This window comes from Hemitrygon akajei, chromosome 1, assembly GCF_048418815.1.
Source record: "Hemitrygon akajei chromosome 1, sHemAka1.3, whole genome shotgun sequence".
Lineage (NCBI taxonomy): Eukaryota > Metazoa > Chordata > Chondrichthyes > Myliobatiformes > Dasyatidae > Hemitrygon > Hemitrygon akajei.
Window position 1 is genome coordinate 111,173,250 of NC_133124.1, and position 121,896 is coordinate 111,295,145.

Genomic DNA, 121,896 nt, shown 5'->3' on the forward strand with positions numbered 1-121,896 from the left:
ATTCCCGGGGGTACGTTCCCGCTGGAAATGAAGGAGTCCGCAATTATCCCTTCAGCCAGGTTTATCTTAAAGTGCCGGTAATGCCTTTCCGGAGAGATCAGAGCGGGCTGCCGTTTGCATATTGTGATCCAGGACTGTCGTTCAAAGGCAACTCCACAAATCTAAACTTCCCTGCCCCTCTCGGGGCTGGGCTTCTCCCGATCCGGAGTTCGCAATGGCAAGTACAGTAATTCACAGAAGGGCAGCTCCGCGGGACATACTCTCGCTACGGGCGGCGATCCAGTTTACCAGAAACCTCCGTTAACCACGCTGGTGGTTGATAAGTTGACGGAGAAGGTCCTGAGAGGCAGGATTTATGAACATTTGGAGAGGCATAATATGATTAGGAATAGTCAGCATGGCTTTGTCAAAGGCAGATCGTGCCTTACGAGCCTGATTGAATTTTTTGAGGATGTGACAAAACACATTGATGAAGGAAGAGTAGTAGATGCAGTGCATATGGATTTCAGCAAGGCATTTGACAAGGTACCCCATGCAAGGCTTATTTAGAAAGTAAGGAGGCATGGGATCCAAGGGGACATTGCTTTGTGGATCCAGAACTGGCTTGCCCATAGTAGGTAAAGAGTGGTTGTAGACAGGTCATATTCTGCATTGGAGGTCAGTCACCAGTGGTGTGTCTCAGGGATCTGTTCTGGGACACCTACTCTTCGTGATTTTTATAAATGACCTGGATGAAGAAGTGGAGGAATGGGTTAGTAAGCTTGCTGATGACACAAAGGTTGGAGGTGTTATGGATGGTGTGGAGGGCTGTCAGAGGTTACAGCGGGACATTGATAAGATGCAAAACTGGGCTGAGAATTGGCAGGTGGAGTTCAGCCCAGATAAGTGTGAGGTGATTCATTTTGGTAGGTCAAATATGATGGCAGAATATAGCATTAATGGTAAGACTCTTGGCAGTGTGGAGGATCGGAGGGATCTTGGGGTCTGAGTCCATAGGACGTTCAAAGCAGCTATGCAGGTTGACTCTGTGCTTAAGAAGGTGTATGGTTCATTGGCCTTCATCAGTCGTGGGATTGAGTTTAGGAGCCAAGAGGTAATGTTGCAGCTATATAGGACTCTGGTCAGACCCCACTTGGAGTACTGTGTTCAGTTCTGGTTGCGTCACTATAGGAAGGATGTGGAAGCTATAGAAAGGGTGCAGAGGAGATTTACAAGTATGTTGCCTTGGATTGGGGAGCATGCCTTATGAGAATAGGTTGAGTGAACTCGTCCTTTTTTCCTTGGAGCGACAGAGGATGAGAGGTGACCTGATAGAGGTGTATAAGATGATGAGAGACATTGATCATGTGGATAGTCAGAGGCTTTTTACCAGGGCTGAAATGGCTAGCACAAGAGGGCATAGTTTTAAGGTGCTTGGAAGTAGGTACAGAGGAGATATCAGGGGTAAGTTTTTTACGCAGAGAGTGGTGAGTGTGTGGAATGTGCTGCTGGCAGTGGTGGTGGAGGCGGATATGAAAGGGTCTTTTAAGAGACTCCTGGATGGGTATATGGAGCTCAAAAAAATAGAGGGCTATTGGTAACCCTAGGTAATTTCTCAGGTAGGGACATGTTTGGCACAGCTTTGTGGGCCAAAGGGCCTGTATTGTGCTGTAGGTTTTCTATGTTTCTATGAGCCCCAGTATTCATCAAATTTGGGAAGCTTATGCCCAATTGTAACTCTCCTCCCCAGTCAGATTTAATGCACAGTCCTCAAGAAAGAGGGGATGAGGAAGAAACAGTTGACCAGAAGCTGGGATAAAACTAAGTTAATGAATTTGAGGTGGGTTAGTGGAATCCCATCATGCATGTCACATTGTCAGATGGAGAAGGGCAGGAGTCTACTAGGTCTACTTGTCATTGAGCCTACTAGGGGATCAGCTGTACTGGATTGGGTGTTAATGTAATGAACCAGAGGTGATTAGGGAGCTCAAGGTAAAATAACCCTTAGGAGGCAGTAATCACAATATTTAACTTGAAATTTGATAGGGAGAAAGTAAAGTAGCAGTATTTCAGTGGAGTAAAGGAAATTACAGTGGTATGAGAAAGGAGTTGGCCAAAATAGATTACAAGGACTTACTGGCAGAGATAACAGCAGAGCAGCAATGGCGTGGATCTCTGGGGAAAATGAGGAAGGTACAGGATAGATGTATTAAAAAAAAACAAAGAAATACTCAAATGGCAAAATAATACAATTGTGGCTGACAAGGGAAGTCAAAGCTCATGTAAGAGCAACAGAAAGGGCAATCAACAAAGCAAAAATTAGTTGAAAGATAGAGGATTGAGAAGCTTTTAAAACCCTACAGAGAGCAACTGAAAGAATCATTAGGAGGGAAAAGATGAAATATGAAAGCAAGCTAGCAAATAATATCAAAGTGAATAGTAAAAGCTTTTTCAAGTATGTAAAAAAATAAGAGAGATAGGAGTTAATATAGGACCACTAGAAAATGAAACTGGAGAAATAATAACAGGGGCCAAGGAGATGACAGATGAATTAAATGGGTATTTTGCATCAGTCTTCACTGTGGAAGACACGAGCAGTGTGCCAGATGTTGCAAGTTGTGAGGGAAGAGAAGTGGGTGCAGTTACTGTTACAAGAGAGAAGGCGCTCAAAAAGCTGAAAGACCTAAGGGTACATAAGTCACCCAGACCAGATGAACTGCACCCTAGGGTTCTGAAAGAGTTAGCGGTAGAGATTGTGGAGGCATTAGAAATGATCTTTCAAAAATCATTGGACTCTGGCATGGTGTCAGAGGACTGGAAAATTGTAAATGTCGTTCCACTCTTTAAGAAAGGAGGAAGGCAGCAGAGAGGAAATTATAGACCAGTTAGTCTGACCTCAGTGGTTGGGAAGATGTTGGAGTCACTTTGTAAGGATGAGGTTGTGAAATACTTAGTGACTCAGGACAAGATAGTACAAAGTTAGCTTGGTTTCCTAAAGGGAAAATCTTGCCTGGCGATCCTGTTGGAATTCTTTAAGGATATTACGCGTAGGATAGATAAAGAGGATGCAGTGGATGTTGTATATTTGGACTTTCAGAAGACCTTTGACACATGAGGCTGCTTACCAAGTTTACAGCCCTTAGTATCACAGGAAGGTTACTAACATGGTTAGAGCATTGGCTGATTGGTAGGAGGCAATGAGTGGGAACACAAGGATCCTTTTCTGGTTGGCTGCCAGTGACTAGTAGTGTTCTGCAGGGGTTGGTGTTGGGACTGCTTTGTATACTGAATATCAATGATTTAGATGATGGAATAGATGACTTATCGCCAAGTTTGCAGATGATCAAAGATTCATGGAGGGGCAAGTAGGAAACAGGTAGGCTGCAGAAGGAGTTAGATTAGGAGAATAAGCAAGAGAGTGGCAAATGAAATACAATGTTGAAAAATGCATAGTCATATACTTTGATAGTAAAAATAAATGTGCAGACTATTTTCTAAATGGGGAGAAAATCCAAAAATCTAAGGTGCAAAGGGACTTGGGAGTCTTTGTGCTTTGACATCTCCTCTGCATCTACTTCCAAGCACCTTAAAACTCTGCCTTCTTGTGCTGGTCATTTCAGCCCTGGAAAAACGCCTCTGACTATCCACATGATCAATGCCTCTCATCATCTTGTACACCTCTATCAGGTTACCTCTGTCGCTCCAAGGAGAAAAGGTCAAGTTCACTCAACCTATTCTCATAAGGCATGCTCCCCAATCCTTGTAAATCTTCTTTGCACCCTTTCTATGGTTTCCACATCCTTCCTGTAGTGAGGTGACTAGAACTGAGCACAGCAGTCCATGTAGGGTCTGACCAGGGTCCTATACAGCTGCAACATAGCCTCTTGGCTCCTAAACTCAATCCCATGATTGATGAAGGCCAATGAGTTTTGGGCCCCTCATTTATGATGTTTTGGCATGTGTTGGCAGAGGAGGTTCACAACAATAATTCCAGGAATGAAAGGGTTATCATACATGGATAGTTTGATAGCTCTGGGTCTGTATTCACTGGAAGGATGGTGGGGAGGGGGGAAATCTCATTGAAACCTTTTGAATGTTGAAAGGCCTAGATAGAGTAGATGTGGAAAGGATGTTTCCCATAGTGGGGGAGTCTAGGACAAGAGGGACACAGCCTCAGTATAGAGGGGTGTCCATTTAAAACAGATGCAGAGAAATTTCTTTAACCAAAGGGTGGTGAATTTGTGGAATTTATTACCATATGCAGCTGTGGAGGCCAAGTCATTGAGTGTATTTAAGGCAGAGCTTGATGGGTTTTTGATTGGACATGGCATCAAAGGTTACAGGGAGAAGGGCAGGAAGAGGGGCTGAGGAGGGGAGAAAGGATCAGTCATGATTGAATGGTGGAGCAGACTCGATGGGCCAAATGGCCTTACTCTGCTCCTATGTTTTATGGTCTTAGGAGTCTGGTGCTGAGGTCAGGGTCCAGATTGTAGTGGTTTCAGGGATGATAGCGATCAGAATAGGAGCTGAGCAGGTTTTGGAATTGCTGAGCAGTGTAGCAGTTGGAAGGTGCAGGCAAGTGAGGTATCCAGTGATCAAAGGGGGGTACAGAGACAGGAATCGTGTAGGAGTTGGAGGGTGTTACAGAGATGGGTAGAAGAATAGGGATTGGTGTAAGTTACCAAGATGAGGAGGCAGGTAGAGGCTTGAAGAGTTACAGAGATAGGATTGGGAGGAGAGAAGGGATGTGGGTGAATATAGAGATAGGATGTAAGGATTTGAGGAGAGCTGCAAAACAAGATTGGGAAGAGATATTTTAAAGTTCTTATAGAAAAGACCAGAGATGGAGCAGTAATAAAGGCCTTAAATTAGGGGAAAGCCAGTGTTATTAACATAAAAGAAGAAATGACAAAGGTAAATTGGAAGCATCTATTTGTAGGTAAGTCTATGTTCAAAGCAGAAATAGCTAGCATTTGGGTAAACATGTTCCTGTAAGGGTTCCAAGTGCAGGAAACAATAGATGCTGAGGGATATCAATGTCTGGACTAAAAGGGGAAAGGAGATATGCAATGAGTATCAGGAGCTAATGACAGAGGAGGGGACAAGTGTAAAAAGGGTAGATAGGTGTTAAGCTAAATCCAAAATGCTAGCCAGGTCTCAGCTGGAGAACTGGGAGCGGTTTTGGGCTGAAGAATAATCACGTGCTGCTGGGAGATGCAAGGTCCCAGGTGACGGTAATGATCCGCAACAGGATTTAGGTTTCTAAGCAAACAGTGTTCCTATGCAGATTGAAAGGACCACAGTTTGCTTGGAAATTGAAATTCTTGGCAGATGTAACCCTCTCACTTGCACTAAAATATGTGCTGATTGTGACTGTGATCTATTTGACTGTCAGTCTGATGTAAAATTAGCCATTGAGTTATTTATATCCAGGGTATTTGAATATATCCCTTCAGCTTCAAACTGGTCACAGGGGATGCCTGTGGTCATGTGATTATTTTTAATTTATTAATTGGGGGCCTTAATTGATCTGCTAATCACTACAGTATATCATTAAGCTAATTATGGGCTGCTTTGAAAGGCATGCATTTGTAAAAGTGTTGAATTCTCTACAAGTCTGCGTGTCTAAGGGCTCGTGGCATTCATCAAGGAAATGGTTTAATTATGCGGAGTTGTAGATGTAAATGTAATGCACACAAGTGGCAAACTAACTCTAAAGAGGCTTGTTATTAAAGAATTCTTCTTTACCTGGACTGGTTCTCGGATTCAAGAATGAAAGATGCAAATGGCTCCTCATTTTACTAACAAACCAGCACTGGGTCCTCTGAGATCGGCACACTGTTTTAACGGGCTCCCCAGAGCAGCCGTTCTGTGTTCTGCAGGTAAACAACGTCAGGGAAAGGCGAGGGGCTGTGAGTGTAAATTCAGCGTGCTCATTACATGAATGACCTCATTTGCATTTCTATGGAAGCCTCTGAAGCCCCAAAGAGATTTGCAACCAATGAAGCGCCTTGAAGTGCAGCCACTGTTGTCACATTGGAAGCAACGTGCATAGCAGGATTCAACAAACATCAACACGGTAGTGGCCAGAGACATTCCAGCAGTTGGAGGCACACTGTGCACCAAGGGTGGTGCTTGTTGAGGTCAATCGTTGCCAGGATTCCTCAGAGCAGAGTTCGAAGCCCACCCATCTTCAGTTGCTTTGTCAATCTGTCACAGAAACACATCAGTACAGCTCATAATTCCTAAGCAAATGAAGCAGACCTTGCCTGTATGTAGCAAGGCTTGGACCATGTTAATGGCTGATAAATAGCAGGTAATATTTGTGTCACAAGAGTGTGGCAGTGACCACTTCCAACAAGAAACATCTACCCTTGAAATTGAATGGTGTGATGGATATTGACTCTCTGGGCCCCAAAAGGGCTCATTGATAGCCTCAGGTTTTTGGCACAGCAGCAGAAACTGCCAAGGTGTCAAGAGGCTCGTTCATTAAGGTAATTTCTTCATTGGCGCAGCAGCAGAAATTGCCCAAGGTCAAGATAATTGTTGTTCAATAAGTTAAACTTCTTAATTGTTTTCTTTTCTTGCCCTTTTGACTTCTAACCAGTATACTTTATTCACCCTCTGAACTGAATCAAGAGACGCAATGCAGTCCATGTTGGCCTAGCTAAACTATGATCTAATCGAGAAGGTACACATTGACGTAATTAAACATTCTATCCAGCATGCTAATGTAGTTGAGAAACACCAATTAACAATGATGCCAATTAATAGGAAAAAAACCGTATAAATGTTAAAAGGCTGTCAGGGTTGTTAACATTGACAGAAGGAAGATACAAAATTCATTCTTCAGCCATGGCTTCTGTAATAGCTGACTCATTCATCTGAACCCTTTGGAAATTTTTCTAGTCTATAAGAATTGTACTTGTATTTGGAAATCCTTTGCAGGTTATCCTGTAAATCTCTTAAGAATTACTCGTCAGAAATTAAAATGTGCTTCACTTAAAAATTGTTTAATCTTCTTCCTTTCCTGGATGGTGAAGGTCCTTGATGATGGATGTTGCAGTCCTTGTAGAAGGAGAATCGATGAAGGTAAGGCAGTGGATGTTGTCTCCATAGACTTTAGCATGGCATTTAACAAGATACCGCATGGGATGTTGATCAAGAAGGTTCAGTCACTCAGCATTCAAGATGAAGTAGTAAATTGGATGAGACATTGGCTTTGTGGGAGAACCCAGAGAGTGGTAGTAGATGGCTGCCTCTCTGAGACCTTTGACTAGTGGTGTGCTGTGAGGGATCAGTGCTGGGTCCTTTGTTATTTGTCATCCATATCAACAATCTGCATGATGTGGTTAACAGGATGATGCACCATCAATAACTCTCGGAAACGGGAGACGAACAATAGGCTTTTATTAGCAGCAAGAGACCACCACACAACATCCTGGAGATTGAGGGAGGAGCAGTGCCTCCAATTGCCTTTATACCGGGGTCTGTGGGAGGAGCCACAGGAGCAGTCAGCAGGGGGGTGTGTCCAGACAGGTATATGTAGTTCACCACACTGGATCAGCAATTTTGCAGGTGGCATCAAGATTGAGGGTGTAGTGGACAATGAGAAAGACTATTATGGCTTGTAGTGGGATCTAGATTAACTGGAAAAATGGCAGATGGAATTTAATGCAAACATGTGTGAGTGTGCTCCACTTTGGTAGGACCAAATAGGGCTGGTCTTACACAGTGAATGTTAGGGAACTGAGGAGTGCTTTAGAACAAAGGGATCTGGGAATACAGGTGCATAATTCAATGGAAGTGGTGTCACAGGTTGATAGGGTCATATTGGCCTTCATAAATCACAGTATTTACAAAAGATGGGATGTTATATTGAAGTTGTATAAGTCATTGGTGAGGCCTAATTTGGAGTATTGTGTGCAGTTTTGATCAGCTACTTACAAGAAAGATGTAAATAGTTTGAAAAAGTAAAGAGAAAATTTATAATGATGTTGCTGGGTCTGGAGGACCTGAGTTATAAGAAAAGATTGAATAGGTTAGGACTTTATCAGAATCAGGTTTATTATCACCAGTATGTGACATGAAATCTGTTAACTTACCAGCAGCAGTTCAATGCAGTACATAATATAGAAGAGAAAAAAATTAAAATAATAAATAAATCAATTACCGTATACATATATTGAATAGATTTTAAAAAGTGCAAAAAACAGAAATACTGTATATTTTAAAAAGTGAAGTAGTGTCCAAGGGTTCAATGTCCATTTAGCGATTCAGGGACAGCTTCTTTCCCTCTGCCATCTGATTCCTGAGTGTGTGCCTTCAGGCTTCTGTACATCCTACCTGACGGTAACAAGTAAGAAAAGGGCATGTCCTGGGTGCTGGAGGTCCTTAGTAATGGACGTTGCCTTTCTGAGACACCGCTCTCTGAAGATTTGTAGACTAGTACCTAAGATGGAGCTGACTAGATTTACAACCCTCTGCAGCTTCTTTCAGTCCTGTGCAGTAGCCCCTCCATACCAGACAGTGATGCAGCCTGTCAGAATGCTCTCCACTGTACAACTATAGATGTTTTTGAGTGTATTTGTTGACTCTTCAAACTCCTAATGAAGTATAGCCACTGTCTTGCCTTCTTTATAACTACTTCGATATGTTGGGACCAGGTTAGATCCTCAGAGATCTTGACACCCTGGAACTTGAAACTGCTCACTCTCTCCACTTCTGATCCCTCTATGAGGATTGGTATGTGTTCCTTCATCTTACCCTTCCTGAAGTCCACAATCAACTCTTTCGTCTTACTGACGTTGAGTGCCAGGTTGTTGCTGTGGCACCACTTCACTAGTTGGCATATCTCATTCTTGTATGCCTTCTCGTCACCACTGGAGATTCTACCAACAATGGTTGGTATCGTCAGCAAATTTATAGATGGTTTTTGAGCTATGCCTAGCCACACGGTCATGTGTATATAGAGAGTAGAGCAGTGGGCTAAGCACACATCCCTGAGGTGCGCCAGTGTTGATTGTCAGCGAGGAGGATATGTTATCACCAATCCGCACAGATTGTGGTCTTCCAGTTAGGAAGTTGAGAATCCAATTGCAGAGGGAGGTATAGAGGCCCAGGTTCTGCAACTTCTCGATCAGGATTGTGGGAACAATGGTATTCAATGCTGAGCTATAATCGATCATTCTGACATCCTGTCAGCATCCTGACATAGGTGTTTGTATTGTCCAGGTGGTCTAAAGCCGTGTGGAGAGCCATTGAGATTCCTTGGAATGTAGAAGATTGAGTGGAGATTTGACAGAGGTATACCAAATCATGAGGGGTATAGATAGGGTAAATGCAAGCAGGCTTTTGCAATGAGTTTAGGTGAAACTACAACTAGAGGTCATGGGTTATGGGTGAAAGGTGAAAAGTTTAAGGGGATCATGAGGGGAATTTTCTTCACTCAGCATTGTGAGAGTGTGGAATGAGCTGCCAGCAGAAGTGATGCATGCAAGCTTGATTTCAACATTTAAGAGAAGTTTGGATAGGCACGTGGATGGTAGGGGTATTGAGGGCTATGGTCTGGGTGTAACTTGAAAGGAGTAGTCAGATTAAATAGCTTAGCACGGACAAGATGGGCCAAGGGGCCTGTTTCTGTGCTGTACTGTTCTGTCTCTATGACTTTATAAGTACTGAATGGTGGGGAGGGCTTTTCCTGTGATGGATGAAAAAGCCCTCCCCACCATGAGCACCTACAACTGCAATTATGAAGAAAGGGCGGTTGTGCTTCTACTTCCTTAGAAGTTTGCAAAGTTTCGGCATGACATCCAAAACTATGACAAACTTCTATAGGTGTGTGATGGAGAGTACGGTAATTGGTTGCATCACAGTCTGGTTTGGAAACTCCAATACCTTTGAGAAAAATCTTAGAAAATGTAGTAAAAATGGCCCAGCCCATCAAGGGTAAAGCTCTCCCCACCATTGAGCACATCTACATGGAGCATTGTTGCAGGAAAGCAGCATCCATCATGGTGGGCCCTCACCACTCAGGCCATGCTCCTATCTCACTGCTGCCATCAGGAAGAAGGTACAGGAGCCTCAGTACCCAAACCACCAGTCTCTTGAACCCGATGGGATAACCTCACTCAATTTCACTTGCCCCATTACGGAACTGTTCCCACAACTAATGGACTCATTTTCAAGGGCTGTTTATCTCATGTTCTTGATAGTTATTGCTTATTTATTTATTATTATTACTTTCATTATTTCTTTTTCTCTTTTTTATTTGCACAGCTTGTTGGCTCTTGCACATTGTTGTCTGTCCTGTTGGGTGAGGTTCTATTGTGTTTCTTGAATTTACTGTGTATGCCTGCAAGAAAATGAATCTCATGGTGGCATATATGTACTTTGTTAATAAACTCAATTGGAACTTTGAACCCATGTTCTCACTATTATTTATTTCATTATTGATTTTGTTATTTTTTAAAATTTGCACAGTTTGTCTTGTTTTGCATGCTGTTTGTTAGTCTTTGTTTTGGTGCTGATTTTCAAACAATTCACTGCCAATACCAAACATCAATACTTGCTGTGATACCAAACATCATTACTAACCGTCGATACCAAGCATCAATGTGTGCCGTCGGTAGGGCCGCAGACACTCACCACCGCTACTAGGTTACCAAGACATAGGTTTCATCTGCATTTTTTTGTTGTGAAGTTGTCAGTAACTTTAAGCAGACCATCTTTATTCAGCTCAGCTCTGGAATAAATTATTTCATCAACATAGCTCTCGAGAATCAGGTTCAACAGTCTCTTGAGTTGCACGATTGTGTTTTTTGAGAGACTGTGGCAAAAACACTATGAGAATTAGCTGAGGATAAGGTTTAAAACTGAAATGAATCTGTTACCAATGGCCACAATATTTAAATTAACACTATTCCCTAATCCAGGTTTTGGTGTGAGCACTGAGCTCATGGTACACTGGACAACAGTGAACTTTATCTCCCCAGTATGCTTCATGGGCAGTTTCCAAAAACATGCCATGCACTTGAAGCACCGGGTGATGCCACCAGTATTGTCCCTGCAAAGTCTTCCAGTTGCACCATAAGATTAATGGCATTGTCAGAATCCTCTCTCAGGCCAACATCCCCAAAGATGAGGCTCTACTTACCTGTACACTGTCAGATCTAGTGGCCTTGTATTCAGCATCAGAGCCCAAAAACAGGTTCTCTATTTTGAGTTCTGTTGTGATAGTGGTGGGGGTGGGGTGGGCATGGTGGAATTTATCGAACAGGAAGAAGGAAAGATTCAAAGTTGTGCTGTATCCTACTTTGGGGGGGGGGGGGGGGCGGGAACAATATTCCTGTTGTCTTTTGGGAATCCTTGTCCCATGGTTGCTCAGACTGCAGAAGGAGCATTAAGGGAGAGATTACCTCAAGGCCATGCATCAGGACACACAGAGACCCTGTGTACATGGGAGAAGATATGTACCCACCCACAAAGTGTACACCTGTCCACTCCATTCGGCATCTTCTGCCCAACTGCATGAGTCATATTTGAACCCTCAGAAGAAAGTCATCTTTGACCCAAGGAACTGCCAAAAAGGAGAGGAGCAGGAGGGAAAGACGAGTACATTTTGGGGAAAGAGTAGGAAGTGGGATTGGGTGGGAGGTCAACCTTTGGTTATGAGTCTGTGCTTCTTTGAGACTGCATCCTCTGAGGCTGATGCCCACCCACCATGCTCATCTCTGACTGATGTCTCCAGAGGGTAGGTTGCCCCAATGGAGGCAGGCTAACACTTCACAGCCTCAGTCTCAGCATGTCCCAGAGACAAGGGTATCAGGGTATGCACTTTGAGTGTGGACACTATTGCCCTGTAGATAACATGATGAGCAATATATATATATTCATACATGCATACATACATAGATACATAAATACAAATCTGTGTGTGTGTATGTGTATATATATATAAAAAATTTGAGATGCAGTCTACATGGAGTTGGAGTTTATAGCTAAGCAGGGAGGAGTGTTGTGTATTTTTGATTAAACATTATTTGTTGTATACACAATGCATTACGGGTTATCTGTTGAAGTACATAAATGGCATACGTCATCATGCCATCATGTGATACATGCGCACCTCACTTACAGTAAAAAAAAAACAAAGTTAGGCCAGCATTCCTGGCTCTGTGTTTTGCTTCTAATTAGTTTTATGTTTTGGAGTTACATAACATAATGTAAAGTCCAGAACTTGGTCCATCCCCAGGGGTGGGCTCTGTAGTTCTCCTCTGGATGTCTCAAATGCTTCAAAGATCCCCCAAGGTTGGAGATGGACACTGCCTCCTTTATTGCACAGCTAAGCACCTTCTGGCCAAATTAACCATGCAGAGACATGCCCCACTGACTGAATCTTATGACAAGATGCAGGAACCACTGAATGTTACCAGTACCTGCTGTAGAAATAAAACACGGACAGAGCAGAAGAATGAGGATTCACTGCTCACTCACATGTCTGGAGAGAAGTAGTTGAACTGACCACCTGTCTGCCTGCGAGAAAGATTTGGAAGGAGCTGTTTGCAGCGATGTTGTTGAACTGAAATGATTAATGTTCCCAGCAAGAGGCAGTATCTACCAAGTTTTGTAAGATTTCGCTGGTAGTGTGGGAAATGCCAGCACTGAAACAGTCCTACCAGTTGTATTATCACAGTGATCCAGGGCACCCTGTTATTTTTAAAACTAGACCAAGATCATAGACCGACGCATGCTTTTCAACACTCAGTCTCTACTTTTGATTGCAGTATGTATTACTGTGAAACTGGTTAAATAATCCTGAGGGCAGGGTTGAGTGACCAGCGAGAGACAGTTAGCTCTCTCCCAGCCCAGCCTCCCTTCCCATGACTAACACTGTGTCTGTGCGTGGTGAGTGTGGGTGTGTCAATATGTGAGTTGTGTTCATGACTGTGTGAGTGTGTGTGTGTGTGTGTGAATACGTGAGTGCGTGTGTAAGAGAGAGAGGGAGGGAGAGGGAGATATGATTGTGGTGTCCAGGACTAGTGTACATAAAGCTGATGTTGACAGGGTGGAAATTTGCGAAGTGAGAATTCATAAGGCTAGTGTTTATAAGTGAATGTGCATATAGGGAGGGTGTGCCTGAGTGAGGGTGTATATTAGGAGTGCATGAATGGGAAGGGTGTGTGTAAGTGAAGGTTAGGACAGGAAAGGTGCCTATAGGGAGAGTGTGTATAGAAAGAGTGTGCATGTATGAGGGTATGTATAGGGATTGTGTATATGCATAGGGTGTATATAAGTGGAGGTATGTATAGTGAGGGTATAAGTGGAGGTATGCATAGGAAGTGTGCTTAAGGGTGGGTGAGTATGGGGGTGCATATGATTGTGTGTATCAGTTAGGGCGTGTACTTGGAGGATGTGCATAGAGAGAGTGCGTATGATGTGTACAGGGAGGGTGCTTTATACTGAGGGTTTGTATAGGGAGGGTGTATATGAGTTTGGCTGTAATTGCTGCCAAAGGTGCATCTACTAAATACTGACGTGAAGGGTGTGAATACTTATCCAATCAATTATTTTGTGTTTTAGATTTGTAATTAATTTAGATCACTGTGTAGAGATCTGTTTTCACTTTGACACGAAAGAGACTTTTTCTGTTGATCAGTGTCAAAAAAAGCCAAATTAAATCCATTGTGATTCAGTGTTGTAAAACATTAAAACATGATAACTTCCAAGGGAGGGGGGTTTGACTACTTTTTATAGATACTGTATGTTAGGAAGGGTCTCGGCCTAAAATGTCGACTGTTTTCCATAGATGCTGCCTAACCTGCTGAGTTCGTCCAATGTTTTGTGTGAGTTCCTTTAGATTTCCAACACATGCAGACTTTCTCATATTAAGAAAGGTAATTGTTCATCCAAAATTCCAATCCTTGTTAAGCCTTGGATGCCTGAAGTGAGTTTTAGTAAAGGCAATCACTGTACATCTGTGTTCACCCCTGTGCTTCGTTCAATCCCTGTTTCTCATTCTCTGACCCTCACTGGCTCTCCCAACTACTCTATATGGAATTACCAGAGCCTACCAGTAGCTGTTGGCAGAACCACCGACTCCAGTACAAGACACAGCGCACAAGCCGAAAGGAATATGCCTTATGAAGGCATAAGTAACTGTCCTACGCTGGTGTAGAGAAGACATTGAGTAGGTCTCACTGCTTCTAAATCAACTGCACAGAGGATTTACAAGGTTCAAAGTCAAAGTTGAGTTTATTGTCATATGCACAGGTGCGATGAAAACCTTACTTTTACTACCAAATTGGAGAATTATCATTGAAAAGAGACACTGCTCAGGATGGGCGTGCTTAAACTGGAACAGAGGACGTTCAAGGAAGATTTCACTGAAATCAATAAAATTTTCAGAAGCTTACAGAGAGTGAACAGAAGGGTCCATCCCCCAGCAGAGAGATGAGTAAACAGGGAATCCTCTGCTGGATTGGGGTCTAGATACTTGTTTTTATTGGGTTTTTTTCTTGTAGTGTTAGTTTTCTTTACACTATCTTTTATGTTTACAACATAGTGTATATAGAATATAGAATATTACAGCACAGAATAGGCCCTTCAGCCCACAATGTTGTGCAACCTTTTAACCTACCCTAAGATCAATCTAACCCTCCCCTCCTACATACCCTCCATTTTTCTATCATCCATGTGCCTATCTAAGAGTTCCTTAAATGTCCTTAATATATCTGTCTCTAACACCATGCTCGGGAGTACTTTCCACACTCCCACCACTCTCTTTGTAGAAAACTTTCCTCTGACATCCCACCTATACTTTCCTCCAATCACCCTAAAATTATACCCCTTTGCATTTTTTCAGCCCTGGGGAAACATCTCTGGCTATTCACGGCTCTTAGTATCTTGTCCGCCTCTGTCAGCTTTGCCCGCTTCTCATCCTCCTTTGCTATCAAGAGTGAAGCCCCAACTTATTCAACCAATCTTCTTCCTAAAGCCCAGGCAGCATCCTGGTAAATCTCCTCTGCACCCCCTCCAAAGCTTCCACATCCTTCCTATAATGAGACAATCAAAACTGAACGCAACACTCCAAGTGTGGTTTAACCAGGAGTTACAACATTTACCTTGCAGTTCTCAATCTCGATCCCCTGACTACTGAAGCTCAACACCTCATGCGTCCTCTTAACAACCCTATCAACTTGCACAGCAACTTTGAGGGATCCATGGATATGGTCCCCAAAATCCTTCTATTGCTCCACACTGCCAACAATCCTGCCATTAACCCTGTATTCTGCCTTCAAATTCAACTTTCCAAAGTGAATCATTTCACACTTCCCCGGATCGAATTCCATCTGCCATTTCTCAGCCCAATTCTGTACAATCACTTATTTCTTTGTAAACTTTTAGTACCTCGTAGTATATTTGGTTCTATGCCTCTGTGTTTACAAAGAAATAAGTGATTATACAGAGCTGTGTTGAGCTGAAGTGTGGTTCAGACAGTGGTGCTTCACAGTTTCCTTATCTAACTGATTCAGACTGGGTTACAGTACAAACTGGGAAAGTGTGGGGTCAAGTTCTTTATTTTATTTCTTTTAATTTGTCTTGATTGCTGGTACAGGCTGACCCTATCTGACCTGTACTCTAATGAACATTTAATAAAAGGGCAGTAATCATAAGATTGGTGCCTCATTCTTGACTTCTGAAGGACTTAGAACATAGAGTATATGACAGTACAGCACACTACAGGTCTTTGTCCCAAAATATTGTGCTGACCTTTTAACATACACTAATCTGACACTTCCCACCCACGTAACCCCCCCATTTTTATTTCAGCCTTGTTCCTATCTAAGAGTTTCTTAAACGTCCTTAATGTACCTGTCTTTACAAACAGCCCTGGCAGAGCTTTCCATGAACTTCACACACACTATGAAAAAAAACATGCCTCTAACATCCTTTTACTTCCCTCCTTAAAATTATGCCCTCTAGTATTGGCCATTGGCACACTCTCTAGGCCTCTCATCATCTTATACATTTATATCAAGTCACCTCTCTTTCTTGTTCACTCAAAGAGAAAAGCCTTAGCTCGCTCTGCCTTTGCTCATAATGTATGTTTTCTAATCCAGACACCATTCTGGTAAATCTCCTCTGCACCCTCCCTAAAAACTTCATATCCTTCCTATATTGATTCAATGCTCCAAGTGTGGTCTCACCAGAATTTTATAGAACTGCAAAATTACCTCAAGGCACTTGAATTCATTTCCTCAACTAATGAAGAGCAACACATCACATGCCTTCTTAATCACCCTATCAACGTTAAGGGATTTATGGACCTGAACTCCAAGATCCCTCTCTGTTTCTCCACATTGCTAAGCGTCCTGCCATTAACCTTGTAATCTGCCTTCAAATTTGACTTTCTAAAGTGTATCACTTCAGTTTTCTGGATTGATCTCCACCTGCCACTTCCAAGCCAATCTCTGAATCCTGTCAATGTCCCAACGTGACCTACAATAGTCTTCTATACTATTCCCAACACCACCAACTTTTGTGTCATCTGCAAACTTTCTAACCCACCCTTCCACTTCCTCACCTAAGTCATTTATAAAAAAAGTCTCTAAGAGCAAGGACCCCAGAACAGATCACTAGTCACAGACCTCCAGGTAGAATACACTCCATTCTTCTGAACACCCACCTCACCATCAGAGTGGTGACTTCTGGATCTTTTTGTCCAATGAATGGGTGGTGGGTGCTGGATCATTTACATGAAGTTTTGATGATTCGAGCTTGGAACACAACTTTAAGAGATGGAAGCCGCAGGAAACAGAGGCGGAGAGCCAGCAATTAGGTACCCTTGTCTCAATGTGTCTTCATCATATGACGGGACATGATGGACTGGGCGGATTCTGCAACTGTGGCACATCTCAGTGATTCTGAAGATACTTGAAAGAGATGGTTTGGTGACTTGTGATCCTATTAGTTTGGGAGATTGATGTGGAGGCAGAGGTGAGGAAGAAGAGTCCAATGAGATACTTACGATGTTAAATGGATTGATGATCCTGAGATTTCAGTCTCTGGGACTGATGTGCGAGCAATCTTCAGGAGGATGAAGCCACGAAAAGCATCCAGCCCAGACAGGGTACCTGGCCAAGTACTAACGACCTGTGCTGGTTAACTGACTGGACTGTTCACTGAGATTTTTAACCTCTCACTTCGGCGGTCTGAGATACCCACCCACTTCAAGCAGACTTCACTTATACCGGTGCCTAAGAAGAATGTGGTAACTTGCCTCGATGACTAATGTCCTGTAGCACTTACATCCACTGTGATGAAACTTTTTTAGGGGTTTAGATGAAACATATCAACTCCTACCTGAGAAGCGACTTGAATTCTCTCCAATTTGCCTACCGGAGCAATAGGTCCACAGCAGATGCCACCTCATTGGCTCTGCACTCAGCCCTGGAACATCTGGACAGCAAAGGTGCATATATCAGGATGCTCTTTATTGACTACAGCTCGGCATTCAATATCATCATCCCCTCAAAACTAGTCGGTACACTTCAAGGCCTCAACCTCAGTACCTCCATGTGCGAATGGATCCTCAATTTCTTCACTTGCCGATCCCAGTCAGTTCAGATTGGCAGCAACATCTCCTCCTCAATCTCTATCAGCGCAGGTGCACCACAAAACTGTGTGCTTAGCCCCCTGCTCTACTTGCTTTACACCTATGACTGTGTGGCTAAGCACAGCTCCAATGCCACATTCAAGTTTGCTGAAAACACAGGCTGAATCAAAGGTGATGATGAATCAGCATTTAGGAGGGAGACTGAAAATCTGGCTGAGTGGTGCCACGGCAACAACCTCTCACTCAATGTCGGCAAGACCAAGGAGCTGATCATTGACTTCAGGAGGAGGGAATCAGAGGTCGTGAAGCCAGTCCTCATTGGAGGATCAAAGGTGGAATGGGACAGCGACTTTAAATTCTCGGTGTTATCATTTCGGGGACCTGTCTTGCGACCAGCACATAAATGCAATTATGAAGAAATTACAGCAGCACCTCAACTTCCTTAGGAGTTTGCAAAGATTTGGCATGAAATCTGAAACTCTGACAAACATCTCTAGGTGTGTGGTGGAGAGTATATTGACTGGCTGCATCACTACCTGATATGGAAACATCAACACCCTTCAATGGAAAATCCTGCAAAAAGTAATGGAGATAGCCCAGTTGTTGCAGGAAAGCAGCATCCATCATCAGGGACCCCAACCACCCAGGCCATGCTCTCTTCTCACTTCTGCTATCAGGAATAAGGTACAGGAGCCCTAGGACTCACACCTCCAGGTTCAGAAACAGTTATTACCCCTCAACCATCATTCTCTTGAGCCAAAGGGGATAACTTCACTTAACTTCCCTTGCCCCATCATTAAAATGTTCCCACAACCTATGGGCTCACTTTCAAGGACTCTTCATCTCAAGTTCTATATGTCTATGTTCTATTATAATAGGGTGTTTTAATAGACTTAGATAGGTACATGGAGCTTAGAAAAATAGAGGGCTATGCAGTAGGGAAATTCTAGGCAGTTCCTAGAGTATTTACATGGTTGGCACAACATTGTGGGCCAAAGGGTCTGTAATGTGCTGTAGATTTCCATGTTTTATATTCTACGTTCACGTTCTCAATGTTTATTGCTTATTTATTTATTATTATTTCTTTCTTTTCGTATTTACAGTTTGATGTCTTTGCACACTGGTTGAACACCCAAGCTGGTAGTCTTTCATTGATACTATTATAATTACCATTCTATAATGGATTTATTAAGTATTCCGCAAGAAAATGAGTCACAAGTTTGCATATGGTGATATAGGTGTACTTCGGTAGAGAGAGAGAATTTGTTTCTATGATGTTGAACAGGACCTTAAAATCTGAGCCGGGTCACTCAGATATTGCCTCCATCCTCGTGAGGGAGAGCTGTTGGTGCGGGGACTCTAGGTTTGCCAGATCTTTTATGAATTACAGTTCTGTCCGTTCTTGGTGCAGCCTGATTTGGTGGGAGCCAGCAGGCTTGCCGGGTCGGGAGTTGGTGTCAATGAAACTGGAGGGATTGGGACTCCCATGCTCTCCCTGGCCAAGGACAGAATCTCTTGGTTGTCCTTTCAACTGAAAAGTGCAGGAAGCTCAAGAGCTCAAAGTGAAGAGAATTTTCCACTGAGCTGTCTGATCTTGGGTCACTGCTGAAAATTCAAACTGAATTCTTAACTTCACAATGTTTTAAGTACAGGGAAAAGAAGCACTCTGCACAGCTAGATCCTGGTGCTATCAAAGCACATCAGTTGTTAGCAAACTAAAATTACAATGGCAGAGTGTGATTTTTGTTATGGTAACAGGAAGCAGAGTGCAAGATTACTGTTTAGCAATGAAATGAGTGTTACCCATGTCACTTATCATTGCCTTTCCTCCATAGCTTGGTCTCTTCCTGAATGCTCCAATACTGATATGATTGATCCTAGGAATAATATCAGCATCATGAATATACCAGTGAAGGAATATCACTGATAATTTCTTCCGATATTGAAGGCACAGTGGTATAGTCTACATCTAGTATACTTGGAAATGAAGGCAAAGTAACAACAGTTTAATCTCTTCCTGATTCATCATTCACAAATTCTCTGATCAAAACATTTCCGTTCTAACCTGGAATATTGAGTTTCATAGATTTACTGATCAGGTCGCTTGATTCTTTCTGATTCCTATCGCTCCACCACTGGTTGTTGTACCTTCAGCTGCCTGGGCCCCACCTCTGGAATCTGCCCCCCCCCCACTACTTACCGAATCCCTCATTTAAAAGCCTCTAAAATACAGCTCATTTCATCCTAAAATTCAGCCCCTTAACCAAGTTCTTTGGTCAACAACTTCATGTCACCTAAGTTTGATATGTGTACTCTGAGCCATGGTATCAGTATATAAATGCAGATTGTTGTCCTTTGAGTGGGTTGGGTTGACATCTCTGCTTCTGATAACTGTGTAAAAAGACTAGGGTATCCATGTCAAGTCTCCCTTAAGTTTTAACTTGGCTCCTAGTGAATAGCAGTCAGGGGCAATTATGCTGAAGAATATTCCCAATGACTTGGCCATTCCAAGTCTCTTCAATGCCACTGTTCACTTGCGTACAGATTACTCTCCGGAATGGCAAGGAGATGAGTATTAGATAGGCAACATGGGTTTACGATCACAGTGTCGCTGATCCCTGGGGCTAGTCCACTGGATGTACTAATATGGGTCTGTAATTATTATGTGACATGGCGTGGGATTAAAAGCAACTAATGGGAAATTTTTCAATAAACATCAATTTATTGAGGGAGATTCTAATAGCACCTCAATTCAGCAGGAGTGATTGATCCCTAAGGTCACAGAATGGAACCCATATGGTAAAAGTGATCGTCCCAGGACAGCGTGCTTCTCCCGAGAACTGATCAACCACATCCTTTACCCCCTTTTCTGCCTCTGAGGTCCCAGAAATATCTCCTTTGCTTTTAGTTTTGGGGAAGTGAATTCCATCCCAATTTTATCTATCAGCCTTCCCCATCCAGGAAAGATGGATCACTGTTGGTATGAGAATGAAATGTTTAGAGGGAACCATTTTCAAACATAAGAGACCCTAAGGGAACTTGACAAGGTCAGTGTTGGGATGTTTTCACTTGTGGGAGAGCCACGAGCAATAGGATATAGCTGCAAAGTCAGGGCTGATCTTTTAACTCAAGCGCATAGAAATTTCTTCAAAGAGCAGTAGAGCATAGATACTGACCCATTGGCCCAACAAGTCCATGCTGGCTATGGTGCTCACCCAGCTAGACCTGATTTCCTGCATTCAGCCCATATTCCTCTAAACCCTGCTCCACCAAATGGCCCTCCAGTACCTGCTTCAATCACTTCCACTGACAGCTCGTTTCATATTTTCACCATCCTCTGAGTGAACATGTTGCCTCTCAGGTCATTTTTAGACCTTTTCCCTCTGGTCCTAAACCTATGCCACCTCGTTTTGGACTCCCCTACTCTGGGAAAAGGGTTACCATCCGGCTTATCTGTGCCTGAGGGGGTAGCTTGCAGCCAGCGGATGGTGAATCTCTGGAGAGATGGATCATGAGATGTATTTAATGTGGTGATGGATAAATATCGACAGATCAAAGGACAGAGGGCTCTGGGAAGCTGACACAGAGGTGCAACTGAGGGTAACACAGATCAGCCATGATTGTATAGTGTTCCTTGAGTTCTGGAGTCAGTGAGAGGTTATTGGTGAGTAAACAGTAAATGACCGCACTATTGATGACAGCTTCTATCACTACTGTTGACTGAAGGTGGGTTGATTGTGTGATGATGAGATGGGCTGGTTTGTGCTGCCTTCTGCGAACGGGATGTACCTGTTGTCAGGTAGTTACCAGTGTTGTGACTGGAACTGGAGGTGCAGCTGGTGCTGAAGCACAGGGTTTCAGAACCACAACTGGGGTGTGGCTGGTGCTGTGGCCTGTGCTGCCCCTAATGCTGCCTGTCATGGGGTGAATGGAATTGTCTGGAGACAGGTTTCTGAACCAGTAGGATCTCAGGAGGGACAGAGACCGATCACCCTGAACATGGTTATATATAGGTCACTCACAGGCTGCTCCACCCTCACGGAGGGTAGGGGTTGACCCTGGAGCCCCCTGCTCCCGTTTCTGTTTATTTGTTCACCCCCATCCACAACCAGATGAGGCAGACTGCAGAGCTCGGATCCGATCCCCTGTGACGTCACCGCGCTCTGTCACTCGCTGTTGGCCATGTTGAGCAGCGTGCGGTCCTGCTGTAGCTTCACTGGGCTGGGACCTCATCAGCTTCAGGTAGACAGAGCCGAGGCTGCTCCCAATCTGCCCTTCTGCACAGCCCATTGACCCGAGTCTGACAGTGATGGTGAGTGAGGGCGGTGTGACGGCCACGAGGTTACCGATTGGGACAGCGAACATTTCTCACGATGGACCAAAGTATCTCATGGATGATCAGTACTGAGTGGATGTCAGATATGCTCTGATTCTACCCCATTTGGCGTAGCATGCTGGAGAATATCCTCCATATGAAGAGGGGCTGTGGTGCTCATGGGCAGATGCATCTGCCACAGAGAGATTGGTGGATGGGGAACTTTCAACCCCTCAGACCAGGTGTGGGTGTTGACAGACTCATTCCTGAGAAGATCTCTGATCTCCAGCATCTGGTTTTATTCAGAACTTCTAAACTCATCCATCCTTCCTACTTACACAGGGCCTGTAACCATCTTCCTGCTTCCTTCAAATTCTCAACAGAGATCAGGTTTTTACATCCAGGGATGAAAAGGAATTTCTTTGAAACCACTGGTATTTATCAGAAGCCAAAGGACAAGCAGGAGAGACGGGGCAGGAATCAGTAAGTGGAGCAGAGATGAACCAACGGGAGCAGCATGGTGCAGGAGGATTTCACTTCCAATGGATGTAAAGATGGAATTAATTCACTGACACGGTGGGAGGGCAGGGAGTGTGATCAGGCTGGGATTTGTACAGGGCTATGGGAAGAGAGCAGGGCAATAGGATTAGGTTGGACTCTAATACAGGGATCTGGGGAGAGAACAGGGCAATGGGATTAGTTTGGGGACTGATACAGGAATGTGGGGAGAGAGAGTGTTGGGCATGGAATTAGTTTAGGCACTGGTATACGGATGTCGGGAGAGGGTGTGGCAGTGGGATTAGTTTGGGCTTGGTAAAAGGCTGGGGTAAGCAAGCCAGGAGCGGGTTCAGAGTGCTGTGGGGAGAGAGTAGGGCAGTGAGATTAATTTAGATTACATTAGGTTAGATTAGTTTTTGACATATTCATCAAAGTGGAATAAAATGCCTTCTTCACTTGAAGGTAACAAAGAAAACAGATGAGATTGATACAGAGCAGTGGGGGGGGGGATGGACAGTGGGTCAGTGGGTTTAGTGTGACGACTGAAGATTGGGTCAGTGAGCTTAGTTTGAGGCTGTGGGGAGAGTGTTGAATGTTTCATGTATGCCTGATGCATAAGCAAGATCTCACTTTATTACTGGTGAGACCGCAGCATTATGCACACGTTTTAATAATTTTCACACTAGGAAATGGTTCTGCATGTGGACAGTTTAGATTAAGTACTCAGCGTGTGTGTGGAATACAAGTTGTTTATTGAGGGGCAGTCTGACAGCTAGATTGGGCACACTCACTTGATACATAATGTGTGCAGTTCCAAGGATCAGGTGATGTTTCGTTCCTGTTACTGGCCTTGACCTGCCCAGTGTAATGCAAAGGCAGCAGACCTCAATTCTGTGGCTATCCAGCAAATTAAATTTTAATTTAGGTTTGTCATTCATTTTCCAAGCATTAAAGATATCTAGCACTGGATTCCCTTTCTGTTTCAGTGCAACTGGACCAACATACAGTCAAAAGTGAGGCAAGATTTACTTGTCCTGGATGCCACACCTTCATCTGGCCGACAGTGATACAAGCGACAGCAGACTTAGGAATCTGGAGCAAAGTACAAACTACTGAAAGAAGTCGGCCGGCTAGCTACCCCTTTGCTCGAGAGTTGCTGCCTGACCCACTGAGTTCTTCCGGCAGCTTGCTTTCTTGTTCCATCTGGCCAAGTTTGTCTCAAATTAACTACAAACAGGTTATCGTTCCACGATTAACTCATATAATCAGCCTATGAATAATCACAAGGTACATTCAGTGAATTTTTATAACATTTCATTATTAATGCACAAATGGAAGTAAGCGTACCTGTGTCCAAGTGTGTATTTGTGTGTGTGTGTGTGTGGCAATGAGTGTGTCCAAGTGTGTATTTGTGTGTGTGTGTGTGGCAATGAGTGTGTCCAAGTGTGTATTTGTGTGTGTGTGTGTGGCAATGAGTGTGTCCAAGTGTGCGTGCACGCATGCTCTGCAGAATATTATTACGGTGGAGGTGGACAGGTTGTTAGGAAGAAAAAGGGGTGAAAGATCTGCAAGGGTGAGTGGAAATGCAGAGCCAAGCATCAGTTGTGATCTTTTGAAAGTGTGGAGAAGGCATGAGGGACAGGGGGCCTACTTTAGCTTTTAGATTATATGATCATGTGCACGTATATGAGTGTGTAGGGGAGGGTGCAGAGTACATGGGTGTACGAGAGTATATATGAATGGTGTGTAAGTGGGTGTGTTAAATCCAATCCAGCTAGTTACTGGCCAACCTGTCTGATCTCATTGAGCAATAACAACATTGACGGTGCGCTCAGGCACTGCGTACTCTTCGATACTTGCTCACTGGTGCCCTGTTTACAGTTCGTGTGTCGCTAGGACCACTGGGCCCCAGATCTCATCACATGCTTGGTCTGAAGATCTGAACTCTAGGGTTGAGGTGAGAGAGACCGACCTTGACTAAACGGCAGCATCTGTCCATATGGAGCCCCTGCAAGCCTGAAGTTACTGGGTGTCAATGGGAAATCACTCTAGTAGATAGCCAGAGTTCCTCGGGGCATTTTCAGCCACTTCAACACCCTTCCTCCCATCGTAAGGTTGGATGTAGGGATGTTCACTGACAGTTGCACAATGTTTTATTGCAAATGAAAAAGCCCATGCTACACGTAGCGAAGACTGCTAAGTGGAAGTAACACTCTCATCACTAGGGTGCCAGTGGAGATGGTCATTGTCTGGCACTTCTGTAATGCCACTGTTACTTGACACACAGATTTGAGTTGCTTATCTACAACATTCAATGGCATTACCACAGCGCAATCCCTCACCACCAACGTGCTGGTAGCCACCACTGCCTAGAGATTGACCTGGACCAGTCATGTAAGTACCGTTACCATGAGAACTGCTCAGAGGCTAGGTATTATACGTTGACTGACTCACTTCCTGACAGCCCAAGGTCTTTTTACCATCCTCAAGAAGGGGGTGAACTCTCTCCATATATTTATCAATCACCTAACACTAAACCATTCTACTTTCTTCTGAGAAATAGCTTCAGGATTTTAAACTTATTACCCCATTTAATTTTTAAGTCATTTAAAACAGAAAGGGGTGAAAACCTTTAAAAAGAAGTGGAAATCAATGTAATTATGGAGTGACCCTCCGTAGCTACGAAGAGGTTTAAGCAAAGAGTGAACCACACTGTAAGCAGTGAGCATGGTCAGACCAAGCTAAGGACAGAAGCTCCATTGCCGCATCACTAAGATGGTGGGATAGGGGACTTGCACTTGTGTCAACTTATCTCTTCATGTTCTCTCTCCTCTGCCGTTGAAGGTCAGATCTATTGACAAAGAGTCCTCATATTGTTAATTTCTGTTAACAATTCTTGATTTCTCTATCAAGAATGATCATCTGCCTTCCCTTCACCAGATGTTGCCAGAACAGATAATGGTGAGGTTGTGGGGACTGATGTTGTTAAAACCTCAAAGTCAGGAATCCAAAGGTTGAGCATGGTGCGGCTAATGTCCTGAGCTGCAAAAAGTACTGTAGGAAAGGCAGATGTGCTCAGGGCATGGATCAACAGCTGTGATTATGATACTGTAGCTATCAGTGAGAATTGGTTGCAGAAGGGGCAGGACTGGCAGCTCAGTATTTCGAGGTTCAATTGAGACAGAGTGGGAGTGATTATAGGAGGAGGGTTGGCATTACTAGTCAAGGAAAATGTCATGACAGTGCCCATGTTAATGGGGCTATATTACAGACCACCCAACAGCCTGAGGGAGATCGCAGACTGTTGCAAGAAACATAAGGTTGTTATAGTACTTTGTAGGTGATTTAGCTTCCCTCATTTAGACTGGGACTCTTGTGCTGTAAAAGGATTAGATGGGATAGAACTTGTCAAATGTGTTCAGGAAAGTTTCCTTAGTCAGTCCATAGAAGTCCCAGCAACAGATTGTGTGATTCTTGATCTGCTACTAAGGAATGAGACAGGGCAGGTGACAGAAGTTTGTGTAGGAGAACACTTTGCATCCAGTGGTCATAATGCCATTAGTTTCAAAGTAAAAATGCAAATAAGTAGGTCTGGTCCATGGGTTGAGATTCTGAATTGGAGAAAGTCCACTTACAATGGTATCAGGAGGATCTGGCGAAAGGATTGGGACAGGTAGCTTTCTGGCAAAGGATACTCGGTAAGTGGGAGGCCTTCAGAAGTGAAATTTTGAGAGTACAATGTTTGCCTACAGAATAAAAGGTAAAGGTAAAGGTAACATGTAGGAAACCTTGGTTTTCAAGAGATATTGATGCCCTGATTAAGAAATAAAAGGAAGTGTATTGCAGGCATAGCCAGGTAGGAACAATTGAGGTGCTTATAGAGTACAAGAGATACAAGAGAACACTTGAGAAAGAAATCAGGAGGGTTAAAAGAAGGCGTGAAGTTGCCTTAGCAGACAAGGTGAAAGAGAAGCTTAAGGTATGATAAGAATCTCATGCATATGTTAGAGCAAATGGATTGCAAGGGACAACATTGGAACAGAATGGTAATCAATGAGCACAGATGCAAGCAATTAATTTAAGATCTCCCCTATCAAACAAGATAGGGGAGATCTTTAATTGCTTGCATTTGTATTTACACAGAGTCCATAGAAGTGAGGGAAAATGGCATCAACTTCAGAGACCCTATATAGATTACAGAGGAGGAGGTAATAGCTGCCTTGAGGCAAATTATGGTGGATAAATCCCCAGGGCCTGACAAGGAGTTCCCTCGAACCCTATGGGAGGCAAGTGCAGAAATTGTTGGGCCCCTCACAGAGATATTTAAATCATCCTTAGTGACATGTGAGATACCAGACGATTGGAGGATAGCCAATGTTGTTCCGTTGTTTAAAAAAAATCTCTAAAAGTAAACCAGGAAATGATCGGTGATCCTGATATTGCTCGTGGGAAAGTATTCTAAGGGACTGAGTATTTGGATAGACATAGACTGGTTAGGGATAGTCAGTGTGGCTTCATGCATGGTAGGTCATATCTAACTAATTTATAGATTGTTTTAACCTAAGTTATCAGGAAAGTTGATGAAGTCAGAGTAGTGGATGTTGGCTAAATGGACTTTAGCGAGACCTTTGACAAGGTCCCTCATGGAAGATTGGTCAAGAAGGTTTAGTTGTTCAGCCTTCAAGGTGAGGTAGTAAATTGGATTAGACATTGGCTTTGTGGGAGAAGCCAGAGAGTGATAGTAGATGGTTGCCTTGCTGACTGAAGGATCGTGACTAGTGAGGTGCCACAGGGATCAGTGCTGGTTCTGTTGCTGTTTGTCATCTGTATCAACTATCTGGGTGATAACGTGGTTAAATGGATTGGCAAATTTGCGAATGACAACAAGATTGGTGGTGTAGTGGGCTACGAGGAAGACTATTGTGGCTTGCAGTAGGATCTGGCCCAGCTGGAAAAATGGGCTGAAAATTGACAAATGGAATTTAATGCAGAGAAGTGTGAAGTGTTGCACTTTGGGAGAACCAACCAGGGTAGGTCTTACACAGTGAGTGGTAGGGCACTGAGGAGTGTGTTAGAACAAAGGAATCTGTGAATACAGGAGCATAATTCATTGAAAGTCACCCACAGGTAGAAAAGGTCATAAAGAAAGCTTTTAGTAATTGGCCTTCATAAATCAAAGCATTGAGTACAAAAGTTCGGGTGTTATGTTGAAATTGTACAAGACATTGAAGTGGCCTAATTTGGAGTATTTTGTGCAGTTTTGGCTACCTACATACAGGAAAGATATCAATAAGATTGAAAGAGTACAGAGAAATTTACAAGGATGTTGCTGGCTTTAGAGGACCTAAGTTTTATAGAAAGGTTAAATAGGCTATGACTTTATTCCTTGAAATGTAGAAGATTGAGAGGAGATTTGATAAAGATATACAGAATTATGAGGGGTATAAATAGGGTAAATGCATGCAGGCTTTTTCCACTGTGGTTGGGTGAGACTACAACTGTATGTCATGGGTTAAGGGTGAAAGGTGAAAAGTTTAAGGGGAACCTGAGGGTAAACTTCATCACTCAGAGTTCAGAGTGTGTGGAACCAGCTGCCACGGCAAATGCTACATGTGAGCTTGGTTTCAACGTTTAAGAAAAATTTGGATAGGTACATGGATTGTAGGGGTATAGAGGGCTATAGTCCTGGTGTAGGTCGATGGGAATAGGAAGTTTAAACAGTTCAGCACAGACTACATGGGCTGAAGGGCCTATTCCTGTGTCGTAGCTTTCTATGACTCTATAAAGAAAGGCAATGATGGGTAAGTAATGAGACAAAAGACAGAGAGCAAGTGTGTGGGAAAAGTAAATGCCTGAGGCTGTTGAACTCAGTTAAATTGTCCTGGTCCCAGCACATAACTACAATCATTAAGAAGGCATGCAAGTGCCTCTACTTTACTATAAGCTTAAGGGGATTCGGCACATCACCAAATACTCAAAGAAACTTCTACCTGTACACTGAACATATCCTGACTGGTGGCCTGTTACGGTTTGCCAAAACACAGGAAGGCAAGAGGCTGTAGAGAGTAGTGGGCATCAAAGACACAGACTTCCCCACCATTGACAGCATTTCCAGGAGGTGCTGCCTCAGGAAGGCAGCGTCCATCAGCAACAATCCCGATCACCTGGACCATGCCATCTTCTCACCGCAACCATCAGGCAGGAAGTACCGGAGGACAGGTCCAGGAGTAGCTACTTCCCCACAGGCATCAGATTCTTGAATCGGCCTGCACAATCCTAAACCTATCTCAGCGAGGGAACGCTATGGAGCAGCTCTTCACTACCATGGACTTGTCTCGGATTCTGCCTTTGTTTCTTGTGCTCGCACAGTGTATTTTTTATTCTCTATCTTCACTATAATCCATGCATCATTTATATTCAGCGTGTTGTCTGAACATACCTGCCTGTAATTCTGCTACAAGTAAGTTTTTCAACTGTGTGGCTGGAGGTGTAGGATCCATTCTTGCTCTATGGTGAGTGGTTATTTATAACTATCCTGCTCTGCCATCCCTTCAGTTTGCGAAACAAACCCTGCAGAGTCCAGTCAGGGATGTTGTGGTAACAGCATAATTGCTGATACAGCTTTACAGGCCACTCGTCCCCTCTGCTCCATGCTGGTGATTCCACTCTATGCCAGCCCCTCCCATTTCACCCTCTCCTGCATTCGAATTACTCATGGGGTTAATTGGTGAGCCTCTTATATTTATGGCCCTAAGTTTTGCATGGGGACAGCTTCCATGGACCCTTTGATAGCCTCATCCAACTCCATAGCCTTCCAATACTAGAATACAAAGCCCATCTCAGCCCTCCCTCTGGCTGACGGCGACCTCTCGGTTGTGTTACTCTCCTAAGGAATCCCTTCTCCTCCTTCTCCAAGTCCACCACACCTGAGTTTTCCAAAATTGAACCAGCTGGGATTTGAACTCTGGTCATTTGCTCAACTCATGCTCAATCCCACTCTGCAAGTATTCCAGCAGCAAAAAGGCTTTATGAGGGGCCTGTCATACCCCAGGAGCCTGATTCAATTCTTTGAGGATGAAGGCAGCACGCTGATGAAGGTAGAGCAGTGGATGTGGTGTATATGGATTTTAGTAAGGTGATTGAGAAAGTGCCCCCCTATTCTGAAAGTCAGGAGGCATGGGATCCAGGGAAAGCTGGCTGTGTGGATACAGAATTGGATTGCCCGTAGAAGGCAGAGGCTGATCGTAGATGGAGTGTATTCTGCCTGGAGGTCAGTGACCAGTGGTGTTCCACGGGGATTTCTTCCATCACCCCTGTCTTTGTGATTTTTATAAATAACTTAGATGAAGAAGCGGAAGGGCTATTAGTAAGTTTGCAGATGAGACAAAAGTTGCTGGAGTTGTGGATAGTGTGGAGGATGGCTGTAGGTTGCAGCAGACAAGATGCAGAGCTGAGCGACAGAGTTCAACCCGGAAAAGTGTGAAGTGATTCATTTTGGGAAGGTTGAATTTCAAAGCAGAATACAGGGTTAATGGCAGGATTCTTGACAGCTTGGAGGAACAGATGGATCTGGGGTCCCCATCCATAGATTCCTATAAAGGTGTCACGCAAGATGATAGGTTGATTAAGAAGGTGTATGGTGTGTTAGCCTTCATCAGTTGGGGGATTGAGATTAAAAACCATGAGGTAATGTTGCAGCTCTATAAAACTCTGGTTAGAACAGCCATGGAATATTGTGTTCAGCCCTTGTTGCCTCATTTTAGGAAGGTTGAGGAAGTTGTAGAGAGAATTTTTGTGTGTTTTACTTTAGATTTCCAGCATCTGCAAAATCTTTAGTGTTCAGTAAAATTTTTAAAAACTGTTGAATTGAAAGTCTTTGACTTGGTAGCAATATTATCAAATTGTGGTTCAGTTGCTCTATTCCTTAACTTTCAAACTCAAAATCAACAGTAGTAAGATAAATACATTGCTATATTAACTTGCTACAATATCCAACTGTATAATGTCTTTACTGTTGCAAGTGTCTCACATTTCCACACAGTAAGGATGGTTGATAGCAAATAATCAAAATGAAAAAGTAAGTTTTAAGGAATGTCTTAACTTGTTGATCAGGGCATGAAGGGATACAGGGAGAAGGCAGCAGACTGGGGCTGAGAGGATAATTGGATCAGCTATGATGAAATGGTGGAACAGACTCGATGGGCCAAATGGCCTAATTCTGCTCCTATATCTTATGATGAAAGAGAATATAGAGGAGATTTACCAGGAAGCTGCCTGGATAAGAGAATGTCTTATGAGCATATGCTGAGTGAGCTTGGGCTTTTCTCTCTGGAGCAAAGTTGGGTGAGCAGTGACTTATTAGAAATGTACAAGATGATAAGTGGCATAGATAGAGTGGATAGCCAGCGGCTTCTTCCCAGGGCAAAAATGGCTGATATAAGCTGACATAATTTTAAGGTGATTAGAGGGAAGTATAGGGGGGGTCATCAGAGGCAAGTTCCTTACACAGTGAGTGGTAACACCCTGCCAGTGGTGGTTGTGGATGCTGATACTTTAGGGACATTCAAGAGTCTCTTAGTTGGATGATAGATAAATGGAGAGCTATGTAGGACAGAAGGGTTATCTTGATCTTAGGTTAGGTTAAAAGGTTGGCACAATATTGTGGCCCAAAGGGCCTTTACTGTGCTGTACTGTTCTACGTTCCGTGTTAATAACCTTTCATCAGAACCTTTCATCTCTGCCTGACCTGCTGAGTACTTCCAGCATTTAGACCAAGAAAACTCACCAACGCCTCCACTTCCTCTGGAGGCTTAAGAAATTTGGCATCTTCCCTTTGGCCCTCACCAATTTTTATCAGTGCACCCTAGAAAGCATCTTATCTGAATGCAGCAGCTCTTGGTATGGCCATTCTTCCTCCTGAGACCATAAAAAACCTGGAGATAGTGGTGGACACAGCTCAGCAAATTGCAGAAAACACCCTCCTCTCCACGTACTGTCTACATTTCTCACTGCCTTCATAGTGCCAACCAAGAAATTCTCTCTTCTCTCCCATCTCGTTGAGCAGAAGATACTAAAGCCTGAAGGCACGTACCACCAGGCTAAAGGACAGCTTCTATCCTGCTGTCATAAAGTTACTGATCAGTCCCCAGTACAATAAGACGGACTTTTGACTTTCAGTCTCCCTCATCATGACCTGGTACTTCATTTTCTACCTGCACTGTAGTTTCTCTGTAACTGTAACCACATTCTGTTCATGCTCTGTCTTGTACCACCTCGAAGCACTGTTGTAATGAATTGATTTGTATGAAAGGTACACGAGTTCTTCCCTTTACACGTGACAATAATAAACTAATTTAGCAGTTTACTGAAGATCCAAAGACCATCTTGGGGTTAGAGCAGGAATTAGATGTCAACACATACACGTCTCTCCACACACACCACTGGACATCCCAAAATATAGTTATCAGAGAAATAGTAGCAGGTGCTGTGAAGCAGATGGCCAACAATTAAAGTGTGTGTGTGTGTGTGTGTATATATATATAAAATTACACACATATATACACACATACAAATACATATCTAAATATACATATAAACACAGTGAGTAAGTTTATTATGGATAGACTCAGCACTGTGTACACACCAGTCAAGCAACAAGGAGACAGTCATTGCTTTGATTATACAGTTATAGCCTTTAAAGCGTTTTATGTAGGTGATGTCCCTAGGACCTGTGGCAAACCCTGCATAACATTGCAGCTTGGCAGTGCTTGTACACATGGGGGGTCTTCCTGGAATGTAGGACAAACGGAAAATGCAGACTCCATGTAGTAAACAGTCCTTGTCCTGTGTTCAAAAGTCTTCCTGCATTTAAATAGACACATCTTGTTCTCCAACTCTGGGCAACTCTATAAGCAGGGGCTAACCTTGCATGTTTTAAATTATCTTAATGCAAACTTTGTGGCTTTTTAAAGAGTCTTTGCCACACCAAGCTTGTTCTTTACAGGTCAAACGGAACAGCAAACGCCTGATGTATAAATAAAATTTTTCATGGACTTTCCCTCTTTCTTTCATTTCTGCCACTAATATTGTCAAAAGCAGCACAACTGCAGGAGTGTAGGAAGGACGAGCAGCTTGATGAATGTTGTGGATTAACGTTTTATAGGTCCGTGCTCTCTGTTGTTTGCAGTGCCACAAATTGCTTGCGTTCCTTAGCACGAGCTCTCTTCTTCTTCTTCTTGTCTGCTCCCTTCGCTTTTGCTCTCTGCTTTTTCTCTGCCAAAGGAAAGAACGACAATTAGTCAGGGTTCCCGTCTCTGCAGACATGAGGCATTTGTTCATCTGCCTAATCCCATCCCTCTTTACCCTAAGGAAACTGGGGCTTCTGACAGAAACTGCCTCTTGAAGTCTGGAAAGATTCAGACTGTGGAGTCTTCCAATGGAAAAATGCACTGTCCACCAACCAGTATCCAGGGAACGCCATCACCCCTCCAACTTGCCTATTGTTGTTCATTTAACATCAATGAATCCTGGAACCCTCTTCTGTGTTCTGGCCATAAAGGAGACTGACACCATGGCCAGAACTCAGAGGCAGACAAGAGAATATTCTGAAAAAGTCCTTGAAGAAATGCAACATCCACACTGATCCTGGGAATATCCAGCCCAGAACAATTCAAAGATTTGGGGTGGTAGTGACAACCTCAATCCTGATTCAGAGCAGACAGAAACCCCACACAGTGGTAAAAGGAGCACGCCACATCACAACCTACACCCCCACCCTAACAGCCACCTCTTGCCCATCTGTGGTCCCCACAATAGCCTCAGTCACCTCAGAACCTGCAGAATGGGAAGCAAATCGGCCTCATCCTGCCTAATATGACACAATGCTCTGGCCATTGGTCTAATTAGTGTGGTGTAGCCTCCCAGCTCTGAGCTTGTGAGCCTTGGTTGATTAAGGCTAGATTGCTGCATACTGCCTGGTCTTGCTGGCCTTGACAGATGTGTGAACCAGCACTTCCCACGTGCCCCTCACTTCTCCAGTTATTCTGTACAAATTCACCGGCAACCAAGAGGTTCTTTCATGGTGAACCTGCCTGAACTCTAGTTTTCTGAGAAGCCTGAAAGGGATTTCACTGAAATATGCCAGGCTCCCAGGGCCAGAACACTGCGTCGTCTTAGGCAAAGCCAGAGATTACTTGCTTCCACTCCACAACCATGGGATTGAGGCTGGTGTGAAAGCTAGGAGTTCTGCTTTGGGGGTGTGGTTGCAGAGATCCGGGCCTAGGAGGCAAAGTTTCTGGACAAGATGAAGAAGAATTTCTTCCCTCAGAGTATCTTTGCAAGAGAGGCCTGAGAAGACAGCCACTGAATGTATTCAAGCTCGAGATAGGCCGAGAGTGTGGGTAAGCGGCAGGAAAGTGGAAATGAGGGCAAGACCATGGGTCTTATAAATGGCAGCACATATTCGGACTCAATGGCTTTCTCCTGCTCCTGTGCCACGTGTTCTTGACTGCCTCTAGTACCACTTGCTAGCTCACCTCCTGCAGTAATACATTATACTTAAACTTTAAGGGAGATTGTGAGACATTGAAGATCCATTAAAGAGATTTGTAAATAGGTGGAGCCATGGTGTAAAGCTGAAGATCCCTGTGAATCCTACAGAACTTTACAGTCCTCTCATACAGGGAGTGGGGGCCGAGGTAAAAATGATAGGACCTTGAGAAGTCCCATTGTTAATGGGCAAAAGCAGCCTTCCATCATTCCACAGTAATTAACCAAGGTACAGACTCACCTAATTGGGGATCAGTACCCAGAGTACCGACAGCCACCATATCAAATGGCTTCTTTGATTTTAGAATCACATAAGTAAATACAACAAGGAGACAAGGCTTTTGACCCAACTTGCCCATGTCAACTATTGCTTCCAACAAGCTAGTTCCGTTTGCCATGTTTGGTCCATATCCCTCTAAATCCCTCCTATCTGTCAAAATATCTTTCAAATGTTGTTATTGTAACTGCCTAACCACTTCCTCTGGTAATTCATTCCATAGAACCACCATCCTCTGCATGAAGCAGCTTCTCCTTGGGTCCCTTTTCTGACAGTGATCCTCCTGGAATTTTAGGGTCCAAATTCCTTGGGACCTATACTCGTTGTTCATATCATGCAGTGCTAATTCCACTCGGCAAGTATTCCAAAATCTATCCCCTCTCACCTCAATCCTACGCACTCTAGTTTTTAATTTCCTTCCCTGAGAACAAGACAGTGTACATTCACTGTACATATAGTGTAACCCTCATGATTTTATAAAGCCTTATATGTTCACCCTCAGTCTCCCACACTTCAGGAGAAATTACCTTTACTTGTCCATTGTCGTGATGAGGCCACACTTAGGTTGGAAGAACAACTTTTATTCCTCCAACCTGTAGCCTCCAACCTGAAGGCGAGAACATTGATTTCTCGAACTACTGGTAATGCCTCCCAGCCTTCCTCTCCTCCATTTCCCATCCCCTTTTCCCTCTGTCACCTTATCTCCTTGCTTATCGCCTCCGTCTGATGCTCCTCCCCCCTTTTCTTTCTTCCATGGCCTTCTGTCTCTTTCTCCAATCAGCTTCCCAGCTCTTTACCTCATCCCTCCCCCTTCAGGTTTCACCCATCACCTTGTGTTTCTCTTTCCCCTCCCCCCATCTTTTAAATCTACTCCTTAGCTTTTTCTTCTCCAGTCCTGCTGAAGGGTTTTGGCCTGAAACGTCAACTGTGCTCTCCCTAGATGGTTCCTGGCCTGCCAAGTTCCTCCAGCATTTTGTGGGTGTTGCCTGGTGAATGCCTCCATTGGTTTGTACTTACACATAATCCACCCCCTCATACACACAAACGCGCACACCTCACTGACACTTCAATGAAGACACATACACACACTGACCCATATAGTCAGACATACTCACTCACACTTTCACATACACATACACTCCTAGATACACACCACAGGCACACACATTAGTGTAGACAAACAGATATACAGATGCACAGAGATATATGTGCACATACTCTCAGATACACTCATTGACATGCACTTGTGCACACTCAGATGTGTTTACACACATACATATGGCACATTCTAAGACACACACATGCACAGAGATATGTGTGCATATGCTCATGCGCACACACTCACAAACATCCATGTGCACATACACACAAATATATACACATGTATGTGATTTCAGGTCCCTGTGGTGAGTCCTGGCTGCTGTTATCATGCTTGTTTTGGGGAAATTATACTGCTAATTTTCAGAGCAACACACACAAAATGCTGGAAAACCTCAGCAGCATTCAGGCAGCATCTATGGAGAAAAGTACAGTCGACATTTCGGGTTGAAACCCTTCAGTGGGACTTGGGTTTTGGCCCAAAACGTCGACTGTACTCTTTTCTATAGATGCTGCCTGGCCTGCTGAGTTCCTCCAGTATTTTGTGTGTTGCTCAGATTTCCAGCATCTGCGGGGGGGAAGAAACAGGTGGGAAGAGGTTGTATGGGGCAGGAGCACCAGTGGCAGAGGGGCTGAGTGGTCTGTGGCAGCAGTGCAGTATTTGCTTCCTCCTCTCCAGGCAGCGTGGAGTCTGCGGGCTCTGATCACTGACCCGTCCCGAATAAACCAGGCCATGAGGTTACTGAAAGCAGATAGTGAACTATGAATGCTTTGTTCAAAAATTAAGATAAAATCAGTCAGAGGTTCGGTTAGTTTCACTTCTACATTCTATTTACAGGTTGATATCAAACTCACTCTCTTCATCAGTTGGATATTCCACGGTGAGGTGGAAATCTTAGGGTTTAAAGTCTTCAGATTACTAGCATTGCAACCTGTTAGACTGCTCTGCGTGAATGTGTCGAAGTGTGGTCCAGGGTTGGGCTGGTGCACACGGTGTGAGCACCCGGAGTCAGGTCTGTGCCGACAATCACACCTCCCATTGGGAAGATGCAGCATTCCAGCCCTTGTCAATGGATAAAGGATGCAGACAACATCTTCTCAGTGTGAATAAGCTCGACAGGGGCTGGATGTAGGGAGGTTGTGTCCCCTGGCTGAGGTGTCTCACAACAGTATCAGTCTCAGAACGAGGGGATCAGCTGCTTTTGGCCTGATCCCCATATCCATCAACATCTGGACATCAAATACTGGTGGAACGCAGCAGGCCAGGCAGCATCTATAGGAAGAAGCACAGTCGACATTTCGGGCCGAGACTCTTCGTCAGGACTAACTGAAAGGAACGATACCGTCTGGGTAGCCTCCAACCTGATGGCATGAACATTGACTTCTCTAATTTCCGTTAATGCCCCCCTCTCCTCCTTACCCCATCCCTGATATATTTAGTTTCCCCCCTCTTTTTTTTCCCTCTCTCTCTGCCCATCACTCTGCCTGTTCTCCATCTTCCTCTGGTGCTCCCCTCCCCCTTTCTTTCTCCCAAGGCCTCCCGTCCCATGATCCTTTCCCTTCTCTAGCTCTTTATCCCTTTTGCCAATCACCTTTCCAGCTCTCAGCTTCACCCCACCCCCTGCAGTCTTCTCCCATCATTTCACATTTCCTCCTTCCCCTCCTACTTTCAAATCCCTTACTATCTTTCCTTTCAGTTAGTCCTGACGGAGGGTCTCAGCCAGAAACGTCGACTGTGCTGCTTCCTATAGATGCTGCCTGGTCTGCTGTGTTCCACCAGCATTTTGTGTGTGTTGCTTGAATTTCCAGCATCTGCAGTTATTCCTCGTGTCTGGACATCAATCCTGTTTCAAATCAACTCATCTTCCGTGGCCTTCGGAGGATGGAATCTTAGATTCTGTTGGGAGAAGAAGAGGAGGAAGAGAAATATCTCCCCCCAGTGCGTGGTGACTCTTCAGAACTCTCTCCCCAACGCTGCAGGGACACTCGGCGTTCAATTCAAGATTGCTGGATAGATTTCTGATGGTGGAGCAGGCTTGAGAACTTGAATGGACTACTCCTGTTCCTAGTTCTTCATGACTATACTTCCCCCATGGTTGGCTGGGATAAAGGTGGTCACCGGTTAGAGAAGGACAATTGAGTTTTGCCCACCCAGCTCCGTTGAGCTGACCTCCACTGGGGAGGGGACTGTGAGGATATGCTGCAAGCCCACACACTACATCAGCAGAAGAACCCTGGTGCCCCAGGGAAGAGTGGGCCGCTGCCGCTCAGATCCACAAGCAGCGACAGCAACTCCCACAGTAAACCCTGAGGTCACGTGAGAGCGGCAGAGAATAAATAGAAGCATCAGTAGACAGAAAGACATCTCCTGTTCTTTTAATGGCTTCACACCACCTCAAAGTAGTTTGCAGCCAGTCAACCTCTTTTCAAAGTGCATCTACTGTCTGTGTATGGGGGCTACTCTGACAGCACCTGCTGAAACCTGTGACTTCTATGGCAGCAGTTACAGGGCTGCATGTTCCCCTCCAGGATACAAACTTGCTGACTTATAAATATATAATTTGTCCTTCATCCTCACTGGTTCCAAACCCTGGTACTCCCTCCCATCGGCTCTGTGGGAGACCATCAACAGACAGACTAAACGTTCACCAGAAGGACTAAGTCTGATTTATACTTGTGCATCGCATCTACGCTGTAGGGTGACCTGTACCTCCGCAAAAAAGTAACTCACGCATCACGGCGACGCAGACCACAACAACTGTGATTGGTCCACTTGGTAGCATCGCATTTCCGGTTGCTGATTCTCCGCCGTGTCTGCACACCGATGCGAAATAGATGAACCAAATCATCAAATCTACCTGCAAACATCTGAAAATATTTGAAATGCGTTTCCTTGTCCACGTCTCTCGCGAAGAAACTCAACACTGTGCCATAGAAACCCCACCACCAACAAGTGTTTTGGCGCACACCAACGCATGCTTGTTACGGCGTTGAGCAACGCAGAAGTGAAAATCAGAGTTACAGCGTAGCCTGTACGCACAAGTATAAATCAGCCTTTACATCTTCACCAGAAAAACCACATCTTCACCTGAAATATTATACCTTCACCAGAAGCACCACAGCTTCACCAAAAGGCGCACACCTTCATGAAAAGGACCAGTCCTTCATGAAGGATTATACTTCTATGGATAAGATTACACCTTCACCAAAAGGCACACACCTTCACCAGAAGGATTATGCAATCTTAAATAAGTTTGGATGATAAATGTTATCCTTCACAGACAGAGAATAAAGACAGTCACTATTAATATCAGGAATAAACACTGGGCCCAGATACAGGCTCAATAAACATTAAGAAATAGATGTTGCACATCCTTGCTTAAAATGACAACAGATGTAGAAGCTCAATGTTAAGAGTTAAAGGCAGATCTGCCTGGAATAGGTTGCTGACGTGGGCCCAAATCACAGCCCACGATGAATCAGAACATCTGCTCACAAACAAAATCCACAGTGAACATCCAGAGTTTTATGTCACCTCTGTACATGCAAGATCTGGAATTTACCTCAGTCTGAATAAATTTGGATGTGAAATCCATTCGGACTGTTTTATATCTGAAGCACTTTATAGATGCAAGAAAGAAAAAACTAGCACAACTATACTCAAGTCTGTGTTCCCGATACACTGGCCCACTCCACTTCAGATGGATTCAGGGCCACTTTTATTCAAACTCTCAGCATCTCCTTTTTGTGCTGTTTTTCTAATATCTGGTATTTATTTAAAAGTACATCCAAAGTCATTAAGATTTGTAATGGAACAGCCTGGAACACAAGCTGTTGGTGGATGGGAGAAGGTTGCAGGTTACCAGTCTGAAGTTTATCTGTTCAAATATCAAGGAGTCAAACTTTAAAAAAGCAAGAGTCTGAGTGGGCAGGAGTAGGAGGGACTAACAAAGATGCTCACTGCTCCTGGAGTCCAATCTCTGCCTAACCAGAAAACAATCCTAGGGCTGACACGATCCTCCAAAGTAACAAACTGCAATTCCAATGCTCCTTCCTCCTCCCGGATGTTCTTTTAGTGGCACACATTGCAAAAAGGATGAGAGCCAAGTGGATATTTGTAAGGGTAATACAATCCCAGCGTTTCGATTTGAGTCATAGCTCACATATGCCAGCAAGGGAAAAAAAAATAGGTTCATCTTCTGAGCAAAGAGCAGGGCTGTAGGAATGTTTTCACATTCTACTATTACAAACCCAAGCGCCCTGTGAAAAATTTATTGGTCGTCTTGCAGATTTACTCTTACTCTCTCTGAGTTTTGTCATGTGATTTGGAATTTTGCAAATCAGACCCATATATGGAAGTGTAAGCTCTTCTCACTTGGCGTGGAGTGCCCTGCATTAGAGAGAGGTAGGCGGACTGGGCCTCACCATGGGTTTGTCAGATCTTGACATCACAACAGGATTCATAAGTGAAAGCAGAGATGGAACCTGTTGACAGGAAAAGGATTGGTGGGGGGGAAGAAAGGGAAAGAGACGAGCAGGAGAGAGAGAGAGAGGGGCGGGAGAGAGGAATGGAGGACGAAAGAACTGACAAAGTCAGGGAAAAAGATGGGTCAGAGGGGAAGGAGTAACAGAGAGAGGGGGAGAGAGAGAGAGGAGTAAGACAGAGAAAGTGATAGACCAAAAGGGGAAGAAGACACGTGAGCGAGAGAGATAGATAAGTCTGCCAGAATATGAAAGAACACTACATCTGAGAGAAAAACAAGAAGCTAATAATCACAGCAGGGGACAAGGAATGTAAAATATAGAGTCATTCAAAAATTAGTAATACATTAGGTTCATAGCTACAAGACATAGAGATAACTTATAACCAGCTCCGTTCAATTGGAACAAAAGCAGAAAATATATTTCAATGTCCAGCCTCTGCAGCCTTTTGTTTGTAACTTCTGCTGAATTTGCCCTCTTCCAAGTCCCTGAAGATTTCTCGTCATAACCTCAGACAAAGCAGTAGGAAGATCAACCCTGAACTGGGTCATAGAACTGGAGGATCTCACTCAGCCCCACCCAACATCCATCGGCAATCTTTACCTCAATCGACTGCCCAACTGTGTAACTAAAGGCTTAAATCACCAGATATACATAATCAGGTCAACATTTCTCATCCTCCATAATCCAACAATCCCTCTCTCCTCCCTCCCTCCCCACCAACCCAACACCTCCTCCTCCTCTCTCCCCCCCTTCAAAAGCCCAACACACCCAACCTCTTCCCCCATCGACAAACCAGCACTCTCCACCACCTCCTTCCCTCAATAATTCAAGCTCCTACCTTACCCTCCCTTCCTCAACAATCCAACACTCCCACTTCCCTCTCCTCCTCTACATGTCAACACCCTCCACCTTCTCCCTCCCTCTCTCAGTAATCCAACCCCGACCTTCCTCCACTCTTCAACAATCCAACATCTCTACCTTCCCCTCCTCTCTCTCAATATCCCAATCCTTTCTCATCCCACCTCCCCTCCCCACAGTGATCCAACCCCTCCCTCCACCTGCTCCTCTCCAGATTCTCAATTTTTCAAACACTTTGCCCACCAAGTAACAACTTGCAAGAGATGCTTAGCCCACAAATCTGCCCACAGCTCTGGAGACCTTCAGTGCACGTGCTGCTGATCTCAGGTGAGAAGGCTTAGCGGATAGGAGATAGTCCCTGAGGAACTGAAGGCGTGTCATACCGTCAGAGAGGTAGTACTGAAGGAGTGTCATACTTGGGAGCAGTAGCTGAGGGGGGCAGTACTTTGCGAGGAGTGTCACACTGTCCTTTTGACTGAGATTCTAAAACGCGATTGCATCTGCTCTCGTGGGGACAGTGGCGCTAGAGAGATTTACAAAAACAGGCAGGGGTTAAGACCCAGAAGAGATTACAGAGATAGGAAGAGGTGTAGGGTCCCAGAGTAGGTTATAGAATCAAGGACTGTGTAAGGACCGGAGGGGTTACAGACGTAGGGCCAGAGACAGTTACAGAGTTAGGGAGGGGTATAAGGGCTGGATGGAGGTAGAGAGTCAGAGGGGGTTACAGAGATAGTGAGAGGGGTTATGGAGATGATGCAGGCTAAAGGGGCCAGAGATGTTACAGATTCAGTGGGAGTGTAAGGGGCTTGAAAAATTTGACAGCTTTAACATGAGATAGAACAACATAGGAGCTAAGGGTACCAAAAAGAATAATTAATGAACTGGATCAAATGAAAAATGAATGCAGTAATCTGGACTGAAAAGTTTGTTAGAATTTCCATTAAAAGTGCAAAACCCTGAGCTGAGTCTGTCTACACTCTGCAGGTGGACACATCCAACAGACGATGTTCGGTAATATCTTTCAGACGGTCCACAAGGAGTTGTAGCAGAAACAGGTGAAACAGACAGGCTGGAGAGTAGGGTCCGAGCTTACACCCTGTACCTACTGACAGGAACCCCACAGCAATCAGGAGCAGCTCAAATCACAGCTGTCAGGAGTAACACTGCCCCACTCATAAAGTGACCTGGAAACCCCGGCTGGTATCACTGAGCAATAAAACAGACAGAGATGTACACTAATGCACAACTCAAGCTCAGACTGCACACTGTCAATCAGATGGTGGCAGCTGCCTCTTTCAGTTACACTCACAGTGCAACATCCACCACAACCTCACTGTCACCGTACTACACCTACTGAGATACAGTTGGTGCTTCCAGTCCTTCGAGCCATGACGCCTAGCAATCCCCTGATTTAACCCTGGCCTAATCACGGGACAACTTACAACAAACCTATTAACCTACTAACCGGTCAGTCTTTGGACTGTGGGAGGAAACCGGAGCACCCGGAGGAAACCCACGCAGTCACGGGGAGAACGTACAAACTCCTCACAGGCAGCGATGAGAATTGAACCCTGGTCGCCTGCACTGTACAGTGCTGTGCTAACCACTACGCTACTGTGCCACCCCTACTCAGGCATTGCACAGCTGGGCAAGAAGGATTGGAGGGACCTATCGGAGGAATGTCTGAGGTTAAGAAGAAGTAGTCTGCCAGTCTCAGCACCTCTGGCACTCCCTGGTGCCGCACTGAGGAACTCCATTCTCTAGACTGAGACCTGGCAAGATGACTGAGCTAATTCCATTCCTTAGCAGATACTAGAAATATGATTTTCATGGCATTAGAAGTCCATGAGGAATATAAGGAGCAGTAGTGACTGCTGTACATTGCCTTTCTTTGTCTTGTCAAACACAGACAGACCCGCTGCAGGTTCAATCCCACAGGGTTCCACAAAAGCCAAGTCAAGGCTCGGACCCTTCTCTCTATCGACCTCACTGCCGTACCTGATCCCACCTTCAGCAAGCTTCCTAATGGACAGGCTAAGAGGGAGGTGGTGCAACCTTTGCCTCCATAACCGGGCCCAATCAGCATTGTGGGCTCTGAACATTGTTGACCCCTTAACTTGGTGCAGAGGTGAATGATCCCTAAACAAAACATCCTGAGTTAGTGTTACACAGCACAGAAACAGGCTTTCAGCCCACCTAGCGCATGCTGGCCTGGTTTTCTACCAGCACCTGGATCATAGTTCCCCATACCTCTCTCACCCACGTACCTATCCAAACTTCTCTAAAATGTTCTCTCTACAAGTTCTAAATTCTCTACAATTGAACCCACATCTACCTTTCTGCTTGGTTCTACTTAGTTTCACACACACCATCCTCTGAGTTCCCTCACAGATTCCTCTTAAATAGTTCAACTTTCAGGCTAAACCGGTGACTTAGTTCTCATCTCACCTAACCTGAGGGGGAGAAAAACTGTTTCAGCCTGTCTTTACACCTCATAAAGACTGAGATCCTTTCGTAAGATGTCCCAGCACACACACACACAGCCCCGACACTGCTGCAAATCAATGCCCATTCCCCCAGCACCTTTCCGCAGCACAGCCTTTGACCGCCAGAGGCAAGATCTTTGTGAAGGCCAAGACCTGAAAATCCTGCACCTTTCACTCTCCCGTGTGTTTCTGACCTCTTCATTTGCGCGTTAGCTTAGGACCTCCCAGCTCATCTTAACTCTCACCCTGTTGATTACCAGAAACCTGATGGGACAGGACAATATTTCATTGTACCAAAGGCACAGAGTACAAACTCACTCTCATTACCCAGTCTCCTCTCCCACAAACTAGAACTGCATACTAGTGCATGACCCAATCTCGGACTGCACTCCAGTAACCAGACCGCAGCAGCTGCCTCTTTCCTCCGTGCCGATAGAGTGACTGCTTGACTCCAGAAAAGACTTGCCTGGCTGCCTTGCCTTCAACCCTTCTTGCGATTAAGACTAGTGTACTCATTGCCTTCCTTTATCCGTACAGCACCTGCTTGCTAACTTTCAGTAGCGTGTATAGGGACACAGAGACCATCTCAGCACCTTTTAATCTCCCACAGTTTAATAATATTCTGCTGTTTTAAATATTTTCCACCTGTCGAATGTCTTGCATTTTCCAGCATTGTATTCTATTAGCCAGATCCTTATCCAATCCTTTAACATGTTGATGTCACCTGAAAGCTTCTCTGCACTCTCCTCACGTAGCATAATCACTTCACTCAAATCATTTGTCTGGATGATGATGGATGTTGAGGGACATCAGTGTACAGTATCAATCACAACAACATTGCTCAGATCAACTAAATATTCTAGTCTTTCTCGGCATTTAACCACACAGGCAGATCCCAGGTTACAACAGGGTTCCGTTCCTGAGAACTGTTAGTAAGCTGGAAATGAACAGAAACACTGCTTGGGAGAGGATCACAGATACAACCATGATGGGAGAGCAAGCAGGAATGGGAAGGGCAGCCACCAGCCAGCCTCACTGTCCTCAGCTCCACCCAGCCCCCGACTGTTGTTGCTCGGGGTGGAAATGCCCTATTCTCACCGAGCAGAAACACATAACATAGAACGTTACAGGCCCTTCGGCCCACAATGCTGTGATGACCATGTAACCTACTCTAGACACTCCCTAGATTTTCCCTAGCACATAGCCCTCTATTTTTCTAAGCTCCACGTACCTATCTAAGAGGCTCTTAAAAGACCCTGTTGTATCTGTCTCTACCACCATCGTCAGCAGTGCATTCCACGCACCCACCACTCTCTGTGTAAAACTCTTACCCCTGACATCCCCTCAGTACCTATCTCCAAGCACCTTAAAACTGTGCTCTCTCGTGTTAGCCATTTCAGCCCTGGGACTATCCACACGATCAATGCCCCTCATCATCTCATACACCTCTGTCAGGTCACCTCTCATTCTCCGTTGCTCCGAGGAGAAAAGGCCGAGTACGCTCAACCTATTCTCATAAGGTACACCCTCCAATCCAGGCAACAGCCTTGTAAATTTCCTCTGCGGATGCCTGCAGAAATCAAACCCCACCCATATCGTTGGTCTCGCAAGGCATCCATAACTCTGAAAGGACCTGTACCTCCACATGGGAGAAAGGTCCTCCTTGGTTGTAGAATTTTATTTGTGTAACTTGGTACTCTAGCAGAGTGATTCGGTATCAGTAATGCTGGGCACATCAGAGTCTGAGCCTGAAGAAGCACTGCCCTGAAAGATCTCCACCAAAAGCTACGACGGATGTGGAGACTGTTTGATGAGCAAAGTCCTTGGGAAGATTAAACTACATCAGGGAGCTGGACTTTCTGACTTTCATTCTAAGGGCTAAGGCACAGTCGGCCTGCTTTTAGAAAGGAAAAAAAAGACATAAAATTCAGCAGGTTTAGTATTCTTATCAAAGGGTCAGAACCCAGCTTTTCTGGTATCAACTCATTTCTTTCAGTGAAGTTGTTGAGGGATAACTATTGACATCAAGACACAGTTTCACATTCAGATTCAGTTATCAAATATTCATGGAAGCACACAGTGAAATGCATCGTTTGCATTAGACCATAAGACATAGGAGCAGAATTAGGCCATTCAGCCCATCGAGTCTGCTCTGCTATCCCATCATGGCTGATCCCAGACTCCACTTAACACCCATACACCTGTCTTCTCGCCATATCCTTTGATGCCTTGACCAATCAGGAAACGATCCATTTCTGCCTCCACCGCAGTCTGTGGCAGAGCTTTCCACTCTCTGGCTAAAAAAATTCCTCCTTTCCTCTGTTATAAAGGTTTGCCCCTCAATTTTGAGGCTGTGCCTTCTAGTTCTGGATACCCCCCACCATAGGAAATATCCTCTCCACATCCACCCTATCTATCTAGTCCTTTCAACAACTGGTAGGATTCAATGAAATTACTCTGCATTTCTCTAAATTCCAGTGAGTTCAGGCCCAAAGCTGCCAAACACTCCAAATATATTAACCCCTTCATTCCCAGAATCATCCTCATGAACCTCCTCTTGACTCTTTCCAATGACAATATATCCTTTTTGAGATATGGGGCCCAAAACTGTTGACAATACTCCAAGTCTTATAAAGGCTCAGCATTATCTCCTTGCTTTTATATTCCCCTAGAAATAAATGCCAACATTGCATTTGCCTTCTTTACCACAGATTCAACCTGTAAATTAACCTTTTGGGAGTCTTGCACAAGGACTCCTAAGTCCCTCTGCACATCTAATGTTTGAACATTCTCCCCATGTAGATAATATTTTATACTATTGTTCCATTTACCAAAATGCATTATCATACATTTCCCAAGGCATTTCCCAATATTGTATTCCATCTGCCACTTTTTTTTTTAACCTATTCTTCCAATCTGTCCTAGTCCTACTGCAATTGCATTGCTTCCTCAGCACTACCTACCCCTCCACCTATCTTCGTATCATCTGCAAAGCCATCAATTCCTTTATCCAAATCATTGACAATGTGAAAAGCAGCGGTCCCAATACTGACCCCTGAGGTACACCACCAGTACCTTTCCTGTAACACCATAGGATTTTATCTTGTTAGCAGCCTCATGTGTGGCAGCTTATCAAATGCCTTCTGAAAATCCAAGTAAATGACATCCACTGCCTCTCCTTTGTCCACCCTGCTTGTTACTTCCTTGAAGAACTCTAACAATTTTGTCAGGTAATATTTCCCTTCACAGAAACCATGTGACTTTGACTTATTTTATCATTAGTCTCCAAGTACCTCGAAACTTCATCCCTATAATAGACTCCAACACTTTCCCAACCACTGGGGTTAGGCTAACTGGCCTATAATGTCCTTTCTTTTGTCTTCCTCCATTCTTCAAGAGTGCAGTGACATTTGCAAACTTCCTGTCCTCCAGGACCATGCCAGAATTAAGTGATTCTTTTAAGATTATGACCAATGCATCTGTTATCTCTTCAGCAACCTCTCTCAGGACTCTGGGATGTAGTCCATCTGGTCCAAGTGGCTTATCCACCTTTCAATTTGCCTAGCACTTTTTCCTTTGTAATAGCAATGGCACTCACTCCTGCTTCCCGACACTCATGGACCTCTGGCACACTACTGGTATCTTACACAGTGAGGTCAGATGCAAAGTATCCATTAAGTTCATCTGCCATTTATTTGTCCCCCATTACTACCTCACCAGCATAATTTTCCTGTGATCCAATATCAACTCTTTCACTCTTCATATAACTGAAAAAACTTTTGGTATCCTGCTTTATATTATTGGCTAGTCTGTCCTCGTATTTCATCTTTTCCCTTCTTATAGCTTTTTTAGCTGCATTTTGTTAGATTTTAAAAGCTTCCCAATCATCCAGCTTCCCACTCACCTTTACTAACTTATTTGCCCCTTCCTTGGCTTTTATGTAGTCCTTAGCTTCCCTTGTCAGCCACGGTTGCCTACCCCCACCATTTGACAACTTCTTCCTCTGTGGGACATGTCTATTGTCCGCCTTGTGAACCATTCCCAGAAACTTCAGCCATCTCTGCTGTGTCGTCATCCCCGCTAATATCCCCTTCCAATCCACCTGGGCAAGCTCCTCTCTCATGCCTCTGTAATTCCCTTTATTCCATTGTGATGCTGATACATCTGACATGTGCTTCTCCCTCTCAAACTGCAGTATGAATTCAATCTTATTATAATCGCTGCCTCCTAAGGGTTCCTTTACGCTAAGCTCCCTAATATCTGGGTTATTACACAACACCCAATCTAAGATAGCCTTTCCCCTAGTAGGCTCAAGCACAAGCTGCTCTAAACAACCATCTCGCAGGCTTTCAACAAATTCCCTGTCTTGTGATCGGATACCAACAATGATTTTCCCAATCCCCTTGCATATTGAAGATCCCCATTAGAATTGTGAAATTACCCTTATTACTTGCCCTTTTCAGCTCCATTTGCAATCTCAACACCACATCTTGGCTACTATTTGGAGGCCTATATATGATTCCCATAATGTTTTTTAACCCTTGCAATTTCTTAACACCACCCATAAAGATTCAATATTTTCTGACCCTATGTCACATCTTTATAAAGATGTGATTCCATCTCTTACCAACAGAGCCACACCACCGCCTATGCCTTCCTGCCTCTCCTTTCAATACAAAGTATATCCTTTGATGTTAAGCTCCCAAATATGGCCCTCTTTCAGCCATGACTCAGTGATGCCCACAAAGTCATATCGACCAATCAGTAATTGCACCACAAGTTCTTCCACCTTATGCTACACGCATTCAAATACAGCACCTTCAGTCCTGCACCCTTCGCTCTTTTGAATTTTGCCTCTATGATACAATTGAACTCTTCGCTCTGTCTGCATTTGACTCTGGCTCTGGCTTGCCATTAACAACCAATGCAACCCAAAGGTGCGCAGAGGCAGCGCACAAGTGTCACCACATATTCAGGCACGCCCGCCAAGTTCACAGAGCAACGGGAGAACAGCAGCAGCAGCAAGACAAGTCCCGTCCCTCCTTCACACCCATGCAACGCCCACACGGACACGCAAGTAAAACTCCATTATTCCTCCAGCCAGAGGACCCATTCAAATGATTACACATCTCAACTGAAGTTCAGCCCCACAATAGTGTGGATTCCTGCACTGCCCACCCCACAACGACGTTCCCCAACATGTGACACTCCCTCAGTACTGCCCTGCCACAGTGTGACGCTCCCTCAGTATTGCCCCTCCCACAGATTGGATATTGGTCTGGATAGTCCACCAAAGATCTCATACATGGCTCCGTCACAGGGTAGAGGTAGAAATATCCCTCCTGGCCTGTCACAGTCTGAAGAAATAATATGCGACTTTGTTCATTGCAGGTGTGAAGTCCTGTTGTTAAAAGCCAGGGTAGGCCAGGTCTAGATTGGGAGGCGAGCCAGGATATTGCTGCTGGTGTGCTTGCTCGGGGTTGGGTGGGAACTCCCAGACCCCTCAAAGACCAGTTATGCTGCACTTTGCCAGATCCGGTGAAAGACCCCTTAACAAGTCTGTCCAACGGGCTGAGAAAGCAATTAAAGCAGAGAAGTTGAATTTAGGTCATCAGATGAGCAGGGAAGAAAGAGGGAGACTAAAGAAGCTGATTGAAAGATAAAGCAACATATATGAAAAATGTTTAACATTTTTGGAAGTCTGTGAGAGAAGTTCAGAAAGTGCAATAAGCTGAACTGTTGAAATCATTCCATCTCTGGCCTTGCTCAACAATGATCACATTTTAAAAACAGTTTTGCTCTATTAATTAGTGGTCACAGTCTCTGCTATTTGTTTACTTGACAGCGCACTCCATTTCCACATGTTTTCATACAGCATAGAGGATGGAGCTAGGAAAATATAATGGGCAAACAAAAAATATAAAGCCTCAGAGTCACGGAGCACTGCAGCAGAGAGACAGGCCCTTCTGCCCATCCAATCCATGCTGAGCTGTTATTCTGCCTAGTCCCATAACAGTCCATAATCCCCCATACCCCTATCATCTACGTAGCTGTCCCAAATTTCTCCTAAATTTTGAAATTGAACCAGCATCCATTCACCCTCTGAGTGAAAACCTCAGGTTCCCTGAAATATTTCATCTTTCACCCTTACCTATGACCTCTAGTTCTAGTCTCACCCAACCTCAGTGGAAAAAGTCTGCCCGCATTTACTCTATCTATATGCCTCAATCTTCTATTAAATTTCCCCACATTCTTCTGCAATCCTAATCTATTCAACCTCTTCCTATAACTCGGGTCTTCAAGACCCGACAATATCCTTGTAAAATTTCTCTGTACTTCTTCAATCTTATATGTTTCCTGTAGGTAGGTGGCCAAGACTGCACACAATACTCCGATTTAGGACTCACCAACATCTCATACAGCTTCAACATCTCAACTCCTGTATTCAGTACTTTGATTTATGAAGGCCAATGTGCCAAGTGCTCTCTTTATGTCCTTGTGTACCTGTGATGCCACTTTCAAGGGAGTATAGGTCTGTGTTTCCTCTGTTCTACTGCACTTCTCAGTAACTTAGTCCTACTATCCTGGTTTGTCCTCCCAAAGTGCAACACCTCATTTGTCTGCATTATTTGCAGACAAATAATTGCTATTTGCTATTTTTCAGCCATTGTCCAGCTGGCCAAGATCTTGCTGCAAGCTTTGATACCCTTCCTCATTGTCCACTAGCCCCCCCCCCCCACTCCCCAATGCTGGAATCTGGAGCAAACAAGGAATTGTCAGCTTGTTGAAATTATGTCGATACCCTGCACCAGGTTCCAACCCAAAGCATCGACAATTCCTTTTCTCCAAGAGATGCTGCTCGGCCCAATAAGTTCTTTCAGCAGGTTGTTTGTTGAAGTGAGGGAAGTTTTGGTATAAACGCAGCAGTGGGCTTTGCAAATTCACAATTCATGCAAGACGGAGATAATTCACATTTTAATAACTGCATATAGGTTACAAGAAAAACCTTTAGCTGAGAGAGAGAATGGGAGGAAGTGACTTGAGAAAGAGAGGGAAAGGAGGAGATGGGGAGAGGGGAGGGAGGAGGGGGAGAGAGAGAAGCAATGAGACAGACTTCGAAGGGAGGTAAAGAAACAGATTGATATAAGAAGAGGCATGGGGAGATAGAGAGATAGAAAGAGAAGATGGGAGAGATTGACATGGAGACAGAAAGAGGTGGAAATGAGATAGAGAGGAACAGATACAGAGATAGAGAGAAAAATAGAAAAGAGGCACAGAGAGTGTGACAGGGAAAGAGACAAAAAGAGAAATAGAAAGATAGTGACAAGGAATAAGATAAAGAAAGAATGAAAAAGTGGAGTAGGCAGAAGGAGAAAACCAGAGAAAAGAAATGGATAGACTGAGAGATAATGAAATAATGACATAGGGAGAGGGAGAGGGAGAGAGGTGAGAGGAGGATTTGACAGCCCACAGGTTTTGGGGCACATTGAAATAAAAAAAAACAAATATGTTTGGGGGTCAGTGTTGGACCAAATGGGAATTTGTGGTATGTTAGATTATAGGGGTGAATATCTGAGCCAACTATCATGACCACAGCTGTGGACTGGGTCATAATTAAGGAAGAGCCCATTGTACTTCCCTGGACAATGAAGACACAGAAATGTAAAGTGAAGTATAAGCCAGCAGTGAGTGAAAGGGCCTGATTAAGCCCACAGCCTGTACTTTCTGGGTGATGTTTGTGAACTTCTGTTCCAGCTGGTGGGCATTGAACACTGTACCAATGATTACTGGGACTTACAGTTATTCCAGAAACAGGAAATATACCAGATCTAAGGCAGAACAAAAAGACTCAGTTGATTACAATAAAAGATAGAAGATTCCCATGGTGGTATTTTGAAGCACTAAAAGATGTGAAAGGTGTGAAGGGAGCTATTTGTCCCATCATGTAAGCTAACTTCCTTGATCAGCCTTTATTCTCATCCCAACTCCCGCCTCTTTTTCTTACCCATTACTTTTGTTTAAAAAGCTCCCATAGCCTCTATTCCACAACAGCATGGCCCAGATCACAACTTGTAGAGCAAACAATCAAGGACATCAGCCACACACACACAAGATACTGGAGGAACTCAGCAGGACAATCAGCCATCCTTCTCCCTTCAGGCAGAAAACACAAAAGCATGTACTTCCAGCGTCAAGGACAGCTTCTAAACCACTGTTCATAGACTCTAGTTTTGCCGTCTCACTCACTAAAAGATGGACCTTGAACTTTGAGCTCCCAATCAACCTCATTGAGTCCCTTACACTTAATTTGTCTCACTGCTCTGCACTTTCTCTGTGTATGCAACACTATATTCTGTGTTGTTTTATTTTAAGCATCTCAGTGTTATTATGTATGACACTATCTGCATGAATGGCATGCAAAAGCTTTTCACTGTATCTTCATCAGCGCTATAGGCTTAATCAGGCCCTTTATAACAAACTAATAACAATACCTTTTCCTGCTCCACTTGTTAATTCCTCTCACTTCATACCTGGTGGTTCACCCATCCTCCATTAAATGTCAAGGGGAACAATCCCAGACTCCCAGATTTTCCAAAGCCCTGTACATCCCTACCTCTGGAATGGTCCCCAAAATATTCCTTAACCTCTCTCTAAGTTTTAAAGAACCTTCCCTTAATTTGGTGCCAGAATTAGCCACAGAAAAGCAGCTAATGCCCATCCAATGATTTATATAAAGAATAAGAATACTGAAGGCCGGGCATTTGAGAATTATGTGTGCTTTCCGTTTCATTGGACAAACTTTGGTACAATGTAACTAGTTCCAAAACTCACTTATGGTAAAGAGCTGATAAGACACAAGAAGTAATTACTGCATCCCTTATAGAATTTTTGTTGAAGCGCTCTGCTGTGCTTCAGTTTGTCAAACTTCAGATAACAAAGTTGCAACTGTGATTAAACTGGAAAGGGTACAAAAAAATTTACAAGGCTATTATCAGGGGTGACTTTATTGAGGTTTATGAAATCATGAGATGTAAATAAGTTGAATGGCCAATTTTTCTCTCAGGATAGGGGAGTCTAAAACTAGAGGGCAAAAGTTTAAAGTGGGAGGGGAAAGATTTAAAATAAATTTGAGTTGCAACTTTTCCACAAAGGGAGTAGTGGATTTATCGAACGAGCTGCCAAGAGAAGTGGCAGAGGTGGGTACAATTATATCATTTAAAAGACATTTGGACAGGTACGTGGATAAGAAAGGTCTAGGCAGGGGTGGCCAACCTTTTACATTCCATGTGTCAATTTTTTCATGCACAAGTTCTACATTAACATATTTTTACAAGAATTGAATGGGGGTACAAGAGTTGTATGGCGCATCTGAACTCGTGCATGAAAAAATTGATGCATGGAATGTAAAAGGTTGGCCACCCCTGGGTCTAGAGGGATATAGGTCTAATGCAGGCAAATGGGACTAACTCCGTTCGGAAACTTGGTAAGAATAGATAAGTTGGACCAAATGTCCTATTATGCCATATATCTTTACAATCGTAATGACTGAATGAAGTGGCTGCTTCTCCCCCATTTACAGCCTCTCAGCTCACTCTCGCAGAGCTGTTAAACAGCCAACCCTGCCACCACACTGCTACATGTTTACACATCCCTGCCAGTAGGCAATGCATTACAAAAAACACAAAATGGTTTAGAAGCCAATCAAAACATCAAATTTGTCTTTGATGTACTTCAAAACAGATGTTGATTAGCAGATCCTTAATCAGAAATGAGAGGAGGACTAATATCCTTGCACTAACCACAGCAAAGTCTACACTGGTATTCCTGATGATTTTAGCTCTGAAGTTTTTTGCTTATATTTATCAAACAGTCCAGGGAAATTGGTAACATATGGTCAAGAGCCCTTGGCTAACCTTCTGTCACAATGTCTTTACTGTATGCCTTCTAATAAGCTGGTCCATAACTAGCAGATACCTGTCTTAGGTATCTTCATGGGACCTACGTGTTGCCAGCAGAACTAACATTTATTGTCCACCCATACCATTGTTGAGAAGGTTGGGGTGAGCCACCTTATTGAAATATTGAAGTCTCTCTGGTGAAGGTGTTCCCACAATGGTGTTAGGGAGGGAGTTCCGGGTTGTAGACCCAGTGATGAAGAAGGACCCGGGATCTATTTAAGTCAGGACAGTTTGCCAACTTGAGGGAAGCCTATGGGTGATGGTGTTTGCCTGCACCAGATTGGGCTAAAAGATCTTACTGGCAACAAGCCCCTGCTACCAGGGGTGGTCTCATATTGTAAATCTGGACTGGGCCCTATTCAGATTCAAAGACCTTGAAGCGTGAAATGTTCCAGGAGTTAGAGTGAAAGCAATGATAGCCATTGCTACCCATCAGCCATGTCAAGAGCTTGGTCAGAAGCCTTTCCATATTGAGAACCAATTCCCAGAACTTTTCAAAATAAGGAATCACTCCCCTTTCTATCTCAGCCTCTGTTAACCTGTACATTGCTAAACAAAAATACGAGGGGTGATTGATAAGTTCGTGGCCTAAGGTAGAAGGAGTCAATTTTAGAAAACCTAGCACATTTTTTTCAACATAGTCCCCTCCTACATTTACACATTTAGTCCACCGGTCGCATACCAATCTTGGACCTCCAGAAAGTCCACAGCAGGGTGATTGATAAGTTCGTGGCCTAAGGTAGAAGGAAATGAGTTATACAGCTCTCGTAACATGCACGTGCAGTTCAACTCTGAGTGAAAATGCAGAAAGTTTGGTTAATAACTCATCTCCTTCTGCCTTAAGGCCATGAACTTATCAATCATCCGGATGAGTTATTAACTTCAAACTTTCTGCATGATCACTGAGCTGAACTGCACATGCATGTAACGAGAGCTGTATAACTCATCTCTTTCTACCTTAGGCCACAATCTTATCAATCACCCCTCATAAGGTCACAACGAGAGGAGAGAGAGAAACAGACAGAGAGAGAGAGACAGTATAGTACTTACTCATTTGAACATGTAGTAGTACCTCGGTAACTCCCATGTTATAGATATCATGGGGTAAGCAGTGGATGCAAAATGTTATCAGATATTGTCTGTTAGCTGTTGGAGGGATGACTGCCTAGTTTTATGTTTTAACCCAAACATTCCGCACCTGTGCTATCTATCAGTGTTGAATGAACTCAGCCCATCTACCATGCCAGTATTGTGTTCTGAACAGATCCACCAAACTCATGGAAAGCTCGATTCCCTGCAAGAAAGATAGGAGAACCGCAGCCAGTTTGTTGCAGGGGGAATAACCACTCCTCACCACCACCCTCCCTCGGTACAAAAGAAAAAGTCAATGTTGGTTTAAGCTTGGTCCACACAACTTCCGCTCTCTAATGGGAAAGGACCGAGACCTCAAATATTTCCTCTTGACACTCCGCCATCATCTGGTTTTCCTGCCACATTCTGCACTGTGCCAGGTCTCGCTAACTTCAGGGTGTTACACTTTGAGACGCACAGGCCACATCTACTGAAGATCTTGGCTTTTAACAATGTTTCCTCACTGAAGTTCAGTAGTTTGACGGTTTGATTCAGCACACCAAGACAGCATGGCCCGTGACTGGGATCCAGCTCCTCATCCCCCTGTAGACATCCATGTCACTCACTGCCAGCTCAGACTGGCCCCAATTCAATGCCACAAAACTGCCCAGCAGCTAAAAACAGATGAAACTACCAGCGAGGCATCAAGCAACTTCTCATCACAGAGATCACAGCCCACTGGCCCACCGCAGAAGTGATCATGTGACCCTCTTGGCTAAACCCCATTAATAATTAAACTAGGAACAACTATCTTCTTTGGACCTCAGTATTTGAGAGGCTTGACAGAGATGGTCTCTGAGCTTGGAATATAGACTGTGAAACAATTGAAGTAATCTAGACTGCTAGACTCTTGTCCAGGAATCTGACAAGGTCCCCCCAGTAGGCTAGTCCAGAAGACGATTCTACATGGGATCCAGCACAAGCGAGCCAACTGGAGGCAAAACTTAGCTTGGTGGTGGGAGTCAGAGTGGCAGTGGAGAGTTGCTTTTCAAATGAGAGCCCTGTAATCAGTGGTGTGTCACAGGGACTGGTGGTAGGTCTTCTATTGTTCAGCATCTGTGTTAACAATTCCGATGAGAACATTTAGATGAGTTGGGAGGGTTAGTAGGATTCCAGATGACACTAAAATTAAGGGTATACTCAACAGTGAAGAAGGTTTCTAAGGTTACATCAGGAAATAGATCAAATGAGAAAGTGAACCAGAGAATGGAATGGAATTAAACCCAGACAAGCGTGAAGTGTTGCATTTACTATTTTAACACTGCAAGACTTGTACAGCAAAAGGCAAGGCCCTGGAGAACATTGAAGAACAGAGCTGGGGTACAGTACATAGTTCCTTGAAAGTAGTGACTTGAAGGTAGACAGGGTGGATCTGACACACCTGCCTTCATTGGCGAAAGCACTGAGTACAAGAGTTGGGATGTCATGTTACAACTGTACAAGATGTTGGTGAGATCGCAGAATCATGTGCAATGCTGGTCAGCTAGCTTTAGAACAGGTGTGTTTAAGTTGGAAAGGATGCAGAAAAGCTTCACAAGGAGCAGAGGGCTTTAGTTGTAAGGAGAGGCTGATAGGCTGGGACTGTGTTCCAGGAAATGAAGGGAGCTGAGAGGCGACCTTATAGAGGTTTATAAAATCATGAGGGTCATGGATAAAAGTCAGTCTTTTTCCCCGGGGTGGGGGAGTATAAAGCTAGCTGGCATAGCTTTCAGGTGAGAGGATAAAATTTAAGGGAACCTGATGGACAACTTTTTCCACACAAAAGGTGGTAAATATGTGGAAGGAGCTGCCAGAGGAAGTGGCAGATGTGGGTACAATTACAACATTTACAAAGCATGCACATGGATAGCAGAGGATTGGAGGGATACGGGCCAAATGCAGGCACATAAATGGGAAAACACAAATGGGAGTAGGTCAGTACGAACGAGCTGGGCTGAAGGACCTGATCCTGTGCTATACAACTCTAAGAGGGTGAGGACACTGAGACTGAGCCCAGCAGCTTACTCCGTTCTCCCACTCCCAGAGCTGGTGTGGCAGCTGGATCAGACCACAGCTGCGTGGGCTAACAGCTGCAAAGAGTCAGGGCTTCTAAAAGACGAGCTAAATTATACGCATCCACGAGCAAAGTAGAAGGTAGACCTCCTGCCCAAGAAGAAAGCTGTAGGAATCTGGCAATTGAGGGTAGGGTTTAACAGTGGGTTAGCAATGTAAAAGGCTTGTGTTTTACCCAGTGCGGCTTTCATTAGGCTATCTGTCTACTTGATCTGCACTTCTAAGCATATGAAAGGCTCACCACAGCGTTCAGAGGCAGGCGGGGACAAGCAGTGAGCTCTCCAATTGTTTTTATGTCCTGGGGTACATTACAAGCTTAACTCCTGCAAGACAGCACACATGATCGGGGAGCTGGTGCACCAGCTGAGCTCTCCCCTCTGGTTCGGTACAATGTAACTGTTGTTCATGCTGTTGATAAAGGAAATCAATCTGTGTCACTATTTCAGTAGAGGTGAACGATTACAAATCTAGGGCAAGAACCACTAGGAGACAAGTCTGACCAAATAAGCAGAGGATTTTCCATCAGGACAAATACTCCCATAGTTTGCTAATACACAACATTGCTTCGTCATCTCACACACCCTGAACTTTACAATATCCCCTCTAGCACATTCACTGTCCTGGGGTTAACCAAGTAACCTGCACAAACAGCAACCCTCTCCAGATATTTACCTGTTACCTGGCCCCAAAGATGCAGAGCTGGAAATCTCTTCCAGCTGGAAATTTAATTCTCAAATGAACTTGAGGCACAAGCCAGTACAAAGGGGTAAAGTTTGCTGATGATGCCACTGCCGTTGGCCAAATCAAAGGTGGTGGTGAATCAGCATATAGAGAGAATGAAAATCTAGTTGAGTGGTGCTGGAACAGCCATCTCTCACTCAGTGTCGGCAAGACCAGGAGCTGATTATTGACTGCAGGAGGAGGAAATCAGAGATCCATGAACCAGTCCTCATCGGGTGATTAAAGGTGGAGAGGGTCAGCAACTTTAAGTTGCTCTGTGCTTTCATTTCAGAGGACCTGTCCTGGTCCAAGCACATAATTGCAATAATGAAGAAGTACATCAGCATCTCTACTTCCTTAGGAGTTTGCGAAGATTCAGCACGATTTCTAATACTTTGATAAACTTCTATAGATGTGTGGTGGAGATTATACTGACAGGTTGCGGTTCAGCCTGGTAAGGAAACACCAATACCCTTAAACGGAAAATCATACGGAAAGTAGTGGACACGGCCCAGTCCATCGCAGGTAAAACCCTCTCCACCATTGAGCACATCTATACTGAGCACTAGCACTGTCGCAGGAAAGCAGAATCCATTATAGGGACCCCCACCGCCCAGGTCCTGCTCTCTTCTCGCTGCTGCCATCAGGAAGAAGGTACAGGAGCCTCAGGACTCACACCACCAGGTTCAGGAACAGTTATTACCCCTCAACTATCAGGCTCTTGATCCAATGGGGATAACTTCATTCAACTTCACTCGCCCCATCACTGAACTGTTCCCACAACCTATGGACTCACTTTCAAGGATCTTCATCTCATGTTCATGTTATTACTTACTTAGTATTATTATTTCTCTTTTATATTTGCATATTTTGTTGTCTTTTGCACATTGGTTGTTTGTTCGCCTTGTTGAGTGAGGTCTTTCATTGGCTGCATTATGTTCTTGAATTTACTGACACAAGGAAGCAAAGCTCAGGGTTGTATGTGGTGATATACGTGTACTTGGATAATAAGTTTACTTGGAACTTTGATTTAGTGGCCTTTACAGAAAAGTGGTTGCAGGATGGGGATGACTAGGAAGTAAATATCCAGGGTATCAGGTAATAGGGAATGATGGGCAAGAATGTAAGGGAAGTGGGGCCATGCTTTTAATTCTTGATGAGATCGGGGGCAACAGTGAGAGACGATATAAGATCTAAGGTGCAGAATGTTGAATCAATCTGGAGGGAAATCCAGATTGGAGGGGATAGGAGTTGAATATAGGCCACCTAATAACAACATTACAGAGACACAGGCAATACACCAAGAAATATCCAATGCATGGAAGAATGGAATGGCAGTTGACATGGGGGATGTTGACTTGCATATAAATTGGGTGAATCAAGTTGGTTGAGGCAGACTTGAGGGGGACTTCATAGAGTGCAGATATGAATATTAATGATGTTGTATTTTGGGAAGAGTGATCACAGTGTGAATGAATTTCTCACACAAGTGGAGGACTGATCTAAAATCAGTGCATTATACCTGAACAAGGGAGACTACAAACAGATGAGGGATGAGGTTATATGGCAGAGCAGTTGAAAACTTTCAGAGATTTTTCATATTGCTCAACTAACGTATATTCCAGTTAAAAGCAAAATCATTATGGATCAGGAGAGCCGCCCTTCAAAAAACCAAAGAAATAAAGGCAAGCATCAAACTAGAAACTCATGCATACAAACAAGAGAAAATCTTCATAAGCTGGAAATCCAAGCAACACACACAAAATGCTGGAGGAACCCAGCAGGCCAGGCAGCATCTATGGAAAAGAGCAAATAGTCGACATTTTGGGCCAAGACTCTTCGTCAGTACTCATGCGTACAAAGTCACTAAGAACAGGTGGGAACTCAATTCCATCTTTATCGTAAACAAGCAATAAAGGGAAGATAGATTATGACAGTAAACTAGCACAGAATATAAAAACAGTGAAACTTTCTATAATTACATAAAGCTGAAAAGTTTAGCGAAAGTGGATGCATAATGAGAAAGAGGAATTAATATTGGGTGATGCAGAAATAGTCAAAGCTTTGAACAACTATTTTGTGTCAGCTTCATAATGGAGTACATATCTAACGTGCCTCAGAGAGATGTTATGGATACAACAGCACATGAGGACCTCGATACAATTGCTATCACTTAAGAGGTAGTCCTGAGTAAACTAATGGGCCTAAAGATAGATAAGCCCCCGGTTCTGATGGAGTGTGTCCCAGGTTACTGAAAGAAATAGAAGTGCTTGTAATAAATTTCCAAAATTCTCTGGACTCTGGGCATGGCCTGATAGACTAGTAAACAGCAAATATTATGTCATTATTCAAAAATGGATTTATGCAGAAGGCAGGTAACTATTAGTTGGTCTATAGTCAGGAAAATGTTCAAAGCTATCATTAAGGAAGATATTGCTAAAGATTTGGATATAATTGATTCCATCAGGCAGACACAGCACAGATTCAGGGGAGCAGATCCTGTTTGACAAACTTCTGGAGTTCTTTGAGTATATAATGTGCAGTGGATAGAGAGGAAAAGGTGCATGCTGTATATTTGAATTACTAGAAGGCATTTAATAAGGTGCCATGAGATAAAGATATATGAATTTGGGACAATGTATTGGCACGGAAAGAGGACTGGTTAGCCAATAGAAGGCAGAGAGTTTGGATAAATGGGTACTTATCTAGTTGGAAATCAGTGGTGAGCAGAGTACCACAGGGTTCAGTGCTGGGTCTGCAACTGTTCACGGCAGACATTAATGATTTGGAAAAGAGGGACATGTTTAACATTTGTAAGTTTGCTGATGACATTAAATTTAGTGGAAAAGCAAACTGTGCAGTTTGCAGAGAGTCTACAGGCAGATATGGTTAGGTTAAGTCGTGGGCAAGGGTCCGGCAGATGGAATGCAATGTTGGTAAAAGCAAGTCATTCATTTTGGAAAACGATCAGATTATTGTTTAAATGGTGAAAGACGGCACTGTGCCATTATGCAAGAAGGGCTTTGGAGTGCTTGTGCATGAATGGCAGAGTAGTGGTTTGCAGGTGCAACAGGTTAGCTAGAAAGCAAATTAACTGAATTCAGTAGCAGAGAGTACAATACCCTTCAGCATCTTGGGATGGTCCAAACCACCTGTCTATTCACTCCAAAATGGTGCAGCAAGCTTCCACGAACAAATGGGCAATGATCAGGTCATCCATTTGAGGTATTTAGAACACATCCCTCTGCCTTTTTTAGTCCGGCCTTTGCGAACTTCCTGTGGTTACGGGAATGCACTGTTAACCCATCTTAGACCATGCCATACTGACTGTCAGTCCAGTCCTCTCGGAAAACTATCCATTTCTTCTTTAGTTCTGCTTTTCTCTCTCTCTCTCTCTCTCTCTCTCTCTCTCTCTCTCTCTCTGTGTCTGCTTTACCCCTTCTTTCTGCTTTCCAATACCACCACCCGGTGCCCAGTTGCGTTACACCACTCCACAGCTCTAGTGAACCTTCCTGTGAGGACATTGGTCCCAGCTCTGTCCAGACCCAGTCCCTAGGAATCCAAAGCACTCTCTCCTCCACTACCTCCCCAGCCCCACATTCACCTGCACCATACTCATAGTTTTGTTTTCCAATGGTAGGGAGCCCAAAGATAATATGAAATTAGCACCTTCAGTGTCCTGCTTAAACTCTTTCCCCAGCTTCAGAAGATTCTGATTGTTCCCTTCTCCGTCCATTTCGTACCACCCTGGTACCACATCTGCAGCTACAGAAATGTCTGCTTGCTTTCCAGGCCATGGAATCTTTTATCAATCCATTCCAGCCATTCAGCTCATTGACCCTCTATGTAAGAACACCTACCCTCTCCCCAGAAGCCTTCAAATGCTTTCCTTCCATATATTTATGTGGCTCCCTCAAACGCAGACTGAATCTGCCCATCCATGTTTGGTCGACTTAAGCGTCAGGCCGGATCAGGGACATCCGGGTGTTGGGGCTGGAGGCGAAGGATGGACTGGTGGTCAGCTTGCTGCTCGGTGAGGTTCACTCATCTCTGCATTGAACGGAGGCTGTGGCCTGCAGCGAACAAACTCCTGGGCCAGCTGCAGTGATGACTGGCTGCCAACCCAGTTTCATGAACTTTAATTCTGAATATTATTTGCTTACTTTTTATTGTTTGCACAAATGTGCAAATTGTTTTTGCACATTGGGTGTTCGACTTTTTTTTTTATGGGTTCTCTCGGGTTTCTATGTTTTGTGGCTGCCCGGAAGGAGACGAATCTGAAGGTTATGTATACGATACAAACTTTGATAATAAATTACTTTGAACTGCTTTTCCAACCTGCCCTGCCATTCAGACACACCCTTCAGTTCCCTGTGCCTAACAAGGGCACAAGTGGCTGCTCAAGCTTTCCCACCATTCAATATGATCATGCTGGCCTCAATTTGTCTTCTGTCCCCCCTGTGAGACACGTATCCACCTCCACTTTACACACTCGTAACGATCCAACTTCCCATCTGCCAGGGCAGACAATTCTAGAGATTCACAGCCCTCAACCAGAAGTAGTTTCTGTGACCCTCAGTTTTAACTTACCAGCTCTTTATCTTGTGGGGATTTTGTTCAAGGCTCTCCACGTCCTTCTTACCAAACCATAACATGTCACCTCTCCCCCTTCCCGCCAACCTGGTCTATTTTTGTGCTCCTCACAGTACACTACGCAGCCAGGTAGAATCACCTACAGATTTGGGAATCGTGCCCTGGACGCCCAAGGTGGAAGTGTTAATATTTATTAAGAAAAGCAGCGATCCCTGAGGCATTCCTCTGTCCACTCCCCTACAGTCTGAAAATGCCTCACGCTACCAGTCCATGTTCTGGGCTAATTTTCTACCTGCTCTCTGTGCTGCTCCATCACCTTTTACTCCCTGGTTTCTGATCTTGATGGCAAGCCAGTAATGAGGCACCTTTTTAAATGCCTTCTGGGCATCTATATGTAGCACACTAACCATGTAGCCTCACCACCCTCTCTGTAACTTACTCCAGCAGGCGATTTGGACACAGTTAACCTTCAACAATTCCATGCAGGCTCTCTCTAATTGTTTCACACCTCTCCAAGTAACTGCTATTTCTGTGCATACTTTTTGCCCCACCGCTGAGGGTTAAACATTTACAGTTTTCCTGCTCTGAATCTATAGTTGGTTTACAGTCAGACTTATCTATTATGACGACTGCTTGTAATTTTTTTTCGCACAGTTTGTCTTTTTTTCCACATTGGTTATCTGTCAGTCTTTGGGTGTAGATTTTCATTGATCCTATCGTATCTGTTGTTCTACTGTGGATGCCCGCAAGAAAATCTATCTCAGGGTGACTTCTACTTACTTTGATAATAAATTTACCTTGAACTTTGAGAGCCTCTGCAATTTCCCTCCTTCCCTCAGCAATCTATCAGAGGCCGGGGGTTTACACATACGAAGCAGGACAAGTCTGTCTTCTCTATCAGTTGACAGCCCATTCCAGATACCTGCTACCTCTTTTAGCAGCACCCAATCCCTCCCTGAGGATATATGAACTTCTCAGCCCACCCCTCAGTGCTCCCTCACAACCATGACTTGCTCTCCGATGATCACCCTCCCCAACATGGCGACAGAATATTTTTGGATTAGTACAGTCAACATGTAAGAGTTAGTGCTAATAAGGAGAGAGGGTGCAGGTTAAGGTGATTGTACAGAGAACTTGGATCCTTAGCTCCTAATTTTATTGAATGGCCAAAGCCTTCTGAATGCATTAAACACTACATAAAAAGTCAGGAGAGGTTTTATTAGTAATGTGCCTGGCGTGGTGAACTTTGAGTTACAACCTAGTTCCTGGTGCTGTCACATCAAGCCGACGGCAGTGGCAATCTGCTACAGTCAGGTCACATTGAGTCGAAATCCTCCTCCCGAAGTAAACGATCCAGTGAATTTGGTCACTACATTTGGGGCGACTGGGCACCAGTGCTTTATATCGCCAGCAATCACTGGTCGAGGTTTGAATCCCGAGGCTGCCTGTAAGGGGTTTGTACGTCCTCCCTTTGAAGAACTGACCGTGTGGGTGGATGCACGGTTGGTTAGTAAATTGTGAGCATGGGTAGGCGCCGGGAGCATGGCCACACTTGTAGGCCGACCCCTACCCCCCCCACCCCCCGGAGAATCTTTGCTGCTATGATTTGGCGCAAACAACATTTTGGTGTACTTATGACAGATAAAAACTAAACTGCATCTCTCTCTCTCTCTCTTTAGATTACACAATACTGAGCACGATCGTCCACCAAACATTCCAGAATCATCTCCACAGCGTTCCTCGGCAGATAAAATCTCAAAACAAAAACCTTTCCCACTGACATCCTAATTCAGCCAGCTGCCGCCCTCCAACACCCACAGCTCATAAATACAGGGGAACCATTTAACGTTGAGCAATAAAACTTGGACTGCTGCTCTTGAGTTCTCAAAAAGAGAATTAATTTTCCATCCAGCACCAAAGACTAGAAAACACAAACTAGTTTCCTTTCCAGACGTTTCACACCTCCTAGGGGCCAGAGTTGTGTAATTTGAAACATACTGAGAGCTGGCCGGTTCTTCTGCCGCACTACTCCTTTCTCTCGTCTTAATTCCCCACATCCATAAATGCTGCACTTGGTACAGTTCGTAATTGAATTAACGGGTCTTATGTTCGTCCAGCCGCTTGAAGGGAGGTTAGTGGGAAATGCTTCGTGGCCATCACCGAGGATAGCAAACGGCCGGTAGCTGCGGATCTCCGCTCCCGTGTGAAGTTCCCAAGCCGCACTCAACCACGAGAGCGGGGCGCCTCCCGCACCGAGCTCGCAGAGGCGGTCAGTGGGAAAGCAAAAGGCTGAGATAGTTTGGACCTGCGAGCCACCAAGTGTCTAAACCATCTGAGGGCTCGGTACAAGCCTGTTGGGGTGGGGGGGGGGGGTGATGGCGGGGAAGGATACTGCAGGAGACATCCTCGGGCTCAGTTAATGGCAGTGTGGTAGCTGTCAGATGACAGTCAAAGAAATTCTGCGGTTTCTCTAAATTTCGAGCAACACACACAAAATGCTGGAAATACTCAGCAGGTCAGGCAGCATCTCTGACTTGAGCCGTCAATCAGACACATTTCGTAATAGCATCTCTTTTAAACATAACTCAAATACTCGCACATCTCTAATTGCATGTTAATTTAAAGTGTGCGGTAATGTTTAAAACTGTTTTATATCAATTTAAGACTCTTTTAATTCAAAATCCTTTTGCCATAGACAATGCAATACGTTGTAAACGGCTCACTATGAAACAATCCCTGCAGGCACTATAATGCCCCCATGGATACCCTGTACAATCACTCTGTGACAGGCAGTTGGGAGAGAGTGTAGGGAGCTGTCTGATGGTTATAAGGTGTACTGCACAGTCAGGGTGTAGTGCCTGTACTGTCACTGAGCTGGGTGACCCATGATTATTGTACATCAGGAGGTGGCCCATGGTCAGTCATTACCCTGGGAGCTCACTGCCTGGTGTATACAGCAGACTGACCATGGTTCAACCCAGGTACAGACACGCCAGAGTGTGTCTGTGAGCTTGTCATAGGGAACTAATGGCCACACAATCAGGGTGGTGTGGTACCATGGGCCACTGACACAAAATTCAGCCAATCCCTGGGCCCAAAACTCACTCTCCAGGTCCCCTGTGCTGCCCTGGGGTTGTGAGTAGGAGAAGGGCCAAGGTCGATACAAGGGGATCAACTGCGAATTCCAGCAAAAATAATCTGAAATGTAGTAATGGGAAAGTTAACCCAGTGAAATTGGAGAGGAACACACAGTGTGTGTGTGTATACAATGACCAAGCACAATACCCTCACTGCTCACCAGCTATAACGCTGAATATGATACTGGAAAACAAACAGGGAATTAAAGAGGAACAAGGACATGGGGCAAATGGGAACAAAGTCAGAGAGCTGCCAGGTTTAACAGCTCATTCTACTGGTTCAACACTCCACCCAAATTTCACCACCTCCCACCACAGCCAATCAGGGATGGTTAAGGTGCCAAGACCTAGTGATGTCCAGAGTCCAGATTGGGAACAGATCACACTGTTCAACAATACCAAGGCCAATCTGATGTTTCATCACTTCAGCCTTGTATTGTCACCAGATTTAAATTCTATTCTCCCTGGTCAAGTATGCCTGCTCTCAGGGAAACTAAAATCTCCCCAGATAATACCCTTGATGATCTTACAGCCATGCCCAGGTTTGATGTTACAGATTTCCTGTAGAAAAACCAAAACTTTACCAATGCCCAAAACTGAGCAGTTAACTGACAAAGTGGCCATCAGCCAGGGCAGAGATACCAAGGCTGACTGCACCACTGTGTTGGGATTTACAGAACTACTGTATCATTGCTTCCGGCTTTCACATATGCTTGCAGAGAATGAGTAACAACTGACGATACACACCAACAACTGAGCAGAAAGAGATGGGAGTGTTAAAGACAGGAGGAAGTGGGAAAGAGAGAGAAAGGAGGAGAGAAGGAACAGGAAGGGGTCAGGGAGACATAGAGAGTGAGAGGAAAAAGAAATAGGGAGAGGGAGCAGGAGAAAGGAGAAGGATGGAGTGAAGGTGAGAGAAAGGAGAGAGAGAAAAGAGGAGATACAACAACCAGAGACTGGAGAGAGCAGAAGGCAGAAAGTGGGAAAGAAAGAGAAAGCAGAAGGAATAGTGAAAGGAGGCAGTGAAATAAAAACTGCAAACCACCACTGCTGCATAGTCTACATTCAGCACCGTCCACCAGACACAGCTCGGGCATGGACAGTCCACACACGGCACCGTCCACCAGACACAGCTCGGGCGTGGACAGTCCACACACGGCACCGTCCACCAGACACAGCTCGGGCGTGGACGGTCAGTGAGTTGCTTGTCCTTGGAGAAAGGTGGAGCTCCACCAGGACTCAAGTACAGTTCAGGGTATGTGGCAGCCCGGGGAAAGTGCTCACAGCTGAACATGGTCTGCACTCAGATACATCTCCTGTATCCACTGAATATCAAGATCGGCTCCCAGCCGCCATACAAAACTGAAAGAGCAACACAATAGTGGGGAGCACTCAGTGAACATCAAAAACCTGCAGAGCAGCAAATCTGAAATAAAGTCAGAAATTCTGGAGGGCAGATACCATACTGGAATAAAGCAACAGTCAACAGTTCAGATGAAAGACGATTCAACGACTCCCTTACCTCCTGGACAGTGCCGCTTTTCCATTTTACATCTCCTGGATTCTGCGATGGTTGGACAGGGAATCGTGTCCCTCGCTGGCTTCTTCACGATCTGCCGTCTCCTGGTTTCCAGCCCCCACTTGTAGCCGCATGTTTTATCATTCTTTATACAAGTTTCCCAGCTGCTCCACGGTCCAACCTCACAACCCTCTGAAGACAAGAAACACGCACGTTAGGCTGAAGACCAGATGTGAGCGAGTGTAAGAACTGGTTGAACCTTAGCTGGACATACACCGCTGAAGATGCCCCCCACCCACCCGCAGAGGCATTCCAGGTGTAAAAGCGAAGCAACTAAACCTTCTGCAAGACCCCTGCATCTTGTACAATGTAGTCATAGAGTTAAACAGACCCTTCTATGCCAACCAAATTACCAAACTGATCTGGTTCCACATGGTCCAAATTCCTCCACATACCTATCCAAATGTACCTCCCTCTGCCACTTCCTCTCATAGTTCATTCCATATGCCCACCACTCTCTGTTTCAAAAATTTGCCCCTCAGGTGCCCTTTAAAGCTTTTCAGTCTCACCTTAAGCCTATGCTCTCTAGGTTTGGATTCCCTGCACTGGGGCAAAGATGGTAAATGCCTCTTAACTTTTTTTTAACCTCTGAATTTGGAGCTATTATTATTCCAGAAGATATTAAGTATCAAAACTTTCCACAAAGCAAATGTTAATAAAGTTTTCCAAAAAGTGATGAAGAGAATCTAAAGATGAGACAGAGGGGACAGTTTCTTGTTTGTCTGTGAAGTGGAGCTGTTTGGGACAATATCAGGAAACGCTTCTCGACACAGAGGGCAATGAGAATAAGAACTCCCTCTCCCCCCAATGAAGCTGTGGGTGGCGGGGAATGTGGAGCTTTCAAGATTGCAGACTGTATATTTCTGATCTGATCTATTTAGTAGCTCGAATCATTATGACATTATTTGTTACAGATGTCCATTCTGGCTGATTTAACTATTTTGCAAATTCCATGGATACATACTGACAATATTGCTGATGTCTTAACACAAACTGCAAATCCCAAAATTGTCATGGTCACTGTATGCACTAATTTCCTAGTTGGAAAACAAGCAATTCCTGGGTGTAACCAATTGCAAGACAACACAACTCAATTTATTAGACCATCCACAAGGTGTTAATAAACGTTAAACAGAACCACTTGCTGGAAACATACGCTATTCCCTCTTTAAGGGCTGTTATATGAGATCACTTACCCACACATTCCATGTGCTCTTGCAATGGTACATATGCTTCAGGGCATTCTTCAAAGCAACGCCCCTTGTGTAAGTATGAACCAGCTTTGCACTTTGTACAAAAGTCTTTGCTGAAACATGTGTCACAATTATCTATTTTACATCCTAGGAGGGAAATTAAAACAAAACTACTGTTAGAAGGGAAGTGGGTGTAAGTCTGCTAACCAAACTGGAACAATGCAATCACATAAGCTTTCTTGCAAGAAAAAGAATGTGTTTGAGACAGAGATAGATGGATGGGGAGAGAGGGGGAGAGAGGGGGAGAGGGGGGGGAAGGGGGGAGAAGAGGGGGAGAGGGGAGGGGGAGAGGGGGGAAGAGGGGAGGGGAAGAGGGGAGGGGGAGAGGGGGGAAGAGGGGGAGAGGGGGGAAGAGGGGGAGAGGGGGGGAAGAGGGGGAGAGGGGGGAAGAGGGGGAGAGGGGGGAAGAGGGGGAGAGGGGGGAAGAGGGGGAGAGGGGGGAAGAGGGGGAGAGGGGGGAAGAGGGGGAGAGGGGGGAAGAGGGGGAGGGAAAGAGGGGGAGGGAAAGAGGGGGAGGGAAAGAGGGGGAGGGAAAGAGGGGGAGGGAAAGAGGGGGAGGGAAAGGGGGGGAGGGAAAGGGGGGGAGGGAAAGGGGGGGAGGGAAAGAGGGGGAGGGAAAGAGGGGGAGGGAAAGAGGGGGAGGGAAAGAGGGGGAGGGAAAGAGGGGGAGGGAAAGAGGGGGAGGGAGGAGGAGGGGGAGGGGGGAGGGAGGAGGGGGAGGGGGGAGGGAAAGAGGGGGAGGGAGGAGGAGGGGGAGGGGGAGGGAGGAGGAGGGGGAGGGGGAGGGAGGAGGAGGGGGAGGGGGAGGGAAAGAGGGGGAGAGGGGAGGGGGAGAGGGGGGAAGAGGGGGAGAGGGGGGAAGAGGGGGAGAGGGGGGAAGAGGGGGAGAGGGGGGAAGAGGGGGAGAGGGGGGAAGAGGGGGAGGGAAAGAGGGGGAGGGAGGAGGAGGGGAGGGGGGAGGGAGGAGGAGGGGAGGGGGAGGGGGAGGGAAAGAGGGGGAGGGAGGGGAGGGAGGAGGAGGGGGAGGAGGGGGGGAGGGGGGAGAGAGAGGGAGAGTGAGAGAGAAGGTATCACCAGGTACTGAAATGGAAAGCAGCTGTAGTAAATTGTTTCCCATACAACTTTCATTATAACTGACCCATTTAATACAGTACTTGCAGCCATGCTGCTACATCATATTAAATACACTCCTAGTCAAGGCTACAATTTTTGGCACCACAGCATTTCAATAAGAAAGTACAAGAGGATGGGCTTTATTTGATTAAAATAGTAGCCCCAATTTGCCTGTTCATTTAATATTGTAAATCATTCTGAGATGTAGTTATCCCACCAAACCGATTCATTTTGGGAGGTAGTGGTGCAGGTAACTAAAAGCACGGGCAGAAGGCAGGCTCAAGGAGCATCTCAAGAGAAGAGAGAAATGTGGAGGGGTACAGGGAAAGAAATCCAGAGCTCTGGGCACAGATGTGATTAAAGTCAGGGGAAGATCGAGAGGCTAGTATTAGATGATGTCAGGTATCGCAGAGATAGAAGAATGAGACCATGGGGGAGGGGGTGGTGTAGGGATGGAAGATTAAACACCAGACAGCAAGGGTGCACAGGATGATGGGTGAGTGGTCAGGACATAAATCAAACACTTTCCCAAGACCCAAACTCAGTATGGTGACAGAGCTGCCCTCATCAGCATCAGATAGTTCTATTTAAGTGAGCGCAGATGCTGTAGAGAAATATAGAAGCAATGAAATAGGGGGCAACAGTAGGCCATTCATCAGTGTGAATCTACACCATCTTCAACATGATCGAAGCTGTCCAAATTCACTAGTCTGTTGCTCCTTTCTCCCCACACCCCTTGAACTCTTCATCTCAAGAAGCAATATTGCAGATATTGCAATACTGCCTTCTGTGACTACAAGCTCATCGCTCTCAGGATGATGAACTTTCTCCTCATTGGAAACCCAAATAGCCAACCTCATCTCCCAGTTTGATTCTCAACTCCTCCACCTTCAAGAAGTGTTCAGAACCAGGAGGATCTTTCCTGCATCTCATCTGTCCAGCCCACGTTCAGTGCCGTGCCCTCTTGTTCAGTTTTGGTCACCCAGCTGCTGGGTGTTTAAGCTGGAAAGATGCAGCGACGGTTTATGAGGAAGTCGCCAGGACTCGAGGGACTCATTTAGGGAGAATGGTTGAGCAGGCTAGAACTTCATTCATCGAAGTGAAGATGATCTTATGAAATTGCTTAAAATCACCATGGATCAATGTGCACAGTCTTTCTCCCAGGGTTGGGGAATCAAGAACTCAAGGGCATATGTTTAAGATGAGAGAGGGGAGAGATTTAGTAGGAACCTGAGAGGCAACTTTTTTGGAGGGTGGTGCATATATGGAATGAGCTGCCAGACAAAGTGGTTGAGGCAGGTACATTAACAACACTCAAAAGGCTCATTACACGTATATGGATTGGAAAGGTTTAGAAGGATAGGGGCAGAATGCAGGTAATAGAACCACAGGGTCAGTTTCTGTGCTGTACGACTATGATCATCTCTGTCTATCTATCCTCACGGCCTGTTAGCAGTGAATCAGTTCCTCGGGCTCCATCACCTCCACTTGTGTGTGTCCATAGCATCAGCTCAAGAGCACTCACTGGTCCGTGTCACTCCATCTTGCCGTTCAGCTGACGTGTAACTCCTCCTTCTGTTCCGCAGGGGCATACAGTGAGGATCCGCAGGGGCATTGGCAAAGGCCTGAAATACACAGGCATCTGGTTCCCATTGAATACCAGCTTCCTCTCGGACTCCTCATTCCCTTTCTTTACACCCCTCGCTCTCTCTCTCTCTCTCTCTCTCTCTCTCTGTAGCGAATCCCATGATCACTGACACCAGGGAGTTTACAGTGAAGGATGATGGGAGTTAATCAGAGGAAAGGCAACCATCCCTGGAGAACAGTACCTAGTGCCAGGAGTTACAGCATCTCCAGCTTGACAGACGCACTCTCTTTCATCGCTGCACTCATCATTTGTCTGTACCTGCTCTATGATAGTGACCTCCACAATCATATTAATGAGAGAAACGCCAAAACCTTGAAATATTCACTGAAACGATCTCAGCCGAGCTGGGTGTTTTATTAATGACGAGGGCTTCCGACATGGTGGTGGTGGCATCCATCCTCCACTGCAACTCCTTCTCACATGCACTGAACTCCATTTGTCCTGAAGTCCACTGATCCAGTTGTTGGCATCAGAGTGTGAATGTGTTGCACACTTAACACGTGTGATCCCAGAATGAGATGGAGCACCCTCGCCACCTTTCAGCATGTTCAGTAACACCCAGGACAAAGTAGCTCACTTTGATGGCTCGTCAACCACCCCAAACATTCATTCCTATTACTATCAATGCCCGGTAGGTGCAGGGTTACCATCTACAAGATGCACTCAGTCACCTTACCCAGGCTATTCCAACAGCTGAAACCCAGGATCTCTAACAGCAAGAGGAACACGGGAGAACCATCTGTGGCTTCCCTTCCATCTCCTACACTATCCCAACTTGGAAATATATCACTGGTCCTTCATAGTCACAGGGTCTAAGTCCTGGAATTCCATCCCCAAAAGCTCTGTGGGAGATCTTCACAAGGGGTACTGCAGTTATTCAAGATGGCCACTCTTCAGCAGCTTCTCAAGGGCAGTTACAGATGGGCAAGACTATCACTTACTGCCAGGGACATCTACATTCTGTTAAAAAACAAAGTAAGAACTAGCTCTTCTCCCTCAAATTCTCTCCAGGAATTTTTACATGTAATCCCAGCTTACATGTAATGAAGAGGGCTTTGCCTTCAGAAGTGTCCTCCTCTGTGTCTCTGAGCCCTTGTTTGTCCTCTGTCATTGCTACCCAACATCCAACTCTTGCTTAACCTACTTTCATCCTGCTGTTTGTGGGATCCTACCATGCACATGTTGACAGTGCTACCTTCCCTACAACACTGACCATATTTCCAACCACTTTGAGACATCCCGATATCAAGGATAGTGTGATTGGTCCCTTTGATGGTGTTCTTGTTAAAAGGTCAAAATCTGCTTCCAGGAAACAGGCAACATTTTGGCTATGACTCAGCAACTAATTAGATGACAGCCTCTGTCTTCAGGGCTTTCCGTTTGATAACTCATGTTCCAGATGATTGTCTCTCAGCAGCTCATTCCTCAGGATGAAGATATCACCAGTGAACTGGACATTTATGGCCTACCACTAACATGGGCACGCCACAGGTGCACCTGACAGCCAGCCTCTCCGGTCCCATAAAGCTCGAGGCCAGCTGCAAAACAGCTGTGCCTCTCTCAGTGATCAGAGAGCTTCTCTCTGACAAACGCCCAGCAACATCTTCACAACACACCCTGGCTGAAGCGATGGCATTTCCTGCAGATGCTCTCTACTCAATCTTAGAGATGGTAAGAGAGGCACTGACACCTGCATTATATAAAAAAGGATGACTAATAGTATAAATTTGCATAAATGATAGAATGAAAATATCTTGAATTACAAAGAAGTAATGAATAAGTGAAACAAAGTCTGTGGAAGGCACTATCACTGAGAGACCAAAGCAGAGAATCGGGGGTTCTGGGGGGACCATGTCTGATTGAAGTGGGGGAAGGGGGTCAGGGTGAGGGCTAGGTGTGAGCACTGGCTCAGGTCACTTTCCCTGGCTTCTTTCCGAGCTATTGGCATTTTGGACCATGGATATAAATGCAGCCACTTCAACCCAATGACCCATTTCTGCTCTGTCAGGTTGGCGCTCTCGCGAGCTGGGAAAGAATTAGAAATCAAGTTGCGTGCCACTCATGGGTTAGTTCGCCCCACCGGCTGCCCGAGCACATCTGCTGGCCTTGGCCAAACCCTCGGGACAGGCGGTGTCTCCACGACCTCAATGAGAAAATTCATTGGGGGTTTAAAACAGCCAAGTACTCTTTCAAAGAAATACTTCTTGGATTTCCTTCCAAATTTGTTCCAAAATTAACCTGCTTTGGAAATAAAAGCTGTTTGTCAACTTTTAAGCAGTCGTGAATAAGAACACTCTATCAAGGTTCTGCTTGGAGAGGGAAGGTGGACTCGCCATGTTGCCGACCATTGGCAGGAACGTGGGTGCAATATTGTTGGTGGCAGGGGTTTCGTAATGATGTGGAACGGATCTTCAGTCAGAGCCAGTAAACCAAAAGTGCCATCACTGACCTCTAACTTCTACTGAAACCACCCAGGATAACAGAGCAACACACACAATATGGTGGATGAACTTTGCAGGTCGGGCAGTATCTATGGAAGTGAATAAACAGTCAATGCTTCAGGCCACAACCCTTTTTCAGGACTGAGAAGAAAGGAGGAAGATGCCAGGGTAAAAAGGTGGGGGAGGGAGAAGGAGGATAGCGGGAAGGTGATAGGTGAAGCCAGATGAGTAGGAAAGAGAAAAGACTGAACAGGAAGGGATCTGATCAGAGAGAAGAGTGAACCATAGGAGACAGGGAAGGAGGAGGGGACCCAGGGGAGGTGATAGGCAGGTGTGAAGAGGTAAGACACGGAGCAGGGAATAGAAGTGGGGATGGGGAGGAAATTTTTTTTTAAACCAGAAGGAGAAATCGATATTCATGCCATCAGGTTGGAGGCTACCCGGATTGAACATAAGGACAACAGAGTTCATGATATAATGCCTGGTCCCAGTGGTCCCCTCTAGCCCATCCTCACTGAACATCACCCTTCTATCTCCATCCCCCCTCCCTTCCATCACCCTCTACCCCAACCCCACCAAACATCACCCTGCTATCTCCACCCCCATCTCACTATCACCCTTCTAGCCCATCCTCACCCTTCTATCTCGATCCCCACTCCCTTCCATCACCCCTCTATCCCAACCCCACCCTTCTATCTCCATCCCCAATCCCACCAACATCACCCCTCTATCCCAACCCCATCAAACATCACTCTTCTATCGTTATCCACACCCTCTCCCATCACCAGTCTACCTCCAAACCCACCAAATATCACCTTTCTATCTCCATTCCCACTCCCACCAACATCACCCCTCTACCCCCAGCCGGGCATCACTCCTCCACCCACCCTCACCCCCAGCCCAGTTACCGCCTGGGAGACCAGCAATGATTAAAGGAAATGTCAGAGAAACACAAAATAGGGAGAATGCCTCCGAGGTTTGTAAACCAACCAGAGGAGTATTTTGACGGCAAAAAATGAAAACACATTCAGCACTCGTTTCTAACATTTAAACCGTGTCAAGAGAAATGTAGGCTTCGAAACCACATCACACAGCAGTGTAAATCAGAGCAAGAGGCAGGTATGCACTGCTCATTCAAACAAGATGTATTCCCCAAACCATCAAACTGAAATAAACTGTTAAGTAGAGAGCCAGTTTCAGAGACAGCCACAGCATAAACATTGTGACAGCTTCAGTCTGAGCCATTACCCATGGGCTGGCCAGGGGACAACTGGACCCTCTCATCCCTGAAACTTTACAAAGTAAATGTAGGCTCGAGCTGCAATACAAATGTTCAAATGAAGCCGAGAGAGGCTCCTCTCTTCATCACTGCTACCCAGCCTGGTGAGCACTCTGGAGATTTGCTCCTTAAATGTGAAACCAAATCCTTGTCTGGGCTTAGTGTGAAAAGAGGTTCTGCCTGCAGGTGAAAGCAGAGCAAAGCAAATACAATAACGTGAGACCTACTTGCACATCTGTTCATCTCGGGCGCCCGCAGACCATAGTACCCCGAGGGGCAGGAGTGGAGGCATTCACCAAACTGACGCATTCCCTGTCGTCGGAGGTAAAAGAACAGCTTCTGCTGGCAGCTAAGGCATCCATTATCCTTCGAACAAAGGAGACAGCCCTTACAGATTGGGTACAGTCCTGCGTTTGCTGCAGAATAACAACAGGGGAGATAATCCAACAGCAGGGTCAAGAGCTGAAACCATATCTTCACAAGTGTGCTAAACCCCAACAGACAGCGATCCATTATGGACGTGGAAAAGCACGGGGTGGCCCTAGAACGCTAATGTAATAACAACCTCTGCACCTTCAATGTGGAAAGTCCATCCCAGTGCACTGAATGAACATACTAACGTAACTACACTAAGTCACGTCTGAGGCAGGGGTTGAGAGCGTGACTGACAGGGTGGCTTCCAGCAGGAGAGCGAGAAGTAACGGGGGTTAGGAAGGGGGTTCTAGAGCTCAAAGACACAAGCGGATGAACGTAAGGCAGCAATGGGAGAAGTGATGGCGGAGGGGGTGAGGTCAGGAGGGTGAAAGTGAAGACATGCAGAGACCAGAATGAAATCTGAACTAGGTGGAGGACACGATGGTGGAAACCATTTATCACACAGTAACACTGCCTGTTCACTAACCAGATTAACATCTCTTAATGCTCAGCAGGGGAGTGTGTTGGGATGCTAATAGGGTCCTGACGTGTGAAGGAAAACGGAGGATTTGAGAGAACCTCGGCTACCCCGTATAATAGAATCCACTGTCAGGATGCCTGAGTGGATGACACATGGTCCTGTTTCAGGGCCCCACCATGCAAGAATAACAGGGGAATAACTGGCATACCCAAGGATGAAAGGTTCACACACATCACCACACTCTGGAGCTGGGCATGGGGGATAGGGGTTGGAGGAAATACTTCCTCTGGGCTTTAGAGCTTGTCTGAGCACTTTAAGCGCAGACCCCAAAAGGGTCTGCTCCCAGTTCTGAAGGCTTCTCGAGTAATGATAAAAGGATCAAAACCCGATGAACAACTGAAGTTGAGAAGAATTTCTTCCCCTGGCATGTGGGGATACTGTGAAGTCCTTTAATATATTTGGAGAAAATTCAGTATCTGAAGTGGGAGCTGGAAACAATGGTAAGTGCAGGTGAAATATGGAACAGTGGCAAGCCCATGTCATTGCTTCACCAAGACAGGCCATTCGACCCATCTACTTACATTGGCATTTATTCCCAATATCGACAGTCCTGGTAGTACTAACCCTCCTACATACTGTACACACGTGGTCTTGGTCACACATGCATGCATACAAAATCTTGGTTACATTTACACCTGCAGTATTCATAACATTTAGCTACCCCCCATCCACCCCACACACACAAATACTTGCATGCACAAAAACACATACATAATTCCTTACCCCTCTTGCTCCTCCACCCTCACCCACCCCCCCCCCCCACACACACACACTCATGGTCCTATTGCACTTATTCCCTAAACACCCACACACACACACTCTCTCTCTCTCTCTCTCCCCGTTACATGAAGCCCTGCTTTTGCTTTGGATTTCCAATTCCCGTGGTTTCTTGCTCTCTTGCTCCCACCAGATCACTTTGTGTCCAGCTCCCTCATCCAATCTCCCATATCTCTGGTTTCCTGCATCTAGGGTGCTGACAAGTCGTCTCCAGTGTTTCAAGTACCGTGCCAGGCAGCAGCCCAGAGAATACGCACTGTAGCTCTTTAAAGGGTCAATGTCTCTCCTAAAGAGCGGGCACTGGGAATCAGGGGTTGCTTAACAAGCAAATAAAGCTCAGCACTCCCCCTCTGCCCAAGGTAACAAAAATGCAAAGGCATCTTATGTCCTGCGCTCCACCCTGGAGACGGGCTTGTGTCACACTTCAGATGTTAGATACATGACCACATCTGTGCTAACAACCTTCCCAGTGCTGGACGGTTGGTAACAGGATGGATGACACAGGAAAGGCCAGTAGATAAACCCTGAAACTCCAGGATTTGAACTTGTTACCAGATTTAGCCAGGGTTTCAGATCAGGCAGAAATCTTACTCACAGTCTGACAATTACGGTAAGTATCAAAACTCCAGTAAAGACCCGGGAGGGTCAGAGATGTGTCAAGACTAACCCAATTCACATCAGTATCAGGGCAGCTGGCTTTGGACCACAGAAGTGTCTGACCTTCAATATCACACTAGCAGACTGGGACCTAAATAATGACTTCAAATCCATCATAGAAACTCTTAAATTTAGTTAAACTATTAAATTAGCATCATAGTTAGCAACAATTCACAAATTACAAGCTTCTTACATTCTGCTTTGTAGATCATTGGTTTCTTCTCAGAGGGCATTGCAACCCCCCTGGGCTGAGTGACTTTCCTGTGTGCCATGGGCAGACTGGACTTCTTATGCTTCCTACTGAACTGAAATGGACACTGTAGATCGGACTCGGAAATTCACAACACATAAGGACGCCATTCAACATATCCAGGTGCTCACCCAGCTGGTTTGTAACAAACACTGCCACCAACCTTTCTGGGTCCCTTCTTCCCCTCCCCTGTAATACATCCACTCAGTAACGCAGTACTCTGGTTATTGAGACCCTTTCTCTTAACCCTGTCACAGGTGCTCCTAACCTTATATCCTTCAAATAAACCTTTTCCTAAACTCCTTTGTTCTAAAGAAGGCAGCAATCTCTCCTAATGATGACCATTCTCTAACCCATGTTCATCTCCTGCACCTTCTCTTGTGCCACCATGTCCTCCCTGTAGAACCATACAGTGCTGTTCAGAATAGTTCTCTGCACCATTCCGTCTGGCTACCCTAGGCCCGCTTGGCAAGGGTCCATCAGTTAACAGGATACAAAGACCCCAAATCAGATGCAAAGATGAGTATCAGTAATTGCAGACTAAGGCTTGGTCAAGGAGAACAGTATAAGCAAGAATTCCAAATAAAAAGAAAGTCAGACAGGCCTTGAAATCTAGGAAGAGAACTCCAGAGCTTGGGACTTTCAGAGCTGTAGGCACGTCTACCAAAGCCAGAGGGATTGGGAGACTCTCAAGCCTGGCCCAGGGCTGGAGTCCAGAGCTCATGTTAGAACCAAAATACAACTTTTAACATTCTTCCTAAGCAGACAAGTGAAAAAAAACCATCTCTTGGCAATGGTGACTTGCCAAGAGAAATCACATAAATTATGTCAAACCACGGCAAGCATATTATACAGCGCATAAAGAATGAGCAAAATAAAAGTATTTGAAAAAGGAAATTGCATCAACAGCCTCAAAAAGTGCTAAAGACCACTTCTTTTAAACAAGAAATGAACCCTGTGCATTCCTCAACCATCATCACATAGCAGACACCAGCTTCTCTGCCACATAATGTTGAATCCCGTTCAAGCAAAACCTCCCTTTGCAATCTCTTTGTAGACAGGCTCTCAGTAGCCATACCTCGTAAATTTGAACAGAGATGTTGCAATAAACCTGCACACAGTTGTTCATGTAAAAAATATTTCAAGGTTTAATTATCAACAACTTTTTAAAATAATCACAGGAGAGATATGTGACAGATTTAAAAATGGGTCCAATAATGTAGAAGCAACAATGAATGGATTGAAAATTGGAGATAAGATGAAATCAAATCCATATGAGATGAGAGGAGCTCTGGGGCAAGGCAGATGTAACAGTGTACATCTCCTGATGTAACACAGCAGAATTCACAGCTTCAAACAGCACCGTGCCTGTGCACACTCAGAGACCAGATGTAACATACTTGGTTTCAATAGTGAGCATTAGGTTGGGCTCACACAAAACTAACAAGATTTCCAGCCATCTATCGATCCCAGGTTTGGGACAGTGCCTGCAGGCATGCAGACTCATAGCCTTTGGCCAAGAGAAGAGGTAGAGAGGCAGTCCCAGCGGAAAGGCAGAGAAACACTACCACCGTACACACCATCTCACACCTCACAATCTGCACACCAGCACTGGACACACCAGCTCACAATCCACAGCCCATGCATGCCACAGCACTAAACAAAGGGTGATTGATATGTTCATGGCCTGCATGTTTATCTTCATGGACTGGTCTTTTCTCCCCTCTGTCTTTCCCAATCTATTGCCATTCAAATAATAATCTGCCTTCTTATTTTTAATCGCAAAGTAGAGAATCTCGCACGCATCTGCCCATTCCCTCAAGCCATTCAAATCACAGTGGTGCCCCTGTGCATCCTTCTCACCCTCCCACTCATAAAGCATTACATTTAATTCCTTCATCTCAGTCATCACCACCTTGTAATCCGACTGAAGCTCCACGACAATCTATCGACCACCGTGAAAATGTCCTGTTTACTGTTTCCTGTCTGCTAGCCAGTTCTCTATCTTTGCCTCAACCCCATGTGTTTCAAGTTTGCAGGCTGATCATTTACGTGCAAGTCTTAATACACCACAGCTATGGGTCTATCTATTCTGATAGTTACATCCTCAAAACAACAAAAGGAGTAGAATTGTCGAGAATGGGGGTTTGATTTCCTTTTCATAAACCCATGCTGACTTTCTCTGATCTTGTCACCATTTTCCTTCTAGTCTGATGCATCTTTCACTTTCTCCATGACTGACTTGTCAATAACATCCTGTTTTCTCTCACTCCTCTTTTAAGTTGTGGGGTAACAATAGCTACTCTTCAATCTATTGGAACTGATCCAGAGTCTACGCGACTTTGGAAATGAGCAGCAATCCATCTATTACTACCACGGCCTGTTCCTTATTGGATGGAGATTTCAGAGGCTGGGGAATTTTTCACTGTTGAATGCCATCAACTACACACACGTTTTCCCAGCGAAAACCTACACTGCTCCTTTCTCTGCGTCCTCTCACATTCCTGGGAATTGACTATATCCTCCTTTGTGAAGACAGAAACAATATAAATGATTGTTCCAAAATCTCTTTGCTCCCCGTTATCAAATCCCACCAATAACTGTAACCGTACATATTCACAGAAGCTTTTACAGTCAGTTTTTATACTCTCTGTGAGCTTACTCTCATAGTCTATTTTCCCATCCACTAGACAGCATGTCTTATGAAGAGAGGCTGAATGACCTCAGGCTTTTCTCTTTGGAGCAAAGGAGGATGAAAGGTGACCTGATAGATCATAGATAGAGTGAACAGCCGGAGACTTTTTCCCTTGGTGGAAATGGCTAATACAAGGGTCATAATTTTAAGGTGATGGAAGCAAAGTACGGGGGGAGGGAATGCCAGGGGTAAGTTTTTTTTTATTACACAGAAAATTTTGGGGGCATGGAGTTCCCTGCCAGAAATGGTGGTAGAAGCAGATACATTAGGGGCATTTAAGAACCTCTTAGATAGGCAGATGGATGATAGAGAAATAGAGGGTTGTGTGGGAACAAAGAGTTAGATTGATCATACAGTAGGTTAACAGGTCAACACAATTTTGTGTTCTAAGACCTTGGCCCTCCTTTACTCACTTGTAAACAGTTCCCACCCTCAGAAGTGCTGCCATATTCAGCCATTTCCCACTTGTTCTCCTTGGATTTAATTTCCCTCATAAGCCACAGCTGAGCACTTCTTTGCAGGTTGTTTCTGTACCAGCCCGGAAGGAACAGCTGTCCGCCAAATCCTTGCTATTCACAGATCGTCATGAGGTCAGCCATGTACTATTGGTAAACACCACATGTTCCTCAGGACCCTCTGTTTTCCTCAAGACGCTTTCCTTGTGCTGGCATGTGGTGATACATCGACGGTCAATATACGGCCGTGCTAGACGTTGGGGGTCACCAGGTGTAGGGAACATGTGAAAGTTTACCGACAGACTGAGGTTGGCTCATAAGCTGGAGTGCAGCCAGCGTCAGGACCAGGGTTGGGGTCAGGATCTCTGATAGGTTTACGCCTGGGGTTTGCTGTGCGTGCATTTTCCAATCCACCCCATTTCTGTGTCTCCTTGCAACCTTTTCTTTCACATTCACGGCTCCCCCCAACCCTTCTTTTTGTTTTGTCGCTTATGGGTAACAATGCTTAAGTTACAGTCTCCGATTAACCCACCAGTACATTCTGGGACGGTGGAGAAAATGGGAGGAGACTGGGAGTGTTCAGGGAGCGAGAAGGGCAGGGTGAAAATGCCCAAAATGGTGTTTACAGAGCTGACAAACTAGAATCTCTGGATCTGCTGAAAACGTATCCACTTAACACCTGAAAAAATGCAACAGGGCAGCTGCCAGGAGTATGCTTTGCAAGGTTGTCGCACAGAGGAGACAAAGTAGTCGTCATGGAAACCAGAACTTGCTGAAACAAGTATCAAATCTCAGTCCAATATGATCGATGATGATCACATCATGCAATTCCCAGAGCGACCATAGTATCCTCGGTGTCAACAGGGAGACTTTGGAAAAGTGCATGTGTTGACGGCTTCTGAATTAAATCAGGCTCGGGCTTTGTGACCAAGACTGTGATCTTACACTCAGCTTGTGACTTAATGAAAAGGACTAGCTGAGTTAGTGAGGGAAGAGACACCACATGCGCGAGGGCCACAGCAAGGGAGTGCAGCGGGTAGTGCGACTGCCGCACAGTTCCAGTGACCCAGGTTCGAGTCTGGCTTCCAGCACTGCTTGTGTGAGCCTGCTCATCTCCCCACAACCGTCTGCATTTCTGCCGACACCACCTCCACATCGCAAAGATGGGACTGGCTGCTGCAACTGGCCTCTGGGGTAAAAGGGAAGGGGTATTCAAGGGGGAGTTGGTGGACATTGTGGGGGAATAATAAGGGTTCAGGGGAACAAGAAGAGGAGAATGGGACTGATGGGATGTCTCCTCTTGGAGCTAGCATGAACAGATGGGCCAAATAGACTCTTCCTGAGCCATTTTAATTGATTGGGTCAAATGCACTCGTATTGTTTACCAGATAAAGCATATCACGGCCCACTGATTTTGCAGCTGATGAAATACTTTATATACACAGCCTCTGGTGTTTAAAGGAAAGCCATGGCCAACTTCATGCACAGCAAGATTCCTTGGGCAAGAAGATAAATGATTAGTTGATGATGGTGACAATCAATGGATGAGATGTTAAACTCGAGGCCCTGATTGCTCTGTTTGTTTGGTGTAAAAGATCCCATGGCTCTGTCTCCTCTGTCCCATGGGAGGATACCAGTGCCAGAGGACGATTTCCATTCATCCACAGCTGACACAGCTGGGCACACACTAATGGTCACCCTGTTGTTTGCAGGAAGTGCTGTGCAAAAGAAAAGGATGGATTGCCTTCTTTTTCCAGACGTGTACGTTCAAACCTAAAGTGAAATGCATCAATGGCAACAAACCAAACCAGCCAGGATTGTGCGGACACTGCAAGCCTCGCCACCCTTCCAGGGCCAGAGTAGCATCCCCACAACTCCCTAAGCCTAAACGTTCCTCCTGGGAATGTGGGGGGAAGCTGGAGGACCCAGAGGTAACCCATCTGATCATGGGGACATTGTACAAGCTCTGATGCTGTGACGACCAGTTGGCATCATTCACCCATCATCAAATTTTAGCCATCGTACATGTGTTGTGAAAAGCATTGGAATCTCTCCTTTTGTTACAATTATCCACCACAATCCAGCCAGCAAACCCATGCACACATCCTACACCACCCTTCGCCAATCCACTGCAATTTCCACACCTACAGTGCCCTTAACACGATAAGATGAACAAAGAAGCTTCATAGCATGCTCACCAAGCGTCATTTAACATCAAAGCACATAGGCAGCTGACGGGAGAAGAAAGAGCTTGGTAAGGGAGACACGAGAGACTGCAGATGTGGAAACCTGGAGGAAAGACGCTGGAGGAACACTCAGTGGTTCGGGCAGCGTCTATGGAGGGAAATGCACAGTTAAAGTTTCTGTGTGCCCCACTGAGTTCCTCCAGCACGTTGTAAGTTCATGGTTCTGGGGTCAAACATGCCAGGAACGGCTGCAGAACATCTTGAAGGAGCAGATGATGAACACCAGAGGTAGTTTGTACAGTACATATTAGCACCAAAATCAGAGACCATAAAGCATAGGAGCAGAATTAGGCCATTCGGCCCATCAAGCCTGCTCTAAATCATTATGGCTGATTTATTAGTCCCCTCAACTCCATTCTCCTGCCTTCTCCCTGTAACCTTTGAAACCCTTACTAATCAAGAAGCTATCAGCTTCTACTTTAAATAAACCCAATGACTCGGCCTCCGTACCCACTGGTTGCAAAGAAATTCCACAGATTCACCACCCACTGGCTAAAGAAATTACTCCTCATCTCTGTTCTAAATGGACATCCCCCTATTCTGATGCTGTGCCCTCTGGTCCTAGACTCCCCCACTATAGGAAACATCCTCTCCACATCTACTTTTTCTTGGCTTTTCTATATTCTATAGGTTTCAGTAAGATTCCGCCCACCCCCCTCACTTTTCTAAACTCCAATGGATACAAGCCCAGACCCATCAAGCACTCCTCATTTGTTAACCCTTTCATTCCCAGGATCATTCTTTTGACCCTCTTTAAGAGAGATGAGGATAAAATGAATTTAAGGAGTAATGAAATAATAAAGCAGGAATTCTGAAGTAATATTGTCAGGATTACTTCCAGCACCATGTGCTATTGAGTACAGAACCAGGAAAATAGAACAGGTAAGTGCATGGCTGAAGAGATGGTGAACCAGAGAGGGATTTAGATATCTGGGACACGTGAACCAATTCTGCAAAAGATGGGATCAAGTGGAGCAGCTCACGTACGTGGAGCATCAAGACTAACGGGAGCGTTGGCTTTTGCTGTAGGGAAAGCTTTAAGTGAGAATGGCACTGGGATGGAAAACCAGGCAAGGAGTTGGAAACAAGGACAGGAATGAAATGAAAGAACAAACAACAGACAAAACCAAAAGGAAAGGAAGCTGGTGTTGAAAGACAAATAGGGCCCTGTGCAATAAAAGGTAAAAATAGCAAGACTGAAGCCTTTGCATCCTAATGAAAAACAGCAATCGTGTTAGATGAACACAGCTCTGTACGTCACTCTGCCTGTAGTTTCTGATGGCTCAGAACAGCAGCCAATGTAACCAAGGACCCCACCCACCCCTCTTCTCTCCTCCTCCAATACATAAATCCTTGGAAGTATGTACTTCTAGGCTCAGGGACAATTTCTATCCCACCGAGATATCCTCTTCAACGATTTCTCAAACACCGAAGGTGAACGCTTGATCTCTAAATCTAGCTGGTCGTGGCCCTTGCACTTCAGTCGCACAACTCCTTCTCTACAGCTGTACCACCGTACTCTGCACTGTGCTTTCTTTTTACCGTCGTGATCTGCGTGCACGTGGAATGATTTGTCTGGATGGCATGCTGACTAAAGCTTCTCACTGTACCTTGGTGCGCGTGACATATTAAGCAGCTCCAATCCCAACTCCAAACTGCACAGATGGAGGTGAACAGGTTGAAGGGCTACGGCAAGGTGATTCAAGCTGTGCGCTTAATACTCAGCGATATTTCACTTCTGGGAGGACGGACAGGAAGAGAGTGGAGGGTGGCGCTGTGAACATGATATGAAAGTAAGTCCACCTGTGAGAGGGGAACTAAGCTCCAGTGATGCGGAGTCCATTTGGTCAGAGGCAAACGGCGAGGGAAAGAAGGCACGGGCAAGAGTGGTGCAATACCCATGACATAAACCGGCAGATAATGGGGGTGCCTAGAAAGAACAATGCTGTAATGATGAGTGACTTCAGATGTCATGTAGATTAAGTTAATGAAGTTGGAAAAGACAGCTGCAAAAATGAATTCATAGAATGCATTCACGACTATTTCCTTAAGCAATCTGGAGTCACATGGAACAGGCTACCTTGTATCTGGTAATGGATAAATGAGGCAGTTTTTAAATAAATAATTCCGGAGCAATATAGTTTCTATGTAATAGTATTTGTGGTATAATAAAATTTTTCATCCAGTTTGAGAGAGACAGGAGCTTGAGAGGAGCAATGGTGTTTAGTTTAATAAAAGGAATAAGCACAGACAGAGTTGGCTGAAGTGGATCGGGATGTTAGATAAACAGGAAAGACAGTCCACCAGCAGTGGCCAGCAGTTAAGGAGATAATTCATGATACCATCCAGCAAAGGGGAAGAAAAGAAAGCTAATAAAAGAGGGGAAATAAACCATGAAGCAAACTAGCGAGGATTTAATAACAGATGATAAGAGTGTGTTTAAGTACGCAAAGAGGAATGAAGACTTACGAGTAAACAGCAGTGCGATAGAGAACTAAACTGGGGAAATACTGGGAATAAGGAAATGTTAGAGGAGTTAAAGAGATATCTTGCATCAGTTTATACAGTGTAAGATACAACAAACAATCCCATTAACACTAGGAAGGAATTAAATACCATCCCTAGAGAATTGGTATTAGGCAAAGTAATGGGGCTAAAGGATGATAAGAACCCTGGTCCAGATGGCTCGCATCTTAGGATCTTAAACAAAGTGACTACTGAGATAGTGAGCGCATCGCCCAAAAATCTGTAGATTCTGGTGAAGTGCCAGAGGATTAGAAACCTACCAGCGTGATGTTTCTATTCAAAGAAAAGGGAGTGATTTTAAAAGCATGCAACTTTAAACGGATTAGCCTAACATTTATTGTTTGTCGAGGAAAAGGTTAGAATCAATTATTAAGGAAGCAATAGCAGTGTGTTTGTAATAGCAATCTAATCATTGGAGTAAGCATGAATGGAAATTGTGTCTAACAATTCTATTAAAGTATTTTGAGAAAATATTGACCGCAGTGGGTAGAGGGGAAGCAGCAGATGCTTGGACTTCTAGAGGATGTAATACCATGCGTCTCACAAAGGGTTAAGTTCCAGGAAAAGACTGCATGGTATTGAAGGTAATATTTTGGCTTGAGCAACAGATTGACTTACAGTGAGCAATGAGTAGAGGCAGAGGGTCACGTCCAGGCTGGCAGCCTGTGACCATTGGGTAATACAGAAATTAGTTCTGAATCCTCAGCTTTTCTGCAATAGATATTAATATCTTCGGAGGAAGGAGGCAAAAGACAAAGGGTAGGTGTGATGCTGAGTTGTTAGGAGGATTACTGTGCTGATGTTAATATAGAAGAAAGAAACAGAGTAAGGGAAAGAAAGGACAGAAATATGACTTAATTGGAGAGAAGTCGCAGAAAGCTGCCCTTTAGGGATTCTAGTGGACAAACAGGAAGATACCACACCAGTGCTCAGGTAATAGGGAAGGCTAATAGAATAGAGAGGCCCAGTGACTGAAAGACAGAGCACCGTGCGGCACAGAGACAGAGAAAGGAAGAGACTGCATCAGTAAGCATGAGGGATCACTGCAAGGCCCTTACTTCTCTGGTAGATGACCCCAACGTTGGTGGTGCACCATTCAACCTGCTATGAAAAGTTAATGTTAGTAAACATGTAGGCTGAATATCAAGTTACAAGTAAAAGCAAAGGAACAAAATAACAGTGACCTCAGTGGGTCGGGCTGAATCGGTGAAGAGAAATGCACGGATAACATTTCTGGTCAAGAACCTTTATCTGATCCATTTCCCTCCTCGGGTGTTACCTGGCCCACTAAGCAGTTTGGCTTTTGCTGCCTGTTCCAGCATCTGCAGTCTCACGTTTCCATGACACAAGTGAATGCTGGTCTGTGTTCAATGCAGCTGTGGCCCCTTGCCTTCTCTGCCCACTGGTGTCCACTCACCTACCATTCACTCCGATGTGTGCTGGAACGCAGGGCACCCCAGCACCACAGCACCCAGTCACCAACCCGCTGATAACTGGCGCTAGCCATTGAAATAAAGCATGGGCTGGCCACCTGTACGGGTGGGCTCAGACTCCCCAGTTTTATGCACTGGCAGCCCTGTCTGGGTGGAGTCAGCTCCAAACCAAACTCTGCAAAGTATTCCTCTTTTGGGAATCTTAACTTCTATCACAGCAGCAGTAGTCAGTCGGAGAGGGTGTGAGCCGATCACCTTTTCCCATCCTGTGACCTGTCCCAACTACTCCCCAGCTGACCTTACCCCTTCACTTGTTCCCACTGCCATCTCTTTCCACCTGTCACAAGTCTCTGCCCCATCACCTCAGCTCTCCTACTTTTCCCTCCTCTGGATCCCCCACCCTAGCCTCTCCCCCCTCTCCCTGTGCCACCCTGCTTCGATCCTGGAAAAGACCCTTTTGCGTTCACCTGTGTTCGGAGAGGGTGTGAAGACATCACCGATTTCTTCTCTGTACAGTCCTCACTCTACAACACGAGCCACATCTCAGAAGACAATTCTCCATTAAACCAGTCGCTAATCATAACTTTGCAAGCCAGGGGGCAGTGTTGAGACATCAGACTCGATACACCCGCCCTGGGTAGAAGCAGCACACTGCCTCAGATCAGGAGAGTACATCACCTGAAGCAGAACGTCCTGCACCTCTCCCGCACCTTGCTCCTTCTCAGTGTCCCGAAACGCTTGGCATTTCCTTTGGAAGGAGCCACCGGTACAAAGTAGGAAGCTCGGATCTTGTTCAGTGGGGGAAAAAAAACCACGCAAACAAGTTGGGAAAAGAAAATCCACCATGCACTTCATTAGTGAATGGATGGACACTGGTGGAAGAACGATTATGTACCAATGAGGGCATATAACAAGACAGCAGCAAAAACGTTTTAGCAGTTGCACTAAAATAAAGCACAGATGATGAGACATTCCACTGACTAGTTTGTGTAACTTGGGCTAATATAGATTTCATTAAAATGCACTGGGATCTGTTCTGGGACTCCTGCTGTTTGTAATTTTTGTAAATGAGGAAGTGGAAGCGTGGGTTAGTAAGTTTGCAGATGACATGAAAGTCGGTGGTGTTGTGAATAGAGTAGAAGGTTGTCATAGTGTAACGTGCTGTAAGGTAAAGGGTTCACTGTAGCAGCAGTGTTTGGGTTACGACTAGAGATAACGGGGACTTTGGAATGTGCGCTGGCCAATGAGAGAAGATGTTTTCTTTCTTGTGTGCCCGAGCGAAGTTTTCGCGGGAGATAGAGAGAGAAGATGCCAGAACGGGGATGCTGTAGTCTACAGGATGGAGTGGACTTGGAATGGGGTCGGGAGTCGACAGGAAAATCGATGGAGGACAGATGGGAACACAGTGAGCTCCAATGTTGTGCATTAGGCTGTTTCATGAGAATGGGCTCTTTTTCTTTTTTGTTTCTTTACTAACCTAGAGTCAAATTAAGAATTATAAAGCTCAATCATTTAATTGCATATTATGTACTGTTTGTTATTTCATGGTCCTGATTTGTAACAGGGGAACACATCACGCAGCTTCCACACAAACAAGATTTCTCTGGTTTGGCTGGGACAGAGGCCGTCTTCCCCTCGATTAAGCCGCTAGCTGAACCTGAGGGTTACAATAGGTTCCAACGGGACATTGATAGGCTGCAGAAATGGGCTGAGAAGTGGCAGATGATGTTCAATTCAGAAAAGACCATAAGACTATGAGACCATAAGACATAGGAGCAGATTTAGACCATTCGGCCCATCAAGTGTGCTCCGCCATTTCTTCATGGCTGATGAAATTTTTCTCTCAGCACCAGTCTCCCTGCCTCCCTTCATGCCCTGACCAATCAAGAATCTATAAACCTCTGCCTTAAATATACACAAAGACTTGGCCTCCACAACTGCCTGTGGCAAAGAATTCCACAGATTCACCACTCTCTGGCTAAAGAAATCCTCCACATCGCCATTCTAAAAGGACGCCCCTCGTTTCTGGGGCTGTGTCCTGTGAAGGGATACACCTTGGAAGGTCAAACTTCAGGGCAAGTACAGGGTTAATGGTAGGGCTGCTAGCACTGTGCAGGAACAGAGGGGTCTTGGGCTCCTTGTCTACAGATCCCTCAAAGTTGTCGCGCAAGTTGATAGGTTGCTTAAGAAGGTGTGTGGTGTATTGTCCTTCATTAGTTGTGGGATTGAGTCCAAGAGCTGCGTGGTACTGATGCAGCTCTATAAAACTCTGGTTAGAGCACACTGGGAATATCACGTTCAGTTCCAGTAGCCTCATTTTCACAGCAATGTGGATGCTTTAGTGAGGATACAGAGTAGAGTTACCAGGATGCTGCCTGGATTAGAGAGCATGCCTTATAAGGAAAGGTTAAGCAGGCTAGTTTAGATTTTTCCCTTTGGAGCAGAGGTTGAGAGGCAACTTGATAGTGGTGTATAAGATGATAAGGGGCATAAACAGTGAACAACCAGGCCTTTTTCCCAGGGTGGCAAGAGGTGATTGGGGAAAAGTATAGGAGGGATGTCAGTGATAGATATTTCACACAGTGTTGTAGGTACATGGAACACACTGCCAGGGGTAAGAGTAGAGGCAGATTCATCAGGGACATTTAAGAGACTCTTAGATAGGCACATGGATTAAAGAGAAATGGAGAGCTGTGTGGGTGGATAGGGGAATACTGATCTTGGAGTAGGATAAAACGTCAGCCAAAGGGCCTGGTTGTGCTTTAGTCTTCTATGTTTCATGTTCGAAAAAAACTGCATTTTTTTCCTAACATCCTTCTGGCCCCACCCTGCTCCACATCACAGCTTATACCCCAGCCCCAAACAAACTCCATGGGAGATGAGTGCACGAGGCCTGTCCAGCAGGTTTCTAACAGAAGTCTCACAGTATTATCCCTGGCTCAAAGGCTACTCCACGGGTGCTTTGGGGTGATTCCTGCTGCCCACATCTGGATCGGACAGATCTGAAGAGTGAGATGGCAAACTTTCCTGGAAACATTCAGTGGATCAGGCAGCATCTCTGAGGAGAGTAACAGTCAACCCATCAGGCCTGAGGCGTCTCTGCTGCCCTGCTGAGCGTTTCCAATATTCCAGCTTTTGAGTTTTACTAAGAACCCGATTTATTTCAAAATCCATCACAATCCAGGCAGTTTATTCACTGGCTTGGCAGGCAATGTTCTCACTAAACACAGCAGGCATAGTATTCATCCCCAATGGTATTTTAAGTCTGTTTCTCCTTCCAGTTCTTCACTTTAGTCCAAGCACATACTTGGGGATGTGCACATCTTTGCTTTAAAATGTTACACAGAACCAAAGGGAATTTTAGGATTAAAGAATTAGGATTACAGTTCGAGTTTTAGAACAGGACTCAATGATTGCAACAACTCAGGTCTCTGCAAAACAAAAAAAAACCTCAAACTACTTCAGACCAGGTGCTGGCAAATTCCTTTGAATTTTATCACAGAATCACAGAGCATTTACTCCAGGCCATTCAGCCCATTATTGACAAGTGCTTAGTAACAACACAATGGTCCTGTCCCAACACACTGCAAGTTCTTATTTTCACTTACATACACAGCTCTCTTTTAAACACCGCAATTGAAATTGCCTCCATTGCTTCTCCAGGTGCCAAAGGCTCACTGTCTGAAAAATTTTGCCAATCATCTTCATTCTCCGTCTCCTGCTTGCTGACCTGCCAACCGAGAAAAACTGTTTCTCTCTATTTACCCTGTACCCTTCCTGATTTCAAAAACTTCCCTCACGTCCGCTCACAACATTCTCTGCTCTGAAACAAAACTCCAGCTTCTCCAGTCAAAAGTCCCTCGCCCCTGGAATCATTTTGGTAAATCACTTTGCAGCCTCTCTCAAAACTCTGATTCAAGTGCTCCCTTAGAGGGCTTTGTTTCCCATTCCCTTTTAGATTCATACTCTTTCATTTACTGGATTACTTTAGGTCACTGAATTCTCTTTCTTGCACACTTAAAACTCACTTTCTCAATGCATCTTCATAATCACTACATTCTGTTTCCGAGTTCCTTTAATCTCACCAAATTCTGTATGCTGCTCCCTTTACATTCAGTGAGCTCCGTTAAACCCTTCCAGATTCTGTTTCCACATTCCATTTAATGTCTGAAGGTTTTTTTTTAAATTACACTTTCTGGATCGGAAACAAAAATGGAAATTCCTGGAAGCATCTAGCTGATCCGCAGGGAGGAAAACAAAGTTAACATTTCAGGCTAAAGACCCTTTGTCAGAACTGGGAAAGAGATGAAAAGTTATTTTATGGTGTAGAGAAGGTTAACTTTGTCACGTGTACATTGAAACGTCGAAACATACAGTGAAATTTGCCATTTGCTTCAGTTACCAACACAGTCCACTGGTTTGCTTCAGTCACAGCTGGTGCAGTCCACAACTGTCGCCGTGCTTCCAGCACCCACAACTTAATAACCCTAACCTGTACGTCTTTTGTGGAAGGAACCGGAGAACCCATGCGATCATGGGAGAACGTGCAAACTCCTTACAGACAGTGGCAGGAATTGAATCCCAGTCTTCCAATCACTGCTGCTGTAAAGCATGATGCTACACACTATGGTACTGTGGCACCCACGTGTGTGGTCCTGAGATCCCGAGAGCGATGCCATCTGGAGCTATGCTCCTGGTAGGGTCACCCATGACGGTAAGTCAAGGGTGAGGGTCCCTGACAAAGAACAATCTAACCAAGACCTCAATGGTGGGACAGGCGGACAAAGTTACTTCAAACTCAACGGCTGTGAAAGCGGATGAAGGCTGCAACAAATCCAGCAGCCCCAGTCGTCGTGGTTTCCATGCCATTGGGATCAGTTGGTTGATTTGTGAAGTATCGTGTGCTTCTTGGAGTGCAACGTCTTCGCTCTGTGGGCCACTTCTTCAAGTCTTTCGGCGACTGGGGGAGGGCGACGGGAGCAGGCAATGTGATGGCTGGAAGCTCCTAGTCCTGAACTGGCACAAAAGTGGTGAACGCTTGATTCAGTCGCCCAACTTTTGGACAGAAGCAGGAAAGTTGTTTGGCAGTAGTATTCATGTCTGAGCAGCCCTATGAGATCCACTCTGCTCACCCTGAACTGGGAGGGGGCTAGAAAAGGTGCCCTAAAAATAGTCTGCTTCACCCCATCCTGTCTGGAAAGCACGTCCAGAGGGATCACCATCATGCGGTTGAAAAACATCGAGAAGTGAAACTATGAAATCTGGAACCTGGAATATACGGACTCTGATGGATAACCCAAACTCAGACCGGCCAGAGCGGAGAACTACCTTTGTTGCCCGTGAACTCCAAAAATTCAACTTTGACATTGTTGCTCTGAGTGAGACCCGCAGAGCTGGAGAAGGGCAACTAAAGGAAGAGCAAGGTCAATACACCTTTTCTGGAAAGGACTTGATCCTGAACAACCGAGGATCCATGGAGTAGGTTTTGCCATCCGAAACAGCCTACTTCAGAAGCTGACAGAGCAACCATTGGGAATCAACGAACGTCTCATGACTCTGCGAATCCAGCTCTTCAAGAACCAACACGCCACCATCATCAGCGCCTATGCTCCATCTCCAGACGCTGAAGATGAAGTAGAGATGAACTTCTATGCCCAACTTGACCACATCCTTTCCTCTGTTCCCAACAACGACAAGATCATTCTCCTGGGAGACTTCAATGCCAAAGTCGGGAAAGATCATACGCTCTGGACTGGGATAATAAGCAAGGAAGGAGTTGGCAAGGTCAACACCAGTGGAACACTCCTCCTCACCAAATGTGCTGAACACAACCTGGTGATTACAAACACCCTATTTCACCAGAAAAACAGGCACAAAGTCTCCAGGCAGCATCCACGCTCCAAACACTGGCACCTCATCGACCACATCATCGTACGATCTCGGGACCAACAAGATGTACAGGTAATAAGAGCTGTTACTGGTGCCGACGAGTGCTGGGCAGACCATTGACTCATCTTGCCAATCTTGAGAATGAAGATTCGGCCCAAAAGGAAACACCAAAATCAGAACACTATTAAGAAATTCAGTGTTGACATCCTTCAAGACATCAACCATGTACAGAAGTCCAACAAAATCTTCAAGAACAACTGCCTCAACAAATCCCACCATCTGTAGAAGAACACTGGAATCAATTGAAGAATGCTATCATCACCTCCTGCAAAGAAACAACTGGGTTCAAGATGAAAAAACATCAGGATTGGCTCGATGATAACAACAAACTACTCCAACAACTCATCAACGAAAAAAGAAAAGCTTTCATCACCTTACAAAATGACCAACAATCAGGTAGTGAAAGGAAACGCTATCAGGAATGCAAGGCTGCAGTCCAGAAGAGCACCCGAAGCCTGAAAAACCGATGGTGGAGGAAGAAAGCTCAGGAAATCCAACAACTAGCAGACGCCAACGACACTCGAGGCTTTTTCAATGCAACTAAAGCTATTTTTGGCCCATCCACTCACAGTCAAGCCCCTCTCAAAAGCAAAGCATCCTGAAAAGCAATGCTAACATCAATTCTAGATGGAGGGAGCACTTTGAAGATCTTCTAAATCAGACCATCTCATTTGATAGGAATGTGATTAACAACATTCCAAAGCAGCCCATTGACGACTCCCTAAACAAAATACCAACACTTGAAGAAGTCAAGGAAGCCATCAAAACCTTGAAAAACAACAAGGCCGCTGGACTCGATGGAATACCTGCTGAGGTCTACAAAATTGGAGGTAATCCGTTTCATTACCAACTGCATCAACTTCTCATCAAGATCTGGATAAATGAAGATGTACCAGCAATCGTTACCATCTACAAAAGGCAAGGTGGTCAATCCGAATGCGGACACTATCGTGGAATTTCCATTAGCACCAGCAGGAAAGATCCTCACCCACATCATGAACAACCAGCTCAAGTCTTTAGCCGAGAAGATCCTTCCAGAGACACAAGCTGGTTTTAGACCATCATGTGGAGCAATCGACATGATCTTCACAATGCGACAACTACAAGAAAAATGTCATGAACAACTTCAACCTTTGTACATGGCATTCATCGACCTCACCAAAGCCTTTGACTCGGTATCAAGGGAACTCCTAAGGGATGTCCTATCCACCTATGGATGCCCTGAAAAGTACATTCGAATCCTGAGACTCCTCCACGATGGCATGCTTGCCACAGTCATGATCAGCAATAGTAACTGTGAGCCTTTTCAAGTCAGATCAGGAGTAAAACAAGGATGCATGATTGCCCCAACTTTGTTCACCATCTTCATTGCGACAATCATCCACATCATCAAGGACGACCTACCCTCAGGAATCGAAATTGTCTACAGAATAGATGGCAGACTTTTCAAGTTTGCCTGTCTCAAGTCCAAAAACAAGACATCCACGAGTTCCCTCATCGAGTTCCAATATGCAGATGACAACAGCGTTGCAGCTCTTTCAGAAAACCACCTACAACAGATTCTGACTGCCTTCAACTGTGCATACACGAAACTTGGACTTACCATCAATTCTAAGAAGACTCAGATCATCTACCAACCATCACCAACTGAGACAAATCAGATAGAACTAACAATTCAACTTGGCAAAACAACCTTGGAAAACGTGGACCACTTTCCATATCTTGGAAGTCACCTCTCCTCCAATGTCGACCTTAATGATGAGATCCAACATCGTCTTAAATGTGCTGGAACAGCTTTTGGACATCTCCAAACAAGAGACTTTCATGATCGTGACATCCAAACAGACACCAAAATGTTCGTGTACAAAGCAGTGGTGATCCCAACGCTCCTGTGTGCAACAGAAACGCTGACAACATACCGACAACATCTGAAGGCACTTGAAAAGTTCCATCAATGCTGCCTTCAAAATATCTTAAATATCAGCTGGGAAGATAGAAGAACCAATGTCTAAATGAAGAAAGAACAACAAGCATTGAAGCCTACGTCATCAAGAACCAACTAAGATGGAGCGGCCATGTTGTTCGGATGAAAGACGAATGCCTGCCGAAACAAATCTTCTACTCCCAGCTTAAAGAAGGCAAACGTAAAAGAGGCGGACAACAGAAGAGATTCAAAAACATCTTAAAAGCCAACATGAAGAAATGTAACATCGACATCAACAATTGGGAAACCAATGCCAAGGACAGGAAACTCTGGCAAACCATCATCCAAGAAGGAACAGCAACTTTCGAAGCCAACAGATGTGCAGAATTAGAAGAAAACGGGAAGAGAGGCAGCAACAACCAAAGCCCGATCTGCCATCTGGAGCTAGCTGTCCTGAATGCAGAAGAACTTTCAAAGCCAAGATTGGACTCATAATCCACTTGAGAGCCCATAAATATATCGACGGAACGAAGACCATCATCCTCAACCTTGAGGGATAGCCACCACCACGACTGTGGCACCCTGATGTACATGTGACAAATAAAGCTAATCTTATCTTTTAGATAAATGGAGGATGGTAAGAGTAACGCAAAGGGAACAATTAATAGGGCGAGGCCTGGATTGCAATGTGGATAGATTACAGATGAGGCAACATCAAAGGTCAGACTGTGGTAACAGAGAGGGGAAAATTAAGCGAGGAGTAAATATTACAGGCAGATGGCTAAAACCACGATGACTATATCTTATATAGGCAGTGAAACTGAGTAAACTTTGATCCTGGGAGGCTGCAGTGTACCCAGAAGAAAGATGAAATGCTGTCCCATAAGCCTGTTAGGGCTCATGACTACAGTGCAAGAGGGGACAATCATAGAAGTTGGGCTGGAAGTGGGATTGGGTATTAAAGTTACAGGCATCAGGAAGCTCAAGGTTTCCCCTGCCTGCCTGTTGAATACAGCAGCACCACAAAGTGACCCCCCAGTCTGCGTCTCATCTTTTCAGTATAGCAAAGATGTTAGCAGAGCAGCAAATGCAGCAGACAGGGCAGGCAGCAGTGCACGTCGGTCTCTGTTTCAACTGCAGGGACGACTTCACCTGGACGGCAGAACGAAGAGGTGTTGCACCTCCTGCATGGGAAAGTGCCATATGATGAGAGAGGTTGGTGAGGATGAAGATCAGACCAGGGACTCATGAAAGGAACGGCGCTTTCAAAATGCTGACAGTGAAGGGGGAGTAGAATGTGTCTGCTGGTAGAATCTTGGAGCTGGTGGAAGTGGTGATGAATGGTCTGGTGGTGTGGAAGGTAACAGCAATTCACGTACACCAGCCAGTTTCATAACTGTTCTCTTTGTTCTCAAAAACGGAGAACTCAAGCACAGACAGCGTGTTGTTTTGTGGGGTCCATGTGAGTGAATCTGAGCTTTCCGTTGCTACGACTTCAATTCTCCATTTCACTCCTGGTCTGTCCACGGCCATAGCAAGATGCAACACAATCTTGAGAAACAGCATATCACCTTCTGTCTGTGCATGTTGCCACCTTGTAGACTCAGTATCAAATTCATTAGCTTCTGATAACTCACCTTCTCTGTCTAGGTCAGGATTGCCTGTTTCTGCCATAATGGCTCTGAACTTTGTTTTTATTGTTTCTGTTTCCTCTTCTCCATCAACATAAACTTACTGATCTACAATTGACACAACCACCCTTCTTTATCGTCCTCTGACTACTTCATCTCCATGGTAATCCTGGTCCCACCTTGTTACAGATATTTCCCTCAGCCAGCACTTTCAGCACATCAGGCTTCTCCATCACCCACTAACTGGCCCATTAATTACTCATCCTTCTGACAGCCTTGATTCACCTGATCATGGTTATTTCCTTTACCCCATCCATCCCACCCCCATCTTCTCTCCAATTTAAAACTGATTTACATCTCTTTCCAACTTCCGATGAAGTGTTTTTTTTACCTCAAACATTAACTGCTTCTCCTTCCAAAGCTATGACCTGACTAAGCATTGTTTGTTCAGATTTCCACCACTTGCAGATTTTATTGTACCTTCTGTTTCCTGCACTCAGTTTAATCTCACTGGTTTCTGTTTCCTTTACCCCCTTTAATCCTGCTGGTTTCTGCTCCCTCTTCCCCCGTAATCTCGTTGGTTTCTGTTTCCTCTGTTCCCTTTAAACTATCAGATCCTGTTTCTTACATTCCTTTAAACTCATCAGGATCTAATAGAATCATGGAGTCAAATAGAAGAGAAAGTGGCCCTTCAGCCCATCATGAACATATCAGTTATTTAGCTCCCATCTGTACTAATCCCATTTACCAGCAATTGGTCTATAATGTTTAATGTTTCAAGTGATTCAAATGATTGACTTCTTAACTGCAATGACAGCCTCTGATTCCAGAGCCTCCTCCGTCTATGTGCTCTAAATTCCAACCACCTTCTGGTGAGAAATATCTTCTGCTGATTCCCTCCACACCTCCTGCCCTTTAACAATCCAGAGTCCTTTAATTTTATACACTGTTCCCTTGGGAAAAAGTGTCCTGCCACCTACTCTCTCATAACTTCATGTACTCAGTCAAGTATCCTTCAACCTCCCCCAAAGAAAACAGGTTCAACCTATCCAGTCTACATTTCAAGCAACTTCCTTGCATATCTCCTCTACATCCTCTCCCCTGAAAACACATTCTTTCTATAGTAAAGTGATCAGTACTCCTGCTGTGGCCAAACTAATATTTTATTAAGTTGAGACATAACCTCTCCCCTCAGATGCTATGTTCTAGTTAATGAAGATAATTCCTCTTCGCCTTCTTCACGGCCTCACTTATCTGTGCTGCCACCTTCAGGAGTTCTTAGACTTGTACGCCGACATCCCTTTGTTCCCGGGGATCTGAGCATGCATTGTATACATCGACTGTTATTAGTCCTCCAAAACACATCACCTCACCTACCAGAATTAAATTCCATTTCTGTCAAATTTACCAACTGATCAATATCATCCTGTAGCACAAGGCCACCCTCCTCACTACCATCACCACCACCGACTGCCTGACATCTACAGACTTACTCATCATATATCCTATACCTATATCCAAAAGATTAATGCACTGGGAGTCTCAACACTGATCTCTTTAAACTAAGTTCTGATCCCAACTCCTTTTAAACTCAGTGGCTTCTGCATTGCTTTGTAATCACAGATTAATAGTTTAAACTCGCTGGAACTCTGTTTCTCAATCCTTTAATTGCCCTGTACCGCTTTAAAGCCCCCACATTCTCTTTCCTGCTGTCTGGATGTTGCTGACTTTAAACCCATTGAGATTGTGTTAACCTAGATGTGTTTTTAAAGTCACAGGACGTTGCTGTTTCAGCCTGTAAAAGGTTGTTTCCCACTCCGTTTACCAGCTACTCATGAACTCACGGCACTCTGATGCCCATTTCTTGTAATTAGCCCAACTCTGCCCAGCACTCACCATCCCCTGCACCACTCTCTTTAAACCACCAAGCACTGATGCTCTCCTTTTAAAACTCACTGTCTTCTATTTCGCTGAATCAAAGGAACTGGCTCTCACTCCCTTCAACACTCGTTCGGTTTCCCACACTCACGGGTTCTCATAGAATCATTATGGACCAAAGGGGTAGTATTGTGCTGTAATGTTCTATGTTCAAAGCACCAAACAACACAGAGACTGCCCTTTCTGTCCACCATGTCCCTGCTACCATCAAGCACCCATCTATATTATCCTCATTTCACTTGGTCCAGAGTTCTCCCTGCCTTGGCGATTCAAGAACCGGTCTTCTTAAATGCTCTGCAAGTCTCTGCCTCCACCATCTACACAGGCAGTATGTTCTAGACTTCAATCATCAGGTATTCTTCAAATTCCTGACTCCTCAATTTATTCCTGTTCCCTCTGGCCTTGGACAAGTCTGCTCGGGAGGAAGTTTCTATCAGTGCTGCACACAATCTTGCACTCCACAATCAGAAGCCGTCAACCATCAGCTTCCAACTAAACCAATGTTGGGTTTGATTTTCCAGCGTATCCTGGATCCCATGGACTCTAACCTTCTGATCAGTTTCCTATCCAAGATGCAGTTTAAAAAAAAAACCTTGCTGAAGTTCATGTAGACTATACCAATTGCACTGCCCTTAACACTATTACCTCTTCAAGATCTCTCCCTAACCACGTCCTCCTTGATCGATCTCTGCCTTTCAAAGTGGAGAATTAACCCTGCCTCAGGGAATTTGTTCTGTATCTTTCCTACAACTGACATTAGACTCGCTGGTATGTAATCAGCTTCTCTTGCTGCCCTGCTTGAATAAAATGATCACATTTGCTATGCTCCAGTTAATGGGCACTCCCACCCACGTCCGGAAAGGATTTAAAAATCTGCCATAACCTCAAAAGATTTGCAGATGCATGAAATCACAAGCAACACACACAAAATTCTGAAGGAATTCAGCAAGTTAAGCAGCACCTAAGGAGAGGGTGGCATGAGCACAGATTTCTCCAGTAATTTCTCTCCCTTCCCCTTCTCTCTCTCTTTTCATTCCCATTCTGTTTATGCTCTCATCCCTTCTCTTCTACTCACCTGCCCATCACCTCCTCCTTTTCCCCCTTCTGGCCCTTTCTCCCATGGTCCACTGTCCTCTCCCATCAGATTCCTTCTTCACCAGCCCTTTACCTCTTCCACCCATCACCTCCCAGCTTCTTACTTCATTCCTGCTACCCCACCCACCCACCTGGTTTCACCTATCACTTGCCAACTTGTAGTCCTTCCCTCACCTCATCACCCCCCCCCCTTCTTATTATGGCTTCTGTCCACATCCTTTCCAGTTCTTTTTTTTAAAAAAATTTTTTTTAATTAGTTTTTCGAAACATTTTACAAATTAAAAACCCCAAATCCCAATGAGGAACATTAATACAGTGCAAAATTAAGCATACAATAACAATATGCTACAAAGGAAGAGAATTTAACAAAAAAGCACTTAAATTAAAGACAGGTAAGCTTAGTGTCCTCCCCAAGCCCCACAACACAAGAAAAAAAACAACAACTCCAGACCGACCACAACACAATATAGAGAGTATAAGTCAGGACAGTCAAACTCCCAGACTGTGAATACACTTAGCAACAGAGGATAATAATGCCTACTACCAGAAAAAAAAGGGAGCTGAAAGCAAGGGACCGAAAAGAAGAAGAAAAAAAAACCCTAGTCAAGAGGAAGGTTATGAAAGTACTCGATAAAAGGCCCCCAGACCTTATGGAACTTTAGATCCGAATTAAGAACTGAATAATGAATTTTTTCGAGGTCCAAGCAGGCCATAATGTCGTTAAGCCATTGCGCATGGGTGGGTGGGGCAACATCTCTCCATCTAAGGAGGATCAAGCGTCTAGCCAGGAGAGAGGCAAAGGATAGTATTCGGCATTTGGTCGGACCCAGACATAAATCTGTCTCGCCCCAAAAACCGAACAGAGCAATTAAGGGGTTTGGTTCTAGGTGCTGATTCAGAGTACACGATAACGTAGTGAAGACATCTTTCCAGAATTTCTCCAAGCTAGGACAGAACCAGTACATATGGATGAGAGAGGCCACGCTCCTCTTGCATTTATCACAGAGTGGACTAATGCCAGGGTAGAATTGAGATAGTTTAGATTTAGACATATGGGCTCTATGAACAATCTTAAACTGTAAAAGGCAATGGCGAGCACAAAGAGAGGTTGAGTTAACCGATTTGAGAACTGAGTCCCAGCTCTCCTCAGATAAGGAGATATTTAAATCCTGCTCCCAGGCCATTTTAATTTTATCCACAGGGGCCCGTCGTAAGGCTGCTAGTTTATCTTGGATAATTGATATTAAACCTTTACCTAGTGGATTAATGGAAAGAAATAGGTCCATAGCATTTTTCGCAGGCATTTCAGGAAAGTTAGGAATTAAAGGAGCAATAAAGTGTCGGATTTGGAGATAACTGAAAAAATGAGCGTTAGGCAGATTGAACTTAACAGAGAGCTGCTGAAAAGAGGCGAAGCGATTATCAACGAAAAGATCTTCAAAATGTCTAATGTCCTTCCTATACCAAACATGGAATGCTGAATCGTACGTAGTAGGTAAAAAAAGGTGATTATGTGCAACAGGGCTGGAAACGATCCTTTCCAGTTCTGATGGAGTTTTAGCCCAAAACATTAGCTATTTATTCCTCTCCATAGATGCTGCCTGACTTGCTGAGTATCTCTAGCATTTTCTGAGAGTTTCTTAACACTTGTCTCCTCTCTTTTCTTCCATAACAACCTAGAATATACCTCATTGGGCCCTGGGGATATACCCATACTTACTATCAAACAATTCTTCCTTCTTCAATGACTATTACTCTCTGAACCTGATTTGTTTTGAAAATCCCATTTCAAAAATTCTAGTCCCTCTTGACCTTTCACACTGTGATCCCAGTTAAAATCAGGAGTGTTGAAGACCTCGACCAGGACAATGTTGTTATTCTTTACCCCTCAGCAGTTTGTTACATATTTGTTCATCCAACTCCTGCTGTCTATAGGGAGGGTAGCATATACACCCAGCAAGCTTCTCACACCTTTGTATCTCTTTGCCCTATTCACATGTCCTTATTTGAAGAGACTTCTGGTATATCCTCCATCAATAACTTCTCCTTAGTCAATATTGCAATGCCCCTTCCTCTTATACCCACCTCCCCCTCACCTGAAAGTTCTAGACTTGGAACCCTGCCCCTTCTTCAACCGACTCATCCCAGCAATGATATCAGATTGCCAAGTGCTGATCAATGCTTTCAATTCATTTGATGTGCTCAGCAGACCTTTCACTTAAAATATTTGCAATTCGTGCCACATGTTGTATTATGCCCATACCTGCTTAGCCTACTGGAGTAATTTAACTTTCCTTCTGTATTTGACTGGAGCACCCCACCAACCTACCTTTTGCTCCATACCCTTGCCAGATTAGTTCAAGCCCTATCCAATAGCACCAGGAAACGTCCCTGCAGGATATTGGACACACTCTAGCTAATTGATCAAGTTCTACCAGTTTTTCCAGCTGGAAAAAGTCCCACCTGCTCCAGAGACAATGCCAGTAATCCAGAAATGGATTAGCCATACGTTTATCCAAGCAGCTCCGGAAACATCCTTCATGCTTTCTCCAAACCTGCAATATCTTTTCCAGATGTGCTCCAAATATGGTCTGGCCAAGGTTCAATTTTCTCCCACTGGAAATGACCCCTGGTGTCTAATTTTATTAATGTTCATATGATCCAGACCCACTATTTTTAATGACTGGGAGAACCCGAATTAAATCAGAGTTCATACACAACAATATCTGCTAAATGTCTAATGTGAGCTCACCACTGCGCATGGACTTTCTTCGACCTCACTAAAGATTCTTTTCTTTCTGATGGTATTCTGATCCCAGTCCATCCAACATGGAGCCAATATCGAAAACTGGCATCAAACAAGATTGTGTCATCACTCCAATGCTTTCCTTAATCCTGTTCACACAGTGCTCTTCCCTCACCTTCAAGCTTTCATTTGAACGTAGAACAGAGAACACTACAGTTCAGTACCGGCCCTTCCACCTACGATGTTATACTGACCTTTTAACCTACTCCAAGTTCAACCTTATCCTTCCTTCCCAGATAGCCTTGCAATGTTTCTGTCATCTATGTGCCTACCTAAGAATCTCTTAAATGCCCCTCACGTATCTGCCTCCACCACCACCCCTAGCAGCGTCTTCCTCGCACGCACCACTCCGTGTAAAAAAACTTACCTCTGACATCCCCCCGATACTTTCCTCCAATTATCTTAAATGTATGTATGCCGCTTGGATTAGCACTGTGAAAAAGACTCTGGCTGAGATTCGATCCTATTATTCCTATCATCTTATACACCTTTATCAAGTCAACTTTCATCTTCCTTTTCTCCAAAAAGAAAGCTATTCAACCCTATCCTCGTAAGACATGCTCTCCAGTCCAGACAGCATGTCACCACCACGGATTTGGCAATTGTGGACAGCCAGCGTCAGCTGCCAGCCATTAGCGTTCTGGCAAACACAATTCAGCAGCCCCTGGTTGCATCAGTCCCACTCCCAGCATCTCATAGGTCCTCCTTTTCTGCAGCCCTGACAATCTCTGCTACTAATGCTCCAGTTCCCACACCCGGACTAGGAATGTCCCCCACCTTCGGACCCCCGCGTGCATACAGGATCCCAACGGCTGCAAGAACTTTATGACCCATCACAGCCACTCGCAGTCAAGGCGGATGCATCCATTGTCGGCACTGGAGCTGTCCTCTCTCGGAGCTCTTCTGCGGATAGTCGGCTGCACCCAGTGTCTTTCTTTCCTGACTCTTCTCTCTGGAACTACGATGTTGGGAACCAGGAGCTTCTGGCTGTCAAGGAGGCCCTGGAGGAATGGCGACTCTGGCTGGAGGGGGCAGAGCATCCATTCTTGGTCTGGGCAGATACAAGAACTTCTCCTATATTCAGGATGCTAAGAGCCTCAACTCTCGTCAAGCCCGGTGGGCTCTCATCTTCACACGGTTCAATTTCATCCTCACCTATCATCCTGACAGCAAGAATACAAAGGCTGACGCTCTCTCCCGGTAGTTCAACGGATCTGAGGACAACGCTGACTGAGAGCCTATTCTTCCTCACGTGTCTTGCTACTCTGGTGCTCTGGGGAATAGAGGCAGAGGTAAGGGCCGCCAAACAGTTGGACCATTCTACCAGCTGTTTGTCTCTGCTGCAGTGTGCTCCAAAGTGTTGGAATGGGGTCCTCCCATCTGGCTGGACATCCGGGAATTCAATGGACCTAAGAGTTTGTAAAGAGACAATTTTGTTGCCCATTTATGCCCCAGGATGTCCACGACTGTGTATCTGCCTGTCCCACCTGCGCTCAGAACAAGACATCACGCCAGCATCCTGCGGGTTTGTTATGTCCACTGCCTGTGCCCCACCGCCCCTGGTCCCACCTCTCAGTAGATTTCATCACTGGCCTGCCCCTGTCTAGTGGAAACACCACCATTTTGGTCATTGTGGGTCAATTTTCCAAGGCTGCCCACTTCATTGCCCTCCCCAAGCTCCCATTGGCTCACGAGACTGCCACACTCATGGTTTAACATGTGTTCAGGCTCCACGGCTTCCCTCAAGACAGCGTTGTCATGGTCCACAGTTCACTTCCTGCTTTGGGAAGGCTTTCTGCTCCCTTGTAGGAGCCACGGCCAGTCTCTCATCGTGCTTCCACCCCCAGCCCAATGGCCAGACTGAGAGGAGTTGTCTCCTGCACGGTCTTGCCTCTTTCAACCACGCACCCTGGAGCTCCCAATTGGTTTGGGCAGAAATCACCCACGATAACCTCCAGTCGTCCTCCATTTGTATGTCTCCCTTTGAATGCCAGAAGGGATTCCAGCCCCCACTCTTCCCTGATCAGGAGATCGATGTAGGAGTTGCTGCTGCTGAACAGCTGATCCACCTGGAGACGAGCCAGGGCTTCTCTGCTGAGCACCCAGAAACAGCATTCCTCCCTTATCAACCTTCATGCTCTTTAAGAGATCCAACACTGCCTCCTCTTTAAAATGCTCTGGCATATTAATACTCTGATCTCCATGTGCTTCTCTTTGGTAAATACTGATGTAAAGTACTCATTAAGAACCTCAGCCACATCTTCTACCTTCAAGCAAATGATCCCCCCACTCCCCTTCATCCTCGAGTGATTGTACTCTCTACCTGGTTATCCTCTTCCTCCTGATATGTGTAGAGAATGTCGTGCAATTCTCTTTAATATTTCTTGCTGAAGACTTTTCATGACCCCTGCTGGCTTTTCTAATTCCCCTCACATTCTTTCCTAGCTTCTTTATAATCCTCAAGGTCTCTGCTTGATTCTGGTTTCCTAAGCTTTTCATTCTTCTTCATCACCTCCCAAGGTTCTCTCTTACCTTTCCATCCTTTTGACGGGAACATACCTGACCTGGTCTCTGTGCAGCTGGTCTTTGAACACACTCCACGTGTCAGATGAGGACCTGCCCAAAACCACCTGTTCCCAATCGATTCTCCCTCGTTCCTGCCTGTCGCTTTTGTAATTTGCCCTGTTCCAATTTTATACTCTCCCGCAAGGTCCATACCTATCCTTATGTATAGCTATCTTAAAAGTAAGGAGTTATGAGCATTCTTCTCTAAATGCTGACACACTGACAGCCCAGTCACCCAACACCAAATCGAGTGCAGCCCCTCCTCTTGTTGTAGTTTTTCTGACAAGATCCCGAAACATATGGATCATTTAATGTATCTGCTTCTGAGAGTTGGACTATGTATAACCACCACCTCAAGTCACAGGGGAGATACCACCAGCACTATTTTCAATGAACACACCAAATCACAGGTAAATTAACACCTCAGCGATTAAGTGCTAATTTCACTCCACGGGTCCCGTTGGACAGATGTTCACTTGGATGCCTCACCCCAGGCTCTTAATCAGATCCAGTTCAGGCCTCTGAGATAGGCCGCCAGGTGGAGGAAAGATTCAAGGACATTCCTGAGCCTCACTGTAAACAAAAGCAATACCCCTGCCACTCTTGTTGATCTCTGGCCCAGAATCACCTAGTGGAGACAGAGCAGGTGCAACGGGAAGCTGTGCAGTAGGAGTGGTGGAAGGGGTGAACCACCTCCAAAGCTACCATTTGTCCATCTCTTCTGACACCTCCTACCCTCTGTGGATGAGTCTGCGACTTCCATTGACTTCATCAGTCAGCTCAGACCCCACAGGACCGGAATGAGAACAAGTGCAGCTGAAGTCTGCTGATGAGACAGCAGCGGAGAATCAAGAAATCTAAGTGTGGCCACGGTTACACAGGAATAACCAGCAAACACTGCTGTTCGGACTTCGATGGAAGCAGCACCCAGCCCGTGAACAACCCTCGATCAGTGTCTCCCCTGTCATATGGGGAGGGGAGGGGTAAAGTTTGTAAGTTGTGAAAGCCATTTCTAGTAAAATAAAACCCACTATTTATCTGTCCATGCTTCAACACCCCAGACAAAAAAAAATTGTGATCACAAAATAAGGCAAACATTTTCCATTCCTGTGTTGGCTGAAGTTCCAGGGTCCATTTCCCCACCAATGTCTTGTTTGGAAGCTGGGAATTATACTGGATTTTGGTAAGAATGACTCATTCATGTATATTTGCTCCCAGTACAGTACCTCACCATTCCCCACCAGAATGGAATTGGGGGATAATTTGTTCACACCACTTCCCTGCCCGATGGAAATGATTTCCCTTATCAAACATTTGGTAGAACTGTTAATATTGTATCAGAAGCAGCCCACCTTCTCCCCCTGAACCAAGACCTCATCCCTGGACCCTACGCAGGGAAATATCCAAGATCCCGGTACAGATGACCCACAATGAGGCTGAGCTCTAGAATTCAAACACAGGTCTCCTTGCTGGAACTTCGAAGCCCACAGCTCTACGACTTCATAATTCTCGATTGTTCTAACTATATTTCTCCTCTGTCCTGCTGGATTACAAGAACGGATAGTTACTGAGAGGTGATCTGGAGAGGATGCAGGCTGTGGAGAAAGGGTGCCTCTTCAGCTACCTGGATCTGCCTCCAGTAACCAGACTTCACAATGCCAAAGCTGTTCTGCAGAAAGGACACCTCAGTGCACAGCAGTACCCCTCAAGGAAAATATAATCAATGGGAAGTGAAAAACCCCCACATACATACCTGTCGTAAATAAGAAGCAGGCATGGGCAGAGAACAAGGGGGATCTATCTGAATGTATTTCTCCATAGGATAAAATTTGGATTTGTTTCTCAAATCTAGTAACTGCTGCCAAAAGGCTTGGTTTAAATATGATACTATAATGTAGTGTTTATAAGAGGGAGAAAAAGGACTCCTGACCAAACAAAGGAGCTAAATTAAATGCCACAGCCAATGCTCCGCTATTTGGTCCAATCACCAGCAAATGTGCTGTACTGTATTTTAGAAACTGAAAGGGCAATAGATCTACATCTCTTCATCTCTACCCTCTTGAGCAACCCACCTCTCTCCATCCCCAAATCTTCCTCCTCTCCCTCCAAACCCCTACAATGTGCAGTTGTGTTCACAGATGTCTAAGCTGATATTTGGGGGCTCCCTCTCTTAGTTCCCCCGCTCTGCTCCTTAAAGACATTCCTTAAAGCCTATTTTTCTGGCTAGTCCCTTGGTCACCTGACTAAATGACATGCAGACCCCAGTCAGTTCAGATTGTCAAAAACATCTCCTCCACAACATCCATCAGCACAGGAGCACCACAGGGCTGCTCTACTCATTTTACACCTAAGATTGTGTGGCTAAGTACAGTTCCAACACCATATTTTCAAGTTTGCTGATGACACCACTACTGTGGGCTGTATCAAAGGTGGTGATGAATTAGCATATGGGGGGGGGGGAAGAGATTGAAAATTTGGCTGAGTGATGTCATAACAACAACCTCTTACTCAATGTCAGTAACTTTTAATACCTGGGTGTCACTATCTCAAAGGACCTGTCCTGGACCCATCATATAAATGTAATTGCAAAGAAAGCACAACAGTTCCTCTACTTCCTCAGGAGTCTGCGTAGATTCAGCATGTCATCACAAACCTTGACAAACTTCTATGGATACTTGGTGGGAAGTGTGCTGACTGGCTGCATTACGGCCTGGTGTGGGAACACCGATGACTTTGAGCAGAAAATCCTACAAAAAGTAGTGAATTTGGCACAGTACATCTTGGGTTAAGCCTTTTCAACCATTAAGCACATCTACATGAAATAAATCCTGTCGTAGTAGGAAAGCAGCGTCCATCATCAGAGATCCTCACCACCCAGGCCATGATCTTTTCTCACTGCTGCTGTTAGGTGGAAGGTACAGGTGCCTCAGGACTCGCACCACAAGGTGCAAGACCAGTTACTACCCCTCAACCATCAGGCTCTTAAACAAAAGATAACTACACTCATCTATTGAGAAGTTCCCACAACCAATGATCTCACGTTCAAGGATTCTTTATCTTGTTATTTCATGTTCTTGTTATTTACTACTATTTATTTATATTTGCATTTGCAGTTTGTTGTCTTCTATGTTCTACTTGATCTTACATTGATCCTGTTTATAGTTACCATTCTATAGATTTGCCAGGTGTACCCACAGGAACAAAAAACTCAGGGTTGTATGTGGGGACATGTATGTGCTCTGATAATAAATACATTTTACTTTACTTTTAAGTTCTCATAAGTTCAAATCAAAAAATGCTCCTAAAGTTCCCCAAGTTAACCAAAGATGCCGCATAGACAAACTCCAGGGCATGCTGGGGATTCTTCACTGAGAGCCCAGTAGCACCCTATAACCACCCACCACTCGTACATTGCCTAAATTCCATTTGCTTCCATTATAGACCTAGAGAGCCAATGTAATGCCAACCTGGGGTGGGGGGGGGGCAGTTGTTAGGCAACAGAATATGTTATCACCGAGAGTGCTCAGTTGACCACTCTTGCCTCTGACACAGGAGATTACGCCTCCAAGTCAATAATCCTGAGTAGTTCTGAACAAAGGCTGAACCATTGGAGGAGTCCTTCAAAGTAGGACTTGAACTGTTCTCTGCAATTTACACAAAGTGCTGGAGGAACTCAGCAGGCCAGGCAGCATCTATGGAAAAGAGTAAACAGTTGATGCTTTGGGCTGAGACCCTTCATCAGGGCCCCTCTTTTACTATCCAGCTGTTCTCTCATTTACATATAAAGAATCCCATGATACATATGGGTCTCTTTGCTATTCTCAAATAATATCAGAGACCGAGATTATCAGGTCACCATGATATTGCTCTTTGTGGGAACTTGTTGTACACAACTTAGCCATTGTGTTTCCTGTATCAACCTAGACTAAAGAAAGACTTGACAGAATTTCAGGTGTTCTGGGAATCTTTGATTTCACACTAAAGAAATGAAAGTCTTTTTTTTAGTTTTGGGGTCCTGCATATAAGCAAAAGATCATTCACACTGAAAAACAGAATTATATTCAACAATCCCAGGGTAAAACTTACAAGGGCATCTGGTTCTCTTTGCTATTCTCCAAATTGTCATGTTCCTGCAAATCCTTACCCTACAGTGCCAAATTCAAAGAGTTCATGCCCACCAGCTTGTATCCCACTGCTATCAGACTCTTGTATGATAAGATGGACCCTTGGCTTCACAGTCCATCTGTTAATGATCTTGCTCTTTCGGTAGCATTTACATTTTGTTCTGTACTGTTATGGTTTCACCTTATTCTGTCTCAATGTACTGTATAATGATTTGCTCTGTACAGTTAGTACACAAGACAAGTTTTCCTCTGTATCTTGGTATATGTGACAATAGGAAACCAAACCTACTTAGACACATGCAAAAAATGGATCCGGAATGGAAACTGCATTCGGCAAGGTGTCATGTTGCCACAGCAATCCAACAGAAGAGAACCTGATACCCTCACCTGGAGTAATCCTACATGTGACTCTAGACCCTCTCCAACTGCTTGAGTCTAAATTGACCCGACAAAGAAGTTATGTAGGTAGGATCCTTCCACCACAACCATTTTAACTCAGGACAGAAAGTAAATGCCACACAGGCCAGCAATGTTCTCAGAATTTATTACTTACCATTCATTAAGCAAACAGTAATTTGACACAGATACCATTTTTTTAACCAGCTGATGTTGTAAAGCAGATCCATTTCTCCCCATACTCATGGGCCTCAGTCTTAACAGCACTTACAAACCCTGGACAGGGTTGGCTTTAGCGGGCAGCAGTGTTACGCTGCCCCTGCAGCTCCAGGGAGCATTGTGGTAGCTCTTCAAATCAATTGGCCAAAGTAGGTTTGCCCAGCGCCTTTCTGGTAAATGTAATTTTCCTCGACAGATCTTTATTCTACGGCTGATCACACCCGTCGAGTTCCTGAGCACCTACCAAGCCGACAAACCCTCAGGGCACTGCAGCTTGCTCCAACTTCTACAGGGGACTGCCCACTTGAAGAGATCTCTACTTTCAGTTGACAGGTCCCTACCCTTCCACGTTCAGACAAGAGTGAAAAGTTGCACTTTTCCTAACTATGGGCCACTCTGGGACGGACAGATTGCAGTATTGACCAAGCACAACCACTGTAGCAGCCACAAGGAAGCTCCCGCAAACAATGCGACAGTGATCCGATCTCTTGATTCGGTGACGTGGATTGAGGGATCGCTACCTGCCTGATATTAGTGAGAAATCATTCCCCCTTCACTATATTATACAACAAGACCTCATACCTTGACTGAGGGAGCAACGGGACCTCTTGCCAAGATTGTAGGGCAATCTAAAATAGTGCAAAACAAAATGCTGAAGTGGCAGTGTGGAATAACCGAGAGAGGAGTGGATCTGTCGAGAGGTGCTGCAGGATCGGACAGCTTTCTGATCTCAAGGATGGAATGTTACCAGGCTGAGAAATACTCATCAATAGTTTGTTCATCTTATTTGAGCTGAATTGTGGTAGAATACTGACTCAATCATTATCACATGCAGTCCCTACTTTCAAATGTAAACTCCCAGCTAAGTTAATGCGTTCCACAGGATGCTTGTGTTTGTTATTCCAGCTGCTACAGGCGTTAAGAGAGCAGACCTAAAACCACCATGAAGCAAATATATTTGTTTATTACTTGTACATAAGATTTTGTGTTCCATTATAATCGACTTTCAGATCGGCGCTGGGAGATCACCAGGAAGCACTACGTCTGACAGGGGATTACATGAAGACCTGTATGGTGGATTTCAGGCAGGATTGTGACCAAAGATTTCAAGGATATTTTCTAAAGGGCTTATAATCTGAAGTGAGTTTGCAAGTATATCGTTCAGCTAAAATCATGCTGTAATGACATCTTTCTAACTTATTTCAACTAAGGCATGTGTTTTCTTTAGAAATATTGATGCGCATTGGTGACTTTTGGGTATCCAGGCTTTTTGGGTCTAAGCATGCGCATTTTCTAAGCTGGAGTTCAAATGGATACAATTCTGCAATGAGTGTCTATTGTGTCCATTGTAACTCCATTCTCTAGAAAACTGGAGTTGCTCCAGTATAAAGCTGCCATTGAAATAAATCATAATTACTGAACAAATGGAACACACAAGCCCGAAAAACGCAAAGTGCTTTCCAAATTCCAGTGTACTACAGATTAATGAACAATATCTCATAGTATGCATCACATAACCTCTCAAATGATCACCAGCAGTGTTGCTACATCGTACAATTCATTCTGAAAAACTTTTAAGGAAACAGCAGAAGTCTGCATCAAAACTTAAGAGGCCAATCACCAACCTGAGAGCAGTGTGTGTGCTCATAATGGGTGAGTCTTATTGGCGAGTTAACCAGTTGCCAACCTGTCTGAATCTCTTCCACACACCCATAAAGAAAGGGAAAGTTCAGTATAAGCAACAAACATTAAAGTAAAGTGATTAGACACTGTACAGTCAGAGATGTTATTACCTAATACTTGTGTTGTTCAAATGTTACATGGCACTTACTCAGCCTGTGCCTGAATGTTACCCAAGTCATGCTGTGTGCAGGCACCAGCTGCTGCGTGTGCTGAGTTGCGGATGGAATTGAATACTGTGCGGTCGTAAGTGAACATCCCCACTTTTGACTGTACGATAGAGGGGAAAGGTCATTGAAGTAGCCAAGAATAGTCGGGCCCAACTCATCACCCTGAGTTTGCAAAACAACAAAAAATACTGCAGGATGTTGCTTTTCACACTGAAAAGCAGGAAATCCCCCCCAAGGCAGTAGAATGGGCTCCGAGCCTTTCCCCACCTTCTCCCAGACTGATACCCAACTTACTCAGCACCGGTATACAAGTGAGGCCCCACGTCCCATTCAATACATTCTCTGAACTACACTATGTGACTGCATAGCCACCACACCCATAGTGTGTATAATGGTTCAATTAAATATCAGAGAATGTGTTTAGTACACAACCTGAAATCCTTACTCTTCACAGACGTCCATGAAACAAGAAAAACCCCAAAGAATGAATGACAGCAAACGTTAGAACCCAAAGCCTCCCACCTCCCACGTTAAGTTGTTCACCCTATCTAATACTGCTAGACGGAGGCTTCCCACTCTAGTGTATGTAAGTGTAGTGTATCTTTAAGAACCGAGTACCATGTCCTCTGAGACTTGACACCATGCTACATCAGGCTCCGGGTGGGTGGGAGTTTATTACCTCCAGTAAGGGAGCCTTTGCTGATGGAGCAACTGCTATTTGCCTTTACAACACGAAGGAGCTCACAGAAGCGATGTCACAGTTAAGGTTCCTAATTCGTCATTCAGCATGCAGTCAGCCACCAAGCCCACGCTGGACACAAAGCACCATCTGCCCTTGTTGTTCTTGTTTCATATGGCTTGCCTGGTGGTGGGGGGGCGGCACAGTCACCAGTCGGTCCGTTCAATAGACGGGGTTGGATCAGTCTTCGTCTGGGATCTTGTCCACAGCCATTCCAACGTGGGTGGCTCTGATGAAGTCCCTGAAGCACGCAAGCCTCCATACAGTGTCAACATGCTGATCCGTCTGCACTGAACCTATTTCAGTTTCACCACTTCCCACTAATTCCATTCAGATCCCAATGCTCACCAAACCTCTCACAAATCATCCCAAGGTGCTTTGATGCTGTGGGGAAGGAGAGTGAAGCTAAGGTTCAGGAAGGAAATTGCAGAGATCAGGTACAGGCAGCTGAGTGCACCAGCTACATACGGGGAGGACCATAAGTACAGACCTGGTCAAAGACAAAGGGTGGTGGAGCTGGGAATGGTTATAGGGATAAGAGGTGTGGGGGTGTAGGGGCCAGAGGGGGTTACAGTGATAGCAGCTGGAGGGGGTTACAGGGGTTGGTGAGGGCTGGAGATTGTTACAGTGACAGTGCTTGAAGAGTTCCAGGGATAGAATGTAAAACACGAAAGATAGACACAGGGACAGGCTATCTGGTCCCTCTTGCCCGGTAGCCATTCAATGACAGTTGATCTGTATTTTAGTGCCATCTTCCCACACTAACCTTCCAATCTTGATTCCCTTAATATCTAAAAACTTGTCTATATTTCTCTTGAATATACATAGAACCACAGAACATTACAGCACAGAAACAGGCCTTTTGGCCCTTCTTGGCTATGCTGAACCATTTTTCTGCCTAGTCCCACTGACCTGCACCTGGACCATATCCCTCCATACACCTCTCATCCATGTTCCTGTCCAAGGTTTTCTTAAATGTTAAAAGTGAGCCCACATTTATCACTTCATCTGGCAGCTTATTCCACACTCCCACCACTCTTTGCATGAAGAAGCCCCCCCCCCCCCATGTTCCCTTTAAACTTCTCCCCCTTCACCCATAACCCATGACCTCTGGTTTTTTTCTCCCCTAGCCTCATGGAAAAAGCCTGCTTGCGTTCACTCTATCTATACCCATCATAATTTTATACACCTCTGTCAAATCTCCCCTCATTCTACTACGCTCCAGGGAATAAAGTCCTAACCTATTCAACCTTTCTCTGTAACTCAGTTTCTCAAGTCCCGGCAACATCCTTGTAAACCTTCTCTGCACTCTTTCAACCTTATTAATATCCTTCCTGTAATTTGGTGACCAAAACTGCACACAATACTCCAAATTCGGCCTCACCAATGCCTTATACAACCTCAACATAACGTTCCAACTCTTATACTCAATACTTTGATTTATAAAGGCCAATGTACCAAAAGCTCTCTTTACTAACTGTGACACCACTTTTAGGGAATTTTGTATCTGTATTCCCAGATCCCTCTGTTCTACTGCACTCCTCAGTGCCCTACCATTTACCTTGTATGTTCTACCTTGGTTTGTCCTTCCAAAGTGCAATACCTCACACTTGTCTGTATTAAAGTCCATCTGCCATTTTTCAGCCCATTTTTTCCAGCTGGTTCAGATCCGTCTGCAACCTTTGAAAACCTTCCTCACTGTCCACTACACCTCAAATCTTTGTATCATCAGCAAATTTGCTGATCCAATTTACCACATTATCATCCAGATCATTGATATAGATGACAAATAACAATGGACCCAGCACTGATCCCTGTGGCACACCACTAGTCACAGGCCTCCACTCAGAGAAGCAATCCTCCACTACCACTCTCTGGCTTCTTCCATTGAGCCAATATCTAATCCAATTTACTACCTCTCCATGTATACCTAGCGACTGAATCTTCCTAACTGACCTCCCATGTGGGTCCTTGTCAAAGGCCTTACTGAAGTCCATGTAGACAACATCCACTGCCTTCCCTTCATCCACTTTCCTGGTAACCTCCTCGAAAAACTCTAATAGATTTGTTAAACATGACCTACCACGCACAAAGCCATGTTGACTCTCCCTAATAAGTCCCTGTCCATCCAAATACTTGGAGATCCTATCTCTTAGTACTCTTTCCAATAATTTACCTACTACTGACATTAAATTTACCGGCCTATAATTTCGCGGATTACTTTTAGAGCCTTTTTTCAGCAACGGAACAACATGAGCTATCCTCCAATCCTCCGGCACCTCACCCGTAGATACTGACATTTTAAATATATCTGCCAGGGACCCTGCAATTTCAACACTTGTCTCCTTCAAGGTCCAAGGGAATACCCTGTCAGGTCCTGGGGATTTATCTACTCTGATTTGCCTCAAGGTAGCAAGTACCTCCTCCTCTTCAATCCATAAAGGTTCCATGACCTCACTACTTGTTTGCCTTATTTCCATAGACTCCATGCCAGTTTCCTTAGTAAATACAGATGTAAAAAACCCACTTAAGATCTCCCCCATTTCTTTTGGTTCCATACATAGCCAACCACTCTGATCTTCAAGAGGACCAATTTTATCCCTTACTATCCTTTTGCTCTTAATATACCTGTAGAAGTTCTTTGGATTATCCTTTACCTTGATTGCCAAAGCAACCTCATGTCTTCTTTTAGCCCTCCTGATTACTTTCTTAAGTATTTTTTGCACTTTTTATACTCCTCAAGCACCTTATTTGCTCCCTGTTTCCTATACATGTCATACATCTCTCTCTTTATCAGAGTTCCAATATCCCTTGAGAACCAAGGTTCCTTATTCTTATTCACTTTGCCTTTAATCCTGACAGGAACATACAAACTCTGCACTCTCAGAATTTCTCCTTTGAAGTCCTCCCATTTACCAATCACATCCTTGCCAGAGAACAACCTGCCCCAATCCACACTTTTTAGATCCTTTCTCATTTCTTCAAATTTGGCTCTTCTCCAGTTTAGAACCTCAACCCAAAGACTAGATCTATCTTTATCCATGATCAAGTTGAAATTAATGGTGTTATGATCACTGGAACCAAAGTGTTCCCCTACACACACTTCTGCCACCTGTCCTAACTCATTTCCTAATAGGAAATGATCTAATATTGCACCCTCTCTAGTCGATACCTCTATATATTGATTTAGAAAACTTTCCTGAACACATTTTGCAAACTCTGACCCATCTAGACCTTTAACAGTATGGCAGTCCCAATCAATATGAGGAAAATTAAAAACCCCTACTATCACAACTTTATGTTTCCTGCAGTTGTCTGCTATCTCTCTGTAGATTTGCTCCTCTAATTCTTGGGTGGTCTATAATACAACCCCATTAATGTGGTGATACCTTTCCTGTTTCTCAGCTCCACCCATATGGCCTCAGTAGACAAGCCCTCTAATCTGTCGTGCATGAGCATTGCAATAACATTTTCCTGATTAGCAATGCCACCCCCCACCCCTGATCCCTCTGCCTCTATCACATCTGAAACATCGGAACCCTGGAACATTGAGCTGCCAGTCCTGCCCCTCCTGTAGCCAAGTTTCACTAATGGCTACAATGTCATAATTCCACATGTCAATCCATACCCTCAGCTCGTCAGCCTTCCCCACAATACTCTTCACATTGAAATAGACACACCTCAGAAGATTATTACCACCACACACAACCCTCCTATTTGTGACTTTGCATGAACTTTTAACATCATTTATTTTTACCTCCGCTCCACTATCTGCTCTGGCACTTTAGTTCCCATCCCCCTGCAAATCTAGAAATCTAGTTTAAACCCCCCCCCCCACCCCCAACAGCACTAACAAACCTCCCTGCAAGGATATTCGTCCCCCTGATAGTTCAGGTGTAACCCGTCTCTCTTGTACAGGTCCCACCTGCCCCAGAAGAGGTCCCAATGATCCTGAAATCTGAAACCTGAAACCCTGCCCCCTACATCAGTCCCTCAGCCACGTGTTCATCCTCCAGAGCATCCTATTCTTACTCTCTCTGGTACATAGCACAGGCAGCAATCCTGAGATTACCACCCTCGACGTCCTGCTTTTTAACCAAGCTCTCTATACTCACTCTTCAGGACCTCCTCACTCTTTCTTCCTACGTCATTGGTACCGATGTGTACTGTGACATCTGGCTGATCACCTTCCCACTTCAGAATGCTGTGCACGTGATCAGAGACATCCCTGACCCTGGCAACCAGGAGGCAACAAACCATCCGGGAGTCTCTGTCGCAACCACAGAACCTCCTGTCTGTACCTCTATCGAGCCCCTATCATTACCACTCTCCTCTTCTTCCACCCTCCCTTCTGCACTGCAGAATCAGACTCAGTGCCAGAGATCCGGCTGCCACAGCTTGTCCCAGGTAAGTCATCCCCCAACAATATCCAAATCGGTATACTTGTTGTTGAGGGGAATGTCCACAGGGGAGTCCTGCTCAGCCTTCCCTTTCCCCTTCCTTCACCTGACGGTAACCCAATTACCTGTGCCCTGCTCCTATGGCATAATTACCTCCCTGAAACTACTATCTATAAACTCCTCATTCTCCCAAATGATCCGGAGGTCATCCAGCTCCTGCTCCAGTTCCCTAACACGGTTTGTTAGGAGCTGCAGCTGGATGCACTTCTTGCAGGTGTCGTTGTCGGGGACACCGGAGGTCTCCCTGACTTCCCACATTCTGCAAGAGGAGCATTCCAACATCCTGCCTGGCATTCTCTCTACTCTAAACAAACAAAACAAAACTTACCGGAATCTACCCTCGCCTCTGCCTGTTCACACAATGACGAAGCCTCCACAGTCTTCCAGGGTGAAGGATTCTGAAGATTTACCAACTGGATGAAGACACCTCATCTCTGTCCTGAATGACCAAGGAGAATGAACCAGACAGGGGAAACATCACATCCACTTCTCCCCTATCAAGTCCTTTGAGAATTTATAATGTTTCTAACAGATCATCTCTGATCCTACTAAGCTCTTGAGAGTGCATACCTAGATATCTTAAGCCTTGTTGTACGACATCCCAGGATGACATCTGGGATCCTTCATTCCAGGGTCACTCCGGTGAATTTTTGCTACATTCCCTCATTCACAAAAAAATATACATATTTCCTTCAATACAGAGACCAAACTCCTACACAAATATCAGATGGATTCTCACCTGGTAGCATATAAGACATTTTTATCCTTTTATACAAATCAGTCAAGGTCAGCATTATATTTGCCTTGCTAATTGCTTTGCTGTATCTGCATGGGGTAAATTCCAGTGTTTTGTGCACAAGGATACCCTGAATATCAATACCTTTCAGACTCTCACCATTTAGAATATGCTCTGAATTCATTTTTTCTCTACAAAATGGAACAAAAATAGAAAAAAATAGACTATTTCACCTCACATTTTTCTATACTCCATTTTGTCTGCCTTGTCCTCACCCATTCACTTTGCCCATCTCTGTCTACCTCGGTCCTCTCCGCCATATCCTCATTGCCCCGGAATGCCATCCAGTTTTGTATCACCAGCAAGCTTCCATATATTTCACTTTGATTCTCTCTTGCAAAATCACTGCTCATGTGAACAGCAGGGTTCCCAGAACCGACCTCTGAAAACTCCATTAGCCACTGCCACCCTTCCCAACAATGTCAAAATGCCATCCACTTCTTCTCTCTACCTCCTGTCAAACAACCAAGCTGTTACACACCCCATGTGCTCCCATCCTTGTTTAATAACCTGCTGTTGAATGGCCTTGTGAAAGTCCAAATCTGCTGGTGAGAAATGGTATTGTTTTCATAGATCCACACCCACTCTGGTCAATTTTATTATTTTTCACACTCTGTCACACTGCCTTTTTATTATTATGTTTCTCAATAATTAATTCTCATTTCCTGCTTTACCTTTCTTTATCCAAGTCTCAGTCCCCCTTACCTGGCATCTGAAATTTCTAAGCTCCTTTTTGGCTGACATTATGGACTTTGATCTAAGGCGTTCTATAACTCTTGTTTGTCACAGCAGGACAATTGTTTCCACCAGCTAGGACAATTTCTACCAGCTTTCATTCTCTGAAGAGTAAACTATGTACTAATTCTATGACTGTTTCCTCTTGCTTATTTATGGTCATATTTATTCATGTCGTTTCCCAAGTTACGCCTTCCCAATTATTTTGATCAGATTTAGGACACTAGTTTCAGATTGAACTAAATTACTTCCTTTTTTTTGCAGAATTCTATCATTCTAAAAGCCAATGAATATAAGTTGTACAACACTAGATATAAAGCAGACTCTTCCCCTTCGCTCCCTCAACATCCTGATCTGTGAAGATCATGATTTTATTTCCCCAACCATCACTGCTAATTTACTTTGCAAAATGTATATGCACCGCATATTAAAGTCTCACTAGGAAATGGTATTAGTCCCACTATATTTGTTTCTTGTTTCCTTATTTGTACCATGCCCTGCATTAACACAAGGTTCGGGGAAGGAGTGTAGGTTTGCAGAGTTAGGAACAGGTGTAAGGGCTGGAGCACTTGGGGAATAGGAAGGGATACAAAGGCTGGAGGAGTTCTCACATAGTGAGAACAATAGAAGAGTTTACATAGGTGCTAAGGAATTAGTAGCTGGAAGACATCCCTGGTGGAGTAGTGTTTCATTTAGGGAGGAGGGTAAGGGCATGGGGGGGGCATAAAGAGATAGGGAGGGGTGGTTACAGAAATACCAAGGTATATGGAGGTGGTCATGGAGATCAGAAGTGGTGTAAGGGCTGGACAAGTTCATAGGAGTAAGGTTGTGTATGGCTGGAGGGGGGCATAGGGATAGAGAGGGGTGTAGTGGCTAGAGGGATTTACAGACATAGGAAGGGGTGAAGGGCTTGGAGAGGGTTACAGAGTGAACGATGTGCTTAGGGCTGGAAGGAGTTGCAGAGATAGGGAGGAGTGTAGGGGCTAGAGATAATTACATGGATAGGGAGGGGTACAGAGACTGATGGAGGTTTAACAAAGATGGGGTTTGTAGCGGAGTGGGTTTGCAGAGACAGGGAGGGATTGTGATGGTTACTGAGTTAGGGGTCTGACAGTGTTACTGCGATAAGAAGGGTTAAAAGGGCTGTAGAGGTTCACAGAAACAGAGAGGGACGTAGAGGTCAGAAACAAGGAGAGCTGTAGGGATTGGGGTGGTTACAGAGATAGGGAGGGTTGCAGGAGCGGGGGTCGTTATAACTCAATGCTATAGAACTAACTTAAGTGTTTGATTGCAAGATGCTCTCACTCAACCGAAGAACTAAGGCTACATAAAACACATTTTAAAAATAATAATATTCTGATTCTCACATCACGTTAAGAGCCGTGGAGGTTTGAACTGCCTTCAGAAACCCTTGGTCAGACGATAGAGAGGAAGCTTCCTGGCCACTTGGGGGCAGTTGAGAGTCAGCCTCCCGATGTCTGATTGGACCGACAAACAAGCCGTGCTCCTCTCGACGAGTCAACCGCTACAGCTTGTCTGACACGGAATATCCACTCACAAGCTACTTACGCAAAGTTATCCTCGTGTCTATTACTCTGAGAAAATTACAAGCACTCTATAAAATAATGTTCAACATACAACTCCACACTCTGATCCGGTAGTAAAACACTTCCACGGTGCAGGATCTTGTACCGTATTTAAAGCACCTTTCGTATCCCAAAGCCAATCATCACTCAACAGGTACAGCCACGTTGGAAATCAGACTGCTAAATTCTGAATAGCAAGATCCCACAGACAGCAATGTGATAGCGGCCAGATAGTGTGACATCCATTCAGCAATAAACTCTGGAGGTGAGAGGGGCCTGCTGTCTGTCAACTAAGTGTAGTGGGAACAATGACACAAATAGGAGCGGGGAGACGAGACCACAGCGAACGTCTCACGTGAATGACAGACCACTCGTAAAACAGCACATTGTGCAACAGTCCCTCAGTAGTCCCCTTCCCGTGGCGTGACTCCCCCTCGTCACTGCCCCTCCCACAGTACAGCACTGTCTCTACCCCCCCCCCCCCCAAACAGTGTGGCACTCTCTCAGTAACGCAACTCTCACAGTGTGACTCTCCCTCATTACAGCCCCTCCCACAAAGTGACACTCCATCATGACTACCCTTCTCACAGTGTGGCACTCTCTCAGTATCGTCAGCCTGGTTAGGTTAGGCCCTAGCTCGGGGTGAAGGAGGTGGCAAGATCTGTGTTTCAGAGCCTATGACTGATCACAGTAGAAACAGGCAGTCCTGCTGGGAATTGATCCTCAGAATTCCCGCCTCGACTGGGGAGGGTCGGGATTCATTCCTTCCCTGTGGTCCTGATGGGATTCCTACACATCGGGCTCGTCTCCGCGTTTTGTTGGGACAGCTCAGCCCCACCTACACCTACACTCACTGGGGAAATGAAACATCTCGGCAAGTTGTGTGGTCTGGGAGGTGGGACAATGGGCAGAGGAGAGGGAGGATGGGGGAGCGACTGGAGAAAGCTGAATGAGGGGCAGGGTTCAAGGAGAGAATTGGGAAAGGAAGGGGAAATGGTAGAGGGAGAGAATTTAGAGAGGGGATTGGAGAAAGGAGTATAAATTGGAAATAGGGTTTAGAGAGAAGAGTGATAGTGGACCAGTGAGGAAATGGGGAGACAGGATTGGGAGGGAAGAGGGGATGGGAAGGGATGGGAGAGAGTTATGCGTAGGTAGGGAGGTGGAGAGGGAATGGGAGGGGAGAGGAGTTGGGGAGGGTTTAGGAGATGGAGATAGATTGGGGGAGTGAGCAGAAGAGGGGAAGGGAAAAGTAATTGGGTGGGGAGAGAGATTGGAGTGGGAGGGGGAGAAGAAGTGGGGAGGGGAGAGAAGTTGGGGAGTGTTTGGGAGAGGAGAGGAACTGCGGTGAAAGGATTTTTGGGAAGGGAAAGGGATTTAGTAGGGGGGATTGGACAGTGGAGAGGGGACTGGGTAGAGAGAAGTTTGGAGAGGGGAGAGGGGTTTGAGGAAAGGGAGAGGGATTAAGGAAGGGGTTGAGATAGCGGAGAGCAATTGGGGAAGGGGAAGCGGAGGGAGTTGAGGACGGTTGTGGGGAGGTCGCAAGATCGGAGACAGTCCGGGCTGGGGAGAGATATCTGCCTCTTGCCCCTCACTCACCGCCATGCCCGGGACAGGAACCGCAGCGGCTGCGGAGAGGGTGGGGTACGATGGGACGTCTACCTCCTCTCTGTTGGACAGGGGACCGGTTGGTGAGCGGAGCCAACAGCTGGGACAGGGGAACCCCTCAGTGCGCAGACACATAGCGCTGCGCCCCAGGACCAACTCTCCGCGTAAAACTGCGGCGCGTCCGGTGGAAGTTTGTGGACTGGGTCGGGGGTCCCGCTGCCGACACTGACCTCTCCTGCTCCGCTTGCCCCGCTGCTTCAGGCCGTGCCCATAATCCATGCAGTTCACAAGAAGCAGGGCCAGAGAAAAGAGTCGAAAATGCATCTGTGCTCCGGGGCCGTGCGTGCGGTGGGATCGGACCGTGCCGCCGGACCTCTCGCTCCACTCTGCGCTCCGCTCCCCCGCACCCAGCGGTGTCCGGATTACTCTGACAACGACTGGGGGGGGTGTCCTGGGCTCCGGCCGCTCTCCCTGCAGCCCCCACCCCCCTTTGTAGACACACCGAATAATCCGGTCTCAGGCACCTTCCAGCCGCGACATCCTGGATGGGGCGAGCCGGCGCCCAGACAACTGATCACACCGAGCCGCTCCCAGAGCACTCAACCCCCGCCTTAAATCCTGCCCGGTCTCCACGGGGTCGGGGGCACCAAGGCTTCGTGCGATCTCGGGAGGAGTTTGAACAGTCAGCCCGGGATCCGGACCAGAGCGGCGAGGATCAGTGCAACATCGGCGCATGGAGATGTGGTTGGTACCTCTGGACAGCGTCTGTCCCGGCCCTGCCTCTTGTAGCGGCTCCTCGGATGACGCTGGGAGCTGTGGTACTTGCTGATCAGGGTGGGGGGAGAGAGAGGCAACCACGGCTGTTCAATGCAAGGTGCAAAAAGGTTTGAGGACTAACAGGGGGTGCTGTGCTCCCGTCTCACATCAGCTCGCTCCACACAGTCTTACACTGGTCCGCAGGCTCCGACCGCCCCACATCCCACGCCCGCTCCTCGCCGACACGCGACAATAACGCCACCGGGTGCAGATGCAATTAAATCACTCGGGCCCAAAGCTGAGTGCATTAATTTTGATAAATTGCGTTCAAGGTTGGAACTGGGGACAGAAATAAGTTAGAATTGCGAGAATCGCCAATGTAGGGGCTTCAAATGGTAAACCCACTACTCGCCCTCAACAACTCTGGAAACTTATCACGATCCAGGATAAATCAGCGACCCACACCCTGAACACTCCCTCCCCCACCACTGGTACACTGTGGCTGCAGTGTGCCCCCTCTACTTCGCTCCACGCCCTGTCCACCCCAACCCCAACCCAACCCATACCCTGTCCACCCCACCCCACCCCACACCCTGAACACTCCCTCACCCACCACTGGTACACTGTGGCTGCAGTGTGCCCCCTCTACTGCGCTCCACGCCC

The 121,896-nt window shown here is 45.1% G+C and overlaps 1 protein-coding gene across 1 annotated transcript; it reads right to left on the reverse strand.

Annotated features, from left to right (window-relative positions):
* Positions 1 to 32,003: 32,003 nt before the first annotated feature.
* On the reverse strand, positions 32,004 to 121,623 carry rspo2 (R-spondin 2). The gene is made up of 5 exons (XM_073055280.1): positions 120,708 to 121,623; positions 74,293 to 74,481; positions 67,528 to 67,671; positions 66,275 to 66,463; positions 32,004 to 32,681 (listed from the first exon to the last, which is right to left on the reverse strand). Exons 1-5 carry the CDS (start codon positions 120,799 to 120,801, stop codon positions 32,566 to 32,568), a joined length of 732 nt encoding a protein of 243 aa, XP_072911381.1. The 5' UTR covers positions 120,802 to 121,623; the 3' UTR covers positions 32,004 to 32,565.
* Between the last annotated feature and the right edge of the window lie 273 nt (positions 121,624 to 121,896).

Coding starts and splice junctions, on each gene's coding strand:
- rspo2 (XM_073055280.1), bottom strand. CDS start 120,801: ATGCATTTTCGACTCTTTTCTCTGGCCCTGCTTCTTGTGAACTGCATG. Junction 74,482..120,707: donor GGGCAAGCGGAGCAGGAGAG/GTCAGTGTCGGC, acceptor GTTATTCTGCAG/CAAACGCAGGACTGTACCCA. Junction 66,464..67,527: donor AGAGCACATGGAATGTGTGG/GTAAGTGATCTC, acceptor TCTTGTCTTCAG/AGGGTTGTGAGGTTGGACCG.